The sequence below is a fragment of the Manis pentadactyla genome, chromosome 6, assembly GCF_030020395.1.
Source record: "Manis pentadactyla isolate mManPen7 chromosome 6, mManPen7.hap1, whole genome shotgun sequence".
Lineage (NCBI taxonomy): Eukaryota > Metazoa > Chordata > Mammalia > Pholidota > Manidae > Manis > Manis pentadactyla.
The window spans coordinates 27,311,836-27,440,174 of NC_080024.1; the positions used below are offsets into that span (position 1 = coordinate 27,311,836).

A 128,339-nucleotide genomic window follows, 5' to 3' on the forward strand; every position below is an offset into this window, starting at 1 on the left:
TTTGGAACTTTTGCTCATAATGACTTCCTGCATCCATTCCATCTACTTCTATTTTTAAACATTGGGGTTTAGAGACAGACTTAGCACAGTGCCAGGAACATAATATTTTTAAATACTGTTGAATTTGTGCTCTTAATAACATCACACTTCAGAGTAAAGTAAGTAATCCAATGGCTGTAACTCTTTTTGCAGTTGTGAGCCTCTGTCATCATTTCCTTTTCTTATATAATTGCTCATTTTAACAGCCCTAGGTGTATGACTAAAACTTGCTTTTAAAATACTTTTCAAATAAACTACAATTAAAATTAATTTAACTTGGAGAATTTTTGACACTGTAACAAACATTAGTTGAGAGAGTTGTGCTGTCACAAAATGAAGTTAAAACATTGAGAATGCACACACAAACACACACTTTTAAGAAGTGGTGTGTTGTAGTTAGATGAGCCCTGTCCTGGAGATAATGAGATACATGTCTTGGTGTTGCCTTCTGTAGATATTTGAATTTATGAATGTTAAGTGTAGGAATCAAACAATTCCTGGGCCCAGCACCTTCACAAGATGCTCATGAAGAATATATGAGGTAAGATAGAGGAAAATGCTTGGTGTGAATGGCTGCCCGATTATTGTTACTGTTATGAATACCACCACTTAACAATAGCAATAGCTGACATTGGAGCTGCTCAGTTGAGTCCAGGTCATTTCAAGTAATTTTTTACTTATGACTTTTCTACTGTCTTTACCACATTTAATTAATTTGTCCTCATCTCTACGTGAGGTATTTGGGAATGTTACTAGGACCTAAAGAAGTGTAAAAATTATAATGAAGAAAAATCTCAGAATTTGAGAGTTAGCAGCACGCTGATAAACTGGCTCTTGGAGGGAGGATGGTGAGGTAGGAAGAAAAGCCCTGATTTGTAGTTAGCCAGATTTCTGTGTGTAAATATCCCTCCCACAGCCCATTTGAAGCTGCCATCGTAATGTCAGTCACTGACCACAGAGTCTGGAGGAGAAGCACAGAACTGGCTTTTGTGAGCACTTAGGAGCCAGATCCAGCACAAAACCACGGGCCTGGGATCAGATGGGTGTGTTCAAGGCAACGACGTCAAGTACTTGTTGGCCGGCGGAACAACTGAGAGCGAAGGCATGGACAGAAATGGGCAGTTCTACACCAGTTGGTGACCTTTTGGCTCTTTGACTCTCATCACAATACCTGTTTCTGACTTCTAACACAGTATTGAAATTTGGAATCTTGGGTGTTTAAATGTAAACTCTCCTAGCCACACCCTGGCTTGGCTCAGCCTTAGAGTCCATGGCAGGCAGGGTGTCTCCAGGAGGAATCCTCTGCTCTTACTCTGTCACCTCCAAATTAAGCCCATCAGTCACTGTAAGTGTCCTGCATTGTAGCTGTGGGTGGGTACCCTGCTCCCCTCCACTCGCCCTCTCCCCAAGGGTACAATATTCAGACAGGTATAACCATGGTACCACTGTTGAGTAAGTATATATGTTGCCATACTAGGCTACTGAGTAGCAGTGAGGAAGAATGAATGAATGTCTAAAAGCTTATTCTAGGATTAAAAACATATTCATTTTAATAACAGGTAAACACCCTAACAGGTAATAACAGGTAAAATCCATGCATGGAATGCTTCATGCAGGCACTGAACTACAAAGGGGTGCCAGTCTGTATACACACACACACACACATTTATTTATGTATTTACTTATTCTCTGTCTTGTTTCAAAAAGTATTTGAAGTGTCAGAATTTAAGGTTAGTCATTGTATGGGCAAATACAGTTCAGTCCTGGTTTACAAGAAGATAGCAAAAGGGTGCTCTTTGCCCACTGTAATCATGATTATCTTAATTTTATGATCTTATATCTATTCTTTTGTTTGATTCTCTTACTAACTAGAATTCAACCATTGGGGTTCATTTGACACAAAACATCTCATAAAGAAGGATTTGTTTCCCTTTTAAAAATGCATCTGTTCTGAGAAAGCTGGATACTAGCAAACATCCATATGGCTCAGTTGCTGATTTATTTTTTTAAAAGTTCAGGTAGGAGCTTCTGTGGGGGAGAGTTTTAATGGAGTCTGAGAGCTAGGCAGTTTTGTATTATAGAAAATTCTGGGAGGCTGGAAAGACCTGAAGGGGATTCTTTATTGACACTGGGGCTTAAAGTTTCACTTGAGGTAAGGTAAATAAGCATTGAGGACAGAGAGAACTACGGAAAAGTCCTAATTTTCTGATAATGAAGATGTTTTTTTATAAGTCTTCAAAACAAAGGAGTCAAAAGTATTTCTTCACTTTACAACTTAAGTTTTTCTTTTACTCATCCATTCAGCGTTCATAAAGCCGTCAGTGTGGACTCATTGTGCTCCCCAAAAGCACTTATATTTCAGATTTGTACTGTGTTTCAACCACGTTATGAGTTAAATGGATTTCTGTGGGCTAGCCAAGAAACCGTAGTATCAAATATTCTTTATGTGATGGAGAATGCCAATATTCTACTCCCATCCTTTACTCAAAAATAAATTTAAGAATCTAGTCATATCTCAACTTTTGCATTTCTCAATGCATGTTATTTGTTAGCAGACAGGGTTTGACAGTTGTGTTCTAACTATCCTGTTAATGGTGCTAGTTTTGGGAACACTAGATTTTCTGCTTGAGAAGAAACTGGAAAGAAAATTGTTTTAAAGTATTCTTCCTTTTGATGATTTGTGGTTCTATTTATTGTTTTCTTGGGCAAGTTATTTAATATTCTGTGCTACAGTTTCAATATCTGTGAAATGGGAATAATAGTAGGACCTGCCTCCTAACTTTGTACATACAGGTATTCCCTACTTTCCACAAGTTCACATTATACCAATTTGGTTTTAGGAAAGATTTACATTAGTACCTGTTTTCGCTAGCCAAAAGAAATGCAAAGAGGATTTTCACCTTTATAAGAAAAGGTGAAAAGCAAGAATAGCACTTAGTGTATGTTTTGCAACTGGCCTTATAGAGGCAGTGCATGCCCTGATCAGTGAGAGTGGCCCTGTCAAGCTCCTTTCCTGGGAGCTGTATTCAGCATCTCAGCATCAAGCCCCCACAGCTTAGAACTGTGTCTGTGAGCATCTGTGTGCTTTATCTTGATTTATTTTGTGCATCTGTTAGCAATATGTGTCTGTCCTAAGGTGTCAGAAAAGCTTAAGAAAGGTTATGCTTTGGGTCTGGGAACACTCAAAAATATTTCCATGTAAATGAATGGTAATTGCTTCTTCACTTTATGCCATTTCAGCTTATGAAAGATTTCATAAGAACACCACTTTCAGATAGTAGAGGCAAACTTATATTTCATGAGTTGTAAAGTGCTCAGCGCAAAGTCTGGCACATATTAAGTACAACAATCCTGCCCTCTACTGCTTAGAGAAACAGAGGGACCAGAAAAGGGTGCCAGATCTCAACCTGATAGACATTTCACACACATACCACCACCACCACCACCACCACCACCACCACCACCACCACCACCACACACACACACACACACACACACACACACACACACACACACACACACACACACGGCAACATAATCTGGTTTATTAAAAAGAAACACACAGTGGAAGAAACAATCAAAATAGAAAGAAGTATTTTAGCTAGAGATAATCTGGCATACAAACACTACAGCCTGTTTTGGCATATTAAACCCTCAAATATTCTAACCTGCCTTCTAAAATTTTTTAAAGGTAAATGTATTATAGACTACATGTAAAAAACCTATGCCTCTGGTACTGATGTTTTTAAATTATTAAGCAATGCAAAGTAAAACAAAAGAAGAATATAAGTGCATCACTAGTCCTTCTCCTAAGGGAAATTAATAGTAGTTAGCTGTTATATATGTACATTAGAAGTAAGGATTGTTTGGATCAGTAAGGGAGTTTTTGGGTATTGTTATTGAGGTTCTCACTGGAAGAATGAATACCTTTTTAATCTTCTAGTTTAACAGAAAATATTTTCCTTTCTTTTCACCTATTAAAAATAATCTAATATTCTCAACTTGATAAAGAATATCCACAAAAAACATACACCTAACAAAACAATGATGTTCCCTCTCACCATTCCTTTTCCACATAGTGCTGGAAATTCTGGCTAGTATGTTAAGAAGAAGAAAAAAGGTAAAGATGTAGTTGTTAAATGCCAGGTAAAATAAAAGATTGGGAGGGAAGAAATAACACTGTCTTTGTTTGCACATGACATGATCATCTGAAAAATCCAAAAGAAGTTACAAAAAACTCCTGGAAAAATAAGTCATTATAGCAACATTGCAAGATACAAGGTTAATATACAAAAGTCAACTGGTTTCCTATATACCAGCAACTAACATGTAAAATCTGAAATTAAAAGCATGAAACGATTTACATTAGCATCCCCCCAAATGAAATACTTAGGTACAAATCTAATAAAATATATACAAGATCTATATGAGGAAAACTATAAACTCTGATCAAAAATATAAAAGAAAAGCTAAATAAGTGGAGAGATATTCCATGTCCTTGGATAGGAAGACTTAATATTGTTAAAATGTCAGTTCTGGATCTATAGATTCAATACATTCCCAGTCAGAATTACAGGACATTATTTGTGGATATTGACAAGCATTATTAAGTTTATATGAAAACTCAAAAGACCCAGAATAGCAAACACAATACTGACGAACAGAGTTGGAGGATGGACACCAGCTAATTTTAAGACTTACTATAAAGTTACAGTATTCAAGACAGTGTGGTATTGACAAAAGAGTAGACAAACAGATCAATAGAACAGAATAGAGAGCCCATAACTAGATCCACATAAGTATGATCATTGATCTTTGACAAAAGAGCACAGGTAATACAATGGAGCAAAGATAGTCTTTTCACCAAATGGTGCTGGAACAATTGGACATGCAGAGCAAAAAGAAAAATGAATCTAGACATAGATCTTAACCACTTCACAAAAAATTAAAATATATCAGAGATCTAAATGTAAAATACAAAACTGTAAGACTCCTGTAAGTCAAATCTGAAAAAAACTGCATACTCTATGCTTCTTACTATATGACATTGTGGAAAAGGAAAAGCTACGGAGATAGTAAAGAGATCAGTGGTAAGAGGAGTTAGCAGTCAGGGGAGGTGGGAGAGAAATGAATAGGTGGAGCAGAGAGGATTTTTTAGGGAAGTAAAAATTCTCTGTATGATACTATGATGATGACTACCTGTCATTATACATTTGTCCTAACCCATGGAATATACAGCATAAAGAGTTGAACCATGATGTGAGCTATGACTTTGGGTGATTATGATGTCTCAGTGTAGTGTCATCAACTTAGACAAATACACCACGTTAGTGGGTGATTTGGAGAATAGGGTAGACTGCATGTGTGGGGCAGAGAGTATATAGGAAATTTCAGTACCTTCCCCACAATATTGCTATAAACCTAAAATTAGTCTAAAAACAATGTCTTAATAAAACAAATTTAATATTTTTAAGTAACACCCAGTAAATATGCTTTGAAAAATCTATGATTTCAGATTCACTGTTAATTCAAAATGCTTTCAATAAAATACTGTGGAGGTTTCATCTGAATCTTTGAATCCTTTGACTTCTAATTCTTGTCATGAGATCAAACAATAGTCTTAGGGCATCCTCCTGCTCACTCATGCAGTGTGACCATGTTGGCTACATTAAGAGGACTAAAGTCCAGTCCAGTATGTCGTTCTGATAGCAAAATGATGTCTGTGTTATCTATCTGGTAAGAAAAGACTTGTTCAGTTCTTCACAGATGGTGTAAAGGTAAACAGCAGTAAAGGAATGATTTTCTTCCTGTTTAAACTGCCACATTCCAACCCAGTCATGGAGTGTAATCAGGCTCAAGAGCGAATCTTCTGTGAGGGCTCTTGTCCAGTGAAGTACTATCTAATATCTAATTCCAGTCTCAAGCATTGCTGGAAGGCTCACCTAGTGCTCTTACAAGTGTGTTTACAAATGCCAAAAGTCATCCGTAAAATGAGTCCTTTGTCCTGGTATCTTGAGACAATCTGGATCCAAAGGTCACTGGGGACTGAGACTGAGCCAGGTGGTCTTCAGATTAGATTAGGTCCACTTTATTAGGCAGGTAAAGGTAAGACGTTGAAGTGATGGACATGTGAAAGTCCAGAAGCAGTGTGGAGAGTGGAGGGGTGTGGTCTCAGGGGCCTGGAGTTAAGAGTCTAGCTCATCCTTCTTGGTGCTCTCATGGCTCCTTATGAGAAGCTCCTGCAGGGCTTACCGCGTGGAATGCGAAACAATTTTTGTATACCTTTTTCCACCACTTTATTTTGAGTCCTTTGGAACATATACAATATCTTTACCCCCAACTTTTATTTTGAATAATTTAAAGCTACAGAAAAGTTGAAAGAATAGTACTTTGTATGTCCATGTATTCTTCATTAGATTCCTTGTTAACATGGTGCCATGTTAATGTTATCCCTTTCTTACTGTGTATTATTTATATACTCATTTTTCTTCTTAACCACTTGAAAGTTTCTATTTCGTTTCATCTTTTTTTAAAGACCCAGACGTTCTCATAACCACAATGCCATTATCAAAGCCAAGAAATTTAACATTTAGTGATATTATCTAATATATAAGCCATGTTCAAATTTCCTGAATTAATTATCCCCAAAATGCCCTTAATTGCTGCTTTTTTAAATCCGAGAATCATGTAAGGTTGCCATGTTTGTTTAGAATCCTTTGATCTAGTAGAGCCTTACCTTTTTTTTTTTTTTTTTCCTTTCATGACATTAATGTTTCTGGAAATTCCAGATCAGGTGTCTTATAGAATATTTCACATGATGAAATTCTTTGTTTGCTTTGTCATGATTGGGTTCAGAGTATATATTTTTGGGGAGAATAGATCATATTGGGACATTCTAGGAATTAGTTATTAGAAGTACCTTTCTCCCTCTATAATGAAGGAAACTGTGAGTGATGCTTTGAGGCCATGGGAATATCCTGTTTCGTAACAACCTTTCACCCAGTATTTTAGCATACATTCATGATTCTTGCCTGTGGCAATTATACATTGGGGGATGCAATGGTGATTAGAAAAAAATATATATGTCATTCTTTCTACTCTTAATAACTGGGATTCCTCTCTAAAGAAGACTTTTCAAGACCCCCCTCTAGGTGCCCTTGTTCTCTCTCTTCTTCCCTCTTTCGCCCCTCCCTTCCTCCCTCTTCCTCTGTTTGTTTCCCCCTGCCCATTAGGGTATCACTATAGATTTGTAGATTTTCTTTTATTCAGTGTCTTATAACCTTAGTGCCGTCATTATTATATTTGTTTCTGGTTTATTTTTTATTTTTTTATTGGAATATAGTTGATACACAATATTATATTGGTTTGAGATGTACAACATAGTAATTCAATAATTACATACAGTACTAAATGTTCACCGTGGTAAGTGTAGTTAACCCTCTGTTACCATACTGATATTACAATATTATTGGTCATGCCCTCTGTGCTGTACTTACATTCCTGAAGCTAGTATATTTTTTAGTTTGAAGTTTGTACCTCTTTAATACTTTCACTTATTTCACCCATCTCCCCACCCCTCTCACTTATGGTAACCAACAGTGTGTTGTCTGTGTTTATGAGTCTATTTCTTGTTTGTTTTATTTTTAGATTTTACATAATACATGAAATCATATGGTATTTGTCTTTCTCTAATTTCACTTAGCATGATACAATCAAGGTCCAACCAAGTCATTGAAAATGGTGAGCTTTTCCTTTTTATGGATGGGTAATATTCCTTTGTGTATATGTACCACATCTTTATCCATTCATCTACCAGTGGGCACTTGGGCTGCTTCCATATCTTGGCTATTATAAATAATGCTGCCATCAACATAGATGTGCACCATTATTATTATATTTGACGCTTAAATTGTCTCAAATTTGGCCACTGGGAGCCCCTCCAAGACTAGTGGTGTCCTTTTGACAAGCCCCATTAATCTTCATCAATTCCCTGCTTTCTGGAGCAAAAAGATATCCAGGGACTCTTTGTACTTTCCCTGCCCGAGACCTGGGGCCACCCACTTTTTTCCAAGTATTTCTGGTTCCTTTTAGTGAAATGTGGTGTTTAGAAGCCAAAACTGGGATGTCATTGCTTTTAGTAGAAAATGAGATAATTGATATGAGATTACTTAGTAAAATATAAAGCATCTTTGTATAATTACTGTTACTAGTATTATCAAACAGGCATTCAGCTTATTGGGAGCAATGCTAAATAGCAGACCAATCTGAGTCTCTGTGTTTAGAGAATATTTCAGACACAGGACCCATGTGAAAGGGGAGGATAAAGTAAGCTTTGTCAGATACAATGTGAGTACAAGTCTTACTGCTGTAAGCAAGTATGTAGAACAGAAGAAAGGCTGAGTTTTTTCCCCTAAGTTGCTTTGTAATTCAATAGTTCAGATAGAAAAGCATTAAGTATTTTATTTTGTGGATCAATTGTAATCTTTAAAAAATGAAAATTCATGTGAAAAATAATGAAACATAAATGTGCAATTTCTTCCATTTTAATTTTTCTTACATTTATTTAGTAGGTTCTATAAGAACAGTGCAACTGAAAGAATTCAGAGCTATTTAACTGCAAATATACAATTTATTTTCCCTAGTGGATGTTGTACCCACATCACAGTCAAGCAGTTGGTGTGGTGGCATCTTTGAGTTTCTTTGTGGGCTGATAGATGTTGTGAGTTTGCTTCCTGTGACTATTACAAAGAGCATACCTATTGTGTTTAATTTCATTTTTAAGGGTCACACTAGAAATTCCATTTGGTCTAATTTCCAGGCTTTCCTGCTTGTGCTGTATCTTTTCATACTCTCAAGTTAACACTTTTTAATGATATTCCCCTGTAAGAACATAGATAATGATAAATTGGACAGAGGACAGAGATCCAAATCAGGTGATGCTTAGCATCTCATTAATTCTAGGGAAGGAAAGCAAAATAGCCCAGATGGCCAGGAAACAGCAAGTCTTTTCTTTTAAACTTTGCTGGGACTGCTGCTTCTGACCATGGTGGCAAAGGCAGGAGTGGGGATGGAGTGAGGAAGACACGCACACAGACCCGGTGGCTCTACCAGTCCTCTTCTCATAGGAAGCCAGGCTGAAAAAGGAGAACACAGGGCATGTGATTGTATGCTCTGTGGTGGAATGTTTATTTCTCTATTTGTGTTTTTGTATAAAATCCAGGAAGGGTGTTGAATGCCTGTGTGTTTGTTGGGCAGGCTGGGCTAAGCAAGAAAGTTGATTGGGTTTTTTAGTTCTCTGTTTCAGCTGTTTCAAGAATTCTTAATTTTCCAATAGTGACAAGAATGGACTTCTCCTATAAAGAATTCAAAATATATGCAGAAAAGTTTAGGCTCTTGGGGAAAGTCATTCCAAATTAGTTCATGGAGACTGTTAAATTACTAGCTAGTTTATCCTTGGGGAAGTTGTTCAGCTTCTCTGTGTCATGACTTTCACACCTGTAAATGGAAATAATAGAAGGACCTTTCTTATGAAGTCCTATTTTATGTGTAAAGTGCCTAATATAATGGAGGCAAACAATAGGCCCCCAACAAACATTAGCTTTTATGGTTATTATTTCCATATGCTTAAATAGGTCTATTAAAGAAATATCACATCAGTATTTGAAGATTTTAAACAATCCAATCAAATGGACCAAACCTTCAATTTTCAAACTAATTTTTAACTTACTGGTTTAACTTCCTTTCACAGAGGTATAATATTTTTAGACTTTTATGTCTTTTTTTTTATTTCCCAGGTCCACCAACTCAATACAAGATGCATTGGTGGAATACATACTATGACCAGCACTCTACTAGATGCTAGGGGTAAAAAAATATATGTGATACTTGTCACATTAAATAAACTACGGTCCTGATAAAGGAACACCTTAGATTAACAGAGCTGCAATGAACTTTCCAAAATGAAAATAGAAGCTAACTTTGCTTGGTGACAAGAAGTGTTTTTAAGAAAGTATGCTTTAACTTGAAAACAGTCAATATGTATGTAATTCTGAAGATTATATTTTGCAATTTATCATAATGTCCAATTCATTTATTTCTCCTGGGCATCTTGTAATTTAAGAGAATAAAACACCATTTTCCACTTTCAGCTGGAGCACATGAATCACAAAGATACCTAACTTAATAAAAGAGTTGATTCAAACAGCACGTACATGAAGCACCAAAAAACTGAAACCAATGCCTCGAAAGACCAGTGATGTTTCCACACTGGCTCACGTACCAAAACAGAGCTTTTTATTTCTTGAATTCTCACCTAGCCTTAAAATGTAAGGCAGCTTTTAAAAATTTAGGGCCGTTTTCATTTTAAAAAATTGAATCTGTGATGTTGGTTATCGATACATCTCAGAAAATTAAAAGGCTGAGAAATAAGTTACTGTAATTGTTTTTGGAAATCCATTATCCCTGGGTACCAAATTATTCATCTTATGCATTACTGATGTGGACCTGTTGTTAAAATTTCCAGCTGGAGGACTGGGATGGCAAACATCAACCTCTGCAAGGCCTTTAACTATCTCCCTGCTATAGGAACAGTTAAGATTGCCTATCGGATATGTGAGAATACAGAGTAGTAGAATGTAGGGGATTTTTCTAAAGACTTTCATTTTAGAAGCATATTTGCAGCCAGATACGAACTGAGTTCATATCCAGTTTTTGAATCTACCTGCATCTTGGTGTCCTAATTTATAACATGGGGATGACAATAGTAACTACCTCACAGAGGTGCTATGAGCATTGAATGAGTTAATACAATTAAATGCCCAAAAAAGTACCTATATATGTCCAGAGTAAGCACCTGCTAAAAGTCCCTCATTATCTCTAGAGACTCCTGGGAACAAGCTTCCTTTGGAAACCATCTGAATCCAGTTTAGGGTCAAGAACACATGCCCCCCAATTTCCCCATCTCATCCCAGAAGAGTGACAACTCATAACAGAGTCCATTGGCTCCTCTCAAGCTAAAATTCCAGTGGGTCTGGATTTCTCAAACTCTGAAATGAGTCCAAAAGCCCTTCAAACCAACTTTGTATATTAAGATACTTAACATGTTAACCTACTAGCACACTCCTGTAGGTGCTGGCCAACCTGTGCCCAAATCTCTGATGGAGGTTTTGGTCTTAATCAAGGTAAAAGAAAACCCCTGTGAAACTGTGTGGAAGCTGAAGCAATGTTGTACTTTGATCTGACACAAAGTGCTCTTCTTATTCCCCCTATGGTTGCTTTACAGTTGAAAAAGTAAGCTTTCCTCTAGTGTCTACCAGTGCACAAGCATCAAGCACAAAACTTGCACTCGGTGATGGAATATGGCAAGAATGATGAAGACAGTATTATAATTTTATGTGCAGTGTTTGTAGATTTTATTTAAAGTATGTCCTAAGTACAATTTTGGAATCCTTTCCTGGCTTTAGGAATAGCCCTCAACTGTCAGTGTGAAATGAAAGCCAGTTAACCTTAAAATGTCCTGATTAGGGCAACATTTTTCCTGGGTGTTACCTGTTATTACTGATGGTAGCTAATGAAGAAGGGAAACTAGGAAAGGAAAAGAAAAAACTGAAGGACCGAAACAGCAGCAGACTCACAGAACCCAAGAATGTACTAACAGTTACCAAAGGGAAAGAGACTGGGGAGGATGGGTGGGAAGGGAGGGATAAGGGGAAAAAAAGGGCATTACGATTAGTACACATAATGTAGCAGTGGGGGACATGGGAAAGGCAGTATATCCTGAGAAGACAAGTATGTGCGGAGGACTTGATAATAGGGGGAGTCTAGTAACCATGATGTTTTCAAGTAATTGTACATTAATGATATCAAAATAAATAAATAAATAAAATAAGAGCAAATAGTAAAATAAGTTATGGTCTTTAAAAAGCAAATTTCTAATTTAATGTAATATTTAGTTATAGAAGACATTGTGACAATTCACCAAATTGTTCTTGGCAGAAATTCATATTTACACACAATATCATCCTTGAAACCCCTCCCCCCATTTTGGAACCCCTTCTAGTTTCACTGGGGTACAAGAGACAACCACCTTTGCGTTTGGTAAGCAAATAATTTTTCCTATTTTTTAAAAGATCCTATCTGGTAGTGTTTTTTCCAAAGTGTATTCCATGATCCAGTGGCACCAGGAATACGTGGTGTGTTTAACAGATACACAGCAGACTCTTGGGCTACCTCTGGACTTTGGAATCGACTCACCCCATGATGAAGCGCAGCATTTTAGCACAGCTCTGTGGAGGCCAGAAAAAGTGGTGTGAGCCACAGCTGTGTTCTCCACTGCCAGTCTCCCGCCCTGATGGCGCTGTGGAGTGGTGGTCGGACGTCACTTCATAACCCTGCAGGGTCTCACTTTGTAACTTTTTGTTGGGTGTGGTGGAGATTGTGGTGGGCATGTCTTGAGCCACAGGTGCATATAATTGTGTTAATAATCCTCCTTTGGGGACACATGATCATCATAACATGAAAGCCTTTTTTTTTTTTGTTCTTCACATCATTTACATTTTTTCCTTCTATCTCTGAACTCACTTCCATTCTCCTCCCCGCATATAGGCTGGATGGATGTCTGGCCTTAGAGATGCTGTCTTGTTTATGCCTTTTTTCATTCAATATTTTGTATGTCCACCTAATTCAAAACTTCTAACAGCTGTGTGAAGACTCCTGGCACCTCTGACTTGTCTCCTGTGTAAACATATCGGTTATCTTCAACTCCCACCATCATAAATACCCAGTTCAACCACCTGACACAGGCCCACTGCTTGACCAGTTCACTTGTAATTAGGCCTCAAGAAAACTCTCACCATTTTCCTTCATCTGTTATTACGCAGGCTTTAAAAGTCTTTTTTACTGATGGTGTCTTAATAAGCTATCTGGATAAACTTATTTTGGAGGGATAGCAAATTCAGTGGAAAGTGTCTTAAAATTACACTGTAGAATGAGTGATATGTGAATTTCCTTTAATCAGATATTTCCAGCTGTGATTTGTAAGTTTTGAAAAGTATCAGTCATAGGTAGTACATCCTAAACCAAAGTTGATTTCTTTTTCTGAAAATTTGTCAGACAATTTTATAATGTTTCCGGGGCTTTTAGCTCTTTTTACTAACTCTGAGTTACTTAGAATGTATGACAGGGAGTCACAAATCTACCCTCATTAGTACAAGACATGTCCTATGCTAAAGGGCATCAATTCTTAATGAAATATACATTCTTAATATAAGTTGAGATTTATTTTAGTCACAGTTTGAGATTGTTTTCTCCTATTATTTGCCTTTGTGCAGTATCAGGGACTCTTGATTAAAATGTGTCTTTGAATCCCCTGTCTGGCTGCACAGATGTTTAAAAGAAAATTATCCTGAGCACAGATGTTTTAGGTAAGTAATCAAGCATTTAATACAAAGAAAAATACAACCAGCCAGGCAATAGTGATGAAATACTCTTGTTTTTCACTGTCCCTCACTAAGAGACTGCTGACTGTTCACCTCCAGGCCATAGGCACATTGAGGGTGACATTCTTTCTTTCCACGATAATCCTCATGATAGGGTGCACTTAATTCATGCTGTTGATGGGACTGAACTCAACTGATTTGCATATCATCAATACTGATAAGTCCTGAGTAGAGAGCCAGACATCCAAAATAAAATATTCCCTGTCAAGGACTTGCTGTGTCTAGAAAATTCTTTAGTAACACTGATTGCAGATGGTTGGTGAATATTGATGCTGTTCAGGATTTATAAGGCTGCACTGGAGGGCACACGAAACTTAAGATTTCTTTAGAACAATGTCCCTGTTTAAAACTACTCTTGTTCAGACCCAGCTGGGCACTCAGTAATGCCAGCCACTGAATAAGATCTTTCAAGTGCCTCAGCCCGCCTCACCTGTTAGACTGGCTCACTGGTTATAAATGAAACACTGTTTTCTTCCAAAGCTCTTGATCCTCGAGCTCTTCTCTACCGTTCTTCCACATTCATACTTTAGCTTCTGATTTGAGTGTCTTACCGTCCTAACATATGCCATCAGTTTTCATTATTTTCAGGCGATGCACAAATAGCACTGGACCCATCATCTTACTGTTACTGTGCTGTTGTATCATGTTCACATCCCCCTCACCTTTTTGTAGTTTTTTCCCTGTTGAAAAATAAGTTTGTCTTTCATTGCACTTGGCTTTTAGTGGAATATCCTAAGTGCCAATTTCCCAAGCTCTCCCTTTGTGCATTATTTACACATTTAACACAGATTTCACTTCCTCTTCTCTTACCAGCCAGTCACTCATTCACACATCTTATTAAGCAGCTCCAAATTAAAACGTGAGATTATAAGAAAATTATAGTCAGCCTTTGCCATCAAGTAACCGCCTGCTCTTTTCTAATTTAGCATGTATGTGCTCACAGGCATTTTAGCTGAAGGTATCTGTAAGCTGGGCTTCTATTCCCTTTTCTTTCTTTAGTTCTAATGGATTCAAAATAAATAGACATCACACTGTAGTACTTTGTAGAATGACCACAATAACCACATACGTCCCCAGCAATTCAATTTGTTTCTAAAAAACATCCACAAAATGAATTATCATTATTTGTTGTGTATCAATGAAAAGAAGCCACCCCATACTGTAGGAAGAAAGTGGTGCAAAGCACATGGAGTCTGGCCTCAACTAACATGAAATCAAAGCCTTAAGTAGGGGAAAGTTTGCCTGTTTCCTTAAATATTCCTTTGTAATGATTCCTTAAATACTTTCAGGGTCATGGTTTCCTTGACCATGGTCTGGGCGTAAAAGGAGAAAGAAGAGTTGGAAAGGAGTAGGCAAGGCATAGAGAATGGGAGAGGAAGAAGAAAAACAGCAAGCATGTAGCAGTTTAAGAAAAGAATTAATGGTCTTAGGGATGTGGAAATTTCTCTCCCACACAGATTCATTGGCCTAGATACTTACAATGGCTGATTTTGTAAAGAGCTTATTTTCATAATCCATTTGAAAAATAAGTTGCAGTAGGTGGAAAAAAAATGTTTGAGTTATTTTTCCAGAATATTAAACTAAAAAATATTATTTCTTCAATTATATGTTTGCTATTTGAACAAAAGGGAGGAAAAGCCACAAAACTGGAAAATGATAGTGTATATATATATATATATATATATATATATATATATATATATATATATATATAAAATCTCAAACATTGTTATACAGAATCCTTCCCACATGAGCTCTTCCCAGAGCAACTTGATGGTACTGAGGAGAAAAAATATGCATAAATATATCCACATTGATCATGTATAATATTTCCTTTTAGTTTAAAAGCCAATATGTCTTTAGAATCTTTTGTAGCTTAGAAAGCTGATGATAGGATGAAGCATGAAAGTGGTCCCACTCTCCATTACAGTTCTTTGTTCTTTTCTCACGAGGGATTTGTTATCCATCATCTTTGGTTCCATTCAATAGGAGGGTTTAGGGCTTTGATGCCCATTTAGATAGACCATTGGGTATATTCAGAGTGTGTGTAGTTCTGATAAACTGTTTTATATAAACAATCTATTAATACCCACATCGCCAATTAATTCTCTCCTCTCATCTCTGGTGTACCCCTGGTAGAAAAAAAAACAGAGAAAGAGGAATGATAGGACCTAAGAAACCCTATATATATACATCCTGGTGGTTATCTCTCCTAAACAGCAGAGAGAATCAGTATAGTAGGGCTTTCATAACATTTCAGAATGTGGGTTTGGGCTATTCACAAAATAAATTCCTTTAATATGTAAATCTTCAAAAATGACATTGTATTTATTAAACTGTTTTAATAGATGTCTTACGATTTGAACTGGAAATACTAAACACAGAAAGAAAATGCTGTTAAAAATTGTAGAATTTAATCCTTTTCTGAAGAATCTAGTATTAATGTTAAGGTTAAATGCTGCCTAATTTAAATGGAATGGCACCCCTGGCTTCTCGGTACTGCAGCTTTCCATTTCTACAAAGTAGCTGTGTACTGAAGGAATGACAGAAGTTTGGAATACTGAGATAACTTAATCTTCAGAGCTTGGAAAGTAGTAAACAAAATAACTTCTTTTAGTACTTTTCAAAAAGAAATCAGAGTGTTAGATCCAATGTCATGCAATGTGGCATTTGATTTTGTGTCATTATCCAGTCTTCCATTAAATTGTAATGTTCCCACTTATGGAGACATTCAATAAAATTAAGGTTCATTTCCTACTTCCAGGAATATCAGCCTAGAAATTCATACTCATGAAGATGATTCTGTTTGACTGAGTGTTAAATGAAAATGTTATTGAATGAGAATTCTTCAACACTAATTTTCATAATTTTCTTTCATAGCTTACCCATTTGGTTTCTGTAAATATGGTTTCCCCACAGGCTGGTTGTGTTTCCAGGGGTGAAAAAAAGCAGTTTGTATCAGCTTTTGGGTGATAGAAAGATGAAGATAAACATACAAGTTATAACTAAGGATTCACAAGCATGTAAAATACTTGGTAGAACTTTTGTAAGAAAATGATAAAAACACATAGATAACTTTTTGAAAAAAAATATGAAGTAAAGGGAGCAGTGTACTCCAAATGGCTATAAATAGGGCAAAGATAAAGAGCCTAAAACATGTGTATTTTAATAGTTAACCAGTACATGAATTAAATTAAATACATCAAATGTTTTACCTAGTGGTTTCTGAAACTAAATGTACTCAATTGTTTAAACTCAGAATTCAGATTTTTTAGAAGGCAATTCATGCTTTTTATATGAGTTTTTGCCTTATATTTCATTTATTAGTCATGCATGCATGAGTCGAGTAAATACTTATTGTGTATCAGTTATGTACCAAGCCTAGTTCTAGGTATCTGGCATATATTAGTAAACAAAACAGGCAGAATTTGCCTTTATGGAGCTTACAAGCGAGTAAGGAGAGACAGACAATAAAGAATAAACATAACGAATAAGTAAATTATATAGTATAGTAGAAAATGAATAGTATACAAAATAGGATAAAAGATTGGGAATAGGAATTGCAGAATATAGTATTGAATGCAATGGTCAGATTAAGTCTCACTGAGAAGATAATATTTGAGAAAAGACTTGATGGAGGGAATGGAGTTATTTAGAAGAAATCACACTCACACTCAGAATTTAACTATAAAAAATTTAAAATAATTTCAACAAGATATGTATTACATAATATGATATTGATATAATGTTTTTTGATGTATCCTTTAAGATTTACCATGACATTTTATTATTTCTAACTTGATATAACAAAATTGAGTGTAGTGATTGACTCTGTAAGACAGGTGTTTTACTATTATAATATACTTCTAAGACACAGGTTAATTTCAACAAGATGTTTGAAAATACACATGGAAAAAAATTGCCAAACAATGAAGTCTTTAAAACCACAAGAGCATATATCTCTCGTGTGATTCTATATTCTCTTCCAAGAATAGACCAGATCAATAGTAAATAAAATTACAGTGTCTTCCTCAACTCCAGGAATGCATGTGTTCAAACATATACATTACTTAAATATACCTGAATATGAATCTGAAATAATTCTAAAAGTAAAAATTCTATTTCTAATATTCTTTTATGCACACCTAGAGTAATACATAGTCTAACTTAAAGTACCTGTCCTAAAAAAATGGAAAATCCTTAATTCCATGTTTAATTTCTCTCTCCTTTTTTGATACTTTAGAAGTGTTAGGCTGAATTACAAACTCATTACCTCAGAAGTCCAGGGATTGAATTTCTGCTCTACCACTTACCAGATGTGTGTCCTTGGCATATAACTAAGCCTAATCAGGCCTTTTCCTCAAGTGCAAAATGAAGGCTCATAACTCAAAGTTGTTGAATAAAACGTGTTCAAAGAGGTTGCTATATTATAGGTAATCATTTATATTAAAGTAATATTTTATGCTTTTTTTAACTGGTCAGTATTAGAATAAATACTGTTTACAATATAAACAGCTAAAGACCAGTCCAACACCATATAGAATATCAGGCATTATAGTATGATGGTGAGTTTTTAAAATAAAATATCATGGTGATTCTGAGAAAAGAAAGAGCTTTGTGGCACTCTGTGCCAGGGAAGTTCTAGAAGCTGTTAGAAAAAGGTGCATAACTTTAATTGGACCAAAAAGGAAGAGTAAGATTTGGGATGGAAGAAAAGATGATCCCCAAAGTAAACTAGTGATTATGGTGATGTCAGTGAACAAGGGATTTGTGGGATACAGTTTTGAAAGTACCTGAATTGTCCATTCTTTTGTCATAATAGAGTTCAGTATGTGTCACGGTGCTTTCACTTGTTGCTATATTCCTAAGACACACTGTTTACTTTGGAGTCACTATTTATTTATTTAAAGCCCATAGAAAATGTCCTGTTCTTTCTAAGGCAAGTATCCCCTTAGGACTCATTTATTTAACAAACACATAGTCATCATAAGGCTTTCACTTATGCAGCTATGGTTACAGGGCACATTTGCAAAATATATATTCATATAAGAACCCCTTTGCATATTGTTCACTGTAGATCCTAGAATTTGTGGTAAACAGAGTTTCTAAACCAATAGCACAATAATCTTGTTATTATTATTATTACTGAAGTATAACTTACATTAATTAAATACACACATCTCCATTGTGTGCCACCCCACCGTGTCACTCATGAATCCCGCGTTAAGAAGGTTGTTGTACTTCCTCCTAGTTAACACTGTCTTCCAGCTTAATCCTGATAGAGGTAAACAATATTCTGATTTCTACTTTTGAATATTAGTTTTGTCTGTTCCTGAACTTTATACAAATGGAATAATACAGTATGTATTCTGCGTTTGGTTCTCTTACTCATCATTATGACTATGAGACTAATCTATGTAGTTGTATGTACAGTAATTTTTGTGTGTTTTTCTTCATTTCTTTTTTCTGAGTAGTAATCCATTATGTGAAGGTACTACAACACATTCTATTGTTGATGAGCATTTGGGTGGTTTCCAGTTTTATGCCATCATGAATAAAGCTACTCAGAAACATTTTTGTAAATGTGTTTAGGTACATATATGTACTCAGTTCTCTTATAACTCTCTTATTATTTCTTTTGGACTATGAAATCATAAGATAGACATACATATAGTTTAACTAGATATTGCCAAGCAGTTTCAAAAGTGTTCATGTTAATTCACATTCCCACCAGCAATATATGAGAGTTTCAGTTGTTTTACCATCATAGTTTTCTTTTCAAAACCTGGAGAGCTCTTTATTCCCAACATAGTTCTTCAAGTGTAATGAGATTATGATCTGATTAATTTAACTAGAAATTATTTTTCATAATAGCAATTAACATGACACTTTCTAAAAAAGAAGTTTGGTTCAGTTTACTTTGGTGAAAGTATGTGAGCAACACAGAACTTTGGGTACTGTCATTTCCTACGCATACTAGGTTGTAATGGTATACAAACCTAAATGTGGTCTTTGAGCTACCTATTTCACTAAGTTGCTGCACCCAAAGTAAGCACCCATATCTCTCTTTTTCCACTTATATCACTAAAATAAGTCCTGATGAGTAAAATAAAAGCACTGGTAGAATAAAGAAGAACAAGTGTATATTATTTTTAACATTACCTGTGAAAATTTCCAGTGAAATACAAATATTCTTGAGCTTGAAAACCATGCACAATCCAAAACTAATTTGAAAAGTATTTTGTTCTTACATTTGGATAAGAATATAAATTAATTTTAGAGAAAATCATCACCATAAGATTTAAAATGAAATTGTGGAACCAAATTTTGATGAAGATGACTCAGAAGGATTAAAGCACGATTCAAGAGCAACTGGAAAGTGGTCCAGTTAGTTTATCTCACTTTTCACCCTACTTGCTTAGAATACATTCATCCTTCCCACTGGAGGCCAAGTCTAATCAAAATCACAGTGAAGATGTTAAAGGTGATGGTGGTTGACCCATATATCAGTATGCTCTTTGCTTCCTTATAAACATACTTAATATTTGTCATTCATTCTCAATCTAAGTTCAATTTGGGGTCAGGAGTCAAGTGATTCAAAGCTTTTATTTTTGAGGGAAACTTTTGTACTTCAATAATAAATCTGCCCATCATCTGTTCTCAAAATCCTTTACATGAGTTTCTCAACATTTTTGTTTTATTTTTTATAAAGGAAAACTCAGCTTTGTTAATGGTATATAGTTAATTTTCATAATCTGCTATGAAAAAAATAATTTACATAAACTTATCCTTTTGATGCTTTAGTGATTGTCTTTTAACTTCTAACCAGTTCTTATTCATCTTACAAAATCAGAGATCCCCAAAGTATACGCGTTTTATTGATATTATTTCGTATGTATTTTCTGAGGAAAAAAGTTTGTAATGAGATCTAGAGACCTGCTATTGAATTTGTCAAGGAATTCAAGAAACGTTTGTAGAAGACTTTCAGGTCCTCAAATGTACCATACATAGAACCTTGTGGTTTTAGAAGAAGTCAATAGCTTTTGGAAGCATGCTTCTAATAATTTTTAATATTCTGAAAGGTGCCACAGATTAAATTTTAAACATCATATTTCAATTGGTGGTCATTGAAGACTTGCCCTGGAGACTGAGATAGTTTGTATAACTTACTCTTCTCAGTTCTGCATCCTTCTATAACTTTCTCAGGTGTTAGATTGAACCATTTAAAAAAAGTAATAAAATTTCAACATTTCATATAATTTAGACTAATATGCTAATTATGACTCTTTCATTCTTTGTTTGAAACGTATATCACAGTATACTTTTGTGTGGACCAAATTTGTTGGAAGAAAAGATGTCATGTATGGTAAGCAAGGCAAGACAGTGTTCAGTGAATGTGAGTATCATAGCAATTTGTGAAATACTCTATTTGCCAATTATATTTAGAATAACAATTTCAAGAGTACTAGGTAAAAGTGTAATTACTTCTATTATTACATTTTTAGAAGTACAAATTATAGTAATTATAGTCAATTTATAGAAAGTCATGTCAAAGCATTTTGGCCATGAGGCAATATTGATTTATTAATCTAATTTTTAAAAATAATCCAATGATTAAAATGTAGCATATTTTAACACTAATACAAGTATAATTTATCAAACAGGCTCTTTCTCAGCATTTAAGAGCTGATAGCTCCCTGCTAAGTGCTTTACAGAATTCAAAGGAAGTAGGAGACAAGTCCCTATTTTAAATAAATGTATATCCATTAATGGAAATTACAAAAAAATACTGATTCCATGGGAAAAGATGATTTATAGTACAAATAAAAAAATATTCAAAAGGAAGACTGAATATATAAAACAAGGAAGTCAATACAGAATTCAAAGACTTCCTTGTGCTTAAACACTTCTAATTCATCCACTAATGTCGTGATTTTTCCCACTTACTCCCTTAAAAAGATTTTTGAATGCTAGTGTTTCAGGCTCTGTTGTAGATGCTTTGGATATACCAGTGTTCCAAACTTATAAAGAGGACTTCCCTCCAGCACACTGAGGCGTAATAAATAGTGAAATGATAAATAAAAATGTATGGTATGATGGAAATTGGTAAGTGCTAAGGAAAAGGGAGAAAAATGCAACAGGGGATGAAGGGCTGCACGAGGGATATTGTTGCAGTTTTCATTGTGGTAGTCAGTTGGGAAGACGATTATATGACCAAAGGCAATAACTCTATTATTCGTTCCTAAAGAGCATAAAGAGTGATGTGCAAATATATATACCAATATATTTAAGAAATGAAACTAAGGGTCTTACGGAAGAACCACAAAAGTGAGCTAACTGAATGCAAGCATAGAGTTAATCCGATTTTTAAAGATCAGGATCTTAAACGAAGCAGATATAACAGGGGGAGAGACATAGTGTTTCCTCAGAGAGAAAAAGACATGTGACGTTAGGTTCCATGTCCCTTCCACTATAATTGAAGCTCCCCAAGGAGGAAATATTCCTCTTTTTCCCACACTAGGACCTATTGAATCTCTGAAATATATATGTGTATGTCATCAAAACTGGTTAAATGAACTGGCAAGAGGTCCTAAGCTAAGGTCTAGAATCTTGTCAAAGAGGAAGAGTAAGGAAGACAGTTTAGGTTCATAAGCATAAATATACAAAATATAAAAAATCATGAAAGTCTATCAATTATCTGCCATCTTCCATTCTTGGAATATAACATAATTAAATGTAGGTATTACAGTGTTTATTGTATAATGGACATGTTTAAGTAATAGTTCCTTATACTAACAAATGGAAGAAAAAAGAATATACCAACTCATTTTTATTTACTGAACCAGGTTTCTCCAAATATTAAGTGACTCCCAAAGAATATGACATTTATTTGGAAGTATACTTCTTTAAACTGACCAGGACCACTATGTGTGCTTTATGCATCTTGATAAAATGCAATCCATGCTTCAAGAAATGACAATCTTATGCATCATTTTTTGTACTCAGAAGTGAATAATATATTAAAACAAAATATTTGTTTTAAAAAGTAACAGTGTCCAAAATCACTGAAGGAAAATAGACAATTAACAGAGAGAACATATTTCAAGGGACCCTTTTTGGAGAAGAATCATAACCAATAGTAGGATTAACTGAAACCTGAAATCTCTTATAATTTACCTAGGGTAATCATATTTTTTAAATGTGATTTATTTATTTGACAGCTGACATGCTGGAGCAGAGAATAACAGGGGTGACAGCAACTGTACTTTAGACATCAAAAGAGGCAAGATGACCTTACCTACAGATGAATTAATCTAAAGGCAATGAGTCATAAAAACTGAATATTGAGAGACTATTTAGAAAGGAAACAAAAATTAGAACCTCAAGGTCAAAATCCTAACACAATTTTTCCAAACTCAATTTTAACAAATATTGCGCCACCCAGTGGTTTTTTTTTGAGTGACCTCTCTCTATCTCTCCTTTCTCTCCCTCTCTTTCTCTCTCTTAAAACCTGGGTTCCAATTTCCACCTTCATTATTTTGGGTAGCTCCAGGAAGGTTTACATTGTCTATAACTAGGAGAAATCTTGGGAGGGCAATTCAATTTGATTGCCCGATTTCATCATTGCAGAAAGAATGATGGCAGAGATGATAGAGTGCCTAGTATACAATGATTAAGTTCAGGCTCGACAACTGGGTTCACAAAAGGGCAATCGGGGTTGCTCCATCTGATTGCCAGACTGGAAATGAAAGAAAAGCAGTGACATGATTACCCCATATTTGCCAGACCTCCAATATAGTGCAGCACACATATATTAAGCAAAGGTGGTCCTCAGAATGATCACAGTGCATTTTAAAGAGGAATATCGCTGCTTTAGCAAATAAAAGAAGGCTCACCAGATCAAAGACAAAGGATGTTTCTGGAATCTGCTTTGCTTACAGAGAGGATGGGAGATAGCATGGAAAGTCACTCAGTGAGAGAAGAAAAGCAGGGAACCTGAGTAAGGAAACTGGGATAGTGTCTCTGCTGGATTTCTAGCCAATTTGGTGACCTTGGTCAGATTCCTGGTCTTCAGCTTTTTCACCTATGAAACAAAGGATGTGGATAGGCTGAGTGGTGTCCGTAAACCTAGGATATGGACAGAGGCAAGGAGTAGCAGTAGGGCCATCACGTACAAAAGAACCATAATTTGAATATTTATGAAAGCAAAATTAGCTAGTGATCAAATAATGGAGAGGAAGGGTGGCTATTGGAGAATGTAAATTTATCTTAACACATTCTAAATGTAGTATAAAACTGGTAAAGATGATTCTTTCCAGAAGGAAAAGAATGAAGCATAGCCTTCTGTCTTTAAATTTCCTGCACTGTAGTCTCCTTTCCTCTTCTCTATCATCACCTTAATTTTCTCCTGTACTTTCTGTTTCTAGTAACCATGGTGATGCTCCCTCCCAGCAGCCTTCTTCACAGCCAGCCCTTTTGGTACACTTGAATTTTGTTCCATTCACTGATGCAGGCTGCTGACAATGCTGTAAAAATTGACTTATTTGTTGACATTTTTCCCAAACTTTTTGTCCAGGAAATAAATGCAGGGAGTCATTCTACACTTACCCTCGCTGCATAAGGGGCACTGTATAACAGGGATATTCCAACTGCTAATTTCAGCTGCTAACATGAAGGGGTACTGATTATACCAGAGATTCAATTCCCTGCCTTTGGCCCTCCGGGAGTGTAAAGTCCCAGTGCTTGAGCTGGTTGCCACCTCTTTTTGCTTTTGTATATAAACGGAATAAAATAGATTACCTAGAGAAATGACACATTAACCTTGGTTTCCTAATCTTCTTTGTTTTTTGCTGCATTCTCCCTTGTAAGAAAAATATTGCCGAGTATGTAATTATCACAGTTACAAAGGGATTGAATTTTCCACCAGAAAATATACGTAAATCTACAGACGTCTCTAATGAGCACAGTTGTTTATTTTAGAATATAAAAAAGGCAATATGGGAGATGCTCAGTTTTAAAAATATGTAGTTATTTGCCAATGATAAAACATCAAAGAAATCTCTGATGTTATTAATGCAGATAGTAATAATTCCCATAAGCTGTCATTTAGTCATGTCCAGTTTGTGTACCCTAACTTATTTGTAATCCTGTATGCCGGCAAACTCTGTTTAAGCCGTGTGTGTGTGTGTGTGTGTGTGTGTGTGTGTGTGTGTGTGTGTGTTTGTGTGTGTGTGAGTGTGTGCGTGCGTATCTGGCATTAACACAAAGGAGACTAGATGATGACATTCATAGGCTTATAGACTCGACTCCTGGGGACACACTTGGATGGAGGCAATTAAAATGCCTGTCAGGCATTTGATACCAGAAGCCCCTATTGCCAGCCACTAAATCCTAAGCTAGGGGCTGCATCTTCTGTCAGTGAATGATGGCGGAGCCGGGTGGCTTGTCATCATTCTCGAAAATTCTGAGGCTAGTGAGCTCTCTCCCTCTCCCACTCGCCTTATTTTCCTTTTCGCCACTGTGGGGACTTTTTCTAATTTGCAGCTTCCTTTTCCCCGACACACACAGACAGGAGCTGGTGGCTTGCAGACTGCGTCTGTCTGGAGCTAGAGAACCAGCAGAGATAATGCTCTGGGAGAAGGATTCTGCAGCAGTCCTCAAAGGCTAGACTTGGGTATCGCTGCATAAGCGCTGGTAATGGATTGGGGCTTTAACATTTTTGTTTTGTTCTATTTAAACATTTTTCAAAGGACCTACCTTATGTGATCTTGAAGTGAAATGCTTTAAAATTCATTACTGAGCTTCCTAAAAATTCAAGTACTGCATTTTTTTGTGCTACAGACCTGAAGACATAGATTTATTATCTGGATAGAAAGAATGCATTTGCTTATTGGTGAGTTACAATTTTCAATATTTAGTTAACAAATGTATATATGTATTGTTTTGTTTTGTTTTGGTTTAGATTTTGATTTGTTTAGATTCTTCAGCTTGTCTCTAACCGAGGAAGCTGACTGGGAACTACTCATTCAGAAAATTAAAAGGTACCACATGTTTTGTTTGGTTGTTTAAATGAGGAAAAACCAGGGAGGATTTCAAATGTTTTTATTTAAGTCCATCTTTCTGTCGCTGGTCTTTTATTGTTAAGTCTGTGTTGATAATTGTCCATAGTATGTACGATTTCCTATGGAAAGAATGCCATTATCCAAGGCTGTTTTCCTCAAAAGATGTCTAAAGAATTATGTTTTTTGCCTGTGCTGCAAGTTGTTAGCAAACATCAATATGCTTGGCTTATTTTTGCATTTTTATCATTGTCACAGTTAAAAATATGTTGAAAATTCTGTATCATAATGAAAATTCAACCATTTGAATTTAAGAGACATGTACTAAGTAATGATTTTATCTTAGGGAATCCTGCTAGTAAGTGATATTTTTAAATGGCTAAGTGAAATGGCTTGCCCTACCCAGGCAGAATGAGCCCTAGAGACGAAAGCCCAGCCATGACTCAGTATTGTCAGGTTTTGTAAATAAAAAATTGTAACTTCTTCACTGAAGCTTTAGTCTTTAGCACAGGATATATTTAAAGGCCAAGGTTAGTTTAAAAAAACAAACAAACAACTGGTTTACATATGCTTTATTCAGCACTGACAGTATAAGAAAGTAGTCCTTCATCTTGCCATGAAAGCAGTTGAATCCATTGATCCTGGGCCGTATGCCTTACATGAAAAATATTAATTTTCAAATACAGCATCAGGATGTCTGTTACTTGGAGATGGCAATCCCGGGTATTGCCGTTTCTTTAATTCTTTTACATTACCTTTGACTTCAGTATATACATATGTCAATAAAACCTGTATTTGTAATTTGCCTTTAAAATAATGAAAGACAGTTTTTTCCTTGCTGAGAACATCAATAACATCTTTTATCTTTCCTTGGCATTCAGACAGCATTCCCCTCATGACTATAGGTCCAAAATATTGTATGCAGTTAAGGTTAGTTTTTTTCTAAATGTACTTTAAAAATGGCCAATGTCCAACAACTGATCCTGAAATATCAAAAGTATTGAGTGTGCACCTGTGAATGTGAATATTTGTAGCAGTTGAAGGAGACGAATGCGTGGTCCTTGTTTAATTTTGTCCGCAGTGTGTAATTATGAGAACCTTAATTTATTCATTCCACAAGCACTTATTAAGAGCCTTACTGCTGTGGGTAGTTACTGTGGGAGAGAGGGAAGGGCAGATGCCACTGGCACCACCCTTCCCGAGTGTAGGAAGCAGTACATATTTTTGAACAGGAGTATGAATTCATTAAAATAAACCAGTGAAATCTCCAAATAGGACTTTATATTCCACTTGGATATTCTAAAGCCCTTGGGAAGATTCTCCCTTTAGGTTTCACTCAGAGTAAGTGATACATTTCATATTTGGTAAAAAAAATTCTGATATTTTCGCACCTGACTTAATCCACATGTTACATATGTGAGAATCTGTTTCCTAATCTTCAGGATCATTTAGCAACTCATTATATTAATTTTGAACTTTGGGGCATTTACAGGAGTTGGAAAAGAATGAAGTTATTATTTAGCCACTAAAAAAAAAGATATATTCAGTATCTTGTCAATAGGAACTAATCAGTTCTGTGGCAGTTTATCTGGGTACTGGAAAAAATGACTTATTACCTTACCAAAAGCCTCTCGGTACCTAAATTTTCTAGGACCATTTTACAATTTACCCAGGGGTCTGTCGACAGATTTTGCGTAATAAACCAGAATTTATTCAAATAGTCTGTTACATCATTAAATCAGAATTCAACTATTAAACTCTTAGAGGGTCAGGGATCAGAATCACGGATTTTCTAATCAATGTCATCTTCACGTTAGTTAATTCCTTTACTGATTTTTCTCACTCATGTATTCAGAACATAGAATAGTGCCTGGACCACAGTAGGCATTCAGTAAATATTTATTTAATTATTTGATAGATGAATGAATTCATCAGCATTTTCCCCAATAACTTTTTTGTTCTTACTTTTCATGAGATTACACACTTATAAAACAGACATTTGGTACTTTTTTAAAAAAGTTACTCAACATATACACTATATATTTCTAATTAATAATGATTAACTAGATAATTATTATTGGGTAGAAAATCAGGCAAACCATGTGTAGAAATTCCTCCAGGCTATATGGAAAAGGATTTTTCCAGTTTTAGGTTAAGACGGAAAGAATTTTTGAAATGTCCCTTTTCACTTTCATCAACTAGGGGAAAGATGCCAAACTGCAGCATGAGTTTTGTTTTATGGATGCTTCCTAACTGCTACTCCCAGTCTTGACATTGTTTATTGGTCTTCATGTCTTCAGCCAAGATTTTGCTGCAGCAGAGGGGAGGAGGCCTCTCTCTCTCTCTCTCTCTCTTTCTTTCACTGTAATACTAGAAATGATGTCATAGTTTTCATAAATGCTTTGTTGCTCATTATGAACTATTAAGTGTGGTATCATTTCATACATATATATATACACACACGCATAAGGGTACTTATTTATAATGTGTAAAGAAATTTCTAGAATCATAATAGCTTTAGAGGATGCCATTCTTTCTTGTTGTCATTTATTTTTATTAATAAAGCTATAGGTTTTTGTTACTAACTATGTACCAGAGAATATTCTAAGCCCTTAACGTACGTTATCTTACTTTAAGTTACCCTACAGTCTTGAGATGTGGGTATGGTCTCCATTTTACAGATGAATGAACTGAGATTTCAATTGGTCAGTCGGAACAAATCTGGCCACAGTCCTTTATATTAATTACAACATACTACATTTTTTTCGTGTAGGTTTTTTATGTTTATATTCATTGTTTTAGTGTCTTATTTATGCACATGATATATATTTTATTGAAATAAGGTTAAAATGGTATGCTTGTAGATTCTTATTTTCATTATACATAAGGTAGGAGTAACTATATCTTCTAATTTGCAACTGTCATAGTCAAATTCTGGTGTATCTTATATTTTAATGTATATTTTATATTGAATCTGAAGAAGTTTATTCTTTTAGGAGAAATGTCAGGGGTAAATTAGGAAGTTTTAAAACAAATGAATTCATAAAGCATCCCTTTTTTCATTAGGATGGTGTCGTATTACTGAATTGCATAATCTAAGAAAATTCAGGTGCTAACTGGCATGACTGATGCTGTATCTTGCAAAAGTTTTTAAAAATCGACATAATGGGAGAAGTTTCAAGTGGCTGAAATAAACAAGCAGGGAACAGTGTCCTATACAATGTGAAAATACCCATTAGAACTTAAATACATCTTACTTAACCCAGAAAAATAACTGAGGGCACTAACAACTACACAAACATGTATGAAGATACTCTATTTGCAAAAAGTATATATAATGGAACACTCTCAGAGCTCAGCTGGGTGCAGCAGAATAAACCAAGCAAGTAGCACCAAGGTTCATTGGTATGATAAAAGTCACATGAATGATTTCTTATAGGACTTCATCTCAGGGCAGGATTACCAAAAATTGGGAAGGGACTCAACAGGAAATATTTCATGGCAGATGAGCCTTTTCAGGTGGAACTTAGGGATGAATGGAATTATTCAAGGGGAGCTTCAGGAAGAACAAACAACATGAGCAAAAGAACCAAAGGAAGTGAACGTGCATGGGAAGTGTAGACTGATCTCATTTGTATTCCAGAGTGCAGGGCAGAAGAAAGGCAGCCTTAGAAGATAAGGATGGAAAGGTGTATGCATACTATCAGGTTGTGCCATATGAAGTGGCTAATTGCCTACTCTTTTTGAACTACAAAATAAAAATTTCTTTTCGTTCAAACTAATGCATTGGAAAAGGATCTTAAATGCCAAATTTAGGAAATTTTTCAGATTCAATGGGAAGCTATTGGCTGTATTTTCAGTAGGAGCCCACAATGGCCTAAACTGTGTTTCAGATGACTTATTTTATAGCTCTGGGTGAGAGACAGTTGTGTGTGAGAGCATGTTAAAGAAAGCATCACTGTGGAACCTGTCATAGGATAATCTGAGGGGAAAAAAGGGCTCAAAAAGGGTGTTGAAAGGGGGCATAAAAAAGAGGTCACGAAAATGAAAGATGTTTGTGAGCTCAAACTCACTGACTACAGCAACTGCTTGATTGGTAGGAGGAATGAAAAGCAAAATGACTCAGTGGTGACTGTAACATTTGATTTTGTAACTGGAAAAATAGGGGAGAAAGGTAGCTAAAAGCTGCTGGAGGAAAGAGGCCCTCTTGCTCTTATTGTATTCCTGGTCTCCAGCAGACTGCCTAGGATGTAGTAGACAGTCAATAAATGCCAACTGAATGAGTGAGAGAGTGAAAAAAAAGTGAAGAGCAAGTTTAGGCCACGATGGCTGGTTTTGTAGGTGGACTGCAGAACGCATAGACTCAGAGCTAAGAGAAGAAATTAGGCATATGGGACATGGACGCCATTATCAAGAAAGATGAGAAGAGGACCAAAGAGAAGATTTTTGGCAGCACCCACATTTAGGATGCAGAATGAAGGTCAGGAATTGACAAAGTTAAAGAAAGAGTTTTATTTTTAAGCCAATAAAAAGGAGGGACAGTCAAGTAATAGAAAGCAAGGCTGAAACTCAGATTCTCTAGAAACAAAAATCAAAATAAATAAAAAACTGCTGAATTATTTATTTCACTAATGTCTTCTGTTATTAAAACTGTATATCCACATTTTATAAAATTTAGAAGAGTATAAGGAAGGAAATAATAGCCATCCATTACACAATCAGAAATTGTGGTTAACACTTTATGAATCATTTAGCTTATTTTCTTTCATCTATTGCTTTTAAATTTACGTAATCAGGATCAGAACTATGCAATTTGAATTCTGCTTTTTTTCCACCCAGAGTATCTTAAACATCTCGTACATTTTGCCACCTACAGAATGTTCTATCCTGTAGGTGTTGGACATGTTTATTCCTTACTGTTCCTATTTTTTCACTATTATATTGCTACAATGAAATAGTTTGTACATTACTCATATAAGGTATTTCAAATTATTTCCAATGGGTATTTCCTAACAACAGAGTCATTGCATTCAATATTGCCAGATTTCTGGTCAGATACAATGTGGTGGTTTCAAAATTGGCCTGAGCTTTTAAAGGGAATCTAAGATTCCGTTAGCACCTGCATGTGCCAGCCTCTGTGACAGGCACTTTAATAATTATCACAGTGATTCTGATGTAGATTCTATTATCTCCATTTAACAAATGAAGGAATGACTGGAGACTCAGAGAGTTGCACAAATTTTAGGAGTAGTTTTTAGTCTGGGGCTGACTCCAGACAAGTCAGACTCTGGGGATAGAAGCAAGATATTGAGAAATGAATAAGTAAGGATCTGAAAGCAATAGGAAAACACTTTTATAGGTCCAGTTTTAAAAGGAAAGAGAGACTACAGGTAAGGCAAGAAGGGCGGTAACTACAGCAATAAGGGTTTTTCTCTTATTAACATGGGATATCCTAAGCCAAAGGGAGGGGTCAGAAAGAAAGGGGTGCTATGTGTATAATAAGAAGGATAAATTGATAGAACAAGATCCTAATGGAAAGGAGTTAAAGAGCACAGACAAGGTTTGGGCTTGGAAAGCAAAATTCATCTTCTCTGTAGATAAAAGCAAGAGGAGAAAAGAGAGTGAGATCTTTTTTAGTGTTAAGTAGGATATGGGGGACCCTACATATCAGCCGGACTTTATTTCAGACTGTAGGAAAATTCATTTATTCCTTCAGCGAATATTTATTGAACACCAATTTCATGTCCTTCCCCTGACCTAATGGAACTTTCCTTCTAGAGGGGAAAGCAATCAGTAGATAAACAAAATTAAAAGGTGACTGAGGCAGCTATGCAGAGACTAGGTGATAAGGTGATAAGAGCTTCTCCAACTTTAAAGCAAAAATGAATCAAATGGGAATCTTACTAAAATGTAGATTCAGAATCAGCAGGTCTGAGGAGGGGCCTGAAATCCACATTTAACAAAGCTCTCTGTTGATGATGCTGCTGGACCACAGACCGTGCCTTGGTTCCCAGGAAGTTAGATAGCAAGTGTCGAGGCAAAGAAACTTAGAAATGACTGGAGAAGTTGTTACAAGGAAGTCAAATGTGAGCCCTTCTCTTGGGGGTGCAGAACTACATACTTCTACCCCTCTTTGATAGTGAGAGAAAATCATCTCTATACCTCTGAGCTTTTTCAGTTCCAACCAGTTGTTTTATGAAAGACCCACTAAGCCAGCCCTAAGGAGTTACTGGCATTTCATATTTTCTGCCCATGCACAACGCTTATTATGCCAGATAATAAATTCTTGTGGCTCATGCTTGGGGATGTGATTCCATATAACACTGTGCCAGTTTCTTAACTCCAATTCCATTCCCTGATTTATGATTTCTTTGGACGTTTTAACCTCCCCTTCCTGGATGTTCAGCACCCTACCAATCTGCTGAATTCTCTGGCCTCCTGGCTTATGAGGCCCTTCACATTCCTCTCTACTTAGCGGCAATGCTTCTGGGTGTCCATGTCCCATGTTTGTGTCACCTACATCCTAATACACACCTTGGGGGGCTCTGCTTAAAGCCACAGTGGACTATCATGGATAGTTTCTGCATTTAAAAAAAGAATGCATTTTTTCCAATAAAATCATTTCTCTTTGGTGGACTGTCTCGGTTGGTGGCTACAACCTGCATTCCTCTGAAGGAAGAATGCATGTGTTTGTATATGATTAGAATGTTCAGAGGGGTCTGTTCACAGGAAGCCTTGACAGACTGTCTGGAGCAGTGTTATCTTTCTGCCTCCACTGCTAGGCTTTACCTCTCAGCCCTCCCCAAAAGCTACAGGAACTTGAGAGCATTTACCTGTTTGATTCCTCCCACACCACACTTTGCAACTATAAAATATCTTAAAAAATAAGAAATCAAATAAATATGAAATACTTATCCATCAAGGAAAAAAGGCTTAAGTGCATATCAAACATCTGCAATGCCCTCATACTTGTTAGCATTTATCTTTTGCTTAAAGGTCTGGTTCTATCTCTAGGCCATTCCATGACCCGATCTCTGGACCTTTTCAGAATCATTTTGTAATTTGGTGTTTACTTAAACAGTCAAGTAGATGTGAGTGGTGTCATTAGAAATTTTAAATTAACAATTCTAGGAAAATTTTAAATTAGTTTTCGTATGAACAGAAATCAGCCTCAATTGATAAGCACATTTCTTCAAGGAGAATGCTTAGGAAAGGTCCTTGAGGAGAGAAGCTGTGTCACGGGCATCATCTTTGCACTCCCTATGCTCTCCTCACAGAAAATGTCCTTGATGCATATGCCAAGTTAAAGCTAATAAGTGTGCTGTGTGTGTGTGTCTGTGTGTGTGTGTAACTTTCTATAATGGATAGCACTAGGCTTCTCTGCATAGTCATTCTGAAATTGACAAAATTTTTAGAATTTGAATACTATGTCTATCCCTTTACACCATTCATTCAATAGTTAAGAATCTCAGAACCCTACATGATAATCTTTGGTCTTCCTGACAATTTCTCCCTTTCTTTCAAAAAAAGGTCGAGTCAATCCTCGTTTTTTGTGGATCCCATGTGAGTCTGCCTCAGATGGTTCAAATTAACCTTTCTTCAGGTTCTGTCCTGGTGTTAATGACTCTGGATTATGACCATTTACTGCAGCCAGATGTACATTGATCCACATCTGGCAATTGTTAAAACAAAACTACTCTATTTAACACATTACAACCAAAATAAATTTTTTTGCAATGGGCAGGGCCTTAAAAAATTATGCTTTTTTCCAGGAAGAATCTTATGTTTTATATCCAAGGTGAACAATATATGCACTTAGTTTTCTTTAAAAATATTTTCTCACCCATAGTAGGATTTTCTCATGATAAGATTAATATTTCATAGTTATGTATATACAGAATAAGATACAACATGTAGGCATTAAGGATTATTTTCACACAGTGATTAAGAGCAAATGGCTAGTGTGGTTCTGAGCATAGCTGCAGATGAATTTGATATTATAGAGTTAAAAAAAAACATAACTGGGCTGTCTATCCTTCAGTGAGTGTGGATACAGAAATCCTGAAATGACTGACTTTCCACAATTGCACAGGTACTTGAGGAAATACAAAAACTAAGAATAAAAAATTTTAAAAATCGTACAAGAACTCATGGTCTTGAGTAAGTTATATGACTTTGATCAGACTACTATACTTGTCCTCTGCAAGATGGTAGATAGTCTGACAGATCAAAAGGAAGTAATAAATGTAATATATAGGTTAATGTGTATATGCCCTTTTAGTTCTGCTCCTATGTTACGCTCACAAAAACACCCAGAGGTAGACTTTGGATTATAAAATTGTTGGAAATACAATCAGTTAAGAAGTAGTATTTGGACTTAAAGAAAAAATTATTTCTATAGCACTTTTTAAGTCATACAAAGCATTTTCTAATATACGACACCCAAAGCTCATAATAATCTCTGATATGGAAGTGGCAGATCTTGTTATATTTATTACAGATGAGAAAATTGAAATTTGAATATTGCAAATGACCTACCCAAGTCCCTCAAAAATGGTCAACCAGGAGCCCTTATCCTTATTCTGACTTCAAAGCTTTTTCTTTCTGCTACTATGCCCCCAAAGCAGATAAATGACTGTTTTGTCCTAAATATGGAATTTTTTAATGCACTGATTTGATTGTTCAAATAAAGAACCCATTCCAAGGCAGTCCTTACCTCCAGTATAGTCCTATCTACCAAAGACTCCTGCCCTTCAGAGTCCTGGAGTAATGTGGTGTGGAGCTCAATACATACGAGTACAAATAAAAGTTATTACTGAAATGTTTTTAAACTTTTCAATTTGAAAAGGAGATAAGATTAAATATGTCACAAAGAATATAATCTTACTGATTTAAAAAGCATTTGACAGAGAAATAGATCGGTTAAGAATCCATTGCTCAGTTCCAAGTTCCAGAGAACTTTAAGCAAGTGGTAAATAACTCAGAAGGAATCCAGAGTGACAAGGAAAATGATTAAAGCTTTAGAAAATTGGACTTACGGAGAAACATTTTTTAAAAGCAGGCATTGTGTCTCGACTTACCTATTTTTAAGGTGATTATAAGAGCTTATAAAGAATTTTGATTGGAAGCTGTGGAATCCCAGTCATGAATTCAGATGTAGAAACTGAAAAGTCACATATGTAAAGAAAATGTTGACCTCAGAGGTCACCAAGTAGGGTTAGGGTTGATTTAGGTGTCTCAAGGCAGACACCAGTAGGAATGGGTCCAGTGGGGATATTGCCTTTGTGGTGGCCCACCTCTTCCCCAAATTCTCCTTCCACCAACTTCATCCAGTCTCTGATTATAACATGCCAGAGTTACTGAAATGCTCTTAGATGTCTCCCTGCCCCAAACACCATCACTCTGTTCATCTCCCAGACAAACTGTGACACACACCGTTCTTTGTTGCCATTTTTTCCCTTCAGTTGCTCTGGTTTGCTCTCTTGAGCTGTGCTGTCCAGTAAACATGGTAGCAGTTAGTCACATGCAACGATTTAAATTCAAATTAATTAAAACAAAAAAATGATTAAAATGTCAGTTTCTTAGTCCTACTAAGTGTATTTCAAGTGCTCCATAGCTATATTTTTTTACAGAATGTTATATATCCTAGTACATTTCAATTATCAGTTAGTCCCATTGGAGAGTGCTGATCAGGAGCATAAGCAGGCCCCTCACCCAAGCATGTAAGACTTACACTGACTTCTCCTTATCCTTCACTACCCTTAGCACGCACCGTACTCCTCTCTTCACCATCAGAACTACAATTATAATTAAAATAACAGCTGTTATTTATTTAGTGCATATTATGTGTCAAGTACATACACTACAAAAGAAGAACAAGAACAAAAACAAGAAGATGACGAGGAGGAGAGAGAAAGAATAACCCTGAGGAGTAGTTTTTTTATTTCAATCCCCATTTCTCTGAAGTGGAAGACGAGGTTTAGGGAAGTTAAGTATATTTCCCAAAGATAAATAGCTAATAGTGACTGGAGCTTAAAGTGAAACCCAAGGCTGTCTGGCCCCAAAGCCAAGTCTTCCACCCTGTACCAGTGGTTCTTAACCATGGGGAGTTGGCCTCCTTTGCCAGGGCACATTTGGCAATGTCTGGAGACATTTTCGATGATCAAAACTGGGCAAGAACTACTGACATCTACTGGGTAGAGACCAGGGATAGTGCCAAATATCCTACGGTAGTCAACCCCCTGCAACAAAGAACTGTCTGGCTCAAACTGTCAATAATGCCAAGGTTGGTTGTTTTCTGTTTTCTCCCACAAGAGTTTAAAGTCTGAAAGTATTAGGACTTTGGTTTGTCCTCTATGTCCCAAGCACCTTGAAAACTACTTACCATAGAGTAGGTATGCCATGTATATTTTTGCATGAGTGGTGAATTCATTATTTTTTACTTAAACTAGTACCTGCACAGGGTCAAAAATCAAGTCAAACAAAGGAGCCAAAATAAAATGAAAGTCTTCCTTCCTAAACCCATCCCCAATCTCACATCCCAGTGAAAACCATTTTAATAATTGCTGTTTTCTACAAATTCTTCTGATTACCATTGTAGTTATGTATAATAATTCAATTTCTTAACTTTTGACAATATCTATTGACTTATGACAATAAAAAGTGAGGAATTTAGCACATTAACACTATCCTCATGTTCATCTGCAGGTTTTTTTTACAGTTCACTTGATCATATTTGACTTTATAAAATTACTTGTTTATTTGTAAATTTATTTTACTTTTATATTGCATAACAGCCACAGCTACAAGGAGTTGATAAATATGTACAAATATAAGATATCTGAGTAAAATAAAAACAGTTTTTCCAGTGGGACCCCTCTGGGCAGCTCCCACATCCACATCCTTGGGTGACCTCACAGTCGTTGAGCACATCTTTGCTTGCTGGTACCACTTGGTGTTCAAAGCTCACCTGTGCCTTCCTTTCCCAGGACAGTAATAAGGCATTTCTCCAAAGATGAAATTCAGAAAGCAAGATCTGGGCACTGAGTAAGGTAATTGTTACTGTGGTGCCATTGCTTTTATGTCCTTTTATTGGACATAATTAAGAAATATATTTTTTAAACATCATAAATTCATACTGACATCTCCAATTCAAGTCCGTTAACACAAGATTCTTCCTTACCTTCTCCATTCGCATTGTTCTTGTTCCTTTTTCCTGTAGCAAGAACCCTCATTCCCTACATCAGTATACACCCCCTCACAAACACTGTTTCTAAATTGTCGAGGCTTGTAATGTTTGTATTCTGTCCTGTAATTAAAATTAAGTAATCCGTGTTTTGTTTAAGTTTGTTCAGAAAAGTAAACCCGTATCAAACAACATTACAATTTTGCTTATCGAAGTGTATTTCCCTATTGAATGAAATTCTGTTACCTGAACCACCGTAGTCCCATGTTTTCCCAACTCCTGTTTTCAAGGGCAAATAACCTGAGTGTCAAGGTTTAGGGGCTTTAGTCTTCTGCAACCTGATTTCTTTCTGGTAGGAGGGTCAGAACACTTTTTCTATAAAGGGGCAGATAGTAAATATTTTCAGGTTTTGGAGACCACAGAGTCTCCATTACCCATATATACAGTCTTTCATACAGTTTCTATCACAGCTCTGATGTGCTCTGTCAGTGTAGCACAAGGAAATGGCCCATGCGACATAGTTTGCCAGCCTTCCTTCTAGGCTGCATTTCCCTCTCCCTGTGCTTTCTCTCTCATGTCATCTTTTGTGGTGTTCCCTTTCTGGTTTATTGAAGTTTCTTCTAAAGGCATTTTTTTCATATGTGGCAGGTCATTGATAAACTTGAGTCCTTACATGTCTCAAACCATGTCTGCTACAGTACTCATACTTGATCGATAATGTGACTAGATATGCCATTTTGCTCTATCACATGTTAGCATTCAATATTATGAACAAGAAGTCTGATATCAATCAGGCTCTCATTCTTCTGTTAGTAATCTTGATTTTATCTCTTTCTTTTTATAAAGATAGGAGTTTCTTTTTTAGGAGTTTGGTGCAATTTCAAAATGATGTATCTAGATGAAGGATTTTTATCATTTATCTCATTTGGCAATAAGACCATTTTAAATTATACCTTTTAAACTCAGAAATTTTCCTCTTCTTCTTGCTCTTCCTTCCTCTTTTCTATAAGGGATTCCTATTGATAAATGCTAGACTTACTGGATAGATTTGTTTCATCTCCTTTTTCACATATATTTAAAGTTGTTTTCTCTTTGCTGCATTTGAGGAGGTTTTTTCTTGTTCTTATCAACTCAATTATTTGCTCTTAACTCCTGCCAATTCTACTTTTTAATTGATTCAGTGAATTACATATTGGAAAATCATGTATTCATTTCCAGGAATTTTTTTTCTTATTCTCTGATGGACACATTTCTGTAATTCATTTTTGGAAGGAAATTAATTTTTAAAGTATGTAATATTCTTTCAAATCTCAGAAAGACTTATAGCTTATAATTGTAGGTTCTCATTTATTCTCTGAATCATCTCTATTTCCTCAGGAGTCATATTTTGAAAGTATTTTTCTTATTCCTGCTGCTGGTTTTTCTCAAATTACTTGATTTGGGGTTTTTGTTTGTTTGTTTGTTTTTGTTTTTTGTTTAATGAATGATGAACTAGGCTGAAGATCATAGGTAGCTGTTGTATGTTTCGTCTGCAGTTATGTGGATCCGTACACTCACTGCGAAGGCTGACTGCAGGTTCTGGGTAACTGGGCAGCGTCTGTCAGGAAGCAGGCATACCAGGAGGAGGATGGGGATGGAATTGGCAAGTGAGCAGGTTAGGATCCCCACAATTCCGTGATGTGTTTCAGTTTTGTATGGATTTATCTTTACTGGACCTGGTTCCAAAACTGATCACCTGATTTCATTAAAGGCTAGTTTTTATTTTCACCATTAAGGGCAAAAGCTTCTGTCAGCCAGACGTGTAGTAGCAGAGATCCCAATTCTTATGAATATGTTTCTTAATAAACTGCCATGATATTGGTCTCACAGGCGCCCCAGACTCGGTATCTGAAGACGGTAAGCTTGGGCTTTCTCCAGGCTTCCTTGGGATGGACCTGCTGTTAACCCAGGTGCTCCTGGCAGCAATTTCCCTGATGTTTTTCTCTTTCTATCTCAGCCTATCTGTATTCTGACTTCTAAAATATCTTCAAAATTTTTGTTAGGGTTACATTATTTTTCAACATTTTTATCATTTGAATAATTAGGAGAAAGGAGGACTGTATGTGATAACTCCTCCATCACTGATGATATTTAATTTTCTTTACTATGAATTTTTATAACTTACAATATATGTTTGTACTCTTGCACTTCTCTTTGCATTATCCTACCTTTCTTATTTACTAGCGAGTTAGGAAAAATTATTTCCCTTTCCTGGGATTTTTTAAATGTAAAATTAAGATCTGATTTTTTGGGGTTGGGGTGGAAAATATGAATGGATATTGGAAGCTGTGAAGTAGAGTGTAAATATAAGCTATCTTTACATATAAGATTTTGTTATGGATTCAGAGTAACAAATGAATGCAAACCTGGAGATTAGGCATAGTTACAGGAAACCCCCACTCTACCCAATAGGAATTGAAAGCCGATGCCAAATTGAGTCTAGGACTAAAACTCTATATGTAATGCATAAGAACCAGACAATACTAAAATTAGTAGTTGTTCATGGATATATTTTTCACCTAATGGAAAGACAAAGATAAAAGCAATCCGATAATAGAGCTGATATACTATAGTTAAACTAAATGTGACTTTTAGCTTGTCATGTATGACTAGAATATATGACTTAATGTTGTGTGCTCCTTTTGCTTTTCAAAAATAAGCATGTTAATATTTATATTAATAATGAGGATAATTTAGTGCTGCTAATTAGCTGCCCTAAAAATATTATTGATTTCATATGGCTTCAGTTAATTGAAGGTTTCTGCTCTTTCTGTGAGGCTGGGATGTGAAGCACCCAGTAAAAGGAAAATAGAGAAAATGAGAATAACAGTAAAGTGCCTTAACTATAAAAGCTGAAGAACTACTAAGAGAAAACTAAATGTAGAAAGAATGTTAAGAGTCTCAGCAGCCTTTTACTTCAGTGTACTGGGAACCATTGGTGGATAAATAGTAAATGAGTATTTTCCCTAAATTACTAAAACCCAGCATCTCCTGATAGCCTTTATTGTTAGAAATTGAGAACACAACAAAATAAAAACAAAATGAATCAATGTAAATGTATACGGAGTGATGCATATACAATTCACTATTTGACTGCTTTTAATTCTCACTTTCTGCATGCAGCTATTACATCCAAAAGTTTCATGTCTGTACAGGATAAGTCACCAGCCATTGTAAAACATGTTAATGGATCCAGTGACATAATTTAAATTCAAAGCCTCATCCAAAGAAATAGGGAAAAAATGCATTTGTTTGGCTTTTTATGGTCACTTTTAAAAGTAAAGGAAATGAAACCATCAACAACTAGGCTCAAGTATTGGCATCGCTGAGGCTGCTTTTTGGCAGCAAAAACCTTATTTATTGACAGGGAATCTCTGTTTAACTTATCCAGCCCATGTAGATTGTAATTGTGGTTAAAAAATGTATGTGATGACGTAGGCAAAATGTGGAATGGCAATTCAAAGTGAATTCATTTTGATGTGTTTTAATTTTCTGTTGTTGTAAAGGGCCAGAACAGTTCACAAAGTTTTATTTTTTTTCTAATCTGTACCTAAGGCCTTAGCCCATAATTAATGTTGTATGGATTATACCTTTGCCCGCAATGTCATTGATCTCTTTCTTCCTCAGTAGTAATAGGATCCCTGCATTTTGGAGGGTTCACTGACACATGCCCTGCAGAATGAGATCCAGAATAACAGCCTCCCTTGCAACTAGGTGTAACCACATGACTAATGTCTGGCCAGTAAAATTAGATCAGAAGTATGAAACTTGCACCAACTGCAAGGAGTGTACTTTTCATCACTCTTTCCTCCTTTCTGCTGGTAGGAATTTGGACTTAATGGCTAGAGCTGCAGTAGCCATTTTGAGTATGATTCAATTTTGTAATGAATTTCTATTTTGTTTAAGTCACTGTTACCTGAAGTTTTCCATTACTTACAGCTCATCCTAGTCATCATTTGTATAACAACTTTGCCATTTTATATTTACTTTCAAAGACTGAAATGTTATTTTATCAAGTATCTTTGTTATTTACATAAGTAACATTTGTACTAAAATTGTTATCTAAAATATTACACCAGTCCAATCACTTACCAAGTTCTATCAGTCTACTTCTTAAACATTATTAAAATCCATCCATTTCTTCATCCCCAAGAACTGTGTTAGTCTCCCATCATCTCTGATCTTAACAGCTATAACAGCTTCTTGCGTCAACTCTTTTTCCAGTCAATCCATTAGACATGTAGTAGCTGGGCCTATCTTTTAAAAATACAATCTAATCATGATATTCCTGTGTTTAAAAGCATAGAGTTCACAATGAAGTCGGGAATCTATAAACTGTGCTACAAGCCCATCCGCGCTCTGTCCTCTGCCAGACTCTCCAGGCCCGTGCTGTGTTGATTGTCTTGGGGCTGTTGCACATGTTTTTGTTTCTGCTTTTGGTTTTTCCCTTTGCCTAGAACACTGTCACTCCACTTCTCCCCTCCCACTCCACTCCCATCTCCTCGGCCCGTCTACTTTCTTAAGTCCTGCTCCTTGCTTAGGTCTCAGATTTCATGGTTAAGCCTTCTCTCAGCTTCTGGTCTGCCAACTACATGCCCCCGCAGCACTCTGCATTTCTCTCACTTACATTTGTCAGTTTCATGCTTGTCTCCCCTACATATGTGGGACCTCCGTAAGTACCTGTCCCATTCTAACCAGAATCCCCCAACCCACTAAAGGGACTGGTATAGAGTAGCTGCTCAAAGAATGTTTACTGACTCACAAGCAGATCTTTATTCTCTTCTCTTTCACTGAAAGGCACCACTAACTGACATCACACCCAGAGTTCCACTTACCAAAATCCCATCTGCCTCTGGGCCATCAAAAACATGTATACATTCTCTCCTTTTAATTAGGTATTTATTTTTCCATCATTATACCCAACCCCTTTTTTGAAGACTTTATTTTTTAGAGCAGTTTTAGGTTTACAACAAAATGGAGAGAGGAAGGCACAGAGATTCTCCATACCCACTGCACCTACACGTGCATAATCTCCCCCATGACCAGCATCACTTACCAGAATGGTGCATTGTTCACCAAGGATGAGCACTGACACATCCTAGTTACCCACAGTCCATAGTTTACCTTAGAGTCCACTCTTGGTCGTGTACATTCAGTGGGTTTGACAAATGTATAATGACAAATACCCATCATTACAGTGTCATATGGAGTAGTGTCACTGCCCTAAAAATCCTTTCATTCACCTTTTCATCCTCCCCCACTGATATTTACTTTTCCTGTGATCATATACTAGACTTTAATTACAGTTATTTGTTTATAGAATTCTAAATTACTTTTTGAGAACATATTCTAGAAAATATGAAGTCTTTTAGAAAAGCTTCAATAATAACAGGCTGTATTTAAAAAGCCATTTATTATAATTCCTTCTTGCAACAGACCAGGAATTTCTGGAGGCTATGGCTATTATTGCCTTTTGCAAGCAGTATGTCGAACACATGAAAGGCATTTACCAAATGCTGGGTTATAATGTAGAGGAATAAGTACAGACTTTGACATTGGATACCCTTAGGTTCAAGTCTAGGATGTGCCCCTCATCAGCTGTGAAAAACTGGGAATTTTCAAGCCTCAGTTGTATAAAACAGGAATGATAATAACAACCTTATTAGGATATTGCAAGAGTTAATGAAGATAATTTATGTGGCAGAAGCTTTACATTTGGTAGTGATTATTATGACTTTCTAAGTCTATTTTTCCAACCCCTTAACAGATAAGGTAGGTGCTTGGTGTTTCCTTTATGTTGTTCTGAAGCTGAGTGACATTAAGTTTGATGAAGATAAGGTCCAATATTAAATAAAAGACCTATGAAAGTGTTGGTAATACTGCACAGTTTTGTTTACTTAGGCCCTTTCTTCCTCTCTGCCCACTCCACTCCTACAAAAAAAAAAAAACAGATTGACAGGTGAAAAGGAACAAGACAAAAGATAGAATTATGTTAAATCACTCTAGGTCATCAGAAAGGCCTGGAAGTTATATACATTCTAAATTATACCACCTGAGGCCACTCTGCTCTCAGGAGAGTAGCTGGCTAGGGAAGATGTTTAGAGTTCAACTGTCTCCAATGAGGTTTATCTGCAATGCAGATTTTTTCTGAGCCTCTCCTAGCTATTCAGCCTCCAGACCTACCAGCTGCTCTCAGTCCTCCCAGCTGGCTCCACAGGATTTGTCTTCCCTGTAGACTGCTTCTGGGGTCATCCACCACCAGAACATATTCCAGATAAACACCTTTTCCTCCTAACTAACTTGTATTAAAGTCCCTACCAATCCCCAAAGTTACAAGGGTCCACTATCTCCTGACTCCAAGAAAGGTGTGTTATTGAGGAATTCTTTTTCACTTTCGGCCTCTGGCCTCAGAGATGGTATCTTTTGCAGGAGCTGTCTGTCAGTCCCTGTTGCAGAATGGAGTGGCATACCTCCTTGTAGGGCTGGGCACCCAGGGCCCAGTGAGTGAGCTTGGAGGCAGCCACCTGGAACTGGCAGGCTTCCCAGGGCCTCTCAGATACCGGATGTCAAATTCCCTGCTGTTCCTTCTCTGCAGGATTCCATCAGTTGAGCCAGGATTATGACTATACACCCTTTACTACAGAATAAGGTTATGCTTTCTTTACATGTACAGACTCGTGCTCAATTTTTTATGACTAAGCAAGCATATTGTTGAGAGGCTAATAGCTCAGATCTGCTCAGGTTTAAGCTTCTCTCACCCCAGCTGTGTGCTCATGGCCAGTTACTCTGTAGGGAGATGTATCTATCAAGTAAATTTTAATAATCCTAAGGTCAAAGTTGTTTTGAGAAATAAATGTCACATTTATGAAGTACTTAGCAAGATTGTGAAGTAGTTAATAAATTTTAATTTTTAAAGGCTTACATTTTGAATCTACAAATTAAAATTACATTGTAAAACAGATTCTACTTAAGGACATTTCTACTACAAATTAGTACCTAGACATGGTTAGTAAATTATGGCTGGTATTCCAATTATTTTTATTTTTATTTATTTATATTTAGTGACAGACATTAGTTATAGGTGGCCAATAAATCTTTCCCAGTTTTTCCTTTTAGTTTTCTTTTTTGTCATGATAATGTAGAGTTTGACTTTCAGAACATTTCATGAAGTATCTCTTTGCTTTCTACTTCTCACATGAAAAAAATAATTCTCTTCTTAGGCTTAACTCTAGCCATGTTTCGTACTTCAGGAAAATGAATTTTTGTGTCTAAATGGAAAATGTATTTTCATAAGCTATTTAATAATCTTTGACATGTAAAACATTGCTTTAAAATAAGGTAAATAGCTTTTATTTTGTCTTGCCAATGGTTTTCAGCTCCGGGCAAGTTCACTATAGATTCAGTGTGACCAAAGAAATGACAGTAGAATGTTCTTGGGGTGAAAGGGTTATACCCAACTTTATTTCCAACGTGGCAGATCAATCACTAAAATCCCATCCACTCAGAGTGAGTCTGCACACAAGACGCCGGTCTCTGTCTCTAGGCCTCTCTGCTCCTGCAGCCATCCTCTGGGCCTGTCCTTGGTGCTGCCACCAGTCCAGCCTCTGCTCTGCTCTTCCGCAGCCTTGTAGCCATGCCCCCGTGTCGCCCAGAGCACTGGGCAGAGCTCTTTATATAGAGTCAATAGCAATGTACTGCCCACACTTGTGTAGTGAGCTAGCTAATCAGGACCAGGTGAGAAAACTGGCTACAGGAACTTTCATTTTATCCACATATTTATAGAGAGAATTTTTATGAATCATGTTCAAAATGCAGTGATCTTAGAAGTCAATATGCTATAAAGTTGTGCTCCTGGGAGTTTTTATTTCTTTAGTGTTTTTTCCCTTTGTGCTGCTAATGACTTATCAAGTGTGTAAATGGGAAGAATGTTGATTGATTTTGGTTCCATCAGTAATGATTCTTGAGTCTACTGCAAATCAGTTCTGGAGAGTTCAAATCACATTTGGCTGGGAACGTATTTTCTGCTAGGGAGGACCTGTAGATAAGAAAGTATAATGGACATTCAGCATCTTATTCTCCTTTGAAGGAGAACTACTTACATTTAAAAAATAAGTCTTCACTCTTAAAGAATTATGCTTTGTATCTAGAATTGTGAAATAGATTTTCTACGTGACAACATTTAAAGAAGCTAGTTGTTTACTTGTGTGACATGCATAAACTCCTTTAAGATTCAGCTTCACAACTTTCTCTTTTCACAGATACTGTGTGAGAAAAATCTCCCAAACTAATTTATACAACATCTGACTAAAGCACATAACATAGTTGTTGTTTCTCTAAACTACTTGTTCATCTTTTGAATTTTATCTAGTCTGAAAAGGAAACTGACCGATATGCCTTACCTTCGGTTTCCAGCTCAAAGGTGGCTCAACTATTCATTTGCTTTTTATATTCCATCAAAATGAGACAAATCAACTCTCAGAGAAAGTTGGCAGATCAAAATATCATTGACTTTTAAAATAAAAATAAAAACGTAGAATATTTTTCTTCAAGTACATTAGGTAGAATTAGCAAAGGATGTGAAGAGGCTACCCGTTCAGTGATAAACTAAATATGTGTAAGCACTCATTGCATTTGATTTCACATGCTCCCCTTCAGTGGGGCTCCATGCCATCTTGGCTTCCCTTAGCTGTCCGAAGGATGGACCCTTTAATAGGTTCACTGGATCTGAATCCCAGCACTTGGAAGAGCTAGTATAAATAGGAAGCTGAATATAGAAAAAGCCTTAAAATTCTATTGCTGGTATTGATAATACCCATGACCATTAAAAATACATGTTCACACTGGGAATCTCCTTTAATCAGCTCACAGAACAGGAACCAGCACTCCTGGCAACTGAAAGAGACCAACAAAACTCAGGTTCTTATAAAAATCTTAGTGGAGTCTGAGCATACCAAAACTGGACTTAATCTCCAATGGGTTTTTGTAAATGTGAAGAGGTTCCTATGGAGCTTGGTGCCACTTCTCTAAAATCAATATTACTCATTGGAAATTTTCTACCATTAAGATAGCTTCATAACTTGCCCTGTTTTCTGGAAATAAGAAGCAGACTGGCCAGAAACAGCCTGGCAGCCCTAGCAATGAGGCTAATGACTCAGGCAGACAACTCAACTTCAGAAATCAATGGCTTGAACTAAGCCCATTTATGAAAAATTGTTTAACCTTAAATATCGAAGAAAGATGAGACATCCTTAAGAAAGAGGATCACTGACTGTGCACAGCCATTCTTTCATTCAGCTCCAACCAGGAGTCAAATTGGCTTCAAGTATGGGGACAGTAACAGTTGGTTGAATAGGACTGCCTGTCCAAACAGACCTGAAGCCAAGAAGTTTCTGGGAAAAATAAACTCCTTAGTTTATTTAAGGCTAGAGTACAGTGTGGAGACTACAATGTGGTGTGGCTATTATTTTTTTCTACATAGCATGTTTCCTGTGATAGATGCCTATGAAGACCAAGACATTAATCGATAGTCAGCTGGGAAAGCTTTATCACCTCTCATGTACCCCTCTGTCTCTTGACGTAGTAACGTGAAAGTGGAGCTTAGCATAAACAATTGGCAGAATGTACTTAAGCAATATCCCTCCTAATGATTCCATGGACCTTTAAATGTAGAAGAGAGAAACAGGCACCGAGAAAACATTTAAGGGTATATTTTCAAAGCTTTTCTGTTAAATAGCGGGCAGCTCCTTTGCTCAATGTTAATAGCACAGTGGGGAGAAGAGTTACGCCCACTCTTTAATCCCTGCTTAACCTTTTCTCATTTTTTTATATCCTTCATTTTTAGCCAAATAATAGGACAGCCACAGCTTTGCACATTTTTGGCAGCATCTCAATTATGGGATACATGTAATGCTGTGAGAGGTCCCTTCTTTTTGGTAACTGTTCTGATCTTTCATCAGTGGAGCAATCCACAATGGCTGTTACTGGTTTCAAAATTGACCTAAGAGCTGTGTTTAGGTGGCAGAAAAAAAAACATTTGGAAAAGTTTGCATAACACCAAGGTCAAGCCACAGATGTCCTGCTTTTTCTGGACAGAGGAATGTGCACATTCCCTGGGGGGACATGTTACACATTCCAGTGAGCTAAGAGTTCTGCCTTGCTGAGCTGTGGCAGGTCCCATGGTCTGCTGGAAGATTTTGTTTTGCATATTCTGTGCATTCACTAGTCTTCTGTGACTCACTGGCTCTCTCCGGCATTAAGGAGAGGTACCAAAAGGGAGGCTGTAAATGAGGATAAGGACCTGTAAAGGTTAGCAGACTTTATTCTTGGAATGATTGTTATTTGTTTAATCAGACTAGCTTCAGTCTAGCTTTCCTAGCAGGTACTGAGGTATTCAATAAATCTGTGTCCAGTGCTCTTGAAACAAGAATGCTGCACAAATCCATCTTAATCTGCCCTAATCCAGATGAGCCAGTTTGGTAGTTTGGCCCTTGAATCAACTAAAATGACTGTCACACAGGGAGTTCAAGTCCTATCTACATAATCACAAATTGTATCAAAAAGGATTTTGCTCCTGGTCTTAAGAGTCTTTCCAACATCCATTTTAATGGTACATTTGTTCTCTGGTATGAACATCAGTAGTTAGAATATAATAGAAACAAAAAGGAGAAATTCTTACAAGTGACTATTTTGCTTTCTCTTGGAAGTTTTCTATACAGGGTTTCCATGAACTTGGCCTTGGTGTCCCACTGGAGTAACTTACTTACAGTGGCAGTGGTTTACAGAGAGCAGCTGGGATCTTGCCATAACGTGAGGACATCAGGCCTATAATCTTGTGCATATGAGTCTTGTTTGTGAGAACACTGTTGAGTTCTTTTATTCCTTAAGCAAAAATGACAAACAATTATCCTGCAGTAAAAGAAAATACTGATAATTATAGTTTGCCAGGCATGTTGTATAAAGGGACAGGAAAGACAAAGTAGTTAGTGTCGGCAAATCTCAAAACAGAATACTTCTGCAGACTGAAATAAACTCCCACATCTAATGACCTCCCCACAGAAATCCTAAAAACACAAGACGCTGAACAAGACTATGGTTGTGGCATACTATGCATAATCAGAGAGATGGATATTTTAAACAGTCAAGAATTTCCCACTCTATTGTAGTTAAGTAAAGCAGAAATATACTGGGGGTGGGGGGCAGAGAGACTGCAAAGGTGAATAAGTAAGCTCTGAGAGGTAAATATTTAGGTAGAGGTAACTATACTGTTCTAGGAAGCAGTTTTTCAAGTGTAGTTTTTTTCTAGCTGCTACTCATTCTAGTCTTCTCCACTAAAATATTTTGGTGAGACTTAATTCAGTATGTTAGTTCTCTAAGACTTTTAGACAGCATTTATGGAAGTAGATTTGTTCAAAATGGGATCTTTTGCATGAAGCACATACCAGACTACTTCATTTTCTGACAATAATTGGTATCAGAAAAGGGGATATTTAATGTGAATTTTCCTCAAAGATCAAATTTCATTAAAAACATACTGAAAAACAGGAGAGGCAATCTTGCATTTACAAAAATAATAAAATGAGATATGATATAATAAGTTTATTATAGCTCTGCATAGAAATGTTTATATTACAGTTGCAACTATATTTTCATTCTAAGAGGAAAGAATGAATTGAGTAGTGTTTGGTTTGATTGGGAACTTCCCCACAAATTTTATTAGAGTGTCCTCTATGTCACATTTGACTTTTCAGTGTGCTCCTTAAAAAGGCTGATTTTGTAAAAAAAATTCAAGGGCTTAATCAATTTTCCCTCATATCTTTATAATGATTGCAACATATAAATAATTATCTGCTAAAGTGAATATTATGTTCTCATCCTTATGGATTTTCACTTTTTCACTGGGAAACTGGTTTAACCATAACAAACCTTCATTTTGCCCTGATTGTTTTGCAAGACTTGCAGTTGCAATTTGCAGTTGAATGTGTTGTGTTGTCAGATACTGACATCTTCAGACAATCATCTGGGAATCAACTAAAGAACAAAGACCTTGACCTTTCGAGAAGCAGTAGAAGCTAGTGTTAACCAGGGGATAGATGCACATTCAAGTGGACAATCATTTTATAAATGTTCAGTTCACTAGCAACCGTATTCACATTGTGATCGATGTTCAGTTCACTAGCAACTGTATTCACATTGTGATCAGAGGACCTAGTGGAAAAGAAATTTTTCAAATTTTTAAAATGTTCTTCCTCACTTAAAGTTGTATATCAAGACCCTTCTTTTAAAAAGCAGTTATTTGCTTGACACCACTATGAAGGACCATTAGTAATATGTGTTCAGTCTTTTTGATTTCTGGCTCTTTCTGAAAGTTACTAGAAGACTATTTGTAAATATATGCCCGTGGGAGAAATATAAAAGAAATGCAGAATTGCCATATGACTACACATACTTAGTTCTCAGGCACAATGAAAAGGTAGGTTGTTCCTCTGGGTATTAACATGTTTAGAAAGAAATAAGGAAATTGATTTTTCAAATATACTAGATTCACCTCATGGACCCAACAGAAACTCTGGTTAAGTAGCCTGTATCTCTACAGTTGGGTGTATAGAGAACCTTTAGAAAAGTCTGTAAAAATCCCTTTTTTTTTAATGACATTTTGAATGTAATAAGTAATTATGACATTTGATAGTTGAGATCATGTCTATGATTCATTTGCTTTTGCATCCAGGCTACCTTTCAGTTTTGGAGATAAGTAACTGCATAAGTAAATTATCATTTAAAGAAGCAATACCAACAGAAGAAGTGATACGTTAACTCAGGTGACATATGGTAAAGAAGGTCTGGTAACTGAAATTATTCCCTCCCTTTCAATGGTCTTAAGAGGACTGTAATCTTAAGAGGACTCTATGGTAAACTTACAGCATTAATGATATTAAATATGTGATTTACTGTTGTGTTCCTGTTAAACTTCAGAAGAAATATTTATTAAACTTAAATGTCTTTTGAAGCTGTTTAATCATTAATGATCAGAAAAACTAATAGCATCTGCCAGTTAGTATAATAAAATAATAACAAATCTTACTCCATCACCAACACTTCTTATGTTACGCTGTGCATATCCAAGATACATTTCGAAGCAGGTGGCATTATAATTTCAAACAGAATTGGGAACTGATAATAAACACTGGATACAATTTAACATTTACAACATTTAAAAAAGTTCAGGCAGGTACTGAATACTTAATGTTTTTGTCCTTCCATTATATTAAAAAAGAGATACTTAAATACAGGGAGAAACAACTATTCTACTGAGTATGCCGTGCCCCTGTGACTGTGCTTCATCTCTGGTTCTGACGAGTTTGAAAGTCCCAGGCTAAAAACCTACTGCTGAAACTGCTCATATTTCTAGCTTCCATATTCTTCTCTTTGCTCTCCAAACTCCTCCAACATGTCCACTCATTTACTATCTCATTTCTTATCTGTCCCATTTTCTTCTTAGCAACTTTGCTACATTTTTCTTCACCCTACTACGCACTGAATATGTTTTTTGAGATATCTCCCATGCTGAACTTACAGAAAAATCAAATGGTTGCCTCTTGGCCTTTATGCCCAGTAACTTCTCTTTGCCACAGCAGTGATGCATTGCAAAGAAAACTGGAAACTTCATTTCAGCCTTGACTCTACCACCTGCAACTGACTGTGAGACCTCGTACAAGTTATAAAATATCAGAAGACTGTCAAAGATTAAATACTGTGCCTGTACATGAAACCTACTCTCAGTGGCCAGCCATTTCTCCTTGAAATCTCTTTTTCATAAGATTCTGCAATGCTGACATGTTGTTCATTATCACCTTTGCTAGCTCTTCCTCATCTTGCCTCCCTACCATTATCCTATCCCATGACTACTGATGTAGCCAAGACACTTCTTCCACATATATTTGCTGAGCTCATCCATTTCAAGATTAATCTTCCTTAGACACAACTTATTTATAATATCTTACCTAAAACCTCCAAGAAATCCCTGTTGCTGCAGAGTAAATATACTATCCTTCCAACCCGGATTCCAAGCTCTCTGTTTTATGGCCCCAACCTACATTTCCAATTCTCCCCAAATTCCCTGTGTGCCAACCACTTGTGGTTCTTGTGGCTCCATGCTCCCCTACTTCTGTTTTTTGCTTCTGCTGTTTTGTCAGTCTCTTTCTTCTATCCCTTATCCTCTGCTTGCCCAAATCATATTAACTTTATAAAACTCATCTTAAATACCATGCTCTCCTGAATAATTGAAATACAATACAGTCTTTCCTTTGAATCAGCATAGTTCCTGAATTGTGCTTTTTCTCCTGTACTCTCACCCTATGTTTTGTGTTACAGTTAATTACCATCCAGATAGGATTACATAAGCTCCTTGAAATCAGGGAGGGTGTTTCGTGCATTTTTAAAAAGGGTCTAAGTAGACAGGGTATAATTCAGTCTTTAATACAGAGTAACCAGTGAATAAATATTTAGAGTGGATATTCTGAATATTTTGTTCTATTATAGGAATATTTTTCCACTGCTTGGGTTTAAATCTCTTTGAAAATGAACTTCTAAAAAATAATAGTAAATAATAATGATTTAGATTGTAGTATTAAAACCAGATGTAATAGTCACTGAGTCATTGACTTTTTTAATAGCAGCTATATTGAGATGTAATTCACATAGAAAAATTCAGTCTTTTAAATTATACAATTCAGTGATTTTTTAGTATAACCAGAGTTATGCAACCATCACCACTATTAGACATTTTGATCATAACCCACCCACCAAAGAAACCCCATACCACTTAGTAATCACTCCCTAGTTCCACCTCACATGTTCTCTGTAGGCAACTGCTAATTGAGTTTCCATCTCTATTCATTTGCCTTTTCTTCTGGATATTTCATATAAGTGAAGTAATATAATTAACGGTCTTGTGTGAGAGGTTTCTTTCACTCAACATCAGTATTTCCAGGGTTCATCCATGTTGTAGCAAGTATCAGAACTTCATTGCTTTTTATGACTGGATAACATTCTGTCAAACGGATTTGCCACATTTTATTAATCCCTTCATTGGTTGATCTCTATTTAGGTTGTTGGGTAACTGATTTTTAAAACCAAAAAGGAACCCAGTGATTATTTTCTAAAATACCCTCCTTTTATGCAAGTGAAACCCTTAGGAAGCCCTAAGAAGGTATTTCTAGACCCTTATTTAAATGGTTATTGAGTTTCTTATTATTTAGATGCTAGGTTGATAAAATATGTTGCAAACATTCATTCATTCTTTTATTCATTTTTCCGTATGGTTAATAAATAGAGCACCAAGTCCTTATGGTCTGGGTAGCAAAAACAGTTATGGTTCTTGTCATTATGAAATGTACAGTTTAGTAGGGAATCAGCTTTTAATCATATAATCACATAAATAAATGCAGACTTAGAACTAAAGGTTCTGAAGGAGAGATTCAGGAATTGACTTGTCAGAGAAGACAATTTAGCTGTTATCTATGAATAAGTAATAATTCATTAGGCAAAGAGAACAGAAAAGAGCCTTCCAGGTTAGGCAAATGCATGTGCAAAGGCCCTGAGCCATATGGGAGCATGATATATAAGGGGGAAATGCCAAGAGGTCAGTGTAACAGGAGACAGCAGGGTGAGGGAAGCATGGTTTAGAGTGAGGCTGGAGAGATAAATAAAGTCAGGTGAGACAGAGTATTCCAGGGCATGGAAATAGTCTTTAGTCATTTTCTAAGACCATTGGACCACTGAGTTATCCCTAATGCAAGCAAAAGGAAAATGCACATTGCCTTACATTTCTCTTCCTGGGCTGAGAGGCATTACAAAAGCTAAAACTTGGTGGGTAATACATATTTTTTGTCAAAACTTATGGTAGAATCAGCAGCATTTGAAGTTTGTTTTTATTGAATTCCTTGTTATCCAAAGTAGAAACTTGTATTGTGCTCACAGAATAAACAGCCTCCTTATTAGAATTCTCCAATTCAGTTTTGTAAAGAACTGTTCTTCCCAACCCTCCTACAGAATTAGCAATCAAAGCTACTTGAGGAGTAATAAATAGATATATAAAGGTCACATCTTTTTCTATTGCACAACCATGTAAAATCTAGAGTACAAAAATAGTTGTGTAAACTGCAAATGGTTAATACCTAGTACTTTAACCCAAATTTTTAAAAACTTGAGGTCCATTGCTTCCAGGCAGTACATGAATGGGACCCAGGGAGCTTTTGTACAAATAAAGGTTATACCTACATGGATGTGAATCCTAAGTTTTCATTAAATTTTATAAAGAGTCTACCACATATCACATACAAAAAGCTAAAACAGCTAAATTCCTATAGTAGTGACCAGTAATGAGAAGTATTCTGGAGAATGAAATGAATGGAGTTAGATTACATGAGTCTAAGAGCCCCAGGCAGCATCTATGGAAATCCATGGTCATCAACAAAATTGCACGGTTGTGATGAAAACATGAGCCTCTCGGTTGTGATGAAAACATGAGCCTCTCGAGCACAACTGTCTGACACGTTTCTAAAAGAAGCTTCCAGAGGTAACACTTTACAGGCAGAAATAGCATGAATATGAGAAAAGTGCTTTCAGTTGTTACAATTTAAGAAGCAGAGAACATAAAGGAAAACCAAGTATTACATTATGTCAAGTGACCCTAAAATCTACCAGCATGTCATAATTACCAAAACAGGAAGAGGATAAAAGCTCTATATAACTCCAACAAAAGAGCTGGAAGGCAGGTCCACTGGGCCTCTTCAAAACATGGAATTTTACAAGATTTTTTTCCCAAGAGAGATGGCTCTGTGATAGGTTTTTAGCTTCATTTCATTCAATGCTTTCATCAGACATTAATAATGAAATTATTCAGTTAAAAAAAATTCTTGGCAGTCGTCTCTTTTATAGGTTTTTCTTCAAAAGAATTCACACCTCTTTGCCAATATAATAAACAGAATATAATCAATTCTTGCAATTTTGAATGACAAAAACAAATTACTTGTAGTTTAAAAATGTTTTCATTCAACTATGAAGTTATCAGAATAAGTTTTATCTGACTTTTATAGATGCTTTATTACAATAACAGATTTCTTTTAAAATATCTTCACAGGTGATTTCTTTTTGAGAAAAAAGGATTTTAATTATTTAATTATCTAAGAGAAATCACCATTTGTATAATGCTCAAATGTGATTCTCTGGGAAACTGGAAACCAGAAATTTCCCCTGGGTCTGTTGTGGCTGAGTGTGTCACCTGCCATATAATGGCATAAATGTGGCCCCTGTCAGAAACTGTCCTATTCAGTAGGCAACTATAGCAAGGAATTTGTTAAATAAATGATGAGAACTATTAAGTAGACATTTTTATTTACACTGAAAATTTAAAGGCTATTAGATGCTGCTGCACTTGGTCAATACAATACTCAAGAACTTGGTGAGAAATGAATAGTAGGTGCCTTTTGTGATAGTGCATGGGCTTCTTTAAAGCATATGATGTTTTTATCATCATATTAGGACAGGTTTCAAAGGGCATCTTATTTAAGAACAGAGTAACTTAGAACTCTTTGGACACTGAAGGGCCCTTGTCTCTCGGCCTATCAGCAGTTATATGTGTTTTCTTATAGACAATGTAGTAGAAATCTATATTCCAGATTCTAGTGTTATTTATAAGTCATATCAGGATCTATATGTGGTGTTATTTCAAAATTTTATCAGGATCATAGACCCCTTCATGTCTATGCTCTAATGGTTTTTCACTGAATTACTGAAGGCTATGACTGCCTGTGGTCACCAAGAAATCTCCAAAGTATGAGTGAGAGAGGTTTAAGGGTTTGAAGCAGACTTGTTGTGTGCAAGGAAAACAAATTCAGTTCATGCTAACTAGACAGAGCCACCCAAAATGAGAGGTGAAGAGGTAATCACAAATGGCTTCCAGTCTCTTAACTTTTTTTTTCTCTAGCCACGTTGAGTTTACTTTTAGCTCACTGACTTTCAATTTGGCATTACATTAAAAAATCAGACGGATGGAGATGAAGAAAGTAACATCATAAACAAAATAAAACCACATAAACATAAAAAAAAACATGTAGGATCTGCATGCTTCACTAAGAAGGTACTTCAAAAATCCTTAACGTCGGAGCTTCTGCTAACGGCAAAGTAATGCAAGTCACTAGGTGCCGGGGACACTCAGGGCAGGCCGCTGGCCTTCACTGTGCTGGGAATATCCTGGAGACATGCGGCGGCCTGTGGGAGTGGGGGAGAGTAGCCCCCACGTGGAGTTAGACCACTCTAAGACACTAAGACTTTTGTAATGTAATTATTGGGAGCCACAGTTTTTCTAATACATCATTAAAGTCTCAGTAATTTTCTTTAAAGACTGTTGACTCTTCAATGAATTAGAGTAGTTCTAAAAACCATTCTCAGAGGGTGAAGGTGTAACCCTACCTCTGCAGCAAACTTCCGTGCTTGCAAATACCAAAGGTGGCTGATGTAGTCTCAGGGGAACCCAAGCAAGGCATCAGCAGCCCTCACATTTCTTTTGGAACAACAGTAATTAGAGCAGCTGGAATATTTGCAACCTCATTGGCTCACTTGCTGTGTTTTCTACGGCTTAGACTTTAATCTTATTTCGGTATGTGTTTGTCTAAATCAGACACATGTAGCTTGCTTATACACACTAAGTGGCCTCTAGGAGCTTTAGATAAAAGCCTTCCTTGAGCATGGAATGCTTCGGGTTCTCCCCCGTCTGGCCACAGCTCTGCAGTTCTGTCTCTCGGTGCCTCACCGCCTGTGTTGATTTCTTTACTCCTGTGTCGTCTATTCCCACTGCCATTCATCTCAGTGGGGTCTGTAGACTTAAATCCAAGCCAATTAAATAAAGCATAATAATAGAACACCCTTCTGAAAGGAGTACAAAGGAGGGTAATTGCATGGCCACGGACAGAATAACAGAAGAGCGGAAAAATATTTTAAAGAACTCCCCAGCAGACAATCTGATCTGCCTCCTCCTTTGCTTCCTATTTATAGGGACCCAAACTCTTTTTTTTCCTTTTCTTTTCAGTTACCACCATCTCTATGCAGAGTCCTCCCTTTCATTAGGTGAAGCCTTAATGAATATCTTTGTGCGGTTTAATATTGCTAAGATTACTGATGGGAGAATTATTGCATCATGCATTTAAGAATATTGTTATAAAATTACTAGAACATCTGGGAGTTCTGATATAGTGGATTCAGATATATATCAAAGCTAGCTTTTATTCTGGTGTATTTTCTCAGCCAATAAATAATATTCTCATTCAATTAAGAAATCTTCACTTTTTGAAGTGGATCATTATTGGCAATTTCTTTAGTAATAAAATGTTGACTTCCACTTTTAAGAAAATAACTTGGGGAGGAAAATAAGATATTTTAAATTTGCATTACAGAAGGGGGAGGGATGGATGCCAACTTAGTCCCCACTGTGCTAAGTTTAAACACACTGTCTCTTGAACAATATGCAACAAAAAATGAAGGCCTGCATCAGCTGGAAATCATCCTTAATTGTAAACTCTTACCCAAGACTCCAGTGAGTTGATGAAATCCATTGGCATCTAGAGCTTTTAGCTCTTCAAGCTAAAAGTACATTTGTCAGGATTTCATTTTTCCAGTCAGATGACTTCAGCAAGGTGCATATTTTCTTCTGCCAGGTGGAGTCCTCTTTTCTAAATGCACACCTTTTCAAATGATCGAGCCGTCAGAATGTCCTCAGAAAGTGCAGAAGCTCAAGAAAGAATATCACCAGTGATCTGAATTCTGCCTGAGAGCACAGCTGGAATTTAAGTGCTCACACTGACCTCAAACATAGCCTGATATTCTAACACCCAGGTTCAGCCAAATGCCTCCTTGGTGAAACCTCTGTATCCTACTGCAGGTTGACAGATGGCTCCCAGCAGGTGACCTTGGGGCTATTAGTGAATGAGATGCTTGCTTTTTCTGGCAGAATTCTTCTCAAAGACACTGTATGTCCTAAGAACTTTTAAAAGACATTTGGCTACTAAACAAAACCAAAGAGAAGAGCTGAAGCTAAAAAATTATCTATTGACTTGAACTCTGCTGTATTTACACATAATCTCTTCACAAGGGTATACAGTAGTGCTGATAAATACTATTTGAAGACTGATATTGACACATCATCAATTCTACAGTTGTCAAAGCACATTTCCACAGGTGGTTTTATTTAATTCTTGCAGCAACTCTAAAAGGGAAATCTCATTAATAATCTCCACTTTATGGATGATAAAACTAAGGATCCAAAAAGTTAAAAGATCTGCCCAAAAGATCTGCCCAATATTCTGTAGGTAGTAGGTGATATAGGCCAGGGATCCAAATAGCCTCCATATGCAAAGTTTATGTTATTTTTATTTCAGAGGTCTAATTAATAAAATTCTAATCTGAATGGTTAGGATAAAATAGCTGTTAATTAATCTTGTATTTATTTATTCATTCAGCCTTTACCAATCACCCACTTTCAAGTCAGGGAAACAGTAGGCCTGGTAAATAAGGAGATTCCATTGCTTGGCAGAGAGAAGTTCATATACACAGAATTAAAACATCGCAGTTTTGCATTTTTTGCCATAATTACCTCTATTTTTCATTCATATCCATTTGAATGGGTAGTTATTAAGCAAGTATTGGCTCCAGACAGCATGGTAGTTAAGTACAAAAGAAAATGACCCCTGCCCTTCTAGAACTTGCAGATTAGTTGGGGTGGGGTGAGGTGGTCCAGACATTAATATACAATGCTGCTGATAGTGTAAGGACATAGTGGTAGGAGTGGAAATTGGTGATACCTCTTGAGATAATTTCATAACCTGGCAGCCCTATTTGAAGTGCATTATATACTCACATATGGCTTAATATTTTTTGTCCATTTGTATTCATATTGAATTCAAAATACTATGGAGAGAAGAAGCCATATATTTGATAGAAACCCATGGATTAGAGAATTGAAATAACAGAAAAAAGGATGGGGATGTGTATTTGTTTCAGTTTCCCTAAGCCTTAATTAACAGCACAAGGTAATTCGTATGAATGTCAAATAAGTGATAAAAAGAAGGGCTATACACCAGCGGACAGATGTTTCTGGAGGTGGCTGAGGAGACATCACAGAGAAGAGTACCCCAGTTCCAGGAGGAGTTGGCAGATCTAGAGGAGTAAAGGAAGGGTGCTGGAAGGGAAGGCTGGGAGAGAGGAACAGGAAAAAAGAAAAAGAAGAGGATTTTGCAGGAGGAGAGAAGAAATATACAAAACTGGAGTAAAGGGGCAATTCATGGGTCTACAAGAGAACTAGAGAACTAGTCTAAGAAGATGTGAGGGTTTGTGATGATAGACAGTTGATAATCACAGTATAGAAGTCCCTGAGACCAAGTCTAGAAACTGAGTTTTTGCCTTTTTAGCAGAAGAGTTTTCGGCATGCAGGTGAAAGCGTCACAGCAGGATGAGTTTCGTGGTTGCCTTTGTGCCCCTCCCCCATTCCTTCTTACACCCCAGCTGCAGGTCCGCACTCACTTGCTCTACCATTTTAAAAATGGTTAGTGTTTGTGTGAGAATTAGAAACAAATGAACAGATGGCTTTCTGTCAAGCAAATAAATGTTATTTCTACAGATATGTTCTGAATCTGAGCAGCAAACAGCAGTGCAGTATATAAATAAGTGAAAATACTGACACATGTGCCCCACTCTTGTCCAGGGGTCTCTATATTGCAGTACCAATTCATATTTTATTTATAAAATGAAATACTTACTTCTATTTTTATGTACTTAGTCAGAGTCAGCCTGTGTTAATTAAGCAAAAATCAGTTTTTAGCTGATATCACTGGGCATTATTTCTTTGAACCCTTTTCGAGGAAGGAATTTAGTAATGTTCCTGGAGCAGCTATTGGACATCTTGTTATGCTCCTTTTACTTTTGGGATGGAGATAGTTACCAAATCTCCATTTATCTACCGTGATTCTCAACCCCTTGCATTAGGCAGAGCCATGTGGTTCCGTCCAGGGGCCATAGGAGGAAATGATGTGTGTCACTTCTGTAGTAAAGCATTTAAGAGCTGGTGTGCAGCCCTTCCATGTCTTCCTCTCTGCTGCAGTGTGCTTGGAGGCCATGAGTTGCTTCACACACAGAATATCCTCAGATTGCTGGATCACTGCATGGGAGAGCAGTGGCCTGGACATGTACCCTTCTCACATCAAGATTTGTATGAATAGGGTATAGACCTTTATTGTGTGAAGACTCTAAGTCATAAGCCTGACTTCTCTGAATAACCCAATCTATTCACCTATTCATGTCCTACTTTTACTGCCTTGAATTAAGATGCTCTCGACAAGTCTAGATAATTTCTAAGTCAGCATACCCATGTCAGCTAGACTGCAGCAGTAGTCTGGAGTTTCAGGTCTGAGGATGAAAGGAGAAAATTCTTACTGTCTACCTTACCTGGAATCTCTGGTCAACTGAACACCATATTTTGACTGGGGTTTTTGTTAGCTGTCCTTAATTCATTGATACGTATTTTGAAATATATTTCCTTCGTAAGAAATATAATGTTACACTAAAAGGAACTTTGGCAAAAGCCCCAGGAAAGAAAGATTGTTCTCTGATCTGTTCAAGTATTAGTGACTTTGGTTCACTGTGACTTTCTGCTACTCACAAATAAGCCCTGATAATGAGTGGACTGCTTCTAGACCTAACAGGGAATACAAACAGATTAGTAGCATGTTAGACTAAATGATTTTATGTTAGCAGCTGTTCTCCTACATAAAGGCTGCTTGGATAGTGGGTATTTTCCCAACAATATTAGTAATTCAGTCCTCAGTAGTTGAAATCTTGTTATCCTCTACTGAATTACATGAACTGCTCAAAATCACATAGAGCAAATTGATAAAAGAGGTAATTATTGTTTATTTGAGAACTAACTGAGTAGACCAATGATAGCCAATGAGATCAGCTTAGCTTTAGGAATGCTATTTAGGATTCCAGCAACTTAAAGCATCAAGTGTTTTCCTTATCTGAGAAAGTCTATCAAACATGAAAAATAGCCAAATGATGTTTATGCTAGAATATACCTCAAAGGTGAATGAAAACTATATCCTAGCCTAACAATCCAGGGAAGATTTTATCTTGACTTTCTTGCTTAGTGGAAACATGAGTTGTTATGTCAGTTGAGAAAAGTACAGCTTGGAAATATTTTTGTCACAGGGTTCCGAAGTCTGCATGAAGTTATCATTCTCACTTCAGGGCTATAGGTGTCACATAAGTATGCCAACAGCCAGACAAGTATTATATGCAGCCTAACTAAATGTACTTCATGCACATCCTATCTGAGCAATCAGCTAAGAAAGGCTTGTATAGCTAAACAAGTGTTAGTCTTGGGTTCCTTCCTCAATGATTTACTTAATTTGCTTTATGATACCACATGCATCCTATTCTCTATCATGTGTAGGCCAGCCCTTAAATGTAATGTTTAACCAGTTGACTTTGTCACGTGTTGTCAGTCATGATTCCCCACAATGTTCAGACCCAGCTCTAAGAGATTCTCGGACGTGGCATAAGCCAGCTGGATGGGAAGAATGGAGTAAAGATTGCTTAGAACAGAGGCAGAACTGAAGCTGAATAAATTTCAATTTGTACAGGAAGCTGAATATGCTGAATATATGTGCTTAGTGAATATTTCTAGTAATTGAAAGTTGCCATCTGTAAAATACCACTTTTCAGAGGACCCACAATGCCTTTATGCTTTAAATTATCTTTAGCCATTGTTGAAGACTTATAACCAACTCTCAGTGCCTATAGAGTTAGTGTATGGTGGAAAAGCTTGGCCATTTTCTAGCCATGTGATGCTTTTAAGACCACTTATAAAGTCTCTTGCCCTAAGTTTTCCCATCTGTAAAGTGGGAATAAGAATACTTGCTGTCTTAGAGGGTGACAATGAATAATAAATGAATTTGTATATATGAAATGCTTGGAGCATTGTCTGATACAAAGTAAATGCTGTATAAATGCTTGCTAATATTATTTTAGGGATCTTACAGGTACTGTGTATAATGTATAAAATACTAAAACTGTGCAAATAATATCCTAAACAAAAACTGTTAAAAGTAATTTAATCCTTTTGCTATGGAATGAACATTATCACCTCTAACTGCACTGTGTTAATTTAAAATGACTATTCAATTTTATATGCCTTATGGAATAAGCTATAACTTGTTTTTCAAAAATAAATCCCAGATGGCATTTATCTCCTGCTCATAAAATAAAGTCTAGAAAAAAAGAAATAGTCATTTTAATTTTATGACAAAACACAGAAGTCAAGATGATGGGTAAATGGGGCACTATTTTTATGACTGAGTACATTTCAATTTTCTAATAATCATCTCATCCTTTGGCCAATAATTTCCCAATTCTGTTGGAATGAAATTAGCTTTTAAGTGTTTAGGGATGGAATTTCACTTTCATATATAACTACTGAGTTAATTTTTAGAAAAATCATAAAAGACAGGATATTATTTTTTAAATATTGTCTGTAATTACTTAAATGATGAACATGTTCTTCGATAACATGTAAGGTGTAAGCAGATATTTAAAGAGACAGTAAATATGGTGGGTCATATATCAATATACAAAGGGCCATACAGTCTCAGTCACAGCTCCTTAAACACTGGCCTTGTAGCATGAAAGCAGCCATCCATAGACAACAAGGAAATGAGTAGATGTGGCTGTGTGCCAATAACACTGTATTTAGGAGAACAGGCGGCAGCATGATGGATGTGGCCCATGGACCATAGTTTTCTGTCCCCTGGTCCATAGAATTCCATTTCTGTCCTTATTTTTACTAGGGTAAAAAATACATGCACATGTATATAATGTCTTGCACACTTGTACACGTGTGCATGTGTACTTGAAAGTCATGAAGATAAGTATAAAAACTATGCAACATTAAGGAATTTAAAGAGGAAACATTTTCCTGATATTTTTTTTGTGATATTTTATTCAGCATTCATTGATTAAGTACCAAAGGACTCTTTCTATCTGAACAAGGTCCAGTGCTGATCTGCCATTTCAAATTTTTTTTAAGATCAATGTACAAGTTTTAATACACTTTTAATCAAAACTACCTTTAACACTTCTTTAAATAGTCTTAAATTATTGTATATAGACCTCTGTGTAATAATATTTTATGTATTCCAAATTTGAGAACTACTGAACTGGACTAGTGGGGGAAAAATATCTATTCAGAAGTCTGGTTGGTCAAATTTTTTTCCCTAAAATAACTGTCAAATTATTTGAGGGAATGGAACATGCAACTGTTTGTTCTTGCCTGCAGGATTTTCTTTATTTTTTTTAATGTTAAGCTTCCTTAACTGTAATGTTCATTAATAGACTTTTGATGCTGCACATTCTGTGTGAATTCTCACAGATTAGGTGAACTAATACACGTCAAAGCACATAATACAGAACCTGGCCCAGATAATGTTTGTGACTTTTGAATAAACACTTGTCTGCTCTTACCCATATACACAGTTCTCTGAAGGGTCATAGAGAAGAAATGAGCCACCTGCTTCTTCCTTCCCAAGTTTACATTCCCTACTGGGTCACGAAGTATAGGTAATAGCTATCACCGTTTGAGTCTTAGGGTTCCTTACTTGTAGAGTAGTATCTTCCTTCATATGATGGGATCCACTCTACCGGGTGTGAAACCACACAGGCTTTGGCAAAAACACATAGAGATGCATAGATTTAGACACCTGTTGTAAGAGAGCAGGACTTCAAAATGGGCCTCAGCTCTGCCCCTTGCATTTACTACTTATTATTGAGGATGACTATACCTTAATGGCTTGGAAGCTACAAGAAAAGCCTAGTGCCTTCTCATAATTGTGTTTATTTCTAGGTAGCACTGCAGTAAGAAGTACTCTGTGTTGTTCTAGTGGAATTTCTAAGCAGAACTTCTAATCCAGAATGACTTTAGGATTCTGAATGTCAAGATAATTTTAGTGCTATACAGAGAAAATTTAATTAGTTAAATTCCTCTGCATCCTGTGCTGGAGGGAATCAATACAAACTGGGCTAGAGGCCCAGTCTTCTAAAGCTTACTGGATATGATTAATGATTTAATAGTATGAGTATATTCTCTTGGGAGAGAATATAATTGCTAACTATTTATTAGCTGAAAACAATTTACACAATTTAAAGTTTTGTTTTTCCTTGGATAATACTTATGAAGCTTCACTGGACTGAAGCTAGGAAGTAGAAAAAGCATACAACAGTTGACATTTTTACTTTATTCCAAACACCTGAAAGAGTGTCTAGCTGATTGTAAATGTTCACGTATGACTATAGAGATCTACCATGAAGTTCATCTCATAGTCTCATAGCTACCCAGTATAAAAAGAGAAAGCCATGAATTGAAATTGGTATGGATATAGATGACATAATTAATGTATATGGATTAGATATTATTAATTACTAATTTCCTAAATTCTTTTTTTTTAACAGAAAGAAGCCAGAACTCGTTATCAACCCTTTGAGAACACAGCATAACGGACTTCCTTTACTACTTCCTTGAATAGGTAAGACCCTGTCCTCTCTACATTAGAAGAGCTACTCACAATTCTGAAAAATAACTCTTTGTTAAGGAGATTTTTAAAAAATCTTTATAAATAAATATCAGTTCATTTTGATAAGGGAGAAATACACATGAATGCCACAGGTAATAGGTTTAAGATTATTAAAATAACACTGCATGATGTTTTGAGTGTTTTAACAGTGAAAGAATGAGAAATTCATTCTCCAAAATGAGGATCAGATTCATCCTGTCTCCCCTGCTATGGCTAACAATACCAGCAGTAGTTTCTGAACACTTACTATGTGCCAGGCATGATCCTACATGACTTACTCTACATAAACTAACCCATTAGTTCCTTAGAGCAGCTCTGTGAGTAGATACAGGGATCACCCCCATTTTACAATCAGGGGCATGAGGCAGAGAGAAAGGAGGCAGGGAGATTTAGGAGTTTGCCTACAAAGCTGTATACACGGGTCTGGGAGTAGCAGGCACTGGAAGGCCCTCCAGCCCTCGCCGTTATGGGAGAGCAGTTTCATGCTGTGGTGGAAATGCCCAGCCATTAGGCTCTCCTGTGTTCTGAGTTAGTTCTCTCTTAAGTTATAGAACAAAAAAATTCATTTACTGAAAAGCCATAGCAAGTAAACATGTATTTGATGTTTGTACTTGTTATTTTACAGTTGTTGCATTGAGAAATAATAAAGGAATGTATGTAAGTAAAGACATACGAAGGTATATAAGTAAATAAAGGAGTGTATATACTTTAGGTTAGTTTACAAGCAGAAAGAATATTTGACTTTATTTTACATCTTCCTTTAAACCCTAAATTCCTTGATAAAAGCAGAATAAAGTGACAAAAGGGATACAAATGAATGATTGCTTGGTCTAGGAAATGAAGACTACGTTTTCATTTAATTTCTCCTTATTAGAAGTACTGAATATCCAGTCTTAAATTGGCCACAGCAGTATGTTTCACTGCTTTTACTATTTCTTTATTATTTTGCTTCTATCAAGAACATTTGCAGAATTTTCAAAGCAAAATATAGAAAACATTGTAATAAATACCTAAATATCAGCCTCATGGATGAAACAACTGCTAACATTCAGTTTTCTTCAAATATTCATCTTTTCCAAAGAAAGAAACCATCACAGAAAAAGCAAAATCTCACTCTGCTCCCTTTCCATTCTTCCTAAAAGGCGTCACAATCCTGATGATGATATAACCTTCTTTTGCACGTTCTAATGGTTTAATGGCATGTTCTAATAGTTCTCATTATTTAATGTGTATAAAATATTATGTCATATAATTATTTTTACTTGAAAAGTTTACCCAAGTGGTATCATACTATAGATATTCTCCTGCAGCCTGCTTTCACCCACCGTTATATTTAGAGATTCATGCATATAGATATATGAAGCTCTGGTTGACTCATTCTGTCATAAAGTTGACTCATTTTAATGTTTCAATCATCTGGTGCTTACTATTATTAATTATTACTTCTAAATAACTTTCAGAAACTTGAAGATTTAATACTAAAACGATTTAAGTATGGCTTTCAAAGTATCTTTGGGATTTGTGTGAAAGAAATTTGAAGTTCTTAATATGTGACATCATGCCAATTCTGTTTATGTTCATTTTTTTCTATTAGGAAGGCATTTGCTATGGGCACTAAGGATCTTGGTAACTAATGGGACTTATGCTTCTGCTACTTTGCCATAACACAATAATTGAAATCTGTTTTATTTACCCACAGGTGAAATTCTGACTATTCCCAAATACAATGTAAATACTCCCTTTGAAATTTAAAAGATACTTAATAAAGACACTCTTGTTGGCTCATGGTAATTGCTCATATTCCCTTCAAAAATCATGAGAGAAACTTAAGGAATTTTTCCTAATTTTTTTGTAACACTGCAGTTAATTCTAGAATTTAAGGTAAAAGGCCAATATACACTAGGTAGATTTATAGACATAGAATCTTATAACGGTTTTATTCTCTGAAGGAAGTAAATTACTACTCTGGCAGAGCCAGGCCAACAAAGAACAGATAAACTAACTTTGCTGGGCTAATATAAGGAAATACAAGACTTGATGTAGGCCTTGCAGGTCAGAAGCACAGTGCAATTTTCATATGAGGAAATTGAGGACCCTATGTGTCAGCAAACCTAGTCAAGATCATATAATGATTATAGGGCCTAGATTCAAACTCATCTCTCCTAGACTCCAAAACTATACTGCCTACCAGAAAAAGAATTGGGAAAACCTAACTTATGTGATATATAAATAGCAGTTTCATTTATTCCACCGGTATTTTATGTGAGTTGAAAGAATTGATGTTAGAAAAGCAGGGAAAAAAAAGGCACAATATCCACACAGAGTGAGGAAACAGGCTGGCAATAGCAAAGGTCGCTTCAATGACACCATAAAGGCGACTATTTAATTAGAGATCTCTATTTTGCTCTGCTATCCTAACATTGTTTACCAGGAAATTACCTTTGTAGTCACCCAGCCATGCCGATTAAATTTAATTGAATGGGATAAGGGGAGTGCAAATGTTTTGTAAATGACCAAATCTTTGGAATCATTTGCGAATATTACTAATTATTCTGTAAAATTTAGAACTGAATTTTTCAAACCTAATACATTAATTCTAAATACAAAGGTTGATGTATGCCTCTGAAGTTTTATAGTATTAACTTCATATAGGATCAGCATCTCTGAACACAAAAGCCCCATGTAAACATTACAGTGTGGTAAACACCCTGATGATTTAGTTCCAGCCCCACCACCTTTTAGAGGCACATTGCTTAACCTCCTTAAGCCTCATAACAGATAATAAGAGTACCAAGCTCATGCTTGTTCAGAATCTGATCATTTCTCATGATCTCTACCTTTTTCATTGGAATCCACTCTCTCTCACCTTGACCTCTGCAGTAGCCTCATTTGTTCAATCTTGCTCTTCTGTAGTCTATTGTTCACATAGTGTGATCCTTCATTCCTCTAAAATCAATTGATAGGAGTATTTTATTCAAAGTCCACCAATGGCTGCCCATAATAGTCAAAATATAGCCCACACTGCTGCTGTGGCCAGCAAGGTGCTATGTAAACAGGCATCTTCTGCCTCCCTAACATCATCTCAACATCCTCTCCTCTCATGTGCGGCCTTCTGAGTTGTGTCTGTACGAGTGTCCCTATCTTGGTGGTCCTCACTTGTTGAAGGACTGTACAGGCATGCAAAAGTTACTGTGGAATGTACAATATCTTTAGTGCACGTCATTGATGGTTGTTGTTTTAAGGAATCTTTCAGTTTGTCTTAGTAGAATCCATCACTTCTGGAATGCTGAGGCACTTTCATGCATGTTTTTGACACATGATTTTTAAAGCATTACGACAGAACTTTACACTGAGGATATGTAGTTGAATCTTAATATATAGAACCAACACACAAGGCAAATTAAGGATAAATTAGCTGGGTGGAAATGAGAAAGCAATTTTAAGAGCAAAAAATATTTATTATTCCATGCCATCTTTTATCCAAATAATTAAGATTTGTCACAGCCTGACATTGCTTAAATTTTGCTTTGTCCTCAGAATAGATTGATGTCTTTTCATCATTCATAAATGGATGAAATTTATCCTTTAAGACCATTTTCTGTAAAATAGACTGACATTTTTGTTGTTGTTTTATATTTACAATATTCCTTGGGAGTAGCACTTGAGTTTTTACATTGTTGAAAACACTTGGCAAGAAAGAAACAAACAGTAGGACCACAATGCCCCAACAGTTAAAGAAAAGAGAAAACCTGGCATTTTCCCCGTTCTCTCTGAAAATAATAAGTACCTTGACTTGTGCTGAGTGCTGTCTCATCAGGATTCAGCTTCAGTCCATGGCACACAATGTGAAAAATTTTGAAAATGCTCTAAGACAGATTTTGGGGGTAAATTAGGATATCAGATGTTCCCTTTATGAAAGCCTCTCCTAATCTATACTATCAGCTGGCAGTCACACCAGACCCCAAACTGTTCTGACTCTTACTGAGCAAGAACCTATTCCAGGGGTGAGGTTTTGAAGAGGGATGTCTTGTGGTTAACTAGAGACAGAAAGATGGAGAATTGCCCACAGACTCTGGCAGGAGTTAAAATAACAATAACAGTCCTCCTACTTAACAGGCTGAGTCATAAGCACATTCTGCTGATTTATCAGCAATTCCAAGCAGATTGTTTGGGCTGCAATTCTGTAGGCAGAGGTGGGTGCCACCTGCTGTAAAAGGCTCTAGTTCTTGTCAGGAGGGTGCTGTTATTCAGCCTTCCCTTTTAGCAGTTTGGTCAAAAGGAGAAAGGAAAAAACAAAAATGTATTGCTGAGGAGCACTTTTTCTAATGCTTAGAATTAGAAGGTGGTTATTATGCATATAGTTCTTGTACTGTCCATGAGGATACATCATTTAAAAAGGGCAGCTTATTATGGAAGGTCTTAAAAGTCAAATCTTGTTGGAAGTTTGACTTCAGAAAATTCTGTAGACCAGTTGCAATAATCTCATCTCAGTTAATTTGGAGAAGGTGTCAAGACCAATGGAAACCTACTTTGTGCTTATGCAGATAAGGGAAATTATTATGTGGTAACTGAGCCACCTCGTAATCTGAGGGCTGTGCACTCTCACTCCCTCAGCCTAGGCCTCCAGTGCATGTACCTGACCTTTTCAGTGGCCTTTGATGAATCTCCCATTTCCTAACTCTTTTAAAACCGAGCTCTCCTGCGTGCTGGCACCATATGATTTTTCTTTTCTTTTACATCACATCATTTATTTTTCCTACTTAAAATTTTCATATGATATAAAAGTCCAAAGTCATTGAAGACCCTTCAAAACAGGGCTCCAAGCAGCTATTTCTAGACAATCTACAATTCCTCCCTCCTACTCAATTGCCTTTCTTTTCTTCTAAGCACGACAGACAACTTACTGCTTCTTCAAATTAATTCCTCTTTGTATACCATGTTTTTCTCATGTTACTATTGCCTTTGTCACTTTGGAAGTCCAGCCTAAATACCCATTTTCCCCTTGTCTGACTTACAAAAGCCTATGTCTTTTTTTTTTTTTTTTTTTTTTAATAATTATTTTTTATTGAAGGGTAGTTGACACACAGTATTACATTACATGAGTTTCAAGTGTACAACACAGTGGTAGAACATTTATATACATAATTCTAGGTTCCAGCTATCACCCTACCAGGCTGTTACAATATCTTGACTATATTCCTTATGCTATACATTACATCCCGGTTACTAATTTATTTTACCATTGGAAGTCTGTCCTTTTTTTTTTTTTTTTTTTTTTTTGTGAGGGCATCTCTCATATTTATTGATCAAATGGTTGTTAATGACAATAAAATTCTGTATAGGGGAGTCAATGCTCAATGCACAATCATTATTCCACCCCAAGCCTAATTTTTGTCAGTCTCCAATCTTCTGAGGCATAACAAACAAGTTCTTACATGTAGAACAAATTCTTACATAATGAATAAGTTACATAGTGAACAGTACAAGGGCAGTCATCACAGAAACTTTCGGTTTTGCTCATGCATTATGAACTATAAACAGTCAGTTCAAATATGAATACTGATTTGGTTTTTATACTTGATTTATATGTGGATACCACATTTCTCTCTTTATTATTATTATTTTTAATAAAATGCTGAAGTGGTAGGTAGATACAAGATAAAGGTAGAAAACATAGTTTAGTGTTGTATGAGAGCACATGTAGATGATCAGGTGTGTGCCTGTAGACTATGTGTTAATCCAAGCTAGACCAGGGCAATAAAACATCCACGTATGCAGAAGATTTCTCTCAGAACGGGGGGGTGAGGTTCTAAGCCTCACCTCTGTTGATCCCCAATTTCTCACCTGATGGCCCCCCTGCGACTGTGCCTGTCTTAGGTTGTTCCTCCCTTGAGGAATCTTACCCGTCTCTGGCTAACCAGTCATCTTCCGGGGCCATACAGGGAAATGTGAAGTTGGTAAGTGAGAGAGAAGCCTTATTGTTTGAAAAAGTTAGCTTTTTACTTCTTTGCATATTTATGCCCTGTGGCTTCTATGCCCAGCATTTGTCTTGAGGTATCTTTACCACTTGGAAGAATTATGATACTCGGTAAATTTGATATGAGGCACAAATTCTATTTAAGGGTTGTAATTAGGAAGGAAGAAGAAAAGCTATAGAAGTAGCAGGCGGAAGAAAACATGGGAAGATTGATTATTTCTTTGATATATCTTCTTGTAGAGTAACTTCAGCATGTATAGGTTTTAAGCTACTACTTAAATTGCACACACACATTAACATAATAGGAGTATAGTTACATAACCAAAGCATATCTGTAATTACCAGCCATCTGCAGTGAAACCAAGAAAACCAGTTAGGCACCTTAGGCATTTGTGAAAACTTATCTATGATATGGTGGATATTGTCCAAATGAACTTGAACAGTCTGAGAGAAATCAGACAAATTAAAACAACCCATTCCTGGGGACTGTTCACATGCCATATGTTCTTTTAACAATAAATAGTTTGTAGTTGTAAGACTTTGGAGCGCTACAATTTGCACTTCTCCAAATTCTTGGTTGAGTTCCAACAGTATAGATCCAGTCCAATTTTGTTGTTTTACTGTATGCACAGGCCAGCTTAGATATCTCCTTCCTCATTCCCATGGCAGGTCCAGGAACTGGTGGGATGAGTGCATCTACAGCTGTAGCAGTGCGTGGATCTTTGTTGGGGTTTTTTGATGATCATCTTCTGGCATGAGTCTTCCAGAGGGTGCAGATGTTGGAAGTTCTTTTTCATATCGTATCTTAGTTCATTTTCGGGGTAGCCCAATTAGGCTTTGATCCTCTGTATAAACACAAACAGACCCTTTGCCTACACTTTTATATGCCCTTTATACCCTTGTGTAGAACTCGTTGGAGGTTACCACACAGGAACTGCCCTTTTTTTTTTTTTTTTTTTTGCTATCACTAATCTACACTTACATGACGAATATTATGTTTACTAGGCTCTCCCCTATACCAGGTCTCCCCTATAAACCCCTTTACAGTCACTGTCCATCAGCATAGCAAAATGTTGTAGAATCACTACTTGCCTTCTCTGTGTTGTACAGCCCTCCCTTTTCTCCTACCCCCCCATGCATGTTAATCTTAATACCCCCCTACTTCTCCCCCCCTTATCCCTCCCTACCCACCCATCCTCCCCAGTCCCTTTCCCTTTGGTACCTGTTAGTCCATTCTTGAGTTCTGTGATTCTGCTGCTGTTTTGTTCCTTCAGTTTTTCCTTTGTTCTTATATTCCACAGATAAGTGAAATCATTTGGTATTTCTCTTTCTCCGCTTAAGCCTATGTCTTTTTTATTCAAATGTCGTTCCTTCTATGAAACTTTCTTCTCTAGGCTCCAAAATGGAATCAATTGTGCCTTGGGAGAGGAAGGGCTTCCATGGCCCTTTAAGCATGGAATAGACTACAGAAAAATCATCTTGGTGCACAGTTATTTCCATATCTGTCTTTCTCCCTAGCTCTGTGAAGTCTCCAACGGCAAAAGTTTTGTCTTTTCCATGTTTGTGCCTCCAGAACTATGTTATTAGATTTGAAACAGAATAATATTTAATAAATTATTGTTAATAGTTAACAACAATAAATAATAATTCAAAGAATGAGAATGTGGTAAATAAACAAGGGATTGATGAAGTGGAAAATAAATGAGTTGTAGCTCCAGGTAGGTTTATAAAATAAGTTTATGGTGGTGGTGGTGGTTTTATTGTCGTTTCTTTTGTGTGCGTGATTGCTTGTGTGTCTTGGATCGAAAAAAAAAGCTTATAGTCAAAAAGTAAGGGAAGGAGCATGAGGCTGTGGGTCCACGAGGGGATATTTAAGGAAATAACCTTTGGAGGAGGCAGGAAAAGATATGATAGAGGATAGACAGAGTAATATTGTCAAAAACAAGGGCCACCTGCTTCTCTAAGTAAAGATGGAGACAATGAAGGAGGATAGAGACAGGGGAGACCAGAAGTGGACCAATAAAGTCTTTTATCTCCTGTCTCAAGAAAGACAGAGCTTCCACTTTGTCCTCAGCAAGCATCAGACTGTCTTCAGGTTTTCTGAAAGTGATTGCAAATTCTGTCTCCTCCTTGGCCACAAAGCGAGTATTACAAAAGGACCAACCCAAGGCTGGGCCATCTCTGCTCCAGCCACACCAGAAAAGTAGAGGGGTGTGAAGGGAATCATTTCAGGAGAGCACTAGGAAATGCTCTTTTCTCAAGTTTGCTCTCTCACTTCTCCCATCCAACACCCACAGGCTATTCTGGCTGCTGTCAGGGTTTGCTGCGCAGGCAGTAAATGTGGGAGAGTTAAATTTGTTTGATTTAACCCTGTTGCCTCTATTAGTCTCATTCTTTTTTCCCTTAATCTCATTATTCTTTTCTTCAAACCAGGTATATTAGTTAGGATTGGCTAATGGCTAAAACGAATGGATCCAGAAATGTGTCATAACTTTCTTTGATAGGCATGTGGGTTGGGAGGCTGTCTGTCCTCTTCATGGTCAGCTAGGGATCCAGATTAGTGGCGCCACTTTCCGACAGAGGATACTTGCATTTGTGGCTTTCCTTGGCCATTGTTGCCCTCCAGGAGTAAAGTGGCAAAAACCAAGGAGGAGAACATGGGAGCTGAATGTGAAGCAACCCCAGGCGTAGACGTACCATGTGTGCTCGTATCCCACAGGTGAAAGCTGAGTCACTTGACCACACCTACCTGCAAAGGATGTTAGGAAATAAGTCTCCTGCTGTGTTCTCCAGAAAAAGAAGGAAGAGATTTTGGTAAATTGCTACTAGTCTCTGTTACACCAAGGGAAAAATCCATAGAATTAATGTATTTGAACATCTCAATTGAATAGCTCAAACCCTGGCAAGAATTGAAGACAGTCATACCATAGAGATAAAACTGAATCATAATTTATTTCAATATTATATTAAAACAGTAAATATATTGGGTACATCAGTTTATCAAAGTTAATTCTTACAGAAGTACACAAAATATTTTTAAAACCCTCCTTATAAAACTGGTCTTGTGTCCAAACGTATAATGGCTAAAAAAAAAAACGTAGTTCCTAGTACTACTATTCGTTTTCTTCAATGATGTCTTACTGAATGAATCAGTTGATTAGTTACTAGATCTAGAAAGCTTCATTGGGAAACAAAATAAATATTTGTTCTTCTATGAATTTCTAAAATTTGTTATAAGAGAGACATGAGTTAAATGGTCAAAACATCTTGAACTGAAGACGGATGTGGCCTTTTAAAGAAAAATAAGAAAAAAACATTGAGGAAAAAGCACACAATTGGTTCTTTTGAAAAAACTTTAACGACTTTTGATGTTTTTATGAATTAACAAATACTCATGCATAAGCCTCACATCATATTTTGTATTTGTTCCATCAATCCTATATGGACAGTCATAAATATTGATACTTATATGGAGGGTTAGCAGTGCATCTGATTATTTTTTCTGAATGAGATATTGTGTCACAGCACTGTATAAAAGCCATTCGATCAGCTAAATACTGATCTACAAAATCAACTTACCTGCTGAATAATTCTGTCATGGAATTTCAGTTCCCTATGACTAGGGAATGCTTGCTTTTTGTGAAAATACTGCATTGCATCAATTGGATGCTTAGTGGTTTTGGAGGTTAAAACTCCTTTTCCCTTTGCAAGCAGGCTGCAGTTGAGTCAAGCTTTCATGGCATCAGAGAACATTTTAAAATTAAGAAACCCTAATAAAAGTAGCTTTTGCTACAAGTACATAGGCAAAGGCAGTGTGATGCTTCAGCCTGTGTGAGAAGAATAAAGTGATGAGCAAAAACCCAACATGGCTGAATCTGAAGGCTGAGTCCTTCACAGTGTCTCTGTCAGATCTTTCTTCCTGAGAAGTATAATGATTTACTTAAACCTGCTAATTTCTTGCAACTATTTTTTTTTAACTCTTTTCCTTTTTTCACCCACCCCCTGCACTTTTTTTTTTAATGAATGTCAAGGACTCTGGTTGTACCATATGCTCAGTAATTACTACGGAAGGCAGTTTGATTCTGAGATAGTTGTACACTCTGTAAGAGAAATTTAGAATTCATTAAAGCAAATACTTTAGTGAGGGGGTGCCAAAGCTTGAGTCATTTGAAACCATTGTGAACAGAGCTCTAGGAAAGATCTGGTAGTAATCAATCTTAAATAAAGAGCAAAGAGCCAAAACGATCAAAAAGGCCTTTATCCAAGACAGACTGCTGTCGTCCTAGAAAGTTCTTTCTATGGGGAAGCAGTGTGTAAGCCTTTTGTTTTTGGCTTGTGTATTCCTTTTTGTCATATATTATGCCAAAACATCCAGTTGGAGTGGGTCGTGTTTTTGGAACCTGAGAATGCTAAAGAAAACTTGTCTTAAAAGCAAGAGGAATTGAAAATACAGCAATATAATATAATACGCATGTACACTCACGTATAATATACCTATACAGACATATATCTATGGATCATTTAAATATACACGGTAAAAGTGTTATTGAATGGAACACGAGGACAGGGAAATTCTTTGAAGAAGCTGTGTAGGGAAGTAACATACTGATGTATAATTTATATATAGTTTTCTCATTGCAGAGCTGAGTAACTATACGACAGAGTTTAAAATACATCTATGTAGGAAATACATAGAAAACTCTTCTTTTATTTTTCATAATAGTTTAAGTCATGACAAGCCTATCTTGCAAATGTTGTTTCTGGCATCCAGAATCTACTGACCTTTCATCCTCTTAGTGCCCCTGTGATGGGGCTGCCATCATCTCTCAGCTGACTGATGACAGTAAGGTCCTCCTGTCTGGACTCTGTTTCCAGTTTTTGCTCTATTTCCCATGTAGCAGAGGATTGTCTCTTAAACAGTTATTACCATGCTGCTCAAAATCCTGCACGGACCTCTCATTCTACGTTTTTCCCCCAGCTTTATTGTGATATAATTGACATTTAACATTGTGTGTGTTGAAGTCATACAGTGTGTTGATTTGATACACTTTTATATTACAAAATGATTACCATCATAGCATTGGCTAACTCCTCCATAATATCACATAATTACCATTTGTTTGTTGTGGTGAGAGAACACTTAAGATCTACTCTGTTGGCAACTTTCATAAACAATACAGTATTATTAACTGTAATCACTATGCTATACATTGGATCCCCAAAACTTACTGATCTTACAACTGGAAGATTATACTGATTGACCACCATCTCCTCATTTCCTCCCTTCCCATAATACTTAGAAAGAAATCCAGGCTCTTCACCAAGTTCTACAGGATCCTACATGACCTCGCTCTGCTTAGCTCTCCTAGGACTCCCTGTATCTTACTCCAAGTTAGCTTCAAACACACCGTGCTCATTATGCCCAGCCCAGCGCCTGTATACCTACATCACCCACCCCCTTCCTGGAACATCTTACCTGTTTCTTTGAATAGGTAGCACCCTCCCTATTACTTGAGTCTCTCCTCTGAGCTCACCTCCTTAGAGATACTTCCCTGACCACCCTATCAAAAATAGTGCCTTTCTCTTGCCTTTGTAAATTTTTTTCATTTTATATTATACATTAAATATTAGAAATGTTAAATTAATGTAATGTTAAATGAACAAGTAATATTCTCGTATTAAATATTAAATTTTGTATTTTAATTATGTGTTTGGTTACTCTATACTTTATTAAAATGTAACTTTCATAAGATAGGAATTTTATTTGACCTGTAGCACATGGAGAGACCTCCCTGTGTCTCTAAATAAAGATCTTGTATCTTTTCCCATCTCCAATCTCACTACTACTACCTTAATTCAAACTCGTATGTGCTCTCTTATTGATCATTGCGTTATTGATCATCTATCCACTTTTCCTGTTTTCTGACTATAACCTTCTACAAGTCTTTCTCTGGCTCATCTTACCATTCATTTGCTTAAAGTGTCTCTGTGGTCTGCCATTAATAATGATAATATTTATACTGCACAGCTTGAAAAACAAGATGCTTCCTCATCTGAACACTTTCCTCTCTTTGCAGTATTTCCCGCTGCTCCTCTTTCTGGCACTCTGAAACATCCTTGGTGCTTTCCAGCATGTTTCTAGTTCTCTTATGCCCTCATGTCTCTGTGTGGCTGTTTTGGGGTATAGAATTGGGCCATTGTCCACCATGAATGCCCTTCAAGATTGAAAGCAAGTTTTGACATTCTGAAGTCTCCTATGAACTTCCTAATTTCTGTAGAACATCCATAGAATCCCTTTATACCTCGACTAAAGCATTTATCATTTTGTCACCTAAATTTTGTTGATGTGTTGGTTTCTCCCAGTAGCTCCTTAAGACCAAAAACGGAGTCTTGATCGTATTTGCATATCTTCAGCATCTAGAACCATGCCTGTGACATAATAGGTGTTCAGTAAATATTCTTAAATTTCACTGTCAGAAGAGAAAATTTCCCAACCTCATATTTCTTTCTTTACTGTTCATGCTTAAAGCACTTACCTCACTTACTTTCTTTTAATTAAAGATGAATAAGTTAAGTTCTGTCTTATTTTTAAATTATTCCCAGAAAGACTTCTACTCTTTCCTAAGAAATTTTGGTTTCCTTCACATTTAACATCTTTGATGCCTCAGAGGAGGTATAGTTATGTACTGTAATTTGTGTTATCCTGAATTTACCAAGAAAATATTTACATTGAACTGAAATGTCTGTTTCCTTTGTTTTTAATGATTAAAAGGCTAGACATGGAATATAGTTTTAGTTCTACTATTCCATTAGAATTTATTTTTAAAAAACAATAAAGAGAGAAAAAAGAAAGATGAAATTAAATCTTGCTGCTTAGAAATTTTAAACCAAAATCCCCACTGGAAATATGGATCTCATGTGATGGTACATGACGTTTATTTGTGGCCGTTTGCTTGGAGAAAAGCAGTTATCTAGAGCATTTTTGTATCACTGAGTTTCTTGGTCTAATCTCAAGTTCACCCTTTTTTGTGTGTAACTGAACTTTCTAACCTAAATTTGGAGAATTTCTTTTCCTTTTGATTTAGCTCTTAGTTTAATCCAAAATAAACTTTGAAAAAATCAAAGCAAATATTTTTGGCCCCATTCTTTCCTGGGTGAAGAGATTGCTTTTCCATCTATTTCTGTCAGATACTTTTGAATACTCTCATCTAGTATCAAGAGAAGAGGCCCTAAGTGGAAATGATAGACTATTTGGTTTGGCCAAACAGAGATCTGTGAGCCATGCCCTGGAAGTCCCATCACCTGTGTCCTCTAGTCTGATGCCATATTCTGACATTCTGTTTTAAAATAGTACAGCCCCTCCTTTGTACACTTTTGGAAATAATAAGAAAAGCATTTCTCACTGTAATTACTGATGCCTAAGTGTCTTGAGAAACATTGGTAAATAGATTTTGTGATCTTTTCTTTGTTGTAAAACTAAAGCCTGTTGTTTTTAAACAAAACCAAAAGGTTTCAATACAGCCTTTAAAAAGGAAGATTATGTAGAATTGGTCCATATGCTTCCCTGTTGTTGAGAAGCCGTTTCTTAATTTCCAAATTTACTTCTGGTACCCAAGTTCCTCAGCGTGGAATTGAAAAGAATTTCAGAAAATGTTTTAGAGAGTAATAGTGGCAGAAGCAGGAAGATGCTCCAGATTTTTCTATTCAGTATTTCTATAAAAACGTTATGGTGAATTCCTGGATTTAAGGATTAAAAGTTTAAAAATCACGGAGTGCCAAATAAAAGCGCAGACAGAACCTGTCTGAATGAAGCAAGTTTCCTGCTTCCATGTGCCTCTTGCCTCATTTTATCTGGAGTCCCAGGAAGGCAAGCAGCTCTCTGCACTGGCCCTTTCTACCTTTTCAGGGATATTGTTATCAGTAACACCTCTAACCGGCCCAAAGATTTCTCTCAGCATTGTCTGCCACTTTCTCTCCCCTTCTCCTACTGGCATTAAAATAGCAGCATAAAGTTCCTACCCTTTATCCATGCAGTTGTTAGGATAAAATGTTAACAATGCATTGGGTTTTTTAAAGAGTAAGCACTGTACAATGAATATACTTTAAAAATTAATATCCTGCTCAAAATTTTTGTAACTTTTCTAGAAATATGTTTCATTTTAAAATGAATGTTTTTTACATTCAAAATCATGCTTTTATTTGCTCTTGGCCAGGTCCTGTTTGCCTAACTTGCCCATGATGGGTCTGGTTTTACATCAAAGTGTTTTTACCTATGGACCCACTGTATAATGTTGCCACTTCTGTGCCTATATTTCAGTAAGACTTTTAGATATGCAATTGGAATAGCTGTCTTTGTAGAAAAAAATTAATCACTGTTGGTATTTGTCTCCTCAAATATTATTTCCAGCTTAATTTTTCACCATCTCATAAACACAGACTAATTATATATATGTATTTCAGACCTGGAGGATTTAGCAAACTCGTGTCACATGATACCACTCCACAAGTTTGGCAGAATAGAACTAGCAGGCCATAAAAATTGACCTGATTTCTAGAATTCACTCCAGGGTACACAAAGACATGTCTGCTCAAAGAGATAAATCAAATAGTATATGAAGACTGACCCAATTGAGTCAGACCCGAGTTATGAGGGAATTCTAAATGATAAGGAATCTGTGTGCTTCCTTCTTGGCCCAACTCTAAACGAATAGAGTGAACAAGGCTACTTTCGACTTAACTCAGAATCCCCCTGAGTCGCAATTACAGGCAGCCTTGACATGGCATCGCATAGCACACAGCCTGCCCTAAGTCCAAAAGAAAAAAGGGAAGAAAAAAGAAATTGATCTCCCTTATATGACTCATACTTTACTTTTAGATGACTCATTTTTTACCTTTCTCTTGAAGAAAATCAGTATTTAATACCATTAACTAGATTTTTGGAGTCTCCATAGTTGTAGAAGTTTGCTGTATTTATAAATACATATCATATAAACGTTCTGCAGTCATCTATTTTTCTTTTTCAATATGTGTGACTCAAAAGGTTTACATTCATGGGGCATTATTGCATTTACTGTGCTATCTTGTAACATACTTTTCAAACATATCTGCCTTCCTCAGTGTAGTGTGAGCTCTTTGTTGCCAGAATCTATATCTTAACCGTCATTGAGTTCCTAATACCTAAAAGAATTCCTGGTATAAAGCTGGTATTTAATAAATGTTGACTGAATGAGATATTAGAGCTCTTTATCATTATGTAATGTCCTTCTTTATCTCGTTACTTTCTTTGTTTTGAAGTCTATTTTGTCTGATACTAGTACTGCAACACCTACTTTTTTCTCCCTAATGTTTGCATGAAATATCTTTTTCCATCCCTTGACTTTTAGTCTGCGCATGTCTTTGGGTTTGAGGTGAGTATCTTGTAAGCAGCATATAGATGGGTCTTGTTTTTCTATCCATTCAGTGACTCTGTGACTTTTGATTGGTGCATTCAATCCATTTACATTTAGGGTGATTATCGATAGGTATGTACTTATTGCCATTGCAGGCTTTAGATTCGTGGTTACCAAAGGTTCCAGGTTACTTTCCTTACTAAGAGTCTAACTTAACTCACTTAGTATGCTGTTACAAACACAGTCTAAAGGTTCTTTTCTGTTTCTCCTCCTTTTTCTTCCTCCTTCTTTATTTATGTATTAGGTATCAAATTCTGTACTTTTTGTCTATCCCTTGATTGACTTTGGGGATAGTTAATTTAATTTTGCATTTGCTTTGTAATTAGCTGTTCTACTTTATTTACTGTAGTTTTATTACCTCTGGTGACAGCTATTCAACCTTAGGAACACTTCCATCTATAGCAGTCCCTCCAAAATAGACTGTAGAGATGGTTTGTGGGAGGTAAATTCTCTCAGCTTTTGCTTATCTGGAAATTGTTTAATCCCTCCTTCAAATTTAAATGATAATCTTGCCAGATAAAGTAATCTTGGTTCCAGGCCCTTCTGCTTCATGGCATTAAATACATCATGCCAGTCCCTTCTCGCCTGTAAGGTTTCTGCTGAGAAGTCTGATGTTAGCCTGATGGGCTTTCCTTTGTATGTGATCTTATTTCTGTCTCTGGCTGCTTTTAACAGTCTGTCCTTATCCTTGATCTTTCCCATTTTGATTACTATGTGTCTTGGTGTTGTCTTCCTTGGGTCCCTTGTGTTGGGAGATCTGTGGCTCTCCATGGCCTGAGAGACTATCTCCTTCCCCAGCTTGGGGAAGTTTTCAGCAACTACCTCCTCAAAGACACTTTCTATCCCTTTTGCTCTCTCTCCTTCTTCTGGTATCCCTATAATGCAAATTTTGTTTCGCTTGCATTGGTCACACAGTTCTCTCAATATTCTTTCATTCTTAGAGATCCTTTTTTCTCTCTGTGCCTCAGCTTCTTTGTATTCTTCTTCTCTAGTTTCTATTTCATTTATTGTCTCCTCCACCATATCCAACCTGTTTTTAATACCCTCCATCATGCTCTTCAATGACTGGATCTCCAACCTGAATTCATTCCTGAGTTCATGGATGTCTTTCCATACCTCCATTAGGATGTTGATGATTTTTATTTTGAACTCCCTTTCAGGAAGGGTCACGTGGTCCATATCATTTAAATCTTTCTTGGGAGTTGTTTTAATAATTTTACTCTGGACAAGGTACCTTTGGCGTTTCATGGTTTTATATGGCGCCCTCTAGTGTCCAGAAGCTCTATTCTGGAGCTGCTCAGCCCCTGAAGCAATGTCAGGGGTTGCAGGGGAGCGGTACTGGTGCCTGGGGGTAGGAAAGAGCTGTTCCCCGCCTCCCGGCTGCTGTGCCTGTCTCCACTGCCTGAGCCAGTGGGCCAGTCACACAGGTATACGATTTTGTCCCAGAGCAGCCGGATATGGATCTTTTCTTTCCACAAGCGGCCGGAATCCCAGTCTCCTCAGGAACTCTGCCCGTATTAACTTTCCAACCTGGTAGTCATGCGAGTCTCATGAAAGCACCATGAAATGTAGGTTTGTGCTCCCAGAGCAGATCTCCAGGGCTAGGTATTCAGCAGTCCCAAGCCTTCCACTCCCTCCCTGCTCTGTTTGTCTTCCTCCCGCCAGTGAGCTGGGGTTGAGGAAGGGCTCGGGTCCCGCGGAGCCACAGCTCTGTTACGTTACCCCATTCGGTGAGGTCTGCTCTTTTCTCCAGGTGTGTGCAGTCTGATGCCGCTCTCTTTCCTGTTGCTCTCTCAGGTTTAGTTGTGCCAACTATATTTTCTAATTGTATCCAGTTTTAGGAGGAAGCCTCTGTCTCTCTTCTCACACCGCCATCTTTAATCCTCTCCCCTGAATGAGATATTAGAAAGCATAATAAATATACTGAGGATTGATAACAATCTGAAAATTGGATGAAGTTGATACATACGCACTAAAGCAATTTACCAATAGTATTTCTCAAGAAAATAATCCAGTTCTTAAGCCACTTAGGCTCTCCATCTTTTTCTGAACATTTGCTATTTCCTTCTTTAAATGTCTCATCAGAAGAATGCAACCTGATCAGGTTGTGTGTCTTTGTAACCTACTGTAACATATCAAAAGGAAAAAAATTTAAAAAAAGAATTCCATCTTATATGACTCATTAAACATCAAGGAAAATATTCCCTAATACTATACAGATTAATGAAAAAGAGCTCTTTATAACATAGTACGTAACTAGACCACAAACTGAAATTAATAAAATAATTTAAATCATTTTAGATCAATGAAATATGAGCTCCTTTAGCATAAGGGCTGTATATTTTTCTTCTATTCCCAATCATTCCCTATTACCTGTTACATAGAGCCTTTCCATTAATGGTTTGGAGACATTCTTCAACAAGTAATTGTTTGATGAATAAAGATTTGTAGTTTTATAGTTGAAATTCATTTTAGAGGTAATATAGGGCAATGTCCTATCAGTCAAAATCAAGCTTGATTTTATAATTTTCATAACAGGATGGTCTTTGCTTGATCTTATCTACTGACAAGAAGTGCATTGAGTTCAAAGGAATATAGAAAACAAGGTCTATGGACTGATTATGCTGTAAGACTATATACACTTACTAAATTTGGAATAAATTTTAATTGAAACATGTTAGAGGCAAAGCATCAGTCACATGGCTTACATTTGTGGAAAGAATTGTCCATCAAAAGATAAAGGCCCTGAGCAGCTCAGATAAAGTGGCAAGAAACAGAGTAAATGATATCTTGCTTAAAATTCCCCAGGACTTCATCCCCTCTTCTGCCTTAATTAGCCAAAAGCAAATCCCATTCAGGGAAAATCATAAAGTATTTAATTTTTGAATTTATGCTTTTACATACATTCCTCACTTCCAGTTCACCATCATTTTTTTTTTTGGTTTCATTAATATACAATTACATAAGCAACATTATGGTTACTAGACTACCCCCATTATCAAGTCCCCACCACATACTGCATCACAGTCACTGTCCATCGGCTTAGTAAGATGCTAGAGAATCACTACTTGTCTTCTCTGTGTTATACTGCCTTCCCCGTGCCCCGCCCCCTACATTATGTGTTCTAATTGTAATACCCGCTTTTCCCCCTATCCCTCCCTTCCCACCCATCCTCCCCAGTCCCTTTCCCTTTGGTAACTGTTAGTCCATTCTTGGGTTCTGTGAGTCTGCTGCTATTTTGTTCCTTCAGTTTTTTCTTTGTTCTTATACTCCACATATGAGTGAAATCATTTGATACTTATCTTTCTCCACCTGGCTTATTTCACTGAGCATAATACCCTTCAGCTCCATCCATGTTGTTGCAAATGGTAGGATTTGTTTTCTTCTTATGGCTGAATAATATTCCATTGTGTATATGTACCACATCTTCTTTATCCATTCATCTACTGATGGACACTTAGGTTGCTTCCATTTCTTGGCTATTGTAAATAGTGCTGCAATAAACATAGGTGTGTATATGTCTTTTTGAATCTGAGATGTTGTATTCTTTGGGTAAATTTCTAGGAGTGGAATTCCTGGGTCAAATGGTATTTCTATTTTGAGTTTTTTGAGGAACCTTCATACTGCTTTCCACAATGGTTGAACTAATTTACATTCCCACCACAGTGTAGGAGGGTTCCCCTTTCTCCAAATCCTCACCGACATTTGTTGTTGTTTGTCTTTTGGATCCTAACTGGTGTGAGGTGATATCTCATTGTGGTTTTAATTTGCATTTCACTGATGATTAGCAATGTGGAGCATCTTTTCATGTGCCTGTTGTCCATCTGAATTTATTCTTTGGAGAAGTGTCTGTTCAGCTCCTCTGCCCATTTTTAATTGGCTTATTTACTTTTTGTTTGTTGAGGTGCGTGAGCTCTTTACACCCATTCATTTTGGATGTCAACCCTTTATTGGATCTGTCATTTATGAATATATTCTCCCATACTGTAGGTTGCCTTTTTCTTCTATTGATGATGTCCTTTGCTATACAGAAGCTTTTCAGCTTGATATAGTCCCACTTGTTCATTTTTGCTTTTGTTTCCCTTGAAGATATGTTCATGAAGAGGTTGCTCATGTTTATGTCCAACAGATTTTTGCCTATGTTTTTTTCTAAGAGTTTTGTGGTTTCATGACTTACATTCAGGTCTTTGATCCATTTCAAACTTAATTTTGTGTATGGGGTTAGACAATGATCCAGTTTCATTCTCTTACATGTAGCTGTCCAGTTTTGTCAACACCAGCTGTTGAATATGCTGTCATTTCCCCATTGTATGTCCATGGCTCCTTTATCGTATATTAATTAACCATATATGTTTGGGTTAATATCTGAACTCTCTGTTCTGTTCCACTGGTCTGTGGCTCTGTTCTTGTGGCAGTACCAAATTGTCTTGATTACTGTGCCTTTGTAGTAGAGCTTGAAGTTGGCAAGCTATATACCCCTGCTTTATTCTTCCTTCTCAGGATTACTTTGGCTATTCGGGGTTTTGTGGTTCCATATGAATTTTAGAACTATTTGCTCTAGTTCGTTGAAGAATGCTGTTGGTATTTTGATAGGGATTGCATTGAATCTGTAGATTGCTTTAGGCAGGATGGCCGTTTTTTTGACAGTATTAATTCTTCCTAGCCAAGAGCATGGGATGAGTTTCCATTTGTTAGTGTCCTCTTCATCATTCTTTTTTTTCTTTACATGACTGCCATTTTCTACTCCAACTTTTCAGGTTTTATTTGTTTTTTTTTTCTTTAATTCTAGCATCTTTTTGTGATAAATGGCCCTGCCTTCAAGTTCACCTGGGTTGTGGCCCTGTTCCCACCACCCGTAAAGAAATCTCTGAAGCATCACTGAAGATTTCAAGCTGGAAAAAGTTTGAAACAAGATCATTAATTGTCAAAATCCAAATTACAATTTCCCTCTTAAGCTTTTGATCCTGAAGCTTAAATTTATTCTAAAAGAAAATTTTATTAAAGTTATTATGATGAATTTCTCATATAGGAAAGAAAAATACTGATCTAGGGGTCAAAACTAATTTGTTCATTGGTTGTAAATTTAGTCACATGGTTATGAAACTAACATTCATACTTAGCACCATTTCTGTTTACAAGTGGGAGAGCCAGGATTCCACTCTAATTTTCTCTCATTTCCTGTTTGGAAATCTATTACTTATTCCACCATATCGCCAATACCTTAGTGCTGTTCCTTAGTTAATATCATCAGTAGAGGCTAAAGCTTTGGAGCATTTTAAATGTAATTTATTTCTGATATGTATATAAGGTATTTATTAGTCCTCTTACATAATGTGAAAAAGTGCTGAGAAATAATATAAAGCTCTGACGTATAGGTTATGCACCATGGTCACATCAAGCACCTTACCCAGTTAAATGTTGCTATCAGTGGAACAGGCTTTTGGAGTTAATGTGGTTATATTGATTGGATTCTCTTTTTTGTTCCAGCCCCATTGCACCAGTCTCTTTACTTGGTGAAAGAGCAAGCAATGGACTGGGTACTAGTGGATTTGGCTTCTCATTCCACATCTCCCTGGATGTGTCTAACTTGGTCAGATAATTATTCTCTCTGGCCTCAGTTTTTCAATATGAAGCAAACCATGCATGTATCCTATTGCTAAAAATGTTCAAATAAAAGGCATTAAATGGTAACAAACAATAGGTAACATGTATTGGACACTTCCAACTTGCCTGGAATTATGCCTTATTTGTGTTATCTAATTCTGAAAATAACCTAAAACTTTCTCTTTTTGTACTCTGTATCTGTCATCATCAAAAATAATTAGGCACCCACCAACTTCCTTCATACAAGTTGTTTGTTATTAATGGTGTCTGATGGTGAGTCATCCTTATAGGTATTTTACAATCAGCCTAAAAGGGGCAGAGAAGACATGAAACAAATATCTGGATTTTCAACTTAACTTTTTCATGTCATGAAGAACTTTTTCCTCAGTTTTATATAGAAGACAAAGAAAAGGAGTACAGCGTTATAGTTGGTTCATCAAGTATTTAAGCTCTGAATGCCTCAGCATTTATAAGGAAGGATATGGATTATACATAAATTTCTAATACTGTTAGGGGCCAACACAAAAGTTTCTGCTTCGTATTACTGGCATGGAAAGTAATAGATTAAGGCATGACTGAGCCAACTTAGGAAAAGGAAACAATATTCATGTGCTTAGTTGTATTATATTACAAGTTGTTTTATTCTTTTGCTCATCTTTGGATATGCAGCAGTACAAAATTATAATCCCAGTGTTTTTATTGAACCGATACATTACATGATAACAGGGCAGAAAATATAGAAAACATTCTATAACTGTCCATACCAAGTGCATTATAAAAATGGAGACATGACTATCTGGCATGCAGTGTATTTTTCCTTTAGATTTTCCAAGCTTTTATTATTTCTCTTTTTGCCAATTTTTGAGAGTATTTAGTGCTGCCTAGTAGTAACTATAATCAGTGACAATTTCTGTGCTTTGTGATCTTTCTAATATTGTAACCCAAAGGAAAGCAATGAGGTCTGTGGTTATATGGGAATCCTGAGAGAAGAAATTCTACACTGCTAAATGACATTTTCAGCATACATTTCAGTTATCTAGTTATCAAATCATTCAGTTACTTCTTTGAGAGTTCTGAATAGCACGTATCACACCATGCCTATTACTGACACTCATCTCCAAAATGATTTAGCGGGTAAAGACAATTATAATTGGATTTGAGATATTTTAAGGAAGTGTGTTTGTGTCCTAAACAATTAATGAATGCCAAGGAGTATCTAAAATGATATTCTAATGACAATTTGAAGACATAGATAGACTGTTCAAGGACTAGTCATCATTTTCACAATATGAAGTAGGTTTATTACCACAGATAGTGGGTAATTTTAAACATTCTTCTGAGACATTTCTGCTTCCCTCAAGTAGGATTATATACAACAAAGACCTGGGTATTCCCAGGAAGCTGATTAAAACCAGTCAGTCCTATGATTGGTCTCCATCTTCTCATCATAAATGTCTTGAACTGAGGAAGTCAAATGTTCAGCTCCTATTTGTTAGAATGATCATGTGACCCATTGAGATAATTGTCTTAAACTCTTTCTGCAGTGATTTTACAGGGGTGTTTCATATGTGTGTTTCTATCACTCTCTGTACTCTTCTGAAGTCCTGTGCAGCAGGCTTGCCTGAAAACACATCTTCAAACTTTAGCATATCAGAAACACCTGTCAAATTTTTAAAATATCAATTTCCAAGCCCCATACCCAGAAAATTCTAATTTGTTAGATTGACGTTGGAGGTAATTGGCTGAAAACACCTTAAATACATTGGAATGGATGATCACCGAGGATCATTTCACTTTCAACTTTTTCTGAAATGGGATGAAATAATTTATCTTAAAGATATATAAACCCAAATGTCACATGGTCTCTATAATGTATACTAGTATTGAGGACCTATTAATTTATGTGAGCTGGTGTTATTTTTCATATGGTCTCAGTGGAGTTAGAACTTCAGTCCCATTTCTTTTACCATGCCTGAAACTTACATTCAGAACCATTCTCTTCTCACCCGCTAAGCTAATGTTGGCCAAAAATCCACTGCTGGCAGAACCTTTTCCCATATGTTTATTGTGAGGTAGGAGGTTGATGTTTAATTCATTCAACATTCAATAAATACTTGAAACCCAGCTTAAGACTAAATGGTGTTTTGGTCGGTTTGTATAGTATTACAATGTTTCAGTTGTGTGCATCTTAGTTTTGCATGACCCTTTTCATACTTGGAAGGAAAAAACCTCCAACTAAGTAGATAGAAAATTAGGAAATGGCTTCTCTTTGAGTAAAATTTATCTCTGATTTGCATCTTTAGCCCTGAATTTGCCCTGAGAAAACAAATTCATCAGTAGCTCAAAGACAGCAAAGTTGTCAGGTACATTTTCTTCTGAGCATTTCCAGTTACCTCTTATCCTTTCCCTTAACTAGTGGAGGAAATGTGACAGCTGCATCTTATTTTCTTGTATCTGTAAGTCCTCAGGGCATACCTACTCAGGAGCTAATCTGCTACACTTAAATATATCTATTTGCTACTTGCTCTAAAGAAAGAAAGTGCAGGAACTATCAGAGTATATCAAACTATTTTTTGTGTATAATATTCAGACAGTCCAATGACAAATGAGGGTCCAAATGAAAATGCTTCTCTTTTTAAGCTGACCTTTAAATGCATTAAATGCATTAAATTTTAATGTGCACATATTAGAACCCTTAGAGAGAACCAACGAAAGCATGTTACTTGGTAGCCTCCAATATGTTAAGTCATTTGTCATTTAAAGTTATCATTTGCTGATTAGCAATGCATGCTTGGGTGGTGATTAAAACTATATTCTAGGGAAGATGGATAAAAGAAATATTTTTTTAAAAACTAATTTATGTTATTTTTTCCAAGAAATCATAATTTGCACTAGCATTTGTTAACCTATAACCTACTTGAAAGATCTAAAATATTGTTAGGTCTTATAAAACATTTTGTATAGAAAAGGTTGATGTATATTTTCTATTTTATTCTTTTTGTATACATGAAGGACAACATGAGAGTTATTGTGTGCTACATAATATTATATAACTTTCTCAAAAGAATGATACCCAAAATAAAACGTTGGAATTGTGTATAAAATAAGATATAGAACACAAATTTGCAAATTCTTAGAATGAAATAAACACTGCAGTTAAGCATTATGGTTCCTAGTAATTAAAGGAAAATGTGGGAACAGATATTACCTAATTGTCTAAGGAATATCAGAAATCAGCAAAATACAAATTTTCTTATTTCTAAATTCCAATGTAAATTAACTTATTTCATAAATCCTAATGTGAGAGATAATCATACACAAAATGCAATGTTTCCAAAAGTAATTTTATAGATTAGGAGGCAGGCTTTTGGGTTGCCTGTATTTAGACAAGTACAAATTTTTCCTCAACAAAAACAAATACATATATGAATTTATGTAAATACCTGGACAGGCATGCTAGTAAAATCCCAGAGTTTTGAAATATAGAGTGTTACAGTCTTAGGTCTGGAAAATTTTTTAAGCAGATGTGTTTAGTTATAAGAGATTCTCAGTATAGTAGAAATATTATTATTGGTGTTGTAATCAATATTCTAGAAATCTGATAGTAACAATAACAGATCTCCCATGAGCTACAAAATGTATCTCCAAGAGCTTACAAAATTATATAACTTTTTCTATTTATTAAAAATCACCTAATATGTCTTTCATGAACCAGGGATTGAGTTTTGCCATATAACCATGTTTTATATTGAGTTGGATTTTTTCCTTTTTTCTGTTCTTCCTTTTGTTTTGTTGTTTTTCCTTCCATTCTTTTACTTGTTTTATCTTTCTTTGGGTTTCTCAACTAGAATTATCTAAGAGATTTGGCTACTCGTAAGGCTCCTGATTCATGGTACTAAAGCCTTTAACTCAATGTGGGAAAAAGTACTTATTTCACTCTACAGCCTTAAATATGTATGCATCAAATCTATCTAAAAACAATATTGAATAATTGTACATATGTTAAATAGACAAAGAATTAATCCATGTACCATTTCAAATTGGAATTTAATGTGTAGAAAGACAGCTTTCATTCTGGTTGTATAATCATGATAGAGGTTGAATCTTCATTACGTTAGATACATAATCAGTGACAAGTCGTATAGTTCAGCTCATGTCATTATAATCGAAGGTTGATAACAGACACCAAACACTAACAAACCTTACATTTTTCATAATTATCCATCAGTGAAATGAAAAACATGAGTGTTCTTACTAAGGAACATTCGATTAAGAGAACCAGATTTAAAGTTTATTGATTGAAAAAGCTAGAATTTTAAGAACTGGAATTTGAAAAGCTGGAATTTTGAGGAAAGAAGAGTAAGTCTGTCCTTACAGACCTTTCAAATATCAAGAGGAAATTGTTTAATAACAAAGGGTAGCAAAAATTGAAGCTCACCACTCAAGTACATAACTAATGTGTACAAGATCTTTTAGCTTCTTTTTGCAGCTGTGTATCTTAATTGAGAAGTATACTGGGACCCTATAATATGCAGCATAATAACCATGGCATGATAAAGCCAAGTGAAGTATCTCATTCTGACATAAGTAGAAATTTGAATCACTCCGATTTCTTTTTAAAAATCCACATTACAGGTAACTGTCTCGCCATTAATATTGGCATTTGTGTTCAGTTCTAACAGCTGAAACCCCCATTGCAATTTATTATAAACTGTAAAGCAGTATCTTGGACTTAGTACATTTCTTTTTAACTTTATAATTTTCTTGTCACATTATCAAGATCAGCTTTAGAGAAGGGAAAAGGGAGAAAAGTTCAGGTAGTTTTTGAGCTTAAGTATCAAACCAGAAGGTTGTGTAGCAGATCCCCAGCCATTCAGCAATTAGGAGCAGTTAGAATCTGTCATCCTTTGCAGTATGGGGAGAAGAGTCTTTCCGTTTACACAGTAGGAGTAGACTTACAATTTCTGGTACCTCACAAATTTCCTTTTGTAGACTTGGAGGGGATTGGCCTTTATCTCAGCTTTCTTATCTTCTTTAATTCCATATTCTAGGTTTTCAAAGAAATTCAGGTAAAAATAATATTGTACATCAGGAAGAAGAAATTAAAGGAAACTATGATCACTTTTAATTATGTTGTAATACCATTTTGAAGAGTGGAGATAACCTGTGACCCCAAAACTTTGATTAGGAATTTAAGTGAAATTTACTATAAATGGTTGCTATTTTAATAATATCATGTTGTGATTATAAGTGAATGTGGCCTAATAGTGTCTCCTTTGATTCCAGCAGCTTTTCAGTAGAACAGAAAGAAATATTTCTGTCAATGTAGTTTTGTCAGAGCAATGCCAATTCTAGCCTGAAATCTCTAAAAATGATTGTAACTTAATAGACGATTAGACTGTGTAAATTCCAAAAACTCAGTAAATTAGAAAGTGATAGCTAATTAATCTGCAAACATTTTAAAGTGTATTATCTGAGTAGTCTTATCAGAAAGTCAGCTGAAGCATTTTAAGTAATAAATTCACTTTACTTTTTACCCTTGATATTAGTTAAAATCAGCATGGCCAGCCAGATTTTTCTTCTTACAAAATTAGTTTTTATTGATTCATTTAAAAAAGAATGCCATACTGTAAAGTATTGAATACTAAGGAGTTTACTTTTTAAAAGACTGGTCTCTTGAAAACAAACTATCTTAATATTTTATGTGGGTGCTGATAAGTTGACACTCTCCCTTGTTTGTTTAAGCATTGTGTTTTTAGGTTAAAGATGAGGATTTTTAGTCACTGACAGATCTTTTCCAGAAGCCTTGGGCTGGAAAGGAAATTGTCAATTTTAGTTGGGAGTTGTGAGTACTCAAATTAAGTACCTTGAATATCTATAGCTAGAACTCCCACAGTTAAATATGAGCTAAAGTGAAAACCTTAGTTCTTTCCCAAGCCGTTTTGGAAATGCTAATAAACATGGCATCAAAAAAAGGGTTCTGAGGAAGACTGGTCAGGCTGCTTTGCCCATCACTGCTCCTCCCTGAGATCCCTGTGCCCAGTAGCATATCAGAAGCTCTTAGGAAGCTCATAGTATACATGCCCAGGTAACTCAGCACTTCTCAAGGTGATTCGAGCACTTTTCCCCTTGTGGTCTTCCTCCCAAATACACATAATGCAACTGAAATTATGGAAAAAAAAAAACAGACGAATGTCAGTAGAGTGGCTTCCTACAATTTACCTAACTGGTACTCTCAGGGTTTTCAAAATCATGGAAAGTCTGAGAGATTCTCACAGCCAAGAGGAACATAAAGAGACATGAAAACTAAATGTAGTGTATCCTAGATGGGATTCCAGAATAAAATAAAAGGACATTAGGTAAAAACTAAAGTAATCTAAGTGAACTATGGACTTTAGTTAATAATAACATTAATATTGTTCATTGATTATAACAAAGGTGCCATATTCATATAAAACATTCATTAGGGAAACTGTGTGTACAGGTACATGGGAATTCTACAATCTGTTCAGTTTTTCTGTAAATCAAAAATTCTGTTCTAGAGATAAAACACCTATTAATTTAAAAAAGGGACATTAACAAAGCATGTACCTCTTATAAATTTTTTTTTTATTGACGTATAGTTGATAATACAATCTTATATTAGTTTCAGATATACAACACAGTGGTTCAACATTTACCCACATTATTAAATCCTCACCCCTCTAGTACAGTTACTGTCTCTCAATATAGGAAGATCTTACAGAATCATTGACTATATTCTCCATGAGGTACTACTATCCCTGTTACCAACTTACATTATGATTGAGAATTTTTATGCTTCTTTATCCCCCTCGCCCTCTCAACCCACCCCAACCCCTCCCCCATGGTAACTGCCAGTCACTTCTCAGTGTCTGTAAGTCTATTGCTATTTTGTTGATTTTGTTTTGTTTTGTTTTTAGATTCCACAAGTAAGTGAAATCATACAGTATTTGTCTTTCGCCTCCTCGCTTATTTTGCTGAGCATAATACCCTCTAGGTCCATCTATGTTGTCACATATACTTCTTTATGTGAAACTTTTTTTAATTACAAGTGTTCAATCTGTGCACAGAATGGATTGAACCGTATAAGAATATGGAAATTAAGCTATTCTGGTAAAATAAAAGTAATCAGAGCGTGTGAACATAAGGATACTGAGCCAAGAATCTCACTATCAATAAAATATTGTGATCTAGAAGGTCACAATTTGAATCTAGATAGTTTCTTCAGTCCATCAGACATGTGAAGTTGCCACAAAAACTCAAAAGAAATATAATCCTTAGACTCCTGAATTAGGTCCTTTGATATTTGACTGGAAGACATGACAAAACATCTTTTGAACACTGCAGAATCATCTCTAGGAAAGGTGTATTGAAGTTTTCAGAGGGAGATACACAGGCTTGACAGTTAATTCCGAGGATGCGCTCCTCTCATGAGTCTCAGACATTTGCCATGTCTGTCTTGGAACATTCCTTCAGTCCTACACAATATCTGGGGACAGATTCACAAGTAACTCTTGTTATTGCACTTACCAAGTTTTCAGTCTCTTATGCCAGCAATTCCAGAAAAACTGGAAGTGTCAGTATTTCAGACATGATGACTTTGTATAATTATAATAACAATAACAAAGGTAGTGACTTCTATTTTGAGCATCACTAGCCTATAGTACTTATTGGTCATGCCATCGACTATGCTGAGCCCTTTAGTTTTTTCTACTGAAACTTTGTAACAAACCAATGACTCAGGCATCATTGTCCTCGTTTTACAAGTGAGGAAACCCTTCTGTGCAAATGGTTCTTTGCACATTGTCAGTGATACAGGAATGCTACTTGATCTATTCACAAGCCCTTCAGTCAATGTTTTAAAAGCTAAACTTCTTACACCCTGCTTAACTACCTTCTTAGGGACAATCAATAGAACCTTTATGGGAAGCAATTTTGGGAGAAGTTTTGTGTTTTCATCAAGTTAGTTTGAATGAGTTCACTCCTCTAGCTCTTCCTGGTATGAAAAGAAAACTAGAATGGGCACCTGAGGACAACATCCAAAGTCAGTAAAAAACAGATGATGCTTGTTAGAAATCTGGTAGGAAAACTTACTTTCTTTACAGCTTAATTGGTTTGTGACTATCTCTAAACAAACCTTGGTAGCCAGCAGTAAATTAGTTTCAATACATTTTTTTTTCTTGTTTGGAGGTTTTTGCTTGAGTTACTGTGTTTGAAAAGAGGAAGTGTTCTTAGTTTCCATCAGGGATAGTCGCCTGTGTCATCACGTATGTTACCATCCTCACTGTGGGGACAGCAGGCTCTCAGTGAGACTACATAGCTGCCAACAGCTTTACAAAACCGAGTCATGAATCACCTCTCATCAACTACACCTCTAAACTGAGTGGCATCAGCATATAAATGAAGGCTGTGCAAAACACCTACTCCACAACTTATTCAAACTTTAATTTACACCTATATGATATATGATCTATGTCAGTGATTTAATTTTTCCAGATCTGATTTGACTTAGTTGTGAATTAATACCATAAAGTAGGACATAGTTCTAATACTATACTTTGTGTCCTTTCTCTATGTAAGATTTATACTGAGAGAAAATACCATGCCCCCCTAATCTGTAGATAAGGTTCAGGGAAATTCACTAAAAAATATTAAGTCAAAACTATCTTTTCTTGTAATACATAACATCTGGAATAACATACCCACCTCTGATTTGAACTGAACACTTTGAAACTGAAAGGGCTAATATGTTGACTACGTCCTTTTCTAGGTTTCAGGAAGAGTTTTGTTTTTAAAAGAGTACTTGGAATAATTTTCCATAATCCAACATTTCTCCTCAGCCATTCCTTTTCCCACCTTTTTCTACCCAGTTTTCTCATACTGCAGGTTTTCCCTCTACTGAAGGATTGCTTGACTCTACAGTCTACTTGATGTCAGTGAAAGTTAACTAAAATGTGTCCTTAAGTGCCAAGCAGTAGCTTTAAAAAAAAGGATATATAGATTGATAGTGATATTATATTGAAAGAATAGATATGTCATAAATGATCTATATAAGACAAGGCATTAACAAGGGTTACCTCTTGATTTTGAAAGTGGATTATTGGACATGTTTACTTTTGGTCATAGCAAACCACTTAGCTTGCTATAAATTTGCCCTATCTTGGTACTGCTAATGTCAGATCATATTTCGCCAAAATTAATGGCTACTATTTTTCTTTTTCCAATCACAGGAGAGGTCACAGGGCATTAAAGAATGGCAGATGATCGGAAAGATGAAGCAAAGGTGCCTCACTGGACCTCAGCTCAACTAACAGAGGCGTCCACACACCCACATCCACCTGAGATTAAAGATCAAGGCGGGGCAGGGGAGGGACTGGTCAGAAGCGCCAATGGATTCCCGTACAGGGAGGACGAAGAGGGCACCTTTGGAGAGCACGGGTCACAGAGCACCTATCCAAGTGCCAAAGAGAATGGGATCAATGAAGAGCTGACCTCAGCTGACAGAGAAACAGCAGGTAACCGAAGGCTCTTCTGTCACCAGTGCTTACTTTGCACTTTGAAGTCTTTTTATTCTGAAAGCAAGTTGATTTATAGCGCTGATCCTGTTTCACTGGTGCCAGGACTGAAATTCCAGTTCGTCAGGGGAAATAGACACCAAAAGGAGAGAGAAAACATGGAAACTAGTCCAACTTACCCCCAAATTAGTTGCATTCTCAATTTCATCTCCCTATTTAGTTTTTACCTTTAACTTTAATAGACAAATGGCTCTGTGTGTGTGTGTGTGTGTGTGTGTGTGTGTGTGTATGTTTTGCTAATAATTATCAGCATTTTAATTCATTCAGAAATAACTACCGAGTCGTATTGGACTTAAATCCAATTGATTGATTAGCATATTTACTTTTTTTGGGCAGAAAGGAATGTCAAGTCCATCTCTTGGCCTTTAAAAAGAAAAAAGAGGGCACCATGTAAGAACTTATTCACTAAAAAAAAGAACTTATTTACTATGTAAGAACTTGTTCACCATGTGAGAACTTGTTCATTATGCTTCAGAAGATTGGAAACTGTTGAGAATTAGGCTTGGGGTTGATTAATGATTGTGCATTGAGTCCCCTATACAGAATTTTATTGTTGTTAACAACCATTTGATCAATAAATATGAGAGATGCCCTCTCAAAAAAAATAAAATGAAAGAAAAAAAGAGAAAAAAAAAAGAAAAAAGAGGGACTAAAAGGAAAAGAAAGAAAACAAACATACACACATACACAGGAACCATTTCATACTTCCCCAGATAGCTTTGTAAGAAGTAATAGGCAGCTAATTTAAGAACATAATATAATGTGCATTTAAGTCCTTTCTTTCAAAGTATAATTTCTACCAAGAGTTCTTTATTCTAACTTTGAGAATATTGTCATTCATAGTATGATCATTACATAGCATTAACGGCTTAGAGAAACACTTAACTTGCACTGTAATACTCTTCACCATTACTTTCCTTCTTTCTGTAATTTAGAATTTAATGCATTTGAACACAGTAACTTGTACACATGCTAAGTAAATTGCAAGCAATAAGAGGCTGTGTCTCTTCAGAGTCATCCCTTACTTATTCAAAGACTGGTTTTCTACACTCAATCCTTAGCAGCACTTATCAACTGTATGCTCTATAAAAAATCTATTTAAATTTTAGTGGGGGAATATGAAAGCCATTTTAAATTACTGAAGAGAAATTATGTAAGTACACAGTGTAATTTATTTTTAATCCACTCATTTGACAAACTACTGTTGAGCATTTTCTATATGCAAGGTATGTTAGGTTCTGTGCCAGGGCATATGCAAGGAATGGTCTCTAAACTTCGTGGGATGGATGAACTAGTAACAGACAGAAGACCTTTGTGTGCAATTATTCAAATACAAAACATAATGTGTTAAACACCAAAAGAGCAGCATGGAAAAACTAAGTTGAAAGGGCATTATTTCTACTTAGGCCATATTTCTCAAATTGTGTACAGTTCAGCCTTGAGACATTACAGCAAACAGGGATGTGGCAGAGTATTTTAAATACTCAAAGGAAGCAAAGCAATACTCAACATCTGTCAAATGTGACATAAACTATTAGGTCAAGATAATTCACAGTTTCAACTTTAAATCACACTACATTCCTTTTGTAGTGCATAGCACCCAACACCCCATTAGTAAGAAAGCATGGCTAAGAATGAAATTAAAATACTGTTTTTACTTTTCATGGTTACAATGAGGATTAAATGAGATAGTGAAATGAACAAAGTGAATGGCTCAAGAAATACTATATATTAATTACTAGTAATACTATTATTGGTGGTTGTAGTGGTATCAAAGTGGACAACACTCTTGATCAGGATTATTTTTCTACAGTTAAGTATAATACAGCTTGAAGAGGGTGGTGATGTCAGGAGTACTGCTAACTAGGAAGATTTTGAAGGAATTGAGGCTTGGGATGGGGACATGTTAGAGAAAAATGGTTGTGGGGATGGAAACAGATAATGTGATAGACCCAAGATTTTTCTCAGCATCATATCCTGCAACACCTAACAGCACACCTCAAATACTCTCCAAATGTGTGTTGAATGAGTGAATGAATGAATGCAAAAGAAGAAAGAAAGTCCTCAAATCAATGCTGAAAAGTATTAAAAAGTCTTCCTTTGTCTCTTGGACTCTTGCCAGTTGACTCCATCTGACTCTTATGGAGGCTTGTAATGCAGTCAAGAAAAATATCACCACAGCATGTTTGGTCAAGCAGTGGGGAACCAACATTACTCCCTATTTCATTTTTCAATAGTCTTAATCAAGTATTTAAGAGCATCAGAAAAATCTGTTTGCCAGGTCAGTGTGTCCTCACCAGCTTGAGGAAATAATATAAATTAAAAAGAGACTGAGATGTTTCTTTTAAATTATGGGTTCAGGACCATTCAGAGTTAATTTTTAATTCAGCTCAACATAATTATATATGAATCTTAAATTACCTTTGGGAGACTGATTACGAAAGTTGTATGTGTATGTTCCTGGTGACAAAAGCTGTAAAAAGCCAGCTGTTGATCACCAGAGCGACGTGTCCAATGCAAACTATGGTGTGATTTTCAACTAACGCCCTCCAGAAGGAGCACGCCAGGTTATTGAATCCATAAGATATTCATACGTGAAAAGCTGTGGGAAAGGAAAATGTAAAACATTGTCTTCTTATACCTACAATAAGTTACTGTTCAATTAAATTTCTCTCCAAACTTTAGCTTAACTAAGTAATACCTTTTATTATTGATAGTTTATATAAAACTGTTTCAGAAATTACACACAAGAATCATCCCTAGTAAAAGAAGTGTTCTTAAATCTCAAATATGGTCTTTAAAAAATGCTCTTTGATGATGAAGACTACTGATAAGAGCTGCCATTATATTTTGAGGTGATTATTTAAAAGAGCACCAGGGAGCTATATACCACCCCACTCGTTTATCATGCACTTATGATGAGCTATCCGTGTCTTGCGTTTTTCCCCTGTAAGGGATGCTCTCAGGGCATTTAACGTGCAGCATTGGCCGGTGACATCCGGTCCTCAGCGGTGTGTTGTGTCTCGGTCATTCCAGGCTGAATCCAAAGATCTTTCTTCTGTTTTCCTTCTTTGTCATAGTGCTCCCTTCATTTTGAGAAAGAAAGCTTTTCCCCAGGGTTGTTTATTTTTATCCATCTCTAAAAACAAGATTACCTGATGAGTGAATCTCAGTCATCCCATCTCTGTCCTCCCCCGTTCATCAGAGTGGGCTTACTTCAGCCAGAAACCCTACCTCATTCTCACTTCACCCACCCGTTTTCAATGTTCACCTTCATTTCTGGGCTATAATAAATTTTATTCTTTAAATATATAAGCCAATAGTCAGCTTCTCTCTGAACTTATACACTGATACTGGGGGTGGGGTTGGGCAGGGAAGGCTGAAAGGAAACAGTATTTTAAATTATATTTCTTTACAGCTTATTTTTCTACATTTTGTTTCTTTCCCTAATTTAGAGTTAATCCATAGAAAGGTAGATAGAATTATTCACTCACCTCTTACGGCATAACTACTGATACTCTTAAAATTTTCTCTTGTATTTATTCATTCAGTGGTCCTTCTTTAGAAGGCATACCACAAATGCTTGAAAAAAGAAATGAGAAGCCATTGAAAAGCTAGCACTTAGAAAAGTTTTTACTATAATAAGACTAAAGCAGTCATTTTAAAATTGTTTTGCAGAGCGGGAGCTATAAGACTATAAAGGTTGATAATAAATCTTTCCTGTCTTTTCCAAAGCAAAGGAGTGCTTTCTGCCCCCCGCCCTGCCCTCCAGAGTTCCAAAACTGAGTGAAAATTAGGAGCTTTATCTGTAAGTTTCTTATCTGAGGGTTAGGCCCAAACTCATATTAGAGTTCCTTTAAGATAATAGCATGAAGGTAACTGGGAAGAACCAGTAAAGCAACCTTTCATAGTCCTTGTGTTTGAAGGACTAGTAACCTCTGCAGGGTCACATGACTATAGCCAGCGTGCAGGTCTCCTGCTGAGGAGCCCAGTGCACTTTCCAGGCCCCACACTGCCAGATGCAGAACAGCACAGCCAGTTGCAACAGTAAACAGTTAAAGCCAAAGGAGACCACCCTTCTTCTCTTGCAGATCTGCCACTTCCATGTACCTTACTTTTAAGCATGACAGAAAGTTGTAACGTTCAACCAGTTTCAGTATGAATGGACCAAGAAAGGAGGCAATTCTGAAAAGTTTATAGGTGCTAAAACATTGAAATATTTAAAATCAGGCTTTCATGATTTTGACCATCCTAGGGTACAATGCTTAGAACACTAGTAAGAAACACTGCTCAGAATATGTAGTGCCTTCATGACAATCAAAAGCCAGTCAGCTACCACTGTGAGTAATAGTAAAGATTAAAGGGCATTTTTTCAGTTAACTACCCCTTGTTTCCCCAGGAATGCTTTGTTTCCCCCACATTTTGGGGAGTCTCCCCAGGTGCACTCCCTGCCAAGGCAGGGAGATATGTGAAGGTTTTGCATTGTTACAGTGGAGTTAATGCCTTGGCCTGGGCTTCAACAGCCAGGTATCTCAAGCAGCCAAGGATGAACACATTCAGATGTAAGTTTCTCGTTGCTGAAATTGCAAATTTAAGCATGAAAATACAAGATGGAGGAAGAGTTTGTCATCACACATGTAAAAGCTGAATATAACTTTAAGCTTCTGTTTCTCTTCTCAGTCTTAGAAAATTTGAACCTGCCTTTTCTTACCTCTCCATTGTCCCCTGCCTCCATTCCTAGATAAGTTTACTAGTAGGAGTCCTCATCCCGTTTAAACTGTGGCATGTCGTATATCGTATTATATTAATGCACACAAAGCAAAAGAATACAGTACCACCTCTGTGAAGCCACGAAAGGCATCCGCACCACCCCCCACAGCAAGTAAACAAGCTAGCCTAATAAAGCAAGAGGTTGCAGATTTTCCTTTCCTTGTTGCCATGCCAACCACTCATCGCTCTGGCTGCCATTTCCCTGAGCTCCACAGAGAGAGGAGGGTGCAGAGCAGAATTATTTAGCATTCAAGGGTTGATCTGCAGAAAAGCACACGGCCTCACTGCAAAGCATCTGGGGCTGGCGGCGCCGATGGAGGAGCACAGAAAACGGGGATCTTGTCAATGTTTTCCTTCAAAACATGGTAGGCATCTGGGGCTAGAAAGAGTGAGAAAAACAAGGACTGATAGAGAAGGCAATTCCACGAGGTTTGTATCTGTCACGTCTGCTTTGTCCTATGTGGTCTCTATTCCGTTTGAAACAGGTTTGGGCTATTCGCTTCAATTGTAATATGTGGCTTGCTTGTTGGTAAATAGAAGGATCTGAGACTGAGGGCTAGCTTATGTGGGCATGAAAGAACTGCATCTCTTGCTTTTGGTAAGGTGTAAGTTTATATATAGTAGCTTGCTAGCTAGACCTCATAGTATTTTACAAATTGGAGGAACTGAGAGGCACCAGATAAAGTTTTTTATTTAAAGTGTAGTTATGTGGTGTTTCTTTATAAAAATCTGCCTCACATCTATCTTTGCTCTTCAGCCAAAGTCTTAAAGTAGGATGAGAATGTCTTAAGCCAGTAATTCTGAATCAAAATATAAAGAAAATTTGGTTTCTCTAGATTTCTTTTAATTAAACCCAGTGACTCAACAAAACATTCCTTGGAATTTATTCCTTGGAATTTTAATTGCCTACAAACACTTAAAGGTGTGAAGAGAAAGGCTCTATCTAACACAGTCGAATATGATATTTAAAAACAGTTTGATTTGCATACACATTTACTCCTATGTGTGTTCAAAAAATTCCTCCCATGCAGTTGTGGAAATCAATTTCATTTCTATATTTTGTGCTAAATGTCAGAACCATATCACAATCTCTTAAAAAAAAATGTTTTATCAGTCTCTTTGGTCCACTGACATTTAGAAGCATTACTTTGTTGAATTTGAATCTTAATCAATGTAACAGATTGAAGCTAAGAACAATTCAGACCTACTTGTAAAATTATTCTGTCAAGCATGTTTTTAAATATAAATATAATTTCATAATCATTGTATTTCTGTTTGATCCTTCCTCCTGATCATGTATTTTCCAAGACCTTATCAGATTTTCCCTTCTCTAATTTGCTGTCATTTAGTCATCATATTTTTCTTGTAATGTATTCCATTTTTTTGAGTGTTTTTTAAATCTCCATTTAGGGAAGAATTCTAAACCTTTTGTAAATCTCTTTTCTTTGTAGTGAGCAGATGAAAATAGTCATGGAAGCCAGTCTTCTTGGATTCATTTTTGGACTGTCTAAGCCTTTGTTTTGGCTTGAATTATGCACAGCTTTTATCTGTCTCTTATTATATTTCTAAGAATTCTCTCCTCACAAAAGAGAAATAAAAAGATAAGAGGAAAACATAGTAGTAATTTGAAACAAATAAATTGTTCTAATATCTTGAGAATATATTCATCATCAGTCAATAATATATCTCTTCAAACTTATGACATATATAAAAATTGACTATATTGTTTGTATATACCTGAGAAAACTCTGCCACTGTATAGCAAATACCACTTTGAAGGCTGGCTTGGCTTTGTTTTTATTGCTGTTGAGAGGTGAGTAGACCGGAGAGAACCTAGCAGTCATCTCTTCTTTCCTCCCCAAGCTACTAAGATGAACCAACTCTTTCTGCTCTAGTGTATCAGGCTTTTCTCTTTTCCTCTATTTCCTTCACACTTCACTGCCTCTTAGTGGAGTACATAAAGCATGTGCTTTGATTGTCAGGGGAGTCTGGAAATTCATATCAGGGGCAGATGAACAGAACAACTGGTACTTCATCGCATGCCTGGTAGTTGAAGCATGATCTGACTTGGCATCATGAGTCCTGAGGGGAAAAAGGCACTGAGCTGCTTGCTGCCCTCTCACTGTGTGGCTCATCTCACAGAACAAGTCACCACTCAGCAACAGTCAGAGAAAATACAATTCAAAACCCAGCCAAACTGATGAGCAAGAGGGAAGCATAGGTCCTAGGCTCTCATTGCAACTTTTAACAAGTATGCAAATGGTAGGCGGTTATTAGAACACAGGAATGAAAGACACTTGCTTCTGCAATGGATTTCAGCACTACTCGAGATGACATTAGGCAAAATGAATCATAAAGGAGCAATCAAGGTTCAGAGAAAAATCATCTTTAATAGAGATGATTCAGCTTCAGCAGCCTGAGAATTAGACTCAACATTTCAGTCCAAATTTTCTAGTTGGAAACACAGGTCAAGGCATTGTTGAGATATGAGGACCTCTTATTCTTGTATAAGCAACTCTAGCGTGAACAGTCAGTCCTCTGATTGAACTAATAATCTTCTCTTCTGCAAAACAAATCACATTTACCCAAGCAGTGTCTCATGGTTCCATTCCCATGCAGCCTTGTGAAACAAGTAATGGAAGAATATTTTGAAAGGATGAGGTTTTCAGAAGTCCATGATCAAAGCTTCCAGAACTGATGTTGATTTTATTCTTTCAAATGAATTTCTTCCTCTTCTGAACACCTTCACACATGATGTTTATAACTTGATACTAGCATTGATCATATGGAACATTTTACTGAGGTTACTTGTTAGTTGTTTTAATCCTCAGCACTAGGTTCTAAGTATTTTGAAGTGGAAGCTGTGCTTCATTCATCTTTGTATTCCTTTTGCTATACAGTGTTCATTTTATATAGTAGGTACTAATAAATAGTTTTTGAATTAATATAAAGAGGAGGGAAAGTTCATATCCATATGTGGTTTTGAGATTGAAAATCACAAATACAAAATGGGGCTACAAAAATTATACTGTAGTGTGAGCAATGCATGTGTAGGAAGGCTATGTTAGAAAGAATACTGGAAAGAAAGAAACTATGAGAAGAAGCTAGATTAAAAGTAAAAAGTATAGAAATGTTGGCTAGAGCAGAAAGGAATTAAGTAGAAACTCTGAAATACTAGAGTAAAGGAATGTCGTAAAAGAATATTGCAGAAGACTTGATGTGGTCTGAAAATAAGAGTGAAAGTCTTAGAGTTAAATATATCTGACTTAAAATAGCAGTAAGACATCTAATTACAAGTATTTTATTGGTGGAAAATTAATGAACTGGGAAGAATATAAAAAGACAGGATAAATGATCTTACTAAGATAAATATCTATAATCTCATAGCTAAGAAACACATGGATATTGAATAACTTTTGATGCTCATTCCTGCAAAAGTGAGCCCAATGTACTAGTTGGCTTTGATTTAAAATGCCACTGAAATATCCTGCAAACAAAGCCCTAAAATGCATGCCTCTGTTAATCCTCTGGCTATAAGGTAAGGATTGCTTCAATGTTCTAGGTCAGGAGCTCAGATATAAATGTCATTTCCAATAAATGGACAGTCTGAATCTTAAAGCAAATGATTGTCTTAAGTCAAATACTTAACTATATTTCTGTAAAGGAATATACCAGTATTGTCCTGGAAAGATGTTATGTATCTTATTTTAGAAGGTAAAAAAAAAGTCATTATCTCCCTTTTTATGTCATCTTTGAGTTATAAAATGATTTGAAATAAATTCTTAGGTAATGAACAGCATTTCCCTCTCAAATAATAGGGGTATCTATTGATTAACTTTAGGAAACTGTTTTAATTTCAATTAGGTGTATTTCTTTAGTTTCATTATTTTATTTTAATGAATTATAAAAGCTTCTTGTAATTCATAGTTCTGTTTCAACATATTAAAATGAAACATGTTCCATTTACATTTTCTAACCCTAATTATTAAATATTTCAGTACTTAAAGGATTTTCTTCTTCAAGAGGGAAAGTAACAATATTAATAATAATCTATTACTTTTATAAGCAATTTTTAAAATGAATCAATTTACTAGATACTTTTTCTCACTGCTGCCTTTTGTGTATTGCTATCCTTTATCTTAAAGCCTGTGTGCATTTTTCTCTTGCTTGAAAAATTGACTAATGGTTGTTCTCATCTGTTTAAAAAATAGACATTAGTGACTAAAACATTGAAAAGATTGGAATGAACCTGCTTTCCTCAGAGCTTTACTGGAACGCAAATACTGATATGGGAAGACTGCTTTTTCTCAAGAAAACTGCACTAACTTGGCCTAGATGACAAAGCATGTAAGATATTTCCTCCAGGCCAGCTATCACCCAATTCTTCTAAGTCTTGACTGCAATAAGAAAATAAAGAATTGAATTTGAAGCAAGTACAGGTGTCACTTTCAGAAGTCGCATTTTAAGAGGAGAAGTTCATTCAATCAGAATAAGAATGGTTTGTCATGAAAATATACATTTTCATATATTTTCCAGGAAATTGAATTTTCATTGCCATATTTTACTGAGAATGAATTGAAAATTTATGAAATCTGATTTACCATATTGTGGAGATCCCCCATGTATTTCTTCCTTAAAATTGTGGTTTTCATGCCAAATGAAGTGTTGTGTTTTTAGATACAGTATAACTGGTAGTTACAGTGACATCTGCCCAGCTGGGACCTGCCCTAAGCAAAATAATGAAGTAAATGGAACTTGCCTTGAGCACCTTGCTATTTGCTTCCCAAATCCCCTCCATTTTCTTCGGGTTGTCAGCAGTCATCTGAAGCAACATCATATGCTCAAGATCCCACTCTAGACCCCAGTCACCTTGCCCTATGTCAGCCTACCTACCTAGACAGCATCCTGTTCTCCCATTTTTCTCAACTCTTCCTCTCTCTCTTTCAAAAGTGATCTGCCTTTCTCTTTCTGCTGGGCTCCTACAACAGAGCAACCATAACTGTTGCCATAATCAGTTACAGTTTTATGTGTTCTAGATATCATTTGCATTCTGATACAAAATGTCAATGTCTTCAAGTAAAGAGTGAATACTGTGGCAGTTTTAAATACAATGTAGATGGCACCTACATTTCGCAACTATTTTTATAGATGTACTTGGTAACAATGACACCCAATACACAATGGAGAGAGATTAGCATAGTAAGCAACCTTCAAGCAAAATCATTAATTTAAAATTGTGTTCTACAGACCACTAAGAGATATTTTCTAAAGTTGGATTTGTATGTTATTTGCAAATTTCTATTTTCTGAAGTTGGATTTGTATGTTATTTGCAAATTTGTTCGTTGATCCATTGATTATTTAGGAGCATGTTGTTAAGGCTCCATGTGTTTGTGAGCCTTTTTGTTTTCTTTGTAGAATTTATTTCTAGTTTTATACCTTTGTGGTCTGAAAAGTTGGTTGGTAGAATTTCAATCTTTTGGAATTTACTGAGGCTCTTTTTGTGGCCTAGTATGTGGTCTATTCTGGAGAATGTTCCATGTGCACTTGAGAAGAATGTGTATCCTGTTGCTTTGGGATGTAGAGTTCTATAGATGTTCTATTAGCTCCATCTGTTCTAGTGTGTTGTTCAGTGCCTCCGTGTCCTTACTTATTTTCTGTCTGGTGGATCTGTCCTTTGGAGTGAGTGGCGTGTTGAAGTCTCCTAAAATGAATGCATTGCAGTCTATTTCCTCCTTTAGTTCTTTTAGTATTTGTTTCACATATGCTGGTGCTCCTGTGTTGGGTGCATATATATTTATAATGGTTATATCCTCTTGTTGGACTGAGCCCTTTATCATTATGTAATGTCCTTCTTTATCTCTTATTACTTTCTTTGTTTTGAAGTCTATTTTGTCTGATACTAGTACTGCAACACCTGCTTTTTAATCCCTGTTGTTTGCATGGAATATCTTTTCACATTCCTTGACTTTTAGTCTGTGCATGTCTTTGGGTTTGAGGTGGGTCTCTTGTAAGCAGCATATAGATGGGTCTTTCTTTTTTATGCATTCTATTACTCTGTGTCTTTTGATTGGTGCATTCAGTCCATTTACATTTAGGGTGATAGTTGAAAGATATGTACTTATTGCCATTGCAGGCTTGAGATTCATGGTTACCAAAGGTTCAAGGTTAGCTTCTTTAGTATCTTACTGCCTAGCTTAACTCGGTTATTGAGCTATTATAGACACTGTCTGGTGATTATTTCTCTTTCCTTTTTCCTATTTCCTATTTCCTATTTCCATTTCCTTTGTAAGTATTATAAAAACCAGTGGCTGCTGGGTGATTTTCTTTTCACTTAATTAAAAAAAAATCTCTACGTAGATTTATTCTCTACATATTTAAATATGTTTATTTAACTGTGTATATGTATTTCTCAATCCTAAATTACACTTCATCATGGTAAAAGATATCTTTTGGTGTAATGTAATTTGGAGAACACGTAATCCTGATTATATAGTAGATGAGGATGGAAAAAAAAAGCATTAACTAATGTTGCTTAATGCTTATGTTTATTGTTTCTGAAAATAATTGCTTATATATATGAGGATGCTATTACTGACCTAATAATTTATTGGGACATGGTACTTTCTGTCAGTGGTGATGAGTTTCAGTGACCCATATGAGTTTTCATGTGATTTCGTTTATACTGGGCTCGATGAGTAGGAAAGAAAATAGGCTGGCTGTGAGAGTTTGTTTTTCTTCTACTGGCTGATCTGTGGAACTGTCAGATGCTTGATACAGGGTACAAGTGTGTCGATTTGGACATTTGTTAATAAGGACCTTTGTTCTTTTTTTATATTATTAGTATTTTTTATTAAGGTATTATTAATATACAATCTTATGAAGGTTTCACATGAGCAACATTGTGGTGACTACAGTCACCCATATTATCAAGTCCCCTCCTTACCCCATTGCAGTCACTAGGACCTTTGTTCTTAACTAACTTATGGAATTATTTATTCAGTCAATATTTAAACTTACTGAGAGGCAGTTCTAGTGCTCCAGGATGTAGGACAATTAATTAAGGAAAAATCACTGCTCTCAGGAGCTCACAGTCTTGAGGAGGAGACAGTTTAGACTCACACCATAAGTAGTATGTGATACATTCTATAATAGTAGCATGTAAAACCCTGTTTTCTCTGAGTATCTGATACTTGAGTATCTTAGTATCTTGCCTGGTTTATGGTCCCTCCTGTTTCAGCACCTTTGCACATGCCCTCACTTGCTTCTTTGTCATTAACTCCTTTGCATTCTTTCTAAGGAAAACTTTGTTAGCTCCCTGCCCCAACCAGATTAGTTCTCTTGTTATATCCTCTCATGATTCTCTTATGGCACTTGTCACAGAAGGTGATTATATTTATTTGTAGGATTATTTGTTTCTTTACCCTGCTGTACTTTGTACCATGCCTGTCTTTTTCACCACTGTTTTGCTAACATCTTGCACATGTTAGGTGCTTAGTAGTAGTTTTTGTTAATATTATGTCTCTGGCATCTTAGGTATTTAATAAATTGCTGTTCCACAAATGAATGAATGATACCCTTGGGTTTAGAGTAGAAATTGAGAGAGCAAAGTTTGGGTTAAAACTCAACACTGTTGAGCTTCCATGTGCTAATAGGAGAGTAGCTGTGCTATGCTACTTCTTGTCGGACTAGTAGTAGTACATTTCCACAGTTCCTAGAATTTCCTTTCAAGCTTATAGTAGAACAACAATCTTTTATACTTCTGCTGTTCATTGTAAATTCTGTTTGAGATGAATATGGTTTAAAGTCTTAGCACTGTGGAAAGCCTTGTTTTGAGTGACTATTCCAAAACCTTCTGATCTGAAAGCTAATTCTGATAATTTTCAATTGCCTTAAAAAACTTATATGTTTTCCTTGGCTGTTTGGTTCAAGTTCTGTGTACATTTTGGCTTAATTATATTCTTATAATTGTACATTTGTTAATTTAAAATTGAGATTTGCTTGTGCTATGTCAGTCGTTTGCACTTTCTGCTAATTTATTTCTTATTCATTTATGTATTTAAAATTTTTGAACAGCGATCCAGATAAACACTACTTAATGTATGAACATGAACGGGTGCCCATTGCAGTCTGTGAGAAGGAACCCAGCTCCATCATCGCTTTTGCTCTCAGGTATTCTTCATGGGACTTTTTCACCTATGCTTATATCTTTATATTTTATGTATATTTATCAACTGCCTTATTGTTGAGACCTTTACACAGAGTAAAGCAAAATGATTAAGTATAAGCAAATATATATATTCTTTGGGTATAATACCTTGTTCTCTTACTTTTTCTTACCCAATAATTATAAATATTCTTACCCAAATAATTACAGGATGATTCTTAAGCAAGCTTCTAATAACTAAGTTGATTAGGCACATTTTTTTTTTTTACTAATCCTTGTATCCTGGAACTGTTCTCAGTATTATGCTCTGCATTCATTGTACCCCTTCCTTCCATTCACTTACATAAAATTTGGAACATATCTGCCCTATATCATCTGAGTATCTTTTTTTTACTCTTCATTTCCTTCCTGCTTCCTAAACGTAGCAGGTAAAGTTTTCTGACTTAGAATAATGCCATTCTTACGCCTTAATCCACTTACACACACAAGTTATCATGTGTCTTAAAGAAGCATCCTTCTTTTCAAATATTTTTATATTATGTCTAAAAGAACAAAGCCTTTTAATTTTTACCATATCTTGGCAGTGCTAGAACTTAGTTTAAGTAGAATCTAGGATGTTTAATTTTTTTAAATATTTTTTTCTTTTGGAAGGCATTTAAATTAAAATTTTTCTTTTTATATGTTAGTTGCAAGTAGTCTACTTATTTAAAGAATCTTTAAATGTCTACAATATGTGGTATACTAGGTATTTGATATATAGGAGTGAACAATGTAGATTTATATTACTCAGCATTTATGGAGTTTAGAGTTCACTGTATAATGAGAAATTTTTTTCCTTTAGAAGATTTCATGTGATAAATTTTTTGTCTTTGCTTTTGGCCTTTATTAAGGTAGTATTTCTTTTCACTTTCTTGCTTAGTCATACTACATGAATAGGTAAGAAAGATAGCAAAGCAAGACAAATAAAAAATTTTTTTTGTACTATTAGAAAGTAAGTATTCTAGTAGAGGTTACTTTTTTTTAATGTCTTGGGAAAATAATATACTCTGCTGGGCTCCTCTTGTTCTCTCACATCTGATTTGTCTAGATCAGGGCTCACAGACTGCTAGTCCAAGAGTTGATTTTTTTTTTTACCAATGGAACATTAAAAATTTTTTTTCCTTACAGTTCAGTACCTTTAAGTAAAAAAGAATTCTCAAGTTCTTTTTCTGTTATACTAAACCTGAAGTTTCATACTTTTAAATTACCTGTTCAACCCCTGAAGATATTTCATCTTAATGTTAATATATAGGCTTTCACAGTCATTGCTTAGGATATTGATACTCGTTGGTATGTCAGATCGTATTTTGTATTCTCTTTTTCTTGAATCTTCTTGATAACTTCTGTTGGTTCAACTTAAATGTGTTTAATTCTGGACACTTAAAATGACTATTTCTGTAATGCAAAGCTTATCCTTAAGCATTTGATTTATTTTAAAAGAAGAGCTTATTGTAACATTTTTCAACCTATTTCTGCCTTTAGCTGTAAAGAATACCGAAATGCCTTAGAGGAATTATCCAAAGTAACTCTGAGGAACAGTGTGGAAGAAGGGCCTCCAGTGAACAGGTGAATTGTGATTGAGTAGAATTTCTTTTAATTTAGCTGTGTCATCACTTTTGAAATACTTATACTTCTGTTTTATCATAGCATATTATCAGTATGAAAAGTAATTAGGATATTGACAGTGGTGGTCATATTTTAGTCAGTAATTGATAGAACAAAATTCACATATAGCAAAAAGCTGTATCAGTCCCTTTGGATACCGTTTTCTGAGAATTCCATAGAAGTTCAATGTATATTGTAGATTCATTAACTTTTTATTGTTTTCCTTCAAAAAATAGTAACATTAGGAAATTAGCTATGGCTTATTACCTTTGTAATTTCAAGTATTTGTGAATTTTCCATACTAACTAAAGATCCTAATAGTTAAAAACAACACAAAACCCCCAAACCTAGTTCTTTAGTGTGTTTAGTATTTTAGAAGTTTATACAGAAATTGTCATAGGCTCATTATTTTGATTCTTACTGAAATAGGTTTTTTAACTTTACTAACATGATAAAATTTGATCTGAATTGTATGTTACTGTGGTAACTAGATCAGAAATGTGAAATTGATTATTTTCTGAAATTGTTTGACTTGTAGGTGCCAATATAGCTCTAGTGGGCTTGGGGAAAATACTATAAAAGCCTCTGCTTTCATGTATTTCCATACACTTTTAAAATTATAACACTTTGCTTTCTCCTTCTTAAATTCAGTAGACATTTCAAGACTCTTTCTTCCATGTTGTGACTTTTTAAAATATAAATTATGAATCCGTTTTCTCATATTGTGGTTGGGGTCATGTGGGGAGTAGATTAGTATAGGAATCAAGAGTACTTGCTAATTTCTGTCTGAATAGTATTAAACTAACTTTTCCTTTGTTCTTCATTTTAGTATTTTAGACAGCAGACCAAAGAGTAGCAGTCCTATAAGATTACCTGAGATCAGTGGAGGACAGACAAACCGTGCAGTAGAAACAGAACCACAGCCAAGTAAGATTACAAATGGAGTAGTAGTTATTAGTAGTTTTATTTTTTATTGTGCTTTGAAGAAGAAAACCTATTAAATAAGAAATGCCATCTGGCAAAAATTTATTACTTCTGGTCTTTGAAATAGAATATGCTTTGAAAATTTTTATATATACTCTTTTATGTGTATTTTGCTTTTCTTTGATTCTAACCTTAAGTTATTACTGAATTTGAAACTCCTAGAAACTCATAGGTTTCTGCAAAAAGAAGCAGTATATGTCTTCCTAGACCTCTCAGTTTAAAATGTACAACCTAAGAGCAAGTTCTTAAAGGAAGTTTTTACAGTATTGTTGACATTGTGAAAAAGAACCTTTCATGCATTACCTCCTTTAATGCCAACAATAACCACATGAGAGTTATATGACATACCCCATTTTTTAGAAAGGAAGTTAAGACTTAGATTAAGGAACTTGTTCAGGATTATGGAGTCTCTGACTTTGTCAGTTAGGAGTGTATTCGCTACAAGTAATAGAAAACTTAAGTGACTACACTAGGGCTTAAACAAATGATGGTATAGACTTTTTCTAAAATAGCAACGTCTAGAGGCAGGCAGTTGCTGACATTGATTCAGTTACTTGGTATTGTTATGACGATACAGGATAGTTTCTCTATGATTCTCTTATGTTTTCCTCAGGGCCAAGATGTTCCATTTCTGTATACATTTGAGGCAGAAAGAAAGAAGTATAAACTATTGCTGTTCACTTTTATAGGGAAAGCCTCTCTTCAGTCTCACTGGTTAGAATAGATCTCATGGCCACCCCTCCCTGCAAAGGAGACTGGGAGGGTAGTGAGTAACATTGTCCTGGTTGGCTTATACAGAGCATGATTCATGCTTAAGTTCTAAACGTTGCTTCCCCCACAAAAATTTGGAGTTCTTTTAGAAGGGAACAAGGTGGGATTGGATATTAAAGAGGCCATGCTGATGTCTGCCAGTCCTAACTAAGCATTTTATGATTGATGTTTTATAGATGGCATTTCTACATTTTGTTAATGCCAAATGTACAAGACTAGAATTATATATACTAAGCTCACAGATCATACATAGATCATATATATATATTAGGCTCAAAACTAAGAATGAAAGTAGAGAGAAAGCTTTAGTAGTATTTTTGGCCATCTTAAACTACTTTCTCAACACTAGACACAAAATCTTATATTTTGCTGTTTTAAGATGTTAGTACAAAAATATAAAGATACTACCTTTAACTCTGAATGCTGATAGCTTAATATTGTGTTATATTAGCTTAATTAATTAACTGTATTGCAGTACTGCAAGACCTCAGCCTTTAATCTTGTTGCTTAAGATATTCTGACTGCCTTAGAAAGATATTTTTGCAGACTTTATATAGAATTTTTCACATTTTGATTTTTAGCTGTCTGAACATTACACTGCTCTTCTATGATTTTGGTAAGAGTGCTTGACTAGCCCCCACCTGCAATAAATAAAACGTGTGGGTTAATAATTTGTATAAATGAAAGTATTACTCATATTTCTTACCCTCATATAATGGTTACTGCTAACCAAGGAATGAGTTGAGAAGTTTTATTTTTCCACTTGCAGTGAGTGACCTGTACTTAATATGTTACCTCTTATTTTTAGCCAAAAAGGCTTCTGGAATGTTGTCCTTCTTTTGAGGGACAGCAGGGAGAAGCCCTGATCTCACTTCCCAGAAGAGAGAGACCTTACGTGGAGCAGATAGTGCTTACTACCAGGTTGGGCAGACGGGCAAGGAGGGGACCGAGAATCAAGGCATTGAGCCTCAAGGTGTGTGAAAGGAGACCATATGTACTTCTCCTAGGCTTTCATTTACTTATTTTAGTTGCTTATGTTCCTTAAATCCTTAAGCAGATAATTCTTAACTCCTGAAACCAGGGCATCCCCTCTTCTCACACCTCAGTGTATAGAGTGGGGAAAAAAAGCGCAGTGCTTGGAGAGTCCAACTAATTTTGGATGCCATTGCTGTCACTTGCTGTGTGGTAGAATCACAGATCCTTAGTTCCCATATCTGTAAAGTGGCAAAAGCAATTTTTCCCGAGGTGTATTGAGGACTAACTGATATAACACACGTAAAACATCTGTTTCACCATGTAAATCACAGTATACATTCAAAATATTTTCACTGCTCTACTCCCTCAGATGTTTTCTTTTCCATTCTCTATGAGGTTCAGGTTGTTAATGTCCATCTTCATTTTGGTGTTTAAAAAATATGCCTACTTGATTGTGTTTGAGTATGAGGCTAGTCAGGTTTCAGCAAACGATGCTGACCTGTTTCTGTAAATAAAATTGTATCGGGATACAGGCACACAGATTCATTCGCTTACTGTCTGGCTGCTTTCACATTGTATTGGTCAGTAGTTGTGCCTGATGAATGAGTAAAATATTTACCCCCTGACTCTTTACAGAAATAGTTGTGTTCCTGGGGTAAATCATGAATTAGTAGTGCATAAGTTTTCATTATTACTTAATTACTATTCTATAGGCTGCTATTGGTCTGTGATCCTTGGAAGGCACTGGTGCTTTGGAAAAAAAAAACTTTGAAATGTGAAACTCAGAGGATGGCTTATTCTTTTAGATATTAAAATGTATTCTAAATCTGTAGTAATAGAGTGGATAGTAGGTTTGCTGGACAAATCAAATATAAAAAAATGGCTCTGAGGTAGACACTAGTATATTTTATATATTATATGTTTATCTTTGTATATGATAAAGCATCTCATATTGTGAGGGAGGTATTACACATGGGGAAGCTGGTCATAAACTGGATGTAAAAGTTGAGTTAGTATATTGCTATCATAGGATTCACTTAAATATGAGAAAAATTATTCTTCAACCTGAGTTCTTTGTTTTTAATCAACAAATTGATCTTTCAAAAGGTTCGTACATTTCATTGTAAGTAGTATACAGTTTCATCGTATACCTAATGTTTGCTTGAGAGTGACTTGACTGGATAGTAAGAGTCGACTTACTAGTTTTTATTGTTGTATCAGGGAAAAAAGAAGAGACAGAATGAACTGATAAGTAAAACTTTGGCTTTACTAATGATATTAAACCTTTTAGATGAAGTGGATGGAGGAGATACACAAAAGAAGCAACTCACAAATCCTCATGTGGAGCTTCGTACGTATGAGATAAAATATTGTTGGTTTGGGAACAGGGACTTCGAGCAAAAACTCTATTTTTTGAGGTTTCTAGCTTCATACTTGATAAATATCCTTTTTCTTGAAATGAGTATTAAGTCTGTGTACTGGCATAAGGCTTATTTAATCTATATTTAGTTCATATAAGTATCAATTTACAAAGAAATACAATGTGATTAATTCATAAATTTACTTGAAACTATATAGTTATGAATTACAATGTGATTTAATTTCTAATGTTTAAATAATTACTTACTGTATTATCTAGAACCACAGCACCTTGCCAAGGCATCTAGAATTGTGTGTGTGTATGTGGGTGCCAAACATTTATCATCCAGAATAATATAATGTTCAGTAAAACATATGTGAAAATACAATGATGAAAATGCAGTAACCAGTATACAATTAGAAATGGATCTTATTTAATGTCTGATTTTTCTCTACATGTGTAAGGGGTCATAAGGTGCTCTTTAATCCTCAGGATCACCTTGAGCAGTATTGTGATAAATAGGGATGTAGCCTTAACATAAAAAATATTATCATAGAGAAAAGTAAATGGTTGCATTTGTCGGAGGATGGGGAGTATGCAAGAAGGAAGAGAGATTTCTGATGTATAAAACTTTTTTAAAAAAAACCACTTCTATTTATAGAATTTTCTGATGCTAATGCCAAGTTTTACTCTCAGCTCTACTATGCGGGAGAGTTTCATAAGATGCGTGAAGTGATTCTGGGCAGCAGTGAGGAAGATTTTATGCGTTCTCTTTCCCACTCGTCGCCCTGGCAGGCCCGAGGAGGCAAATCAGGAGCTGCCTTCTATGTAACTGAAGGTAAGTCTTTGTAATCACTTACCGATTGAGTAGTATCCATCTTTTTCCCTCAGATAACTTATGAGTCACTTGAAGTGAAGTAGTATGATACTGCTGTCGGTTGGCAAAGTTTTCTGTTTTATTTTTGTTTGAGAATATGTGATAAAAATATTTGAGAGAATATACATGTATGTGATATATAAGTAGAGACAGACATGATCAAATCCTTACCAAACTCTCTCCAGTCCTGAGTTCTCCAAATATAAATAGTAACAGAACACTTCTAGAAAAGTCAAAAAGGTACTTCAGAGCTGATGAGAGAAAGATAAAAGTAGAAATATTTAACCTGAAAATGGGAAGGCCAACTTCTTAACCTATGAAGGTTTACAGAAGATCATGGCCATTTGTACTTGACATTCCATTTTCCATGCCCACTGAGTGAAATTATTTGAGAAAATGCAGTAGGAAGGAGGTTACTTAATAACTGTAATAGCTGTGTCTTACTGGATTGTTAACAAAAGAGTTTATAAAATTCTTTTAGTTTTAAAAAGTAGATCATCTAGCTATGAATTTAGGTCTGGTATTGTCAAAACTGGTTGGGTCTTTATTCTATAGTCCTCAGGAGCCCTTCCAGCCCTTCAATTATTTGAAGACTGTTTTGATCAAATTTTTCTCTGTGACATCAGGAAACAGCCCTTAAAAAATGTGAAGCAAGCAAATCATTTGGGATCTTTGGAATGATTTATTATAGATTCCCTCAGTAAATAATTGTGATTGAATAAACACATGAACTTTCTGCCTTTTCGATGATAGATTCATTTTGAAGCAAATGCCTCATCTGGAAGTCCAGTCTTTCCTTGACTTTGCACCTCACTACTTCACTTATATTACAAACGCTGTTCAACAAAAGGTAGAAATCCTGAACCTGGGTATATAATTAGAGATTCCAGGGCTTTTTCACATCCCCAGAGTTAGTCCCAGTGGCAGTTTTCTCTGTGGTAAGATGACTGGACCTATGACTGGATCTCTTTTATTCTGTTTAGGTGTAATAGAATGCAATGATTTTCCCTTCCCTACCTTTGCCAGTGAGGGCTCAATGTTGAGCAAGTTGCATTTAATTAGTGTATATATAAAAGTCAATTAGAAACATTGAGATTGGTTGAAAGTAGTTGCACATTTAATAATTTATAATTTTATTGAGATATTTGAAATGTGTTGAGAAATGAGGCTAATGGGTCCCTTAGGTAGAAAGAGAGGAAGCCAGAGGCTCAAATTTGCCACTTGTCATTGAGCAATGACTCCAGTAAGAGTATGAAGGAGTCACATGGATTTTTTTGTTCATTTATGATTTATTGCATGTTAATGGGGAAATTACATGTCATAATAAGACTCATAAATTGAGAAATGGTAAAGGATTATCTCTTGGGAGAATGTGATGGATCTAACATTTTTACTGGCATTGCTGCTTTACCTGCTTCCGAGATTCAAGGGTTTCTCTGACTTGCCGTATTAATAGAAAATCATGTTGGATACTACACAGATAATCCAGATACTGGTATTAAATTATAAATAATCCTTTTTGATAAAGTTTATTTTCACCTTTTCTTGATTAGAGGCCCACTGCATTGGCCAAAATTCTTGGAGTTTACAGAATTGGTTATAAGAATTCTCAGAACAACACCGAGAAGAAGTTAGATCTTCTTGTCGTGGAAAACCTTTTTTATGGGACAAAGATGGGACAGGTGAGGATACTGGACTATGCAAAGCATTTAGCTTTTTCCTAGAACCCTTTGCACTTCTGGTTCCTGAATAGAGAAAATCAGAAAATAACATCGTACTGGAGAGTAAATACTAAACTTGGGTTGTTAGGCCAAAGTTACTTTTGACTTACGAACCCTGTGGGAAAGAATGAAGAAGATACAGACTACTCCTAAAATTGAACATGTCCAATGTTCTAGAAATACAGAATTATAGAATTAGAAGGCAGATCTCCTTCTACCATTTCAGTTTTAAAGATGAAGGCACTGAGGCATAGAGAAATTAAGTACATTAGGGCAGTCACACAGGTGTTCCTAGCACTCAGGTTGGTCTGCATTCTAGAACAGTACTCTTCAAAGTGCTGTCCTTAAACTGTTTCCAGTCTGTGGTGACATAAGGAGCTTGTGCTAGAATGTAATTCAGTGCCCTGCTATTTTCATTGAAAATGAATTGCTATGAGAAAAACATCAGCTGAAGTTAGGAGTGTGTTTAATGATGGAATTGTTTTACACTCTGGTGCCTGCTCTTTATCATCATGAGCCAGGCACAACTGACTAGCATTGGTCTGTGGAATACACGTCAGGTCACACTGGTCTAGTACCCAAGTTCCCTCACTTTTGAGTGTGTTGTTTTCCTACTGCCCCAAACTTCCTAGAATTGCTGTTGTCTCTACATTGCCATAAGTAATTACACAGTTTTGATATGACCCAAAGATACATTTGTGGAGTTACTTGTTAATGTTTCTTAAAGTTGATTAAATGGGTCAGTTGATCTCTGAAATGTTTCAGTAATTGAGGTCCTAAGTGTTAATTTCATGTACTACAGTTATATCAACATGTATTTTATGTATTATATAATTATAATGCATGTATTTTATGACTTATGTTATATGTTATGATTAAATTTTTAAATTAAATTTAAAGGTATATGTAATGATAGTGGCTACAAGGAATCTTTCTTCCTCTTTCGATTTAATTATATTAATTTATCATTTTTAGCAACTCTCACGTGAATGACAGAGAATTTTCTTTCTGCTAGGTTTTCGATTTGAAGGGTTCACTTAGGAATAGAAATGTAAAAACTGATACCGGGAAAGAGAGTTGTGATGTAGTCCTGCTGGATGAAAATCTCTTAAAGATGGTTTGTGACAACCCTCTGTATATCCATTCTCATTCCAAGGCTATGCTGAGAGCCTCGATCCATAGCAACTCTCACTTTCTTTCTAGCCACCTCATTATAGATTATTCTTTGCTGGTTGGGCGAGATGATACCAGCATTGAGCTGGTAGTTGGAATTATAGGTAAATCAAGAAGCATACCTTACTTAGAGTTCATGATTGAAACTGGATTAAATTATTTGAAGATTATACTGAACCTGGTCTAGTAGTTGAATATTTTCAATTACTAGTATAGAATATTTTCACCAACTTTCACTTAAAAACTAAAAAATAATCATTATTTAATTCTAGTACCTTCCATTCAGTTTCCTCATTCCTATTTTTATCATATTTACCAAAAATATGTTCAAAAAGTCGCTTATAAATGAAACCCTGTGAGGATTAAATGGATGCCTATGGTGAAAACCCTTAGGAGAGCACCTGGCATATTGTCAGCACTCAGGAAATGTTAACTATTATAGAAGTAATAGTAATTAGTGTTGTCATTTGTTTATATCTATTAACATAGCTTTGTTGGTAATATTGTCCCCTGCAACAGATTATATTCGAACATTTACGTGCGACAAAAAGCTTGAGATGGTTGTGAAATCAACAGGGATTTTAGGAGGACAAGGTGAGCAGAATTTTCATTTTGTTTACCCTTCCAGCTGTTCTCATATCTTCCTTATTAACATTTTTAACAATGAATACTTAAAAATGGATATATATATATATTTTAAGTGGTTTTCTCTGATTTTATTATTTCCAAAATAATCAAATAATAAAGGGAATTGTTTACTTGGGGAGATCTTGGGTTTAAATTTGTGTTAAAATGCCAGCGATTTTTAAAATTAAAAGTCAAAGAAAAAAGCCAGAGGGTGTCTGATTAACACTCGAAATCTAAGTTTTCTGAGCACTGCTGGCCCCATTTGTGCTTTCCTACAATTCTCATCTCAAGTCAAGGGCTAGTCTTTTAAAATAGAAACTCCTGCCAGGAAGGCCATGTCCCATGTCCTGTGGCACAGTGAGCACCCTTGCCTCCTTTCGGAGACTGCTGAGGTGTGTGTCTATGGCAGTTTACATGAAAGACAGTAGTCGTTGAAGTCAGATGCCTGCTCAGTTATGTAACAGCTTTCTTTTCCCTTTTCTATTTAATAATCTTAGGTAAAATGCCAACTGTGGTCTCTCCAGAGCTGTACAGGACTAGATTTTGTGAAGCAATGGACAAGTATTTCCTGATGGTACCAGACCACTGGACAGGCTTAGGTCTGAACTGCTGAAATGAAGCACATATTTTGAAATGGACTGTGAAGGAAGGGGGCTGGAACAAAGGACCAAAAATAAGTTACATGATTTCTTTCTTCATCACATCACCACTATATGCCAGGCTCTTTCATTCTGTGGCTGTGTAGGTCTGTAACTGAAGGGTTAAAACGCCATGGATTTGTACTTTGATTTTGATACTTACAAATTAGCTATCCCTAGGCTGGGAAGTTGCCTGAACATTTTTTCACTTAAGCTAAAATACAGACACATTTTAAAAGCCTAAGAGATGGTTAGAGATGAGGAGATAGGGTGAAAAATAGGTTGTCATATTTGCTAACAATCCTGTTATAAAAACAGTCTCACAGATTGTGACTCTCTTGTTATGATGTTTGTCACATTCGTTACTTAGCATTTATAGAGCTGGTGATTCATTTTGCGTTTCTTAGGTAGCAGTTTAATGTTGCCTAGGTAGAATTTCTGAAACCTTGAAAAAATTCTGAATTATTCTATTAATGGCCAGTTGAACAGAATGACACACCTGTTCTTGTTTTATTTGAGGAATTTGAGTTAAATTGGGATTCCTGTCATGTTCCGTTTCTTGCCATTTTCAAGTATGTTTGATGTTTTCAAGTTCTGTTTTTATTTGTCTGTGGGTGACAGGAGACTATATCCATTAACTTTAGGCCTTTTTCTGGAGCTATTTTTTAAGCTTCTTTATAATTTAATATGTTACACTGCACTTATCTGCATATGCTCATATTCTAGGGTTTTTCCCTCACTTTTCAGGGAAACATTAGTATATGAGTCCAGTGAGTAAATACACAAAAGGAAAATTATTAATGAAGAATTTTTCTTAATGTTAAAAATAAATGAGACCCGATTAAAGACATTGGGTGAGAGGGAAGCACTTGCTTGCTTTTTTTGGTAAAGGTAAAGTCTTTTTCAATATAACCAGCAATTTAAGTGGCATCTGTAAAATTAAGTTTCCAGTGTGGACATCCATCCCTTAACTGTCTGTACCAGTTTCTAGGCAAGTTCTGACTATTGAGAAATACTAAAAGACAAAGTATTCTTAGTAAGGAACTTCTTGTTTGATAGAGTTTTCATTTGTTTAAAAAGTGATCAGAAGTACTAAAGTCTCTCTGAGGAAATAAGGTAACCCCAAATATTTCCTCTTGGCCTCTTTCCGTAACAGGGATAATTTGGGGATTTATAAAGTTTTCTAAAGTTCTACTCTTTTCAGGCTTCCTATGTAGCACATTTCTATGATAACTTTCATGTAGTAAGATAAAGAAATCTGGATACATTCCAGTTACAGACACTGTAAATACATGAAACAGGAATATTTTGGAAAGTTTTGCTTTAAATAATGGAAGTATTAGTTTGGTGTTAGAAACGTGGTTTGTTTTGAATTAGACCCAAATTGACCAAGGACTTATGAATGATTTGATAAGCACTTCTTTTAAGAATAAACAAAAAGATGTGGTGTGCCTTTTGAAAACCTAGAAAACACTGGTGATTTTTTTTTGAAATTAAAGACCAGTAAAGAAGTTGTACAGGAGTGAAAAATATGTGCAACATTCTTTAGAGTTCATATGTGTTCAAGAACAATGGATTTTGCATTTCATTTTGAATGCAAACCCTGTTTTGTCTCTGTTCATTTTTTCCTTCTAGACGCTTAGGGGTATTTATCCTGTCCATTTCCTGTACCCCAGTCATGAATACTTCAAGCAGGAAGTGTCTTCCCCTAGCTCTGATAAGGTTGTTTTTTTTTTTAATCTTAATACTGTGTGACTAGCTTGGGTCAGTCCTCCATTGGAATAGCTCCTGACAATAATGTGTCAGGTTGATTTTGTTTTCCTTTCCCGAACTTGAAGAACTGTTTTTTAAAGTAGTGCTGCTGCTTAGATAGTTTTGTGGCTAAAAACAGTTCCAGTCTAATTTGAAGCAATACTTGCTGCCTTGGAAGGGGGATTTGTCCTTTTACAACTATCTTAATGAAAGGGAAATACACAATTTAATTTGTGAGTGGCAGAACTATGTCCCTGGCCCCTTGCTGCTCTTGGTTAGGCCACTACCACATATGTAAGGTGTTTCAAATATTGTGCTACTCATTGTTAAGCTTTAACTCTCTTAAATTCCCTTTCAAGCCCTGGACAATAGTAATGCTGAAAAATTGAGAATGAAGAAGAAATCTTAATACTTTCTTTCTTAGAGTAAAATATGAATACTGAGAATAACTGAAAGCACAGAAAAGTTATGTGTACATGTTGCATTGTATAAAAGTCTTATTTACAAAAATGAAATTTTTTTGATGCTGTCAAAACTATTAAGAAGTGAAAAGGATATGCTTTTTTTTAACCCAAGCCTATTGAATATTTAAAATTTGTAGGTATTCAAAATTTCCTACAAAATGTCCTTTCTATAATTTTTTCCTTGATCCAGCAATGAGGGTTTTCTAGCTTTGGCTTTTATTGGGTATTATAAATAGTAGGGTTGTGTTGGTTTTTGTGGCAGCAGTTTCCCCTTGGCGTTTTACCCATTAGCAGTGGGCTTGTGTAAAACTGCCAAGGAAAGTAATCTACCTGTAGAAAGCTCGCTTAACTAGCAGAGTGAACACTGTTGTGAATGAGCCTTATGGTGAAACAAGCCATTCATTATTTCCCAAGTGTTAATTTAACATACTGATTCATGCAGTATTCAAACCATCTAGTGCAATGCCTTTTTTTGTTTGTTTTTGTAATACAGGTGCAGTGTATTATAGAAAAACAAAAATTATAATCATGAGCAGTTTTATTATGCTGCGTGCTAATTTTGTAAAAAATGTACATTATGTTTTTTGACAGGTTTAATTTTAACTAGAGAAATGACATTGTAAATCATAATAGCCTCTTTTAACTTAATATGAAAAATTCAGTTAACAATATTGAAAATACTTACTGTATTATATTGTATATATTTCTCTACTTTGGTTCCAGCTGTTTTTTTTTATATGATTGACATGTTATTTAAGAGATAAAACTGCCTTGAACTTCTGGAGACTGTAAATAAAGAGGACTTAAGCCTTTTCTACCCTCCTGATTTGTCTGTGTTTCTGCCTTCCTAAAGCCAGTGTTTCGTAGCTCTCATTTGTTGGGAGGTTTTGATTACTGATTCAGTCTCCTTACTAGTTATGGTTCTGTTCAGACTTTGTTATTTCTTCATAATTTAATCTTGGTAGGTTGTATGTTTCTAGGAATTTAGCTGTTCCTTCTAGGTTATCCAGTTTTTTGGCTTACAGCTGTTTGTGGTATTCTCTTATGATCCTTTTTATTTCTGTGGCATCCTGTTCTAATGTTCCCTCTTTCATTTTCAGTTTTTAGTGTTCTTTCTTTTTTTCTCAGTTAATTCAGCTAAGCAAGGAATTGTCCATTTTGTTGATCTTTAAAAAAATTGGCTTTTAATTTCATTGGATTTTTAAATATTTTTTTATTCTCTATTATGTTTGTCCTATAATATTTTTTTATTAAAGTATCATGATATACAATCTTAATATGGTTTCAAATACACAACACAGTGTTGCAACATTCACCCATACTGTCAAGTTTTCACACCCTCCTATGTGGTCACTGTCTATCAACATAGTAAGATGTTAGAGTCATTAATTGTATTCTCTGTGCTATAATACTGTTGCCATGACTTACCTATACTGTGATTGCGAATTATAGTGCCCTGTAATCCCCTTTTCCCTCCCCACCTACCCTCTCTAACCGCTCTGCTTTGGTAACCACTAGTCCCTTCTTGGTGTCTGTGACTCTACAGCTGTTTTGTTCCTTCTGTTTTGCTTTGTTTTTATACTCCACAAATGAGTGAAATCATTTGTATTTGTCTTCTCCGCCTGGCTTATTTCACTGAGCATAATACTCTCTACATCCATTCATGTTGTTGCAAAAGACAGGATCTATTTTCCTTTTGTGGCTGAATAATACTCCTTTGTGTATATGTACCACATTTTCTTTATCCATTCGTCTATTGATGGACACTTAGGTTGCTACCATATCTTGGCTATTGTAAGTTGTGCAGTGATAAACATAAGGGTGCATATGTCTTTTTGAATCAGGGATTTTGTTTTCTTTGGGTAAATTTCTAGGAATGGAATTACTGGGTCAAATGGTATTTCTGTTTTTGGTTTTTTGAGTTTATTGAGACTCTTTTTGTGGCCTAGTATGTGATCTATTCTGGAAAACATACCATATACACTTGAGAAGAATTTGTATGCTGCTGCTTTTGGGTGGAAAGTTCTGTGGGTATCTGTTACGTCCATCTGTTCTAACGTATTGTTCTGTGCCTCTGTTTCCCTACATATTTTCTTTCTGGTGGATCTGAATATTGGCGTGAGTGGTTTGTTGAAGACTCCTAAAATGAATGTGTTGCAGTCCAGTTCCCTCTTTAATTCTGTTAGTCTTTGTTTTACATATTTAGGTGCTCCTATCTTAGTTATAGATATTTATAATGGTTATATCCTTTTGTTGGACTGAACCCTTTATCATTATGTAATGTCCTTCTTTGTCTCTAGTTACTTTCTTTCTTTTGAAATCTATTTTGTCTGATATATAAGTACTCCTGCTTTTTCTCCCTATTATTTGCACAAAATATCTTTTTCCATCCCTTCACTTTTAGTCTGTGTATGTCCTTGGGTCTGAGATGAGTCTCTTGTAGGCAGCATATTGATGGGTCTTGTTTTTTTATTGATTTTGAGACTCTATATTATTTTGATTGGTGCATTCAGTCCATTTACATTTAGGGTGATTATAGATAGGTATGTATTTATTGCCATTGTACGCTTTAGATTTGTGGTTACCAAAAGTTCAAGGATAGCTTCCTTACTATCTGGCTGTCTATCATAAATCACTGATTACTCTATCTCAAACACAATCTAAAGGGACTTTTGCTTTTTTCCCCCTTCTTCTTCCTCCTCCACTCTTTATATATTGTGTGTCATATTCTGTACTCTTTGTGTATCCCTTGCCTAACTTTGTGAGTAGTTGATTTAATTTTGTATTTTCTTAGTAATTAATTAGTCTTCTACCTTTACTGTGGGTTTATTTTCTCTGGTGACAGCTGTTTAGCTCTAGAAGCATTTCCATCTAGAGCAGTCCCTTGACAATTTCTTCTAGAGCTGGCTTGGTGGTGGTGAATTCCTTCAACTTTTGCTTATCTGGAAATCATTTAATCCCTGCTTCAAATTTAAATGATTATCTTGCTGGGTAGAGTATTCTTGGTTGGAGGCTCTTCTGTTTCATTACATTAAATATATCATGCCACGTCCTTCTTGCCTGTAAAGTTTCTGCTAAGAAGTCTGCTGACAGCTTGATGGGGTTTCCTTTATAAGTAATCTTTTTCTCTCTGGCTACTTTCAGTACTCTCTCTTTGAACTTGATCTTTGCCATCTTAATTATTACATCTTGGTGTTGTCTTCCTAGGGTTCCTTTTGTTAGGGGCTCTCTGTGCTTCTATGACCTGAGTGACTATTTCCTTCCCCAGTTTGGGGAAGTTTTCAACAATTATTTCCTCAAAGAGACTTTGTATCTCTTTTTCTCTGTTTTCTTCTTCTGGTACCGATATTATATGAATATTTTTCCCTTTGGATTGATCATACAACTCGCTTATTATTCTTTCATTCCTGGTTAACCTCTTTTCTGTTTTTGGGCTTAATTGTTTTCTTTCTCCCTAATTTCCAGATCATTTACAAGTTCTTCAAACTGTGAGAGGCTGCTATTAAATTCCTCCATTGTATTTTTCATTTCAGATACTGTGTTCTTCAGCTCTGAGTGACTCTTTTTTAGGTCATCTGTCTTTGTTAAGGTCCACCCTGAGATCTTGAATGTATTTTTTGTAGATGCATGGGCATGTTTTATGACTTTTACTTTGAAGTCTTTTTCAAGAAGATTGGTGATTTTGGTTACACTCAGCCCTTTTTCTGGTGTTTTGTCATGTAGTTTTGTTTGGACAAAATTCCTCTGCCTCTTCATTCTTTCTAGTGTTTCCTATGGACTAACAGTTTTATGTAGGAGGCGCCCTCTAGTGCCCAGAAGGTCAGTTGCCGGTGTGGGAGCCCCAGCTTTTGGTGTGCAGTGTGGTGTGGTGCCTTTCTGTCTGGCTTGTAGTGATCTGATTTCAAGTGGGCTGTGTGGGCCATCAGCTGATCACACATGCAGGGAAAATACTTGGGGCTGTGCCACTCGAGTTGCTCTGGGTAGAGCTGCCCTCTGCCAGGCCTGCAGCAATGGCAGGGGCCGCAGGCAAATGGGACTGGGTGCCTGCCAGGAGAAAGGAGCTCTGGGGACTAGCTCCCACAGGCAGTTTCCTGGATGTCCCGAAACAGGGCCTGGAGGGTCTTCCTCTGCCTACCCACGAGCAGAGTTTGATTTCACTGCTGGTTGGCAGGCTGGGCACCACAGAGAGGAGCCTTGGTGCTGTTTTACCAGCGAGGGGGATGGAGCATCTGGGGCTCCTGAGAGTTCCTAACCTGTTGGGCCAAGGGCAGACTGGGAAGGTATTGTCCACCCGACCTTTCTCCTGAGCAGAGAGCACTGCGTATCCCATGCCCCTCTGGCGCCCCTCTTGCTTCTGGGAAGTCTTTCACACTGTCCACTTTGCTTTTGTCTCGCAGCCTGTAGTGTGTACCTGTTCTCCACAAGCATCTGGAATCTCATCCTCACTCAGTGTTTTGCCTGTCTTTATTGTCCAGCCCCACCAATCACCAGAGCTCTGTGGAATGTGGGTTCGTGTTCCAAGAGCAGATCTCCAGGGCCAGGTGTTCAGTGGGCCAGGGCTCCTACTCCCTCCCCACTTCGTACTTCTTCCTCCCTCACGTGGGCTATAGTTGGGTGATGACTTGTGTCCCACCTGAATGTGGCTTTGCCAGGTTACCCTTTACTGCAGGGTCTTCTCTCTTTCCCCAGATGTAGGTAGTCAGTTCTGCAATGTTCAGGTTTTTTTCAGGTTTAGTTGTATTTGCTCTATTTCATATTCTATGTTATTTTGGGAGGAGGTTTCTGCCTTGCTTTCTTACACCACCATCTTTTTCCCAGAGTACTCTCTAATCTTCATTGTTTCCTTCCATCTGCTAACTTTGGGTTTAGTTTGTTGTTCTTTTTCTAGTTCCTTGAGGTGTAAAGTTGTTAATTTGATATCTTTTTTTATATACACATTTAACACCTATTAACTTCCCTCTTAATTCTGCTTTCACTGCATCCTGTTAGTGTTGGTATGTTGTGCTCATGTTTTCATGTCTCAAGATGTTTTGTAATCTCTCTTAGGATTTCTTCCTTGACCTTTCAGTTGTTCAAGAGTGAGTTGTTTACTTTCCGTGTATTTGTGAGGTGTCCAGTTTTCCTTCTGCATTGATTTGTAGTGTCATTCCATTGTGGTTGATAAACATTCTTGGTATGGTTTCAATATTCTGAAAAATTTATTCTCCAAGGAAAACTTCTGTTTTAGAACATGTGTTCTGATACCCTAGGCTAAACAAGAGAGAAGAAAGATGAGGCAGAGATCCAAGTAGTGTCGTGAAACTGAATGTCATAGAGTGAGATATATTAGTAAATAAATAGTTGCTGCCCTAGAAATTTTTTCCTATTGAAAAAGGGTGTGTTTTTTAAAATCTCTATTCCTATTTTTTTAACCCGAAAATAAAAGCCACTGTCATAATATCCTTTAATGTATCCTTGGAGTTAACTCTTGAATTTGGCTCTGAATTTGTCTTCAATTTGATTAGTTGGTTGCTGCTGATTACATTTTTTAAATGTTCAAATTTTCCAGAATCTGTGTGACAGAGCAGAGGAAATTTTAACCATATAAATTCTCACCTTTAGGACACTGTTTGCACATATAAAGAAGTTGGCAGTGTGTCACAAAAGCTGCCCCTGCTCATGTGGTTGGGGGAGGAAGGTTTTTTCAGGGAGATGGCTGGGGTGAAGAATATATGAGAATGAGGTTGCAGTGGTGAGCAGTGGCCAGTAGAGGGCCCTAAAGTACTTTGCTCTAAGATTTCCAAATTTGCTCTTCAGGGTAGTAGAAAGCCCTAGGGGGACCACTGGTACCAGGGGATCCCAGGTCCAAAAACATTTACCAAAGTCATAAATGCCTTCCAAGTTATTCTTTTACAAGAGTTTTCAGATGGATGTTTAAATTAGAAATATTTTAATATTTTTGACTCAGAAGTATAATTCTCCAGATGAGGGTAGCACTAAAAGCTTTTCTTTTGAAAGAGCACACCCTTGATAACTTTGCTGTCCATACCACTGAAATAGTAACATCATGGCTGTACAAATGAGTGACTATCAGGAAAAAGGCATTAGGAAAAAATAGGGAAATCTCAGTAAACTGGATTTTAATTAACAATGTATCAATATTAGTTCATTAAGTGTGACAATTGTACCTTACTAAATGTGTCAGTAGTAAGAGAACCTGGGTGTAGTTTATATGGAAACTATCTGTACTGTCTTTTAATTGTTCTGAAACAAAAGAAAAAGAAAAAAAAAGAGGGATTTTATGTAGATAGGAATAGCCCCACTTTAAAGATGTTGATTTTATAACCAGTAATAGTATAATATCTTGGTATGATAATGGGGTAAGTACAGTTACTGTGGTGAGCATTTAGTAATGTCTGTAATTATTGAGTCACTATATTATACATCTGAAATCTACATATTTTATATCAATAATTCAATAAAAATACATAAACAAGTGAACAGGCAAAAGATGTTGATTTTAATGAAATTAAGTTGGAGAGTATTTATGTCTTTTATTTTTTTATCCTATTAAAATATTTTCCTCCTTCCCCAGTTCAATGAACCAACTAAGTTTAGAAAAAGGCAAGTGAAAAGAGGATATACCTCTATTCAATGGCTGTTTCCCCGCTGTCTTACCATGGATAGTGTCCTCGCATGTGTGTGATCACTGGACACCCATGCTCTGCACATCTCTGGGCACTCTCTGTGAATCTCTCTTCAGTACTTTGGCCTATGAGCCCAGTTGCCTGTCTTCTGGGCTCTCAGCTCTGTCTCCTCACCCCAAGGAACAGAAACAGGATCCTCTTCAGCTGTGCTTCCCTGGGCCTTCAATGGAAACTTTGTGGGCATAATCTGGGACAAAGAGAGCTCACCTCAGATGCTGCCTCAGGTTAAAGAGTATCACAGTATTGTCTATTTACATTTATATAATATTTTTTATGTATCTATTGTGTGGACTAGATGAGTTTCTCAATTCTTCTGTATTATTCTCAACCTCATCCTGAAACAGGAAGTGTCTCTTTTCCTCTCCAAGATTAACTCCTCTATCCTCTTTGATTCTGATCCCTTACTCTCCTGTCTCCTGCTGGAGCTTTCCTCCCAAAAGTAACCCTTATGTTTCCTGTGCCTTTAGCTTCTCCTGTTCATTTGCTCTTTTCTTTCAATATATTGGCTTGCTGAACTTCCAGTCACAACCACAGCCCTCTCCCTCAGCCTTCCATGATACAGTAATTCTCTTTCATCTTCCTTCTATTACAGAGCATTGAGAAGGGCTATGCCATGTTCATTGACAACTCACACTAACCTCACCTCACCCATTGCAGTTGGTTTTCTACTGCCACCAACTGCTCCTTTGAAAGTCACCTTTGGTTTAGTGTGCTTATGAAGTCTCAAGGCCTAAGAGTTTATCAAGTCTCAAGGCCTAGGCTATTGTTTCCACACCCGTAGGCAATAAGCTACTATTGACTGAGTCACTATATGAAGAGCTCTGCCTAGTGCTCTGAGCAGAGGCAGAGACAAAGGAGGATTACAGACCTGACTGTTGGATGCAGACCTAATTCTAGTGCTTGACCTATTGCCGGGAGGACAAGTTGGGTAATAAACCGTTTTACCCCAAGAACATTCCATTGTCATTCCTCAGTCTCACTGAATCTGTAGCCAACTTGCCTAGGGCTGAAACCCATTGGCAAAACAATGTATCTTTTCGAATTAGTGCTTTTGTTTTCTTTGATTAAATACCTGGAAGTGGAATTGCTGGATAGTTTGGTATTTCTATTTTTTATTTTTTGAGGAACCTCCATACTATTCTCCATAGGGCTGTACCAATTTTCATTCCCAACAGCACACATGGGGCTCTCTCTTCTCCATATCCTTGCCAACACAAATTCTTGTCTTTTTGATACTAGCCATTTTGACAGGTGTGATGTGATAACCTAATTAGGGTTTTGATTGGCATTTCCTGGATGATTAATGTTGAGCGTTTTGTTCTTTGTGTAGTTGAACTTGAATACAAGGACATGACACTCTAGGAACAGAATGCTACTACTTATGAAGCCACAGATTCTTCTGTGTAAACCCTCATGTGTTTTGTCATGTAACTTGGTTATTATGACCCATACTAATTGACCCAAACCTTTTTTGTGCCCAAAGCAACTCTCCGCATAGCTAGATGTACAGAACCCACCAGTCTATGAGGTGGTCTGTCCAACAGAAGGACTCCATGATTGATGGTGCTTAGTGGATCTACTCAGATTCTTTCTTGATCATTTTGATTTCCGGGAAGGTT

At 36.2% G+C, this 128,339-nt stretch overlaps 1 protein-coding gene across 1 annotated transcript; it reads left to right on the forward strand.

Moving 5' to 3' along the window:
• Nucleotides 1-25,152: 25,152 nt before the first annotated feature.
• On the forward strand, nt 25,153-120,847 carry LOC130684058 (1-phosphatidylinositol 3-phosphate 5-kinase-like). Its single transcript, XM_057503624.1, has 12 exons — nt 25,153-25,229; nt 25,514-25,576; nt 63,366-63,439; nt 93,769-94,053; nt 106,958-107,053; nt 108,570-108,653; nt 109,522-109,619; nt 112,714-112,773; nt 113,444-113,620; nt 115,213-115,341; nt 117,073-117,147; nt 117,678-120,847. The coding sequence occupies exons 5-10, from the start codon at nt 106,980-106,982 to the stop codon at nt 115,260-115,262; spliced, it is 543 nt and encodes a 180-aa protein (XP_057359607.1). The 5' UTR covers nt 25,153-25,229; nt 25,514-25,576; nt 63,366-63,439; nt 93,769-94,053; nt 106,958-106,979; the 3' UTR covers nt 115,263-115,341; nt 117,073-117,147; nt 117,678-120,847.
• The last annotated feature ends 7,492 nt before the right edge of the window (nt 120,848-128,339 follow it).

Bases quoted from the DNA above. Each gene is read 5' to 3' on its own strand.
- LOC130684058 (XM_057503624.1), top strand. From the start codon at position 106,980: ATGTATGAACATGAACGGGTGCCCATTGCAGTCTGTGAGAAGGAACCC. The intron at 112,774-113,443 runs GTACGTATGAGA...TTCTATTTATAG, and splicing joins AAATCCTCATGTGGAGCTTC to AATTTTCTGATGCTAATGCC. The intron at 113,621-115,212 runs GTAAGTCTTTGT...TTTCTTGATTAG, and splicing joins TGCCTTCTATGTAACTGAAG to AGGCCCACTGCATTGGCCAA.